This window comes from Martes martes, assembly GCF_963455335.1.
Source record: "Martes martes genome assembly, chromosome: 17".
NCBI classification, from domain to species: Eukaryota; Metazoa; Chordata; class Mammalia; order Carnivora; family Mustelidae; genus Martes; species Martes martes.
The window spans coordinates 51,354,347-51,492,789 of record NC_137905.1 but is presented as its reverse complement, the minus strand read 5'-3'; the positions used below and the strand labels follow the sequence as shown (position 1 = coordinate 51,492,789).

General features: G+C 51.5%; 7 protein-coding genes across 10 annotated transcripts; 3 read left to right on the top strand and 4 right to left on the bottom strand.

Moving 5' to 3' along the window:
* Window positions 1-1,242: 1,242 nt before the first annotated feature.
* Window positions 1,243-10,366, top strand: LOC308358387 (orphan sodium- and chloride-dependent neurotransmitter transporter NTT5-like; the record flags this gene model as incomplete). The annotated part of the gene is made up of 12 exons (XM_080828571.1): window positions 1,243-1,603; window positions 2,045-2,202; window positions 2,399-2,525; window positions 2,714-2,889; window positions 3,088-3,198; window positions 3,375-3,616; window positions 4,984-5,170; window positions 5,571-5,772; window positions 5,892-6,051; window positions 7,119-7,281; window positions 7,494-7,700; window positions 10,319-10,366. 12 exons carry the CDS (start codon window positions 1,243-1,245, stop codon window positions 10,364-10,366), a joined length of 2,142 nt encoding a protein of 713 aa, XP_080684697.1.
* Window positions 10,367-26,944: 16,578 nt separating this feature from the next.
* Window positions 26,945-36,571, top strand: LOC308358386 (orphan sodium- and chloride-dependent neurotransmitter transporter NTT5-like; the record flags this gene model as incomplete). The annotated part of the gene is made up of 11 exons (XM_080828570.1): window positions 26,945-27,164; window positions 27,323-27,480; window positions 27,587-27,713; window positions 27,853-28,031; window positions 28,891-29,001; window positions 29,160-29,401; window positions 34,206-34,392; window positions 34,764-34,965; window positions 35,048-35,240; window positions 35,709-35,874; window positions 36,086-36,571. 11 exons carry the CDS (start codon window positions 26,945-26,947, stop codon window positions 36,569-36,571), a joined length of 2,271 nt encoding a protein of 756 aa, XP_080684696.1.
* Window positions 36,572-42,240: 5,669 nt separating this feature from the next.
* On the bottom strand, window positions 42,241-79,769 carry TRPM4 (transient receptor potential cation channel subfamily M member 4). The gene is made up of 25 exons (XM_080827707.1): window positions 79,698-79,769; window positions 79,333-79,400; window positions 75,231-75,405; window positions 74,713-74,893; window positions 74,368-74,531; window positions 73,953-74,136; window positions 70,521-70,582; window positions 70,188-70,379; window positions 69,785-69,884; window positions 65,899-66,011; window positions 65,282-65,623; window positions 65,003-65,137; window positions 59,584-59,713; window positions 59,257-59,402; window positions 57,950-58,062; window positions 57,505-57,582; window positions 53,738-54,169; window positions 48,656-48,788; window positions 48,341-48,515; window positions 47,881-48,058; window positions 43,798-43,991; window positions 43,405-43,537; window positions 43,048-43,120; window positions 42,846-42,951; window positions 42,241-42,615 (listed from the first exon to the last, which is right to left on the bottom strand). The coding sequence occupies exons 1-25, from the start codon at window positions 79,719-79,721 to the stop codon at window positions 42,611-42,613; spliced, it is 3,636 nt and encodes a 1,211-aa protein (XP_080683833.1). The 5' UTR covers window positions 79,722-79,769; the 3' UTR covers window positions 42,241-42,610.
* A 1,251-nt stretch (window positions 79,770-81,020) lies between these two features.
* Window positions 81,021-85,028, top strand: HRC (histidine rich calcium binding protein). Of its 3 annotated transcripts, none has more exons than XM_080827709.1 (6): window positions 81,021-83,027; window positions 83,103-83,173; window positions 83,697-83,765; window positions 84,008-84,062; window positions 84,524-84,560; window positions 84,718-85,028. In XM_080827709.1, exons 1-6 carry the CDS (start codon window positions 81,263-81,265, stop codon window positions 84,752-84,754), a joined length of 2,034 nt encoding a protein of 677 aa, XP_080683835.1. In that variant the 5' UTR covers window positions 81,021-81,262; the 3' UTR covers window positions 84,755-85,028. The 3 variants fall into 3 exon arrangements, 2 of the variants coding, with proteins under 2 accessions (XP_080683835.1, XP_080683836.1); XR_013968255.1 differs by having other exon boundaries at window positions 81,064-83,027; window positions 84,524-84,627; window positions 84,718-84,850; XM_080827710.1 differs by having other exon boundaries at window positions 81,080-82,808; window positions 84,718-84,860.
* Window positions 85,028-103,199, bottom strand: PPFIA3 (PTPRF interacting protein alpha 3; the record flags this gene model as incomplete). The annotated part of the gene is made up of 29 exons (XM_080827708.1): window positions 85,028-85,816; window positions 85,904-85,975; window positions 86,425-86,596; window positions 86,828-86,896; window positions 86,985-87,160; window positions 87,391-87,488; window positions 87,891-88,066; window positions 89,144-89,170; window positions 89,332-89,394; window positions 90,667-90,867; window positions 91,516-91,597; window positions 91,933-92,026; window positions 92,752-92,879; window positions 93,010-93,173; window positions 93,832-94,054; window positions 95,336-95,523; window positions 96,072-96,216; window positions 96,481-96,560; window positions 96,726-96,788; window positions 97,427-97,558; window positions 97,693-97,776; window positions 98,186-98,320; window positions 98,428-98,574; window positions 100,669-100,890; window positions 101,225-101,299; window positions 101,633-101,707; window positions 102,063-102,227; window positions 102,587-102,688; window positions 102,960-103,199. 28 exons carry the CDS (start codon window positions 103,197-103,199, stop codon window positions 85,917-85,919), a joined length of 3,585 nt encoding a protein of 1,194 aa, XP_080683834.1. The 3' UTR covers window positions 85,028-85,816; window positions 85,904-85,916.
* Window positions 103,200-108,651: 5,452 nt separating this feature from the next.
* Window positions 108,652-112,230, bottom strand: LIN7B (lin-7 homolog B, crumbs cell polarity complex component). The gene is made up of 6 exons (XM_080828418.1): window positions 112,033-112,230; window positions 111,514-111,632; window positions 111,161-111,232; window positions 110,336-110,545; window positions 109,108-109,271; window positions 108,652-108,761 (listed from the first exon to the last, which is right to left on the bottom strand). The coding sequence occupies exons 1-6, from the start codon at window positions 112,067-112,069 to the stop codon at window positions 108,740-108,742; spliced, it is 624 nt and encodes a 207-aa protein (XP_080684544.1). The 5' UTR covers window positions 112,070-112,230; the 3' UTR covers window positions 108,652-108,739.
* Window positions 112,231-115,923: 3,693 nt separating this feature from the next.
* SNRNP70 (small nuclear ribonucleoprotein U1 subunit 70) lies at window positions 115,924-132,407 on the bottom strand. 2 transcript variants are annotated; one of them, XM_080828697.1, is made up of 10 exons: window positions 132,172-132,407; window positions 131,263-131,419; window positions 129,854-129,916; window positions 129,686-129,740; window positions 123,702-123,766; window positions 123,474-123,536; window positions 122,819-122,900; window positions 119,500-119,601; window positions 116,824-116,911; window positions 115,924-116,714 (listed from the first exon to the last, which is right to left on the bottom strand). In XM_080828697.1, the coding sequence occupies exons 2-10, from the start codon at window positions 131,407-131,409 to the stop codon at window positions 116,090-116,092; spliced, it is 1,290 nt and encodes a 429-aa protein (XP_080684823.1). In that variant the 5' UTR covers window positions 131,410-131,419; window positions 132,172-132,407; the 3' UTR covers window positions 115,924-116,089. The 2 variants fall into 2 exon arrangements, with proteins under 2 accessions (XP_080684823.1, XP_080684822.1); XM_080828696.1 differs by having other exon boundaries at window positions 115,924-116,741; window positions 132,172-132,401.
* Between the last annotated feature and the right edge of the window lie 6,036 nt (window positions 132,408-138,443).

Here is a 138,443-nt window from a genome sequence, read left to right as displayed (position 1 = left end):
CCTGTTTACTCACTTAATGCAAAATTTTCATTGAAGAATTTTCTCTCTTTAATTTAATCCAGGGTGTCAAACTTTTCCTTTATGATTGGTGCTTTTTATGTCCTTTTTAAGAAATCCGTGCCTACACCCAAGTCAGGCAGATATTCTTCCAAGTTTTTTACCTGGAAGTGTTACTGTTTTACCTTTCACATTTAGAACTTCGATCTCTGAATATATTTTTGTTTAATATGTGAAGTTGGGGAGGCCAGGATTCACTTATCTCTGTGTAGATTTCCAAGTGCTCTAACAACCAGTGTTCATTGAAAAGAATGCCTTTTCTCTACAGCTTTGCAATGCCATCTTTATTGTAAATCAGGCGTCCATATTTGTGTGTTTCTGAACTCTTTCCCAGAGGTCTCCACAGAACTTTCTGAGGTAATGGAAATGCCTGATATCTGTCCTCCCAATGTGGCAGCCATAAAGCTACTGAGCACTTGATATATGGCTAGTATGACCGAGGAACTAACTTGTTAATGTAACTTAATTTTAAGTAATTTAAATAGCCGTATGTGCCTAGTAGCTGCTGTATTAAACAGTATAGGACATTGATTTAAGGACCTATTTGTGCCATAGATCCCTGTGCCAATACCATACTCTCTTAATTATTATAGCTTTATAATTAGTCTTTACATTGGGTTCTTTTTTGTCAAGATTGTATTAACTATTCTAGGGCTTTTGCTTTTCATGTACATTTTAGAATCAGCTTGTCAATTTCCCCCAAACCCTGATGTGATTTCAGTAAGAATTGTATTGAATTTATAGATCAAATTGGGGATAACTGACATTGTTATACTTCCATTTCACAAACATGTTCTATCTCTTAATTTTATTTTTTCTCAGTAATATTTTAGTGTGTGCACTTGTGTGTGTGTGTGTGTGTGTGTGTGTGTGTAAAGACCTTGCTCATCTTTTGTTAAAATTATTCCTAGACATTTTATGTCTTTTGGTATTATTGTAGATAGTATTGTTTTAAAATTATTACTTTCTAGAGTCATGCATGCCCTTGGTATGTTTTCATAGGTAGAGACTTCATTTTCTTCTCACATAAGGATGAAAGGGTTTGGGAGGCCTCAGGGGTTCTTAGGGGATGAGTCTTGTCTTTCCTTAGCCTATGTATCTGAAGTCTGTAGTTCTTGATGTCCTTAAGGTCAACAAAGAAGGAAGCCCCATCCCTGCAGAAGCAGGAACTAGAATCCACCCAGGATGACATCTGTTAGTGAAAACACGGACGCCCAAGATGAGAAATCCCAGATTTCTAGACCTTTGGATTCCAAATCCCTGATTGCTACTACCTCAGCTTCCCAGCTCTTAAAGTCTGATTTGGCTACTGAGGAACTGATGGCAGAGGGACAGAAGTGTGACACGGTGTCATCATATATTTGGTCTGATGAAGATAATGATAAAATACTGGAGACCATAAACAAGGATGAGCCAAAGGAGGAATCCCCCACTGATCGACCATCCTGGGCCAATAAAACTGAGTACCTCCTGGCCCATGTGGGCTTTTGTGTGGGACTGAGCACCATCTGGCGCTTTCCTTATCTGTGTTTTCACAATGGAGGTGGTAAGCCTGGGGACTATCCTAGCTACTCTGGGGTCTCTGAAATATGTAGGGGTGGGGGGATTTGGGAACCCGACTAGGGCAGAAACCAGGTACCTGGAAGGCAGCTGTGCTCACCACTGTACCACCAATGCTGGAGCCAGGTACCTGAAAACCTAGCATGTTAGGTGGGTGTGAGCAGGATATCGGAACACTTAGGCTTGTGAGGATGGTGGGGCTGAAGGCCGAGATTCAGGGAGGGAGTGGAAACTGGGCATCTGGTCTTCCAGGAACTGGGGACTCAAGGGACACCTGGGACTATGAGGGATGTGGAAATAGTTGAGCCCTGATGCTGGTAGCTGTGAGGGAGGTCACTGGTGGGGAACATGTTTCCCAGACCCCAAGGAAGTCCAGGCACTGAAGAGCCGGGTGGTTTCTCAGAGCCCCTCCTGACCCCCTGCACAGGCAGTTTTCTCATCATCTACATCCTCATGCTGTTCTTCATCGGGGTTCCTCTTCTATTCCTGGAGATGGCAGCTGGTCAGAGGATGCGTCAGGGCAGCATTGGTATATGGAAGGTCATCAGCCCCTGGATTGGTGGTGTGGGGTACAGCAGCTTCATGGTAAGGAGTCTTGGGCTGCCCAGGCCTACCCTTTATGCCCCGTTCCCACCCCAACAGTTCCTTGTCCTGGGAGGGGTCCCATGACTTCACTTCTGTGGGTCAAGTCTCTTCAGTTCCACAGTCCTCTGGTCAAATCCCCTCCCTTCTGCTGGCCTACCTTTCTTCTCCTGTCTCCAGAATTCTTCATGGTCCCTAGGTGTGCTGCATCGTGGGCTCATACTACAGTGTGCTCATGGCTTGGAATCTCTTCTATTTGGTTCAGTCTTTCCAGTCTCCACTGCCTTGGTCAACGTGCCCCTTACTGAAGAACTCCAGTTATTTTGGTGAGAAGAGAGGGAAGAGAAGGGCCAGTGGGAGGGCTGTAAAAGGTTCGGGCAATGAAGAAGGAAGAGGATCGCTGAGAGACTAGGCATGAGCGGGAAGATGATGGAGATTGAACGAGGGGGTGGAGGAGGATTGGAAGAGGGAGGCTTGTGGTCTTGCAGTTTCCTCCATGGCGAGTTCACCTCAGATCCTGAATGTGAGCGGACAACGTCTACCATATACTTTTGGTACCGGAATGTATTGAAGGCCACGGATGAAATTGAAGTGGGTGGGCTACCAGTTATGCACCTCAGTGTCTCTCTCTTTGTGACCTGGTTTATTATCTGTATCTCCATGATCAAAGGACCAAAATCCACTGGAAAGGTGAGCCATCCTCTAACTTAAAATCCGATAGACTCCCTTCTTTCTGAGACCCCCTAATATTCTCCTAACTTGATGCCTGTAGGTCTCCCAACTTCTAACTCCTTCTAATATGACCTTTGACTCTCAGTAGTCTTGGATCCTACCGTCCCAGCTTCTGCCTTTGCTGACCTCTATTTCTGAATCATACTTCCTACTCAGATGCTGTATGTCTCAGTACTCCTTCCCTACGTCATCCTTTTCTGTCTCCTTATCCGGAGTCTCATGCTGGAAGGTGCACATTTTGGTCTCAAGAATTTGTTGGCTGCCAAGGTGAGGTGTTCCCTGCCCTTTGATCCTCTTATCCACATGGGGGTGTCAGGGACAGAATTGTTGTTATTCTGAGAGAGGCCCTGGGGGCTCCCTCCTCCACTGCCTTCTCATCCTCCATCACATCAAGGTTTACCCCCTTCCCTTTATATCCCAGTTTACACAGTACCTCTCCCCAGGTGCCAGCCCTGTACTCTGTGGAAGTGTGGCGCCGGACAGGGAACCAGCTCTTTTTATCCATGGGCCCTGGCTTTGGCAGCTTCACTGCAATCAGCTCATACATCCCTCGGGCCAACAACTGTGTCATGGATGCCTTTGTTGTGGCTCTGCTCAACTTGACTGCCTCGCTGACTGCCACCGTGTTTGTATTTGCCATAATGGGACACTTGGCCACAGAGAACACTGAAAGATGTTACGTGAAGTGAGACCAATCTTTCATATGGAGATCATCAAAAAGACCAAAGTCTGAGAAATAGCTCACGAAATTCCAGTCTAGGCCCCCATCCCTCAGGGCTGTTGGCTCAGTCAATATGGGACCCTCAGACAGGAGCCACCTGAAGCTTTGGAACACCTGAATCTCTCCGACTCTCTCTCTTTCAGAGCTGCCTTTCTAAACTAGGGAAGCCCCAAACTTGGAGGTTTTCAAAGTTGTGTTCACCCCATTCTTAACTGGGGTCTGCCATGGAAAATTGGGAGAATGGCTTCAGTGGAATCATTAGATAAGAAAAAAAAAAAAAAAAAGCACCTGCTGCCCCACCAGAGTCCCCTTAATCCATTCCTGATTTTCTTCTCCTGTGAGATTCATTCTAAAAATACTCATCAGACATTTATAAAACATCTGTCTGGCAACCCTGTGTTTCTATTGGGTTCTGGAAACACAACCAGTGGTGAAGCAGACCATTATCCCTGCCCTCAGGAAAATCACAGTCTTTTGAAGAAGGAGATACTAAATAGATAATGACAAGGAGATGAGAACTGGTAGTAGGGGTGACGAGAAATGCAGAAGAGCAAACTGTTAACATCGTGGGGCAGTCAAAGAAGACTTCCTCCTGGAGGCACTCCTGAGTTCAGTGGTGTCTCCTGACAGATAACCACAGCTAGTATTCTTTCAAGTGTTTCCTATTCCTAGACCTACATAGAGAAACACGCCATTGAAAAAACTGGATGAAACCATACTACTTTCCTGCAGCTTGTTGACTTGCGCTTATGGAAATAGATCTTGAATAGCTTTCCATGGCAATAAATAGAGTTCAGGGAGTTGAGTGAGCGTTTGTAGGAATTTGCGTATGGAGAACAGTATAGTGGTAGAATTGGGGGAGACTGAGCAGGAGCAGAATGTGGTTGGTTCTAGGCAGAGATAATGTCTTATGCCAAAGATATGGGCATGCTGGAGAGCATGGCCGGTTGCAGCAGGTCGAATAGTTGAGTGTGGCCGAAGTAGAGAAAGCGAAGAGTTATACTTTAGGAGACTGGAGAGGCCAGCTGGTCAGGAAAGCGGAGAAGATTTAACATTGTCCTGAGATTGTCTAGTAGGAGGTATAGGTCCTAAAGCCCTCCCTGACAATGTACAAAAGGCCGGCTCCAGGGCCCCACGTGAGTCAGAAACTCTGGCCTTGGCAGACGCCTTATGGAAGTAGGTGTCTGACAGGGAGCACTAGGACCCTGGAGACCTAGGTTGCAGTGCAGTTCAGAAACTCTAGACTAGTGCTTTTCCTTCTCATGGAGAAGAGAAGAGAAGTTATCTTAAAGGGCCATAATGGTTTTATGTGATTCTACCCCTGTCCCCAGGAATGCTGAGACGGTGCTGGGTCTGATAGCTTCCGGGGTGCTGCCTGTCGAGGCCAGCCCTCCAGAGAGTATATATCTTGATCCAAGCTCCATCTACTCCAGGTGGCTCGAGAGCCTCCCTCAACAAGTCAAAGACATGGTCCTACCCTATATGTCCACTTGCGGCATAGCTCAAGAATTGAAGGAGGTAGGTAAGGGCTGGGGATGGGGTCCTCATGTTCCCTTCAAAACCCCCCAGTGCACCAGAAACTTCAGCTCTCCATAGATGTCTCTAGAATCCAGAAAGACAATTCTTGGCAGCATCCTGGACAGCCAAGACAAAGGTTTACCGTACGCTATTGCAGTAAGGCAGTTGTAGCCTCTGTAGCACCAAGCACCGGAGTTCACATAAGCCTGTTCATACCACCCCAAAGAGCTGCCAGACCAGCAGCTGTTGTCGGATGAAGTCCTCATGCCTCAAGGCCAGATGAGTTCAACAGTGTCTATTAACAGTGCTACAGATGGTTTCCCAGGGGAGGGGACGGGAATGCAGTTAGGATTCTACAGAATGAGGTCAGAGCCCTCGCTCTTCCTCCCTTCACTCACAGGTTATGGAGGGTCCCAGTGTGGCCATTGTGGCATTCACTGATATCATCTCTGTGTTTTCCGGATCCACCTTCTGGGCCATCATCACCTTCATGTTGCTGGTGAGCCTGGGGCTGAGCACCATGACAGGAATCACTCAGGGCATTGTTACCCCTCTCCAGGACACTTTCTCTTCCCTCAGGAAATATACAAAACTGCTCACAGGTACTCTAATCTATGACCCCACTTCTACCTAAGACCATTGTTTAGCTTAACCCTACTGGGACTCTGACACCACCTAGTTTGAATTCTGACCTTGATCCAAATCTGATGTTTTCCCTCAGTGGGCGTCTGTGTGCCTATGTTCCTGGGCAGCCTCGTCTTCGTGAGGCCTTCGGGCAGCTACTATGTGAACCTGCTGGATGATTACTGGGTATCTCTGCCCCTCTTCTTCATTATCATCTTGGAGAACATAGCCATGGCCTGGATCTATGGGGCCAGGAGGTGATGCCCCAAGCCCCGGATCTGCAGTCATGCATCCACACAGCGACAGCCCCTAGGGAGTACTGGTCCTCCTGCTTTCACTGTCAGGCCTCTGACCCAGGCTTTTGGAGAGCCCCCAGGGGTGGGAAGGAGAAGGCATGGGCTAATTCCTGGAGAAAACAGGTATAGAATGGAAAAGTGGTGGACAGTCCATATCAAGTCCTAGTGGCTCCTGAACCTTAATTTTAACTAGGGTAGTGTGGGCCTGGAATCCCTCGCTTCTCTAAGTGTGCTCTGGAACGGTAGCATTGGCAGTTTAAAAGCAGACCCTCAGGCTATACCCCAAACCTTTACATCTGTATCTGCATTTTAATAAGAACCCCAAGTAAATCGTATGCACACTAACATTTGAGAAACAGCATGTAATCCAAATGTGGCAGTGTTTCTAGGTGACAGTGGCTCTTGGCATCAGTTTGGTGATTCATACACTCACTCTCACATATTACCCAGAGTGTGCCCAAGGGCCAGGCAGACCTTGTGAGCACTGAGGATACTGGGATAAATTATATTGAGTTTTCTGCTCTCAGAGTCGAAAGGAGAAGACATTAGGTAGATTTTGGAGCAGGATAGTAAGCCTATGGTAGAGGCAGCCAAGGGCACTCTGGGAACACAGATGGTTATCTAAAGAGGGCAAGGAGGGGGTGCTTGAACAGAATCTAGACAGGAAGGGGAGTTTGTCAAGGGAAAGAAAGCCTTCTTTCCCTTGACAAAGAAGGTGCACCAAAGAAAGCTGGATATATGAACTTGAAGAAACTACATTTAGAAACTGGATGTATTGACTTTTATTCTAAAGGTGATGGAAAAGAGAAATGTTTTGGGTTTTTGGTTTTTTTTAATCTTGGGACTGGGACAGAAATCAGACTGAAAGGTGATGAATTAAGAGGCAAGAAAACTGGTTGTGGAGGTGAACAGAAAGGTTTAAGAAATGTGAAACTTTGTCTCCCAGGCTGGGTTTGGATTGACCCCTTCCCAAGGCTGGATAAGGCCTGAAAAGGGCCCCCCCAAAGTCTTATGGCCCTTCCTCTCAGGTTCCTTGCAGACTTGATTACCATGTTGGGCCACCCCATATCCCCCATCTATCGTTGGCTGTGGTGTTTTCTGTCTCCGTTTGTGCTGCTAGTCCTGTTTGTAAGCACCCTGATTCATCTGCTTCTGAAGGACATCACCTACTTGGCCTGGGACTCGAGCATTGTGAGCCTCCCTCTAAGACCCCAGAACCCCCTAGGGAGTGGGAGAGGACGTTTCAATCTCCTCTGGCCTCTAGGACTCTTGTCACCTTATTCCCTGGTTCCCTTAGGGATTCAGTTATCTAGTCTCTGGCCTTGGTTCATGCCCTACCCCCAACCTCTACAGCCTTCCATTTCAGAGAACCTCGGTATTCTAAACCTTCCCTTTCTCCACAGTCAAATGAGGTGATCCAAGTCTATCCATCATGGGCTAAAGTCTTGCTCATCATCCTCATCATCATCACCATCTTGCCTGTCCCTGCCTACTTCTTTTACACACTCATTGGTGTGGATTTCACAGTCTCCATGATTCACAGTAGGGCAACAGTTACCTTCAAACCGGAAGCTAAAGGGAACTCACTGAAGTCCCGTCCATGGCTTCAGGTGAGGAAAAACCAAAAGAAGGTTAATATATTGAATAAATAACAGAAAAACCTCTCTGCCATGTGAGTAATTCATCTAGGAAATACGGACTTGGTTTATTTGGCAAAACACTTCTTTTTCAAAGTGGAACTCCCTGGCTGGCAACTGGACATTAGAAAAGGTAAAAGTGCACTTGCTAATGTAAGTGGACCCAAGACATTTTGTTTTCCTGGATTAGGAAAGTTTTTTTCTGGCCAGGTGGAGGTTAACACAGCAGTCATTCTCTCCATCTCCTATACTTGCCTTCGCCAGACACGTCATGATGGTGTTCTTTAACTTCCAGTATTTGGTTGATGGTGACTGCTGACCCTACTTCTCCTAGGCAGCCTTCCTCTTGGAACTGGTCTGTGGCAAGTCTTAATCCCTATGAAACTAAGGTAAAAAATGGTGCTGGTAACTATAGCAGTGGAACTTTGCTTTTGTCATAAAAAATGTGCAACTCCCATTCTTGCTTTCCATTAATTGTTCAATTCAAATGCTGGAATCTCAGACCCTCTCTGCCTGGTCCTTCCTAACCAGATAGAGACAGTTTTCTCAGAATGCAGTAAATTCACTAATTATGGCAAAGCAGTTAATAACTGGTGACCTCCTCATGTATCTCTTAAATTCTTGGAATAGTTGATTACTTGTACCAAGTCTACCAAGAGACTTAAAACTTTGCACATTATATATTTTTACTCTGTTGGTCTAGGAGCCTGATGGAAGGATATTTGGCAGGGAATGAGAGAGAATAGAGGTTAGCTGCAGAGTTTGAAAACCCAAGGAGTACTTCATTTAGGGCAGGGTGACAACAAAATGAGACGAACAAGACACACAGTAGTAAAATACACCTAAAACATACTATAAAATATATTTCAACAATCCTCTGTAAATGCATAGATGAACTTTGAAGAAATTAAGGGAAATCTTTAAGAGACCAAAAATTAATTAAGCTTGAATTCAGCAAGTGTTAAAGCTAGTAATTGCTTTGGGATAATTGCCCTGAAGGGTTATACTCTCTGTGAAAGTGTTAGATAGCAATAAAATGTATGTCTTGGTTCTTTCTCTAATAGCAAGCAACTAATGTCTTTTTTTTTTTTTTTTTGGAGAATTTGTACCCAAACCTACTCTCTTGTGGGATTTTGGTTCAGATTCACACAACATGCATAGTCTGAAAAACCCAAGTTGAGATTAATATAAAAGGTGCTTGGTGGATAGTACCTTGCCCCCCAGCACCTGTCATTAGTAAATATAAATAATCTCTGGGGGAAACAGAACCTCCCTGCCAAACCTCATAGAACTCCATGAACATGAGCTCAGAAAAAGAAATTATAAAATGCGTAAGGCAAAAGGTACCCTAAGGGAGGATTAGCAGAAACAACAAATAGCAAGAGTCACAGCTGCAAGGACCTAACGTACTGGAATTATCAGGTGCATAATATAAACTAAAATATGTTTCATATGTATTAAAGACAGGGGTGCTTGGATGGCTCAGTTGTTAAGTGTCTGCCTTTGGTTTGGGTCATGATCCTGGGGTCCTGGGATGGAGTCCCGTGTCGGACTCCCTGCTTAGCTGGAAGCCTGCTTCTTCCTCTCCCACTCCCCCTGCTTGTGTTCCCTCTCAGAAATCAGGGTATTCGTAAAGGAACCAAAAAGAACTCTTAGAAATGAAAAAAATAACGAAGATTAAAAACATCAGTGGGTGGGTTAAACAACCAATTATAAAACTAGGAAGAGAAAATCCAAAAAGTTACCTATAATGTAGAGAGACAAACTACAGTATTAAAAATATGAGATTAACCATATGGGAAATTTAAGAAACAAATGAACAAACAAACAAAAGACAAACAAAAAAATAGACTTAAATATGGATAGGAAACTGTTGGTTGCCAAGGGGAGACCAGTGGGGTGATGGGTGAAATGAAGGGGATCAAGAGTATACTTATCTTTTTTTTTTTTTAAGATTTTATTTATTTATTTGGGAAAGAGGGAACATGAGCTGGGGGAGAGGCAGAGATAGAGAATCTCAAGCAGACTCTGCACTGAGCATGGAGCCCAACTCAGGGCCTGATCTCACAACCCTGAGATCACGACCTGAGCTGAAACCAAGAGTCGGATGCCTAACCGACTGTACCACCAAGGAGCCCCAGTATTACACTTACCTTGATGAGCATTGTGTAGAATTTTTGAATCATTATATTGTACACCTGAAACTAATATAACACCGTATGTTAGTTATAGTTGAATTAAAAATGTTTAAATGTTTAATACATGAGATTATGAGACATGGAGAGTAGTAGGACGAAGTCCAGCATATGTGTAATAGGAACTCCAGAAAGAGATCATTGGAAGAATAAGGGAGAGGCAGTTTGCAAAGAGAAAAAAGCTGAACACTTTCCAGAAACAATCTATAATATATTTATTAGTTATGGTAAATAATAATAGCTTCTCTAATGGTTTCAGTACAAAAATCTCAGTGACTTCATACAGTCAGGCATCAGAATATTCTACAGTGTAGGCTGGAATAAGGGTGGGAGTGCCCTACATTCAGTCATTAAAGAACCAGACTTCTTTCACCTTGGTGCTCTTCCCTTCTCTAGATTTTGGAGTTTTTTGCCAGCGATCTGGTGGACAGGGAAAGAGAATGAGCTATAAGCCAGATCTGAAAGTGGAGTACGTGACTTTTGTCCACATTCCACTGGCCAGAGCAAAAAGGCTGGGAAGAACAGAGAACAGTTATTAGAAAGCACTAGTGGTTTCTGCTACATTCACAGATCAGCAGAGGGGAAAAAAATCAAAGAAAAATCAAGAGAATGCAAAACAAAATATAAAATATTAGTGTAAAAAAAGTTGGACAAGAAGAAGATAAAATATATCCACATATACTAATAATAGCTGTTACAATTATTTACAAATGGACTAAATATACTAGTTAAAAGGCAAATATTGAAGACTGAACCGTTTTAAATCCAGCTCTCTGCCATTGACGTGAGACACATCTGTAACATTAGGACACAGGCAGATTTAGAGTAAAGGGAAGGAGGAATCCATACTTGCCAAATACTAACCAAAAGACAAAATCATTATGGCAATAAAATATTTTTTGAGATAAAGAGGTTACAAGGTTACCTTTATGAGGAAGACGCAAAGATTATAAATTGCACGGACCTAATAATATAGGTTCAAATGTATAAAACTGACAGAACCATAAGGAGAAATTGACAAATTCAACATTTTTGTTGAAAATTGACACAATTTTAGCAGAAAAACAGTAAGAATGTATGTTTTTTAAAATATATTTTATTTACTTATTTGACATGGAGAGAGGCAGCGAGAGAGGGAACACAGGCAGGGGGCATGTGAGAGGGAGAAGCAGACTTCCTGCTGAGCAGGGAGCCTGATGCGGGAGCTCTATCCCAGGACCTTGGGATCATGACCTGAGCCAAAGGCAGACGCTTAATGACTGAGCCACCCAAGTGCCCCAAGTATGTACATTTGAACACAGTTAACAAGTTTGACATAAGAGACATATATGTTGAACACTATATTCAATAATTAGAGAAAACAATCTTCTGAAGCACACAGAATATAAAATTGACCACACAGTGATCCATAGTACAAGCCTTGATTCCAAATCATTATACAGACCATGTTCTATGACCACGATGTAACTAAGTCAGATATGAACAATGAAAATACAACAGAAGGAAGTCATATAATTAGACATTTTAAAAACCACATTAAAAAAATTCATGGGTCAGGATGCCTGGGTGGCTCAGTCAGTTAAACATCTGCCCCTAGCTGGGATCATGATCTCAGGGCTCCCTGCTCAGTGGGGAGTCTGCTTCTACTTCTCCTTCTACCCCTCCCCCCATACTCTCTCTCTCTTTCTCAAATGAATAAATAAAATCTTAAAAATAAAACAGCAAAGTCTCTTTATTTTTTTTATTTAAAGATTTTATTTTTTTGAGAGAGAAACAGTAAGAGAGAGCATGAGAGGGGAGAAGGTCAGAGGGAGAAGCAGACTCCCCGTGGAGCAGGGAGCCCGATGCAGAACTTGATCCTGGGACCCTGGGATCATGATCTGAGCCAAAGGCAGTTGCTCAACCAACTGAGCCACCCAGGCGGCCATTAAAGTCTCTTTAAAAACAAATTCATGGGTAAGGGACTACATCATAATAGAAATTAGAAACTACATAAAAGTAAGCAATAAGAACTGCATATCAAAATGATGGGAGGGAGCTAATTTGGTAAGAGTGTGTGTGTGTGTGTGTGTGTGTGTGTGTGTGTGTGTGTGTGTGTGTGTTTGGCCTGTCCTGCATCCAAACCTATTTTCCATTTAGGAGAAATCTGCATTGTGTGAGTCTTAGTGGGAGAAGCGGATACACCAAATTGGTAAATTAATTTTAAATTATTAGAAAAGAAGGCTGAAAATTGATTAGCTAAAACATCCAATTTAAGAAGGTAGAAAAAGACCAATAAATCTAAAGTAAAGGGAAGAAAATAAGCAGCAGAAATTACTGATACAGAAAATAGAATCGTCGTTCCCAGGTTTCAGCACCGGCACCCTCCCAAAAAGAAAACAGGATGGACAAAGTCAAAAGCTGAGTCTCAAAAAACAAAAATCTGGTTTTTACAAATGCAGCAGAGATTCCAAAAAGTCAGTAAGAGAATTGAATGAACAACTTTCAGCCTTGAAATTTTTGAATAAACATAAAGAAGTGGTAGCTCCTGCCTGGAGATCGGGGGTTTCTGATTGCCTAATAATTCCAAGTGGGTTTCCCTTGAGACAGTTGTGGGGCAGTGGGTGAAATGGGAAGTTTGGGGTGGTTCATCAGAAAAGAACTGTGGTACAAGGGGCCATTTTATCTGGATTTCCTCACTCGCCCTTGCTGGTAAGAAGAGGTTAATTACAGAGGAGTTCAGAATTTCTGCTCACTTGGAGGGTGTGCTTCTCCTTGCTTATACCCATTGGGTTTCCCTCCTTTCTCGCCCTACCCACTGCTCCTCCTCCTGGCTTCACCTCTCAGCAGTACAGTGAATCAGGAGTTGGACGCTCCTATCTCCCTTGTCTGCCCTCTCTCTACAGAGTACCCAAAACCCAGTCATTAATTCCCTCGGCTTTCTACCTTTGCCTGCCAAGCTTCCTTTTGTTCAGAGACCTAAAATTTTCTCTTACAATAGCTTTATCGAGATACAATCCATACGCCATACAGTTCGCCTATTTTCTTTTTGCACAATGCCACCTCTTTGCAGCTTACAGTTCGGTATTTTTTAGTATATTCATAGAGCTGCTGAATTTTGCCAAGTGCGTTTTCATCTTGTTGATGGTTTTTTTTTTTTTTTTCCCTACTGAACCAGTGCTGTGGAACCAGTCCTTCTTAGTCATGATGTATCCTCCTTTCCATAACTTGCTGGGTTCTGTTCGCTAGTGTTTGTTTAGTTTGTTCACCTTGTTGTTGCAGATGGTTTTTCCCCTACTGTCTTCTTCTAGATTTTGTTATTAAAGTGATGCTTTAGGGGCGCCTGGGTGGCCCAGTGGGTTAAGCCTCTGCCTTGGGCTCAGGTCATGATCTCAGAGTCCTGGGATCGAGCCCCGCATCAGGCTCTCTGTTCAGTGGGAAGCCTGCTTCTCTCTCTCTCTTTCTCTCTCTCTCTCTCTGCCTACTTGTGATCCCTGTCAAATAAATAAATAAAATCTTTTTAAAAAGTGATGCTTTACTTCATAAAGTAAAATAAGGAGCTCTCCATCTTCTTCTGTGTTTTAAGCCAATGGTTCTCAAACTTTAGTATGCCTAAGAATCATCAAGAGAGCCTGTTAAAAAACAGATCCCCCCACCCCCCGAGAGTTCATGATATCTTAACTGGGTAAAGGTTCCTTGGGTTGCAGTTTCTTTTATTATCTCTGTAGATGTCATCTCATACTCTTCGGCCTTCTGCTGATAAAGCTGAGAAGGCCAATGCCAATCTGATCCTTTTTCCTTTGTAATTTGTTTTTTCTGTCTAGAAGTCTATAAGATTTTTCTCTTAATTTCTGGAGTTTACAGATTTCACCAGGATATGCCCAGATATATTTTTTTCTCATCAGAACTGCCTGGAGCCCAGTGAAGCCTTTAAATTTGTAAAAATGGATTTTTCTTTAGGAGGATGTTAATTTCTAGTATTAGTTTGCTTATTGCCTCTTGTCTATCTATTCTCTTTACTTTGGGGCCCACTGTTGTTCATATGCCAGTACTTTATTTCTTCAGCATTACTGAGGTATAATTGGCGTATAACATGTCAGGTTAAGGTGTGTAATGTGATGATTAGATATTAGATATTAGATCTATTGCAAAAGATATTAGATCTATTGCAAAATGATTACCATAATAGAGTTAGTTTACACTTTTCATCCCCTCATATAATTACCTTTTTTTATGTGGTGAGGACATGTAAGATCTATTCTAGCATTCAAGTATGTAATATGGTGTGTTGAGGTGGCCATGTTATATTCTGGAAGTTTGTACCCTTTTACCAACATCTCACGATTTCCTCTACTCCTTAGCACCTGGTAACCACCACTCTACTGTATTTCTATGAGATAAACTTGTTTAGATTCCACATGTGAGATCATACAGTATTTATCTTTCTCTGAATTATTTCACTTAGATAGTGCCCTCAGGGTCCATCCGTGTTATCACAAATGGCAGGATTTCCTTCTTTCTCTTGGCTGAGTAACATTCCATTAGTCTACATATAACATTTTCTTTATTCATTCATCCATAGGTGCACCCTTAGGTTGTCTCCATATCTTGGCTATTGCAAATAATGCAGCAGTGTCCATAGGGGTACGGGTATCTCTTTGAGGGAATGATTTCATTCCCTTCTATATATGCTCAGAGGTGGGTTTCTGGAACATAAGATAGTCTGTATTTTATTTTTGAACTGTCTCTTCATTTTGTATGCCCATTTGTCTATTGGGTTGTTGATCCTTTTGTGGAATTTTAAAAATTCTTGGCATATTAGGGAAATTAAGCTCTTTGTTATAAATGACTTTTTATGAGTTTGATGCCTTTTAACCTATTTTATTTTCTTATAATTTTGCCCTACAGAGATTTTGTTTTTATATAGTTGAACTTAATCAAACTTTTCCTTTATGGGTTCTTGTTTTTATGCTATTCTTTGAAAGCCCTTCCCTCTGCCAAGATTATAGAAATGTTCACCCATCTTTATTCCTGCTGAATTATGTTTTCATTTTTTACATCCTGATCCTTGACCCATCTGAAGTGCATTATGATGTAAGGAGCATAATCTGTCCCAGGTGCCAACTGTTTCAACCCAGTCACTGAATAATTCCTGTTTTGTCCTTCAATTTGAAATCCTACTTTGTCACATCCCGATTTCCATCAGTAGCCAGGCCCTCTAGACTTTGTATTCTTTGCCATTAATTTACTTGCAAGTCTGCTCCAGAACCACCTTTTTAGATACTGGAGATTTACACTGTGTTGAATCTCTGTGTTGAATAGCACAGTGACTAAGAGCATGAACTCTGAAACAGGCCCCCTGGGTTCCTATCCAGCTAGGTTCTCCCCTTCCCTCAGTCCACAAAATGTGTTAACCACGAAGTCTACCAGCCAGACTAAATTTGCTAGACAACCAGTGACCTCACCCGGCCCACCGAATCCGGCCGGTAGCCCGGCATCTTCCCGGAAGAGAAGATCTTCCCGGAAGAATAAACTCGGAGAGAAGACGCTCCAAGGAGTAAGGGATGGGGGGTGGGGTGGGGGAGACTGAACGGTGCTTGCTTCACACTTAAGCACGCAGATGGTCGGATTTCTGACCTTGGGAACCTCGGAGCAGACGGCATCTTGCAGAAGATGGGGCCAAGACGCAGGCAGTAGTCTATGGGCTGTAGATCCGGAGCTCAGACGAATGGATCAACGTGCGCACGCCTAGGGGCTGGGCCCGGGTGTGAGCATCTCCAGGGTGAATTGCCTAAATCACCTTCCGGCTGCAGCGAAATATTAAAATCTCCTCTGGCTCCAGTAGCGGTGGTTCCCACAGACCCTCGGACCCTCGCGTGCCCAGGCCACTCTCCCCCCACCCCCACCATGCCCGCAGAAGCGACCGGTCTTCTCCAGACTCGCGCGTCAGTGGCGGGTAAAGTGGGGGGTGCAGTGGTCCCTGTGCCCAGCTCCTGATCTCTCGGGGAGCGAGGCATCTGTTACCCCCAACCACCCACCCCCACCTTTGGACTTAGACCACTGAGCCTGCCCTCCCATCTCCCTTTCTCTCCAGGAATTTAGGAATCCAGGATGCCCTGACTCTGGAAGGGGCCGGTTGGACTCCTGACGCGGAGGGACAGGGTAATAAACACCAGCTGGTATAACCAAAGTCTGGTGGCACAACTTGCCCCTTCCTCACTCCCCATCCCAACTCCCCTCTCCTCCCCGTTTCTCTCTCCTTACTTAGGTGGCTGATGGGCCCACCCTGGAGACACAAACTTTCCCCAGCAGGTCACCTGGGCTGGTTTGTGGGGTTGGGATGCTGTAGGTGCTTCCTCCACTGACTGGCTCCGGACGTGGACTCCTGGGACTCTCCCATCTGGATCAAAGAGTTTCTGGGCTGGTCTTCAAACAGGTTGTTGCTCCCTTGATGCTCTGAGAGCCCAGCCGAGAGTAGAGAGTGCAGGGGGCCCAGAAGGCGAGAAAGACTGGGTGTGCATATCCAGGCGTGGCTGGACTGGTGACAATTAATCCCAGGCAAGTACTGTACCTGGGCTGACACTTCCGGGGGTGGAGGCAGAAGGAGCATTGTCAGTAGAGTGAGGTGCAGGTACAAAGCCTTGATAGGGTGACAAGGGGATGACCACAGCTGCAGGTAGAGTGGGATTGGGAAGAGTGGGAAGGAGCCACCCTTGAGGAAGGGCCGTGGGTGTGAAGCTAGACAGGGCTGAGTCCCCTCCGGAAGATCTGAGCCAAAGATAGACTTGGTCGGATTTATACAGTGATGCTGGAATATTAAGTACCCATTAAAGATCATATTTTTAAAGAATATCACATAGGAAAACACTCTTGACATACTGGAGATTATATGTAATCTCCAATATTATCTGCAACTTGTAAGTAATACCTAAGAGTATGTTCATTGAATATCTATTAATATATAGAGAGCTAACATTATCCAGTACATAATATATATTAATAATGTCCAGTTTGTAAGAAATACGTGTGTGTAAAATACTCATATATACGTATACTATGATAATACCCAATTTATAGAATTGGCTGTGTCTCCTTCCAAAACCTAAAGGGAATCCCAGCAAAAAGAAAAAAAGAAAGAAAAGAAAGAAAGACTAAAGACAGCAAACACTTTAAATCATGGTGTCTTTTAAGATTGCGTGAATTTTGCACCTGAGTTTGCAACTAAAACCTCAAAACGTAAGGAGAGGCCAGATGGCCTGCCTTACAAATAGCGTCAACCCTGAGCCGTCTTCTCAAGTCACTGAACTGAGCCGGAGGGTTTGCTGCTTTGGTACAAAAGCTGATGCTGGTGCCAGGACTGCCCACACAGGAGCTGGAAGGCATTTGCAGGGCAGGATAACTGACCGCCCCTCTGGCTGGAGTCTGGGCAGTGGGCTGTGAGAGGGGCCACACGTGTCCCAACCCATAATCGGAAACTGGGTACCTGACAAAGAAAGGCTGTTCTAGTGAGAGAAAAAGCCTGGGGTTCGTGGAATCATTTTAATCAGGACATTCCCAGAAGGGGCTACTGAGGGGATTGGACTAGACGTGCAAAAGGGTGTTTTTATGTAGAAGGTGTATTAAAACCTCGAGACACCTCTGGGGAGTTCCAACTACATAGTGGGCAACACAGCAGGGAAGTGGCAAAGGTGATCAAGGTTGTCTTCCTGGAGGAAGTGAGATCTGAGAGGAGACACCAGTGAAGAGTGAAAGTTATCTGGGTGAGGGAGGATGGGAAGGGGCAGAAGGGGGAGTGTTACGTGAGAAAGAAAACCCAGAAAGAGTTCTCTATGCATTTATGTTCTTATGTATGAATACTTAGAATGGGTCAATTTCTTTATATGGATTTTTTTTGCATGATACAAAGGGTATCATACATTTGACATTCTGTGACTTTTCACCTACAAGTAGGTTTTAGAGACTTTATTATGTTCTTGCACACCTATATACCTTTCTTTTTTATTATAAAATATTATACATATTCACAAAAGTATATAAAACTGAAATGCTCTACTCAATGACTTACTATAAAGCAAATATCCCAACTATCCTAATCAGAAAAAGAACATCAGCTCTTCCAAACACCAACCCCTCCTGCCGCTCAGGTGGGAATCCCTACCCTTGACACTTAAGGTTGTCCCTTCTTTGTTTTTATTTATGGTTTTACCACCTCCATGTGCGACCCTGAATGTTTTAGTTTGCCTTTTTTTTTTTTTTTTGATTTTGATATAAACAGAATCCTATGACCCGTATTCTTTAGGATATATCTTCTTTGGCTGAATGTTAAGTTTTGGGGATCATCCATGTTGTTAAGTGTAGCTGTAGCTCGCTTTTTTCCCCTTTGCTGTGTAGTATTCTTTTTTAATTTTTATTTATTTTTTTAAAGATCTTATTTATTTATTTGACAGAGATCACAAGCAGGCAGAGAGGCAGGCAGAGAGAGGGGGGGAAGCAGGCTCCCTGCCGAGCAGAGAGCCTGATGTGGGGCTCGATCCCAGGACCCTGGGATCATGACCTGAGCTGAAGGCAGAGGCTATAACGCACTGAGCCACCCAGGCACCCCACTGTATAGTATTCTTTCGTACTGGTTATATCACTCCGTGTGTGTGATGTGTGTGTGTGTGTGTGTGTGTGTGTGTGTGTATTCGGACTTATGATGGTTTCCTTTTGGGGTTGTTGCAGACAGTGCTGTTAAGGAAATTCCTGTATATGTACTTTGCTGCACATGCACACACAGTTTTGTTGCACTTATGCCTGGGACTGAAATTGCTGTTGGTGGGATAGGTATATCTTCAATCTTAACAGAAAATGGCCAGCCTATCTCTCAAAAAAATAACTTTGTCAGTTTCCATCCCTACCAGCATGTGTAATATTCCCCATGGCTCCTCATTCTTGTCAATATTTGGTGTTCTTGGCCTTTTCATTCTAGTCAGCCTGACTGGTACGGAGGAGTGACCCCTCAGTGCAGTTTTAATCACCATTTCTCTTCCGTTTAAACAGCTCGAACCCTTTCAGATGTTCACTGGCCATTTGGAGAACCACTTTGCTGAAAGAACCACTTTTTTGCACTTTACATTTCTTGAGCATTTTTCTACTGGGTTATTTATACTTTTCTAACTAATTTGTAGGAGCTTTTTATAGATTCTGGATTTGAAAAAATACAAACCCTCTCTCAGCTATATGAGTGGCAATTTTTTTCTACTCTGTGGCTTTTGACATTTTTAATGCTGCCTCTTGATGAACAGATGTCCTGAAATCTAATGTTTACCTGTTGTTTCATTTATGGTTAGTGTTTTCTAAGTCCTTTTCTGATATCTTTCCTAACCTACAGATCATGAAGATACTTGCTCCTATTAACCTCTTTAGAAGCTTTATGAATATGCCTTTCTTTTTTAAATCTCATGAATTAATTTTTGTACAATGTGAGATAATGATCAAATTTCATATACAGTTGCCCATCCTAATTATTTAACACTGTCATTTTCACAATACTCTCGGTTGACATGAAATATCTCTCCACTTATTTAAAATTTTTACTTCTCTTAAAACAAAACACTTTTTCTTCTCTGTAATAATCCTTTATAGGTTTTGGTATAGAAGTCTCATCTTTCTGTTGTTAGATTTATTCCTGAGCACTTGAAATATCTTAATGTTATTATAAATGTTACCTTAAATTTTTTTCATTACCTATTTATTTCTTGCTAGTATCTAGAAATGCTATTAATTCTATTCCAGGGGCGCCTGGGTGGCTCAGTGGGTTGGGCCTCTGCCTTTGGCTCGGGTCCCGATCTCAGCATCCTGGGATCGAGCCCCGCATTGGGTTCTCTGCTCAGTGGGGAGCCTGCTTCCCTCTCTCTCTCTGCCTGCCTCTCTGCCTACTTGTGATCTCTGTCTGTCAGATAAATAAATAAAATCTAAAAAAAAATTCTATTCCACTAACTCTGGTACCAACCACCTTGCTAAACTCACTTATTAGTCCTAAAAATGTATTTAGAGATTCTGTTTTATTTTTTACATACACAACTGTGTCTGTAAATAATGACATTTTTAATTCTTACTTTCCAAACTTTACACTTGAAAAAATCTTATTGCACTTGCTAGGACCTTGTACCAATTATCTGTTGCCACCAAAATGCTGCATTACAAGCCACCTCAAAATCCAGTGACTTAAAACAGCAGGAATTTATTTTTATACCTCATGAGTCATTATTATACCTCAAAGCGCCATCAGGCTGGGCTCAACTGGTATGTGAGGGAGTTGGCTGTCTGTTGACTGGTCTAGGCTAGCTTGTGCTGGGACCACTGGAGTGATTCAGCTCAGCTCGAATTTACGTGTCTCATTTTCTAGCAAATTAGCCTAGATATATCCTCATGGGGTTAGCAAAAGTGTAAGAGAGTGGGCAGCAGCAAGAAAGGTCTTTTGCAGACTAGGCTCTGAATAGGCACAGCAACCCTGATTCAAGGGGTAGGAAAGTAGATGATGGCCTCATTAGTGAGAGGAACTGCAGAATCACATTGCAAAGGGGATGGGTATAGGAAAAACTGAAGACTTGGAACCATGAATGCTATCAATCAACCTAAACTTTATTATTTTTTAAAGATTTTATTTATTTATTTGACAGATCACAAGTAGGCAGAGAGGCAGGCAGAGAGAGAGAGAAGGAAACAGGCCCCCTGCTGAGCAGAGAGCCCAATGCGGGGCTTGATCCCAGGACCCTGAGATCATGACCGAAGCCGAAGGCAGAGGCTTAGCCCACTGAGCCACCCAGGCACCCCATACTTTTTTTTTTTTTTAAGATTTTATTTATTTGACAGAGAGAGGGAGGGAACATAAGCAGGGGGAGTGGGAGAGGGAGAAAGAGGCTTCCCAATGAAGCCTCCCATCCCAGGGAGTCCAATGGGAGACTTGATCCCAGGATGCTGGGATCATGACCTGAGCTGAAGGCAGGCTTAACAACTGAGCCCCCAAGGCACCCAGTCAGCCTAAACCTTAAATCCAGTGTAACTGGAAGGGACTGGAGTGGGCATCCTTGTCTTATTCCCAAACTCCAAGGGAAAGCCTTTAACATTTTATCTTTAAGTACAGTGGGTGCTGTAAGCTTTTTTGGTAAATAACCTCTATGAAATTAAAGATGTTCCTTTCTAGTCCTAGTTTCCTCAAGTTGTTTTTTTCTTTTAGAATAAATGGTTATTACTGGGTTTTGTAAAATATTTCCACAAACGTTGAATGATTGTATTATTTTTATCCTATATTATCATTGATTAATTTTCTACTTCTAAACCCCCCACCCATGGGGCGCCTGGGGTGGCTCAGTGGGTTAAAGCCTCTGCCTTCCGCTCAGGTCATGATCCCAGGGTTCTGGGATCGAGCCCCACATCGGGCTCTCTGCTCGGCAGGGAGCCTGCTTCCTCCTATCTCTCTGCCTGCTTCTCTGCCTACTTGTGATCTCTGTCTGTCAAATAAATAAATAAAATCTTTAAAAAAAATTATTTAAACCCCCCCCGCCCATATTACTGGAATAAACTCAACACAGTTGTGTTGTGAAATTGTCTTTACACATTGATGGATTTGACTTGCCAGTATTTTGAGACATTTTTATCAGTGTTCATGATTGACGCTGATATGTGATTTTCTTTTTCATTATTTCCTTGGCTAGATTTTGGTATTAAGGTTATGCTGGTCTTGCCACTTTTTCTATTCTGGAAGGTTTTATGCAAGATTAGTAGTATTTCTTTCTTTCTTTTTTTTTTGTATCATATTATGAGTTGATTTATTTTTTAATATCTTGTCAGTATTTTTTTTTAACTTCTTTTCAGCATAACAGAATTCATTGTTTTTGCACCACACCCAGTGCTCCATGCAATACATGCCCTCCCTAATACCCTCCACCTGGCTCCCCCAACCTCCCACCCCCCGCCCCTTCAAAACCCTCAGGTTGTTTTTCAGAGTCCATAGTCTCTCATGGTTCACCTCCCCTTCCAATTTCCCTCAACTCCCTTCTCCTCTCCATCTCCCTATGTCCTCCATGTTATTTGTTATGCTCCACAAATAAGTGAAACCATATGATAATTGACTCTCTGCTTGACTTATTTCACTCAGCATAATCTCTTCCAGTCCCGTCCATGTTGCTACAAAAGTTAGGTATTCATCCTTTCTGATGGAGGCATAATACTCCATAGTGTATATGGACCACATCTTCCTTACCCATTCGTCCGTTGAAGGGCGTCTTGGTTCTTTCCACAGTTTGGCGACCGTGGCCATTGCTGCTATAAACATTGGGGTACAGATGGCCCTTCTTTTCACTACATCTGTATCTTTGGTGGGAATGCAAGTTGGTGCAGCCACTTTGGAGAACAGTGTGGAGATTCCTCAAGAAATTAAAAATTAGTATTTAATTCTTAAATGTTTAGTACAATTCATGAGTGAAATCATTCGCTCCTGAAATTTTCTTTGGAGGAAAGTAACTAATTACAGAAGTAGTTTATTAAAAATTTATAGAACAGGGGCAGCTGGCTGGCTTAGTCATAGGACCATCAACTCTTGATCTCAGGGTAGTGAGTTTGAGCCCCATGTTGGGCAGAGAGATTTCTTAAATAACTAAATATTTTTAAAAATAAAAATCTTTAAAATAAAATCTATATAACAATTTAGAATTTCTATTTCTTCTTGCATAAGTATTATTTTTAAGTATTTTTAAATATTATTTTTCCCAAAACTTACAGACATATAATTCTTTACTGGAGTGTTTGATTATGTTTTCAATAACTACAGGATTTATGATGATGATGCTTTTTTATTCCAACAATGGTTTCTCTCTTTATTTCTTGGCAAGTCCTTTTAGAGATTTTTACCAAACTTATTTGTCTTAAAGACACAAAGAACCGACCTTTGGGGTCCCTAGGTGGCTCAGTCAGTTAAGCCTCTGACTCTCAGTTTCAGTTCAGGTCATGATCTCAGGGTTGTGGGATCAAGCCCCACATCAGGCTTTGTGCTCAGCACGGAGTCTGCTTGAGATTCTCTTCCTCTCTCTCTGCCCCTCCCCCTGCTCACATACTCTCTCTCAAATAAATTGAATCTTAAAAAAATAAAGAACCAACCTTTGATTTTGTTGAACTTCTCTATTGTATGTTGTCCTCCGTCTTGTTAATTTCTCCTGTTAACTTTATTATTTCCTGCCGTCTTCATTTTTGGGTTTATTTTGCTATTATTTTCTAATTTCCAGGGATGGAGTCTCCACTTACTAATTTTTTTTTTAATTTTTTATTTTAATAAACATATAATGTATTTTTATCCCCAGGGGTACAGGTCTGTGAATCATCTGGTTTACACATTTCACAGCACTCATCATAGCCCATACCCTCCCCAATGTCCATTTCCCCACCACCCTCTCCCGTCCCCCTTCCCCCCCGCAACCCTCAGTCTGTTTCTTGAGATTGAGTCTTTTATGGTTTGTCTCCCTCCCAATCCCATCTTTTCATTTTTTCTTTTCCTACCTCCCCCCAAACCCCCCCACCTTGCATCTCCCCTTCCTCATATCAAAGAGATCATATGATAGTTATATTTCTCCGATTGACTTATTTCGCTAAGCATGATACCCTCTAGTTCCATCCACATCGTCGCAAATGGCAAGATTTCATGTCTTTTGATGGCTGCATAGTATTCCATTGTGTATATATACCACATCTTCTTTATCCATTCATCTGTTGATGGACATCTAGGCGCTTTCCACAGTTTGGCTATTGTGGACATTGCTGCTATAAACATTCGGGTGCACGTGCCCCTTCGGAGCACCACGTTTGTATCTTTAGGATATATACCCAGTAGTGCAATTGCTGGGTCGTAGGGTAGCTCTATTTTCAGTTTTTTGAGGAACCTCCACACTGTTTTCCAGAGTGGTTGCACCAGCTTGCATTCCCACCAACAGTGTAGGAGGGTTCCCCTCTCTCCGCATCCTCGCCAGCATCTGTCGATTCCTGACTTGTTAATTTTAGCCATTCTGACTGGTGTGTGGTGGTATCTCACTGTGGTTTTGATTTGTATTTCCCTGATGCCGAGTGATGTTAAGTACTTTTCATGTGTCTGTTGGCCATTTGGCTGTCATCTTTGCAGAAATATCTGTTCATGTCTTCTGCCCATTTCTTGGTTGGATTATTCTTTGGGTGTTGAGTTTGATAAGTTCTTTATAGATTTCAGATACTAGGCCTTTATCTGATGTCATTACAAGCAAGGGTTTTTAAAGGATGAAAATTCAGGGTCTTGGATCATGATGACTAATTAAAGATTGGGTCAGCTCTATTCCCTTTCTTTTTTTTTTTTTAAGATTTTATCTGTTGGGGTGCCTGGGTGGCTCAGTGGGTTAAAGCCTCTGCCTTTGGCTCAGGTCATGATCTCAGGGTCCTGGGATCGAGCCCCACATCGGGCTCTCTGCCTGCTTGTGATCTCTGCCTATCAAACAGATAAAATCTTTTTTTAAAAAAAAGATTTTATCTGTTTATTTGACAGAGAGATTGAGAGAGAGCACAAATAGAGCAGGAGGGAGAGGGAGAAGCAGGCTTTCTGCTGAGCAGGGAGCCCGATGTGGGGCTCAATCCCAGAACCCCAGGGATCGTGACCTGAGCCGAAGGCAGATGTTTAACCAACTGAGCCACCCGGGCGCCCCTCTATTCCCTTCCTTGACTATCCCGTCCCTTCTGGCACGTTCCTGTCTGGTTTCAGTGTAGCTGTTGTGCCATGGTTGCTCTGCTTTAGGGCCCCGGAACTGGAAACCACTCTGGGCCAACTGCATTAGTGACATCATCTCTAGAGTACAAAGACAGAAGTTCTACATCCTGTGGTTACTGCTAAGCTGCAAATTATTGTGTTTTCTTGCAAACACCACCCGTGAGATTTGTTATCTCGGGCAGAACAGCATCCCACAGACTTTTCAAGAGATAACTTGATGGTATTTCCTGAGACAATTTTACAAGTTCCTTCAACAGTAGCTAAGGGCCCTGTGACTCTGGTCAGAAGCCCCTCGGAGCCCTATGTCTGGATTGTGGGGTCAGCAGGGGCTTGCATCCCCACTTGCAGTACTTTTGTCCTCTTCCTGGAAAACACAAAGTACTTGTAATTCTGTTCCATTTGCCGCCCTCTGAATCTTTGATGTCATGTAATTCTTATTATTTACGTAATTAAAACCAAGTAAGAAGTAAGATGTTACTGTTCGTGTTCCTGTGCAGTCTCCATTTTATCCACAGACTTACGTATTCATTACTGTCGATTCCTTTCTGCGTGTCTAACCTTCCATCTAGGATAATGTCCCCTCTTACAGAGGAGTCCACTGTAGTAGTTCCTGCACCACAGAGCTTCTGATGACAAAACTCTGTCTTTATTGCGTCTTCATTTTTAGGACCCATGAATTTCCAGCCAATTGCTCTGTTGTTTTTGACAGTGGCCTGATGCACAAATTGTTCCACAATCTGATGCAATTAAATTCGGTCTACTTTCTAGGAGTAGTTTTTGAACTCAACGTTTGAGGTTTGTTCTGGCCCCAGAAGGGATCTTCTTACCTGTCTCTTTTCTTAGTTCTGTCTCGTATGAAACCATTTATCTTATGTCTTCATGAAGTTACCAGCCCCCTCTCACTTGCTACCACCAAAACCTCCACTGATTTTGAGCATGCCCTTAGGCTTCAACTTCCTCAGACTCTGCTTCAAATAAAGTTAGTTCTTCTGGGAAACATTTCTGGGCTCATGTGTTCCGAAGGCCTGTCTCTCTCCCATGGACAAGATCTTCCGAGCTGGATTGGAGCAGTGGCCTGCTTCTTTCTGAGTGCTTTTGGAGCAGGATGCTAGGTGGAGCATTAATGAATGAATGAATGAATGAATGAATGAATTAGGTGGTCTTATGACTTGCCCCTCTTACCATATAACCTCCACCTCACCAATGAGCCAGGGTCAGGGGAGACCAAGGTCCTCATATTCCCAGTTATATCATGCCAGAAATGAGGGCAGAGTGGAAGAAAGGCGCTCCTGACCTTTACTTATACCACACTTGCCTGAGATTTAGTGTCTGCAACACATTGCCAAAAAGAAATGCAAAATGCTGGTGGTCTGCCCTTTCTGGGAAAATGCTGTAGCCTCTGAGTGTGATCTGGGGAGAGAGGGAACCCTGTGGAGTTTCCATAGCACGAGGCCAGGAGGGAGGAGTGGGGGAGCAGGCTGCGGGTCCAATGCCACCCGACTCTTCACTGTTCTTAGTGAGTTTTACCAGATTTCCTTGAATAAATGTTTCTTCATTGGCTACATGCGCTTAGGACAATTTCCAAAGACCTTAAATGTTTCTTTCTTTGCCATGGTCTTTGCCATGGTCACATGGTCTGTGGTTCCACAGAGCCTTTATGCTGCCTTTCCTGAAATGGAACCCCAAGCAAGCTTTCGGATTCTACCAATCCTCTAGACCCCACCTTAGATCTACTGAATCAGTCTGGAAGAGTGAGGCTGGCAGATTGAAAGGCAGGAGTCTGTGTGTTTCGAGGTTTTGTGGTTATGATAGGTTTGAGAACTGCTGGCCCAGAGCCCTGTGTGCATTAGCTGGGCCAAATAGACCAGAAAGAGAAAGGAAAGGAACCTGAGTGCTGGAATGTTTTCTGTGTCCTTGACTCTCCTGTTCTGTCGTGTTTAATCCTATCAGTTGGGGGCTGACGGGGCTGATGCTAAGCTGATACTCCAGTGGTTGTGGCTGGCCTTCCTCCTGATTGGTGCTCACACTGTAACAGTTATTAAATATTTTGAAATCTCTTTGTTAGATGAGGAAAAAAAATAACTAACTTGAGTCTCAGAGATGAAGTTATTTGTTCAACCAGCGAGAAGGTCCAAGAATTAAATTCTGACCCTTTGTTTGCTCTAAAACCCTGCTGTCCTGAACTTTTACAGGCTGGTCTCTGAGACATAGACCTTAAAGTCTGCTCTTCTTGGTGACCCCAAGATTGTCTCAGGAGTTAGCTGGCCTGCAAGAAGAAAGTCATGGAGTCCATTGAACTCTCAGAAGAAAAGACTTCCACACAACCCAGAAACTCCTCATTTCCGTCCTGGAAGCTCACAGCCCGGGAGATTCTGGCCACCAAGACCCAAAACTACTTTGCTCGGACGAAACGAATGAAGAACATCTTGATGCAGGTGGCCTTCTCCATTGGGCTGGGCAGCATATGGCGTTTCCCCTACCTGTGTCATCGCAATGGCGGAGGTGAGGCCAGGGGCCCGGATCCTGCGTTTCGGGAAGGAGTGTTAAGGCTTGGAGCCCAGACTCCTGGGTCCTGGGGGTGGAGAGAGTTCTAGGGGTTGAAGAGGAGGGGGGCCGGGACTCCTGGCTGCCTGAGCACAGCTCCTGGCTCCCTCCTTCAGGCAACTTTATCCTGATGTACTTCTTCATGCTCTTCTTGTTCGGGATTCCCCTCTTGTACATGGAGATGATCGTGGGGCATTGGCTGCGTGTGGACAACATCCGGGTCTGGAAGCAGCTCGTCCCCTGGCTGGGCGGCATAGGATACGCTAGCATATTGGTGAATGAGGGGCCCAGCCAAGAGGCATCCCCACTCAGCCCTTGTGGTGTCCAGCTCCCCCGTCTCTGTCCATCCTGTCCCTCAGGCCCACCGTGTCCACCCCTAGGTGTGCGTCTTGATAAGCTTGTATCACAGTGTCATCATCACCTGGAGCATTTACTACCTGGGCAACTCCTTCGATAACTCCCTGCCCTGGAACCAGTGCCCACCGGTGAAGACCATCAATGTCACTGGTGAGGAGAGGGAGAGAAAAGGCCCGCAGGGCCACGGGAGGCAGGGGCGCCAGGGAGCATGAGAGCCCGCGGGGAGGGAGCGAGGAGCAGGGGCGAGACACCGAGTGAGGCGGTGCCTAAGCGCCTGCGTGCTCCCCAGACCTCTCTTGCCTTCGGACGGTGTCCCACCAGTACTTCTGGTACCGCAGCACCCTGAGTGCCTCAGGCCATATTGAGGAAGGGGTCGAGGCCCTCGTCCTGCAGCTCACCCTGGGCATCTTTGCAGCCTGGTGCATCCTCTTCTTAATCATGATCACAGGGCTAAAGACTTCAATGCTGGTGAGCCACCCTGACCGCGGACTCCTCTACCCCTTCACGTTCGCAAATCCAAGTATCTGGCTTCCTGCCCCAACGCCGTCCAACTCCTTCCTGTTGACCCCGTGAGCCTCCCCCACTCCTAGAGGACGGGCTCCGCCACCCAGGTCCTGAGGAAGGTGCCGTACTCTCCCCAGGCTGTGGCAGCCACCAGTCGTCTCACAAAGAACTACTTCCCTCCGGCTGGAACGGGACTTGGTACCGACCCAGCTCGCTCCTCACCATCCCACACCCCCAAGGCATAGCAGTGGGCACCTTCCAGAGCAGACCGAGGCCACACCCCCTGAGCCTTGCGTCCTGCACCTGCCTGCCTGTTGACAGCGCCTGTGAATCCCTGAAAGAGCTGATTGCCACCGGCTCCCGTCCAGAATTGCCCATTTATTTTCTTTCAGTCCATACTTCCAGCCCGTGCCCCTGGCACCTGCATCATATTCTCCTTACGTGGAAAATTCATTTCAGTGTGTGAAAATCTTTGCTCGGCTGGGGTTCCTCCCCCTTCACCTACGACGCTGTTTCATGCAGCCCTAACTCAGGCACAGACCGTAAACCCAGGCCAACGAGTGAATGATGTCAAAACCATTTTTACTTGGGGTCTCATCCCTCACTTCGGAGCAGCTCATTGGCGGATGTTGCCCCCAACGACACTGTTGTCTCCCTAGAATAATCCTCCTACAGCTCCCTCCTGTTCCGCCAGACCACCTTAAGCCAGCTCATCCCCACCTCTCCTCCTGCTGACCTGGGTGCCCTGTTAGCGCTTGCCTCTGAACCGCCCCCATCCCCGCTTCTCCTGACTTCCGGTTTCTGTCCTGACCCCCCTGGCCAGATCCTGGTTTTCACGGTGTTCCTTCCCTGCATCCTCCTCCTCTGCTTCCTCATCCAAAGTCTCTTCTTGGAGGGTGCCATTGCCAGCCTCAGACATATGGTGACCACAGAGGTAAGGCTGGGATCTCTAAACCCTGTCTCTGCCCCCAGCCTGTTCCTTATCCCTCTGCTCTTTACCCCAGCTCATCCCTCTTCCCATTCACCAATGGGGCCACTCCGAAGCTCACCCCCAAACCTCTCTCTCTCTCTCTCTCTCATCCCCATCCACAGCTCTCAGCCTGGGCCTCGCTGGACCTGTGGCGTCAGGCAGGAAGCCATGTGCTCTATTCCCTGGGCCTGGGCATGGGCACCACCATCAACTTCTCCTCCTACAAGGCTGGAGAAGACAACTATATCCAGGTGGCCTCCTTGATGGCCCTGGTCAATCTGGGGACCTCATTGCTGGTCACATCCATCATCTTTATTGTGCTGGGGTTCTGGGCCACCACCAGTGGCCCCACCTGTGTTGAAAAGTGAGTAATTACAGCCTTGTAGGTCCAACAGGGGGTCTCCTTCCCTTAGCGATCCGCCAGCTTCATGGGCCTTCAGACTCAGACCTCTCCAATATAATGATAACAACAACAATGATAATGGTTGTAATAATAACATATTCTCAGAGAAAACTGGCAAATTATAATATTCCAATAGCCAGCACTTTATAGGTAAGAAAACAGTCCCAGAGACAAGACTGTCCAAAGGCTCCCATAAACTGCAAATGGTGTAAAGAAGATTTCAGAATCAATTATTTAACTCACAAAAGAGGTTGTTACAGAATTCTGAGCCACAATCAGCGGTTACTGGCCTAAGCTGCGTGTTGGGCTCATTTGGGGAGCCTTAGAAAACACTCATACACCTGAGTCTCACTTCCAGATTTACTTGATCTGGGGTGCATTCAGGCACCGGGATTTTTTTTAAATCTCCAAGGTGGAGTTTCTCTTCCAGTCAGGATGTTGAAGGCTGCAAAAGTCCATGCTTCCTTGATACAGCAATGTTAAAAATGGAAGAAAAAAAAAACACCCTAATACTTTCCTGTAACATTACTGAAGAGCAGTGGACACAAAGGAGCTTTAATGAACTAAATACTGGAGAGTGATGAGTTCATCATAAGTGAGCAAAGAGCCATGAATGTCTTTACACCTGGGGGCAAACGCCTGACCTGGGGGCACGTGACTGGAGGCACAGGGCTGTCATGGATGGAGAGACTTTGCACAGATAAGAAATCAGGCAAGCATTTTATCACAGTATGCGCTGTCAGTAGTTCTTGCAATCACAAGGAGCCCCCAACAAATAAATTGCTCGACCCAATAGTTTTCCTCTCTATACCTGGGAATTGTTTTTGGAGAAGTGGCAGAAGCTGCAACAGAGACAGGGCTAGCAAGCAGATGAGCTATCCATGGTCTCATGGTGCTCAGATTTGTGGCCCCACTGGAGCTGAATGCATAGATAAACCAAAAACATCTACAGCTAACAATCCAGCTCACTCTAATCCAAATAATGACAACATCAAAGAAATTAGTCCTCAAAAAAAATAAAAAAAAAAAAGTCCTCGCCAGGAGGAGGTGGTCATGCAGAAAGTTGGAGGGATGGCTCGAGGGCAAAGTGAGACCTTCTTGATCCCATTTGAAGGCACAGAAAAAACTCAACTAATTAAAAGTGCCTCCCCCACCCCAGCTTGCCTCAGTACTTAGAAAACTCTAAATAAATAACCCTCATCTAGCTAGAATAAAAGGCTTAAATGTATTGAGACTACACAAAATAAAACAAATAACATGTTGTTCTCTATGCAGTGTCCAACATGGAATTAAAACCCTCAAGACATTCCAAAACCCAGGAAAATACAATCCATCGCCAAGAGAAAAAAGAAGACCCAAAGACCATCCAGACATTAGAATCAGCAGACAAGAACATTAAAACAGCCATTACAAATATGTTAAGGAATTTAAGAGGAAAGATGAATACAATGGAAGCCAAGGAGATATTTTAGGGAAGATACAGAAAATCTAGAAAAGGACCACATGGAAATTCTAGAAGTCAAAAGTAGATGAAGACAAGGTTTCACTGGATGTATCTAGTTTAGATTGGAACCAGCAGAATAAAGGATCAGTTAATTTGAGGACCAGGTTAACAGATGTTCTACAAAGTGAAGGACAGAAAGGACAAGAAGAATGAGAAAAACTGAAGAAGAGCCCCAGTGACCTAGAGGACCAAGAGATCTATAATTGGAGTTGCAGGAGGAGAGGAGAGGAGAGAGAATTAGGGCAGGAAATCTTCAGCTTTATTTGTAATGGCCACAACTCCAGGCAACCCAAATGTCTGTCGGGAGATGAACAGATAACAAACCTTAGTACATTCATTCAACACATGGAGTACTTTCTACAAATAAAAATGAATGAACTGTTGATGCACGCACCGACATGGACGAATGTCAGACTCTATACTGAATGTAACAAGTCAGGCAGAAAAGAGTACACACTGTATGAGTCTTTATGAAATCTAGGAGTAGGCAAAATGAATGTGCAGTGATGGAAATCCGTAGTGGCCTCTGGAATGGAGCAAATGCCCTGGAAAGGGGCCCAAAGTAATTCTGTGGAGTGATGGAAATACTCTGTATCTCGATTGGGTGACTTGTCAATACTCACCGCAGTGAATATTTAGTATTTGTGCTTTTTATTGTCTCTGATATAGCTCAATAAGAACTGAGTTGGTTTTTTAAAAAGCTTCTGGTTGATTCCAATGAGAAGCGTTACTTCCTCAGGCAGCACTGTCCAGTAGAACTCTTTGTGATGCCAGAAACTTCCTATACCTCCACTATCCAGTGTCATAGACACCAGCCACAAGTAGTCAGAGCACTCGAAATGTGGTGAACGTGGCCAAAAAATGCAACCCGAATTTTTCAATTTATATCATTTAAAAAATTTTTATCTATCCATTTGAGAGAGACCACAAGCTGGGGAGAGGGGTAGAGGAAGAAGCAGACTCCCTGCCACACAGGGAGCCTGATGTAGTGGTCAGTCCCAGGACCCTGGGATCATGACCTGAGCTGACGACAGATGCTTAACTGGTCAGCCACCCAGGTGCCCTCATTTTTATCATCTTTATTAGCTTTAGTTGACATGGCCGTATGTGCCTAGTGGCTATCGTGTTAGTGTGGCCCTAGAAGGACTGCCACATGAGCTCCTCGCCCTTCATTATATAGAGCTTGTCAAACTGCAGTGGGTATTATGAATTAGTATTACATCAGTCAGTAAGTCTGGGATGAACCCAAGATTCTGCATTTTTTTTTGAGGATTTTAAAAATTGATTTGACAGAGAGAGAGACACAGAGGGAACACAGGCAGAGGGAATGGGAGAGGGAGAAGCAGGCTTCCTGCTGAGCAGGGAGCCCAATGTGGGGCTCGATCCCAGGACCCTGGGATCATGACCTGAGCCAAAGGCAGCCACTTAATGACTGAGCTACCCAGGTGCCCCAAGATTCTGCATTTCTAACAAGTTCCCAGGTGATGCTGCCCCTCCACGGAGCTTCTACTTAGAGTAGCAAGGCTATAGGTTACTCTCTCTCTAGGTAAGGAAGGGTGGAGGTATGCTTTATTAGTGTTTTCTAATCAGGAGAACAGAGGGCAGCTGAGGATCTGTTAGCATTTCCTTAAATTAAGCAAGCACAGTATTTATGGCCCAGTGATCCCCATTCCCAAGGGTGTATCCTAGAGCAGTCCTTACACAAGCCCTGCTGATGGATGGTTGTTGCGGCAGTTTGTAATCTCAGGGAGTGGGGTCATTATTTGGGGAATAGAGTATAAAATGTGGGTTGCAAATGCAGCAGAGGGCAGCAGTCAGGAACAACAAACGACATACACTCAGCAACATAGAGATACTGCCAGAAAAACTGAGGGAAGAAAAGTAAGAAACAGAAAACCAAAACACAATGACACTCGAGTGATGACACACAAAACATACATTTTGGGGGGCTCAGGCAGGTGAGCATCTGCCTTCGGCTCAGGTCATGAGCCCAAGGTTCTGGGATAGGGTCCCTGCTTCAGGCTCCCTGCTCAGTGGGGAACCTGCTTCTCCATCAGCTGTGCCCCCTCCTTGTGTTCTCTCTCTCTGTCATATAAGTAAATAAAATCTTTTTTTTAAAAACCGTATATTGGGGCACCTGGGTGGCTCAGTGGGTTAAAGCCTCTGCCTTCGGCTCAGGTCATGATCCCGGGGTCCTGGGATCGGGCCCCGAATCGGGCTCTCTGCTCAGTGGGGAGCCTGCTTCCCCGTCTCTCTCTGCCTGCCTCTCTGCCTGCTTGTGATCTCTGTCTGTCAAATAATAAATAAAATCTTAAAAAAAAAAAAAAAGGAAAGATCTACACTCACACCCATTGGAAGAAAGCCACATGTTTTAAAAAAAAAACCATATATTTCTTTTTTTACAAAGAAATATCCATATTTAATGTTTTTAGTCAAACACATGAGAGTAGCTGAAGGCATGAAAGAAAGAGTGAAATTCAGACTCGGAGGGAAGAGTTTAAACAGCCTTTGCTCTGCTGGTTGAGGAGAACGATTGTGAGTGGGTTTGATTATCGCAGCACTCCAAACCTGAGGTCCAAAAAGAGATTCTGAGTGTATTCATTCCTAGGGCTGTCATCACAAAGTCACACAGACTGCGTGGCCAAAACCCAGATCTGTCCTCTCGCAGTTCTGAGGCAGAAGTCTGAGATCAATGTCTTGGCAGAGTTGGTTCGTTCCTAGGACGATGGTGGAGAATCTGTCCCACGCCTCTCCCGGTGCTTTGCGGGCAGTCTGGTGTTCCTTGGCTTGTAGGTGTCCGCTTTCATCCTCACGTGGGCTTCTCCCTGTGTGTTTGTGCCCGACTTTCCCCCTTTTTATGAGCGCACCAGCCATCCTGGATCCGGGGCCACCCAGGATGATCTCATCTTTAATTACCTCTGTAACAACCTATTTCCAAATAATTTCACATTTCCCTGTAGCGGTGGTGGGGTGGAGGGGGGAGTGTTAGGACTTGAACATAAGAATGTAGCCGGGGCAGGGGAACAGTTTCCAACCCGTAACACTGAGGAATCTTAGCTACTACCGAAGGGGCTTCTGTCCCTTAGGGGGACAACCAGGGCAGTTCACCCCACGTCCACGTGGTGAGCTTCCAGACCCTTGTTAACCAGCCGCACTCACCTTGGGCCGCTCGCTTTCCTCTCCAGTCCTCGGCTGCCCTGGTTTGCGCAGAGAAAGGGGCCAGCCTGGTCACCATCTTTCCTGGCCTCTGTTGCTTTTCAGGAGCGTCTCAAAGCTGATGAAACTGATAAAAAGGGGCGTCCTGCCTCAGGATGCCAAGCCCCCGGAGGACATCCTGCTCTTGCCCCCCCTGGACTACCTGGAGTGGGTCAGCCGCCTCCCTCAGCACCTCCAGAACCAGATCATTCGCTTTTCCCCGTCCTGCAGCATCAAGACGCAGAAGGGAAAGGTGTGTTTGCAGGGGCAGGAGGGTGCTTCCCGACGTGTCCTTCCCCAGTGTCCACTGGGGGCCACCCCAGGCATCGCTGGAGGCAGGCAACAGAGTCATGTCTCCACCACCACTGCGTATGTACCAGGGTCTTTGCTAAGTGGTCACTTGACTTTAACTCTCACATCAACCCTAGGATACCAGTCTGTTAGAGGAGGAGACTGAGGCCCTGGGAGGTAAAGCTCACACAGCCCAGCAAACACTCAGCATTCTGCCATCCGCCCACCCGTCTAGGTGTCTTTCCTCTGCCCAACACAGACATTGCTAATCGATCACTGCACCATTCCCCCCATCCAGACCCACCACTGCCTGAGAGCCCTTCTCCCCTACAGTTCATGGAGGGCCCCGGCCTGGCATTCGCAGCCTTCTCCCAAGCCGCCTCCTTGTTCCCTGGTGCCTCTTTCTGGGCCATCCTCTTCTTCTTGATCCTGGTCATCACAGGGCTGAACACCTTGATAAGGATCTTGGAAGGCATTACTTATCCCCTGGAGAATTCCATCTCCATCTTCAGGAGGTATCCCAAGCTGCTGTCAGGTACTATGGATTCTCACCCTTTCCCCCAGGCCATCCCAATCTCCTGGGCTCATTTTGACCCCTGGCCCACCCCTGCACACAGACCTCAGTGTGGCCAAACCTGCCTTTGCCACAGTGTTTGTCTGCTTGGGAGGTTTTCTGGGCAGCCTCGTCTTCACCAGTCACGCTGGCAGCTACATAATGTCCTTGTTTGATGATTGCCTGGTCCCGCTGACCCTCATCATCATTGTGGCCTTCCAGAATGTGGCCCTGGCCTGGATCTATGGAGCTAGAAGGTGATGTCCTGGGGTCTACCCAGCCAGGGGCCGATCCCAGGTCTCCGAGGATGGGGCAGGCCGGGGGTGGGGGGCATGATCTACTCTCTCTGTCCGTCCCACAGCGGGGGGTGGGGGGGTCTAGCTAATAGCATGGGGTGCAGGAGGGAGTGATCTGAGGGCAGCCACGTGGGTCCTGACATAAAGAGCAGTCAGAAAGCAGGAGACTCAATTTCCCCTACCATGGGCCACATGCGAGAGTCTGAAGGCAGAGGGCTGGAGCCCGGCGCTTGGATCGGGGGCTCCCATGAGGAGACCCGATCCAGGGCCCAGCCTCAGGGAGGGCCCAGCAGGACTTGGTAGCCCCTATGAGTTAAGAACTGGTGAGAGAACCAGAGGTCCGGCAGACCCACCCTCCCAAGAGCTCTAGGCCCTGGTGGCCAGAGGAGGGCTCCTTCTAGACATCTGTGCCCATTGCCCCCACCCCAGGGTCAGGGAAGAAATATTTGGTGATCTGGGCCACCTGCTGTGGTCCTTCCTCACTGTCCTGTGGTGCTATGTGACCCTGCCTGGGCTGCTGGCCCTGACCACCATCAGCCTCATGCAGCTCTACCAGACGGAACCCCCCTACTACATTGCCTGGAACAGCAGTATGGTGAGATCCCTCCCTGGCCTCCTGCCCCCATTCTGGGCACCCCCCTCTGATCTCCCATTCCACAGGACCCTAGGTCTGGGCTCCTTCCATCCCCAAGGACCCTTTAGCCAGCTTCCCAGCCCCTAGGGAACCTGATCTCCAGCGTCACATGGATTGAAATCCCCTGACAGCCCCCTCCTCCTCCACCCCGCTCCCTTCTCTCTGCCTGCAGAGCCAGGAGGTGAAACAGCCCTACCTGCAGGGCACCCTGAGCTGGGTCACCTTCCTCAGTGTCCTCGCCTTCCTGCCGATCCCCATCTACCCACTCCAACACTGGTGGTACCTCCAGGACCACATTGCTTCTGACCCCTTTGAAAAGCTACAGTCCAAAAAGATGCCCTTGGTGCCCCCCAAGCCCTGGCCTAAGCACGGCATGCAGTCCCAGGAGGGAAACAAAGACAGCTCCTCCAAGAGGCACAGCCTGTCCTTGACCAGGGGGCTGAACCTGAACTCGTGGCGGTTCAGCTTGCCCTTGAGCAGCCAGAGCTCTTCCTGGTTCAGCCTGCCTGTCATGAACTCGCTGACGTCCACACTGTCCACGAGGAGTTTCAGCCTTCCGGTCTCAAGGCAGGTGAGCCCAGCCTTGACACCCATAGACAACAGTGACCAGCACGTGAAGACCAAAGACGAAAACCAGCACGGGAACTCTGCTCAGTAACTGGTGACGCCACCCATCTTTCCAAGGCAGCGATTCTGTCCAACAACTGGCGGCATGAGCGCCCATTTTACTACAGAAATAATTGGTTCTGCCAGAAAGGAGGGGGAGGGGTACGTGGGAATCGTGCCCATCAACCACTCATTCGGCCTTGGGAAGAAATGGACAACTCAGGAGCTCTTTCCTCTCCTGGAATAATACCAGTTCCGCTAAGTGGAACATTCTGCTCTGGGGTCGGAGAATTCAGAGCAAGAAGTCAACTCAGCCGTCCACAGGGCTGGACCTAGTTCCTCCTTTCTCCCTGTGAGTGGGGAGTACCATGTTGGCACGATGGGGATGGGCTTCATGGCACTTGCCAGGACCCAGCCTTTCCAGTTATCATGGAGATAGACAGCGTTCCCTCCAAACCCCGAACTCCACCGCCAAACTGGATCTCTGGGGGGGCTGATTTCTCCAGGGCTACCCTCTCAGAGTGGGCTGGGATAATAATGCTAAGTCAATAAAGTGATCCGCTGAGATCCCATGCACAGGCTGTGGGCACCGAGTTCTTTCTGTCAGCCTCCTCCTACCCATACACCCTCCAAATCAGCAACCTGTTGGTGAACTGAGTGTCCGGTCTGGTGACTCCAATCTCCTTCTCCCTTTGAGACACAGTTTATGGAGTTTCTATGTTCCTCCTTTTTCTGGAGTTGAGACAAACCACTGGGGAACTTTGGAGCAATCTGCATTACTCAATCCAGAAAGTGTGTTAACCCTTCAATCTGGCGTGGTTCGGGGACCATACTACTAAATATGTCCCATCGTTATCATCTCACTTCTCCTGCCAAGAGGGGAGCATGCCTGGAGCTGCGTCAGGCAGGTAGGTCCCCTCTAGCTATCATGCTTCATTCTGACTTGGGGTAGAGTCGCTCACCCACTTGGGCATTGGGAGGTAGGTCACGTGGTTTCTGTGGGCTCAGGACCAAGGAGTCTTAGAGAACTTAGAGCTCCTTAGGGTTGTCTGCGGGAATAGGTAGCACTACCCTGCCTCTTCAAACGCCAGATGGAGTTAAGGCAGCTCAGGAGGTGGAGGCACCTTCTAGAAGCCACACCTCTTTGTATCTTCCTAGGTAACTCCCCATCCCCAAGACCACGACCTTGAGAATCAATGCCAGCTCCCATCACCACCCACTCTGGCTCCAAATCACCCCCCAAATTTCTGCCTGCCCATTCACGCCTTTTATTTACCTCAGAGGTCTCTGAACATCGCTTATCACACTCCCTTATCGGTGACAATTTTTTGAGAAAATAGTCCCAACGTGTGTAGAAAATCGACTCGTGAATGACTGTCGTTCTACATCATCTCGGTAAAGCTTAATTTGTTTTGCTTATTTCCGTTAAAAAAGTAGCTGTAAGTAGAAATTCTAAGTGTTTCTCCCTGCAACCCCAGTGTAATGGCTTCTACCACCCAACCTGGAGAGCCCCGAAAAGGTCACAGGCAGAAGCTTGCAGGCCCTTCACGCGTCTGAGACTCGCACCTCCCGGCTTCCTGCCTCCACCTTACTCTCCGGGGACGCTGGGTCTGGGATGACGCGGCTCAGGAAACCGGCTGCAGGGAGAGGGCCTGGTCTCCCCTCCCACCCTCACCTCTGCGTCACTTCCCCTCTCAGAGGCTGGACGGGCCGCCACCAACCAGGTACGCCCAGAGTCTGGCAGGGTGAGCTGTGGACCGGTGGAGATGATGCGTCTTAAACCACGCAGGGCTCTAGCTCTGAGGTCGTCGTTTTTGTGTGAGGTTCGAGGGGTGGGGAGTCCTGGCGTGCGCGACACTGTCCCAGGGGCTGCAAGACGCCCCCTTGCCTTGGTTAATTAACCCTTAGACGAGGCAACAGACAGGCCCTTTGCTGGGCTCCTTCAGCCGCCAGGGAGTGGATACCGCAGGAGGCTCGAGGAGAGAGGCAGAGGCCCTGAGATAACCAGTCCGCGACTAAGGTGGAAATAGAGTTGAGGTCTTCTGGTTCCTAGTCTGGGGTCCTTTTCTTTCTCGTTTCTGTACCAGGCTAACCACCTCTCGGCCCCTGTGGCCACGGTGCTGGCGCGTGACCTCCGTTCCCCAATCTGAGGTGCTTCCACAAGCTTGGAGAGGAAAACGAGGACATCTGAGGCGACCTCCGTGTGGGGGGAGGTTGGTAGACTTGGCGGATGTGGCGTGGAAGCCTCTGGCCCCCCTGGAATGGGTCTTGCGGCCTGGGTGAGGGTTTTTGTTGTTAACCTTGGCCGGGATGGCCGTTCCACTGGCTTAGGTAAGCCGCCCGGGTAGCCGCAAGTAGCTGCGGCTTAGACCGGAGTCAGCAGACTTTCCTGTACGGGGCCAGATGGTATTCTCGCCTTTGCGGGACACATGGTCTCTATCGTATATTCTTTGTTATTTGTTCTTTATAGCCCTTTAAAGATGTAGAAGTCATTCTTAGCTCAAGGGCCAGAGGATCCCACGGGCTGTGGTTTGCCAACACCTGGTCCGGGGCCGCGTCAGGTGGCTAAGGCAGAATTCAGTTTGAACTCCCCAGTCGGCCGACTTCGGGCAAGGCTGCCACCCAGGCCGTCCAGCAGAAAGACGGGTGACCCAAGAATTGCCAGGGGCCCGAATCCTTAATTTTCAAAATAAGCCTCTGTCATTCCCTCCCCGCTTGGACCTCAGTCATCATCTCAGCCTGGACGAGATGAAGCCGCTCCGGAAACAGCCATACTCGCTGACCAAACCTCCTGCCCAAGGTGTGCGGACCAGGACATGAGAAGGGTTGTCAGATAGAGTCAGAAATCGTCAGAAATGTATTCTGAGTGGGTTTTTGAGGAACTGACAGTCGATAATACCAGATGCGTGTGGAGAGTAGGTAAAGCAGAAAGTCCCTAAACGTCAACCTGTCTGCCAGGGTTGGCGTTGGCGCTGGGTGGCGGCCGCAGCCCAGTGGATACCAGCAGCCTTTAACTTTGCCCAAACGGCGAACTAGGCCGTCGTTTAGGGGAACCTTTGTAAGTGGAGGCCCCCCTGGAGCCGGTGGGGGGACAGTTCCTTCTGGTGGGCTCCTGCCGCTTTCAATTCCAAAACGGATTAACCCAAGGACCAGGGCAGCTCTGCTCTCGAATCTGCCATTTACATTTAACCATTTCAGACCTTACTGGTTGTCAGGTTCAGGTTGACGGACCCTAAAATGAAGAGGTAAGGCTAGAGAGTTAGGAGACCTCCACGTGTGGGGCCTCCTCGAGAGCTGAAGAGGAAATCAACAGCGGCCTTTCCGCGAAAGCGGCGTTCGCGGCGCTGGTGTCGGCAGGTGGCGCTGCGGTACTGGGAACTGGCGCCTCCCTGGGTCCTGCGGCGGCCGTGAAGTCAGGAAAACGGATTCTTCTTTCTCGTTTTGGGGACCTGTTGTTTCTTTACGCTGTTCTAGAGAGGACCACGCATGCTCCCGTCTCTGGATGGGAGAATCCCCTGACACTTGGAGGACATTCACAGTATGGACACACGAAACATCAGTTATACCCTTAATAGGAGAAGCCAAAACGGCACATCGAATTAGCCCAAAGGCCCCACCAAACAGGGTCACTTGGGCTTCCTTGCCCCCCACTGTGTGCTGTTTCAGTGAAGTCAGGTGTGCGCTTTCCTTCTCGGGGAACATGGACCTAGAAGTCTAACATGCTTGAGTCATGAAGCATCAGCTTTAGCAAAATTTTCCACCTGTGATGCATGTAAGAGCCATGAAGGCTGGTCCGTGCTGGACCTTCTTTATAGTTAGAAGCTTCAGGACCAACCATGTGTTTTTCCTACACTATGAAACATCTGTTTGAGCCCAGGCAGTCCTCAGAGGGCGCGACTTGGGTAGCAGGGCCTTCCTCCCCCCTCAAGGCCCGCCCATCCCCAGCTGACTGATTAGAGGCCACTGCTGACACCTCATTCCTTCCAAAGATGTATAAATGGCGACAAGCACAGGAAAAGCAGCTCGGTGTCTTCAGTCATTAGGGAAATGTAAATCAAACCCACAAGGACGCAGCACTTCACACCCACCAGGATACTGATAACCAAAGAGAATGCAAAGTAACAAGTTTTGTGGTGGATTTGAGGAAACTGGGAACTCCTGCGTCACTGGTGGGAACATGAGATGTTGCACCCGCTGTGAAAATCCGCTTGGCAGCTCCTCAATTTCCACTCTAGGTCTAGACGCAAAAGAACTGAAAATAGCGTTCAAACAAAAACTTGTCCGTGAACGTTTACAGCAGCATTATTCGCAATTGCCAGAAAGTAGAAGCCACCCAAACATCCATCAACAGATGAATGGATAAAATAAAAGTGGTATATCCATACTATGGGTAGTGTTCAGTCCTAGGAGAAAGGAAGTTCTCATACAACATGGATAAATCTTGAAAACATTCTGTTAAGTGAAAGAAGTCAAACACAAGGGACCACGCGTGATGATTCGATCTATATGAAATACCCAGAAAAGGCAAATCCAGAGAGCTAGAGAACAGAATGGTGGTCCAGGCCAGGGTTGTGGGGAGAGAAGCAGCAGCAATGAGTGCCTAGTGGGTACAACGTTCCCATGTGGAGCGATGAGCACTTCTGGAACCGGATAGTGGTAATCACGGATCAACTTTGTGAAAGTACCAAATGCTACTGAGTTGCATGCTTCTAACAGATTAAAATGGTGAATTTTGTATCCTGTATATTTTACCATGATTAAAAAAAATACAGACTGGAAACAATGAAATAAAATTGCCTCTACTTACAGACAGCATGACTGTATCCAGAGAAAACCCCACTCTGCAAAAATTGTACTAGAACTAATAGAGTTGAGCAAAGTCAGAACACAATGTCAGTAAATAAGAGATCAGCGGTATTTCTGTATACTAGCAGTAAGCAATCAGAGATTTTTTAAAATGTCAAACAGTATTAATATTGCCACCATTGTCATTTATATTATTATTATGACTTGGGTTAGAGAATTAATTCGGCATCTTCCAGAGAAATCTGGATGCCACACAACGCTTGGCGGTATTTCAGAGCTCCTCTGCACCCAAAGTGGCAGATAATTGGAATTCCTCCAATTTGGAGGAAGGATGTTTTGGTTGTGATTTCTGGATGTGGTGGTTGTTGGTGGTTGTCTTGCTATTTAACTAATAACTGCTGTCAGTTCAGTCTTGTCATTACCGGTTTACTTTGTTATGGGTTTAGTTAAACTGCATGGATAATGATGCACATTTGCCTCAATTCCATGTGCGCGTGGCCTGCAATTTCACACTAATTAGACTCTTTAAAGACATTTCTGCAGTTATCTACTCAAATCTGCATCATCTGTTCCCCTCTTGCCAAAGCAGATGTACACAGCTCCCACCCACCCCCACTCCAGGAAATAATTTGCTTATTATCACTGAGTACTTTCTCCACTGGAAAGTAGGAACTGGGGGCGGGGGGGGGGGTGCAGACGGCTGGGATTTCTGTCCCACTGAAGGGAGAACCATCAAAACAGCGCACACGAGAGGTGCTGGGCCTGAGTCAGACAGGCAGAGTGGACCTGGGAGCGGAAAACAGACCTGGAGATTATCTAAAATACAGCAACAGACTGACCAAAGACCTCAAACCCAGCCCCAGCCCCGTCGCAAAAGGATCTAGATACCCGCCATCTCCTCAGGAATCAAGTATTGGACTCACTCCTCTCAAATGGCTTTATTTCCCCAGTGTGGGGGGCTGCAGGTGGGATCTGTGATCCCTGAACCCCAGGACCCTGCTGCCTTCTCCCGCCCGGCGGGCTGTGGCAGCACCTTCAGAAGAGCAGTGCCTGGGCTCGAGGCTGAGCCTCCCCGAGTGGGACCGGTTCTGGGAAGAGCTGGGCCTGGGTGGTTCGCGTGGATAACACTCCCTGAGGGGGTCCTGACAGCAACCCGCGTGGTCCTCCGCCAGCGTGGGGCCCGCGTGCAAGACAAGGCCACGAGGTGCAAGGGTCAAGGACCAGCTAGGACTCTGGGAGCAAAAACTCCCGATGGGGTCGACTCCTTGCAGTCTGCCAGCAGGGCTCAGTCTGGAGGGAAGAGAGAACAGGTGGTGGGATGGAGAAGACGACAAAAAAATGGGAGGCTGGCAAAAAGAAGGAAGCACGAAAAGCCCAAAGGAAACAGAGTGCACCCCAGGACAATGGAAAGCCCGCGCGGGGGAGAAAAACACTCAGAGATAGAGGAGCAAAAGCCCCAGAATGTGGGGTGGTGACCACAGAGGCCAGGGACAGACACAGGCGGAAACCACAATACTGACCTTTAGGCTCAGACGGGGCTGGTGGCGGCGGCCCGCCTGGGGGCAACAGTGCAGAGCGGCTCAGGGCGTCAGCCACCCAGCCCAGGACGCGGCTACAGTGCTGCACCTGGGGAGCGGAAGGGACAGAGGGTGAGAGACTGGAATCCCACACCACCCCCCCTGCCCTGGCCACACGCCCCCGGCCTGGCCCGGGAGTCCTCACCTCCTGCTCCAGGCCTTTCAGACGCTGCTCATACTCCCGGATCCGCTTCAACTGCTTCAAGGCTGTGTCCACCCTGCAACCCACAACCACCAAGGGCATCAGGCCCATGCCCGCCGCCCACTAGCCCCACCCACCTCGGAAGCCCCACCCACCTCGGAAGCCCCACCCACCTCGGAAGCCCCACCCACCTCGGAAGCCCCACCCACCTCGGAAGCCCCACGCCTGCAGGCCCGCCTTCCTCCCCAACACTCTGGCTCCGCCCCACTCGGGCTCCACGTGGAGCCTGGCTCCTCCCTAGCCCCAGGCCCGGGCTCCTCCCTCCTCCTCCCCTTTCCCCCCCCCAAGACCCGCCCTCACTTTTGCGACGTGCGTTTCAGACGCTCGGAGTCGCTCTCCCGCTTGTCCCGTGCGCGAGCCAGCAGGAAATTCTCCTTCTGCACCGACTCCCATGTCAGCAGCCTCCGCTCTGCTTCCTTGGAGAGGTAAACCCCTGGCAGGGGGGGTGAGGACAGTGTCAAAGAGCCTGCCCCCTCCTCGGCCCAGCCCCGCCAAGGCCTCCAGCGCGAGCCCCCTCGGACCACGCCCTGTGCAGGTCTGGCCACGCCCTAATACTTCACACCTGCCCCCTGACCACCTGATCCCTGCCCACGTAGCGCTCCCGGACATCTTCCCGCAGCCTGTCCGTGCTCTTCCTTCTCTCCAGGGCCTGACCCCTGTGCTTTTCCCTTTCGCATCAAACCCCGCTCTCACGAAAATGTTCGATGACCGGGGAGGGCGGCAAGCGGGACCGACGCCTGCGTAGTTGCCGGATGAGGAGGCGCACGTGAGAGATGATGATAAGGGGCGGGGCCAGCGCGGGCCGAGAGTGAAATTCCCGGATGAGGCTGTAGCGCTGAGCCTTCCAATAGAGGTCGCTGTTTCCCTGTACTTTGCCGAAGGTGTGGCTGTGGGGAGGAGAGGTCAAGGGTCACCAGAGGTCAAAGAGGGCAGATGAAGGTTAGATATTAGACAATATGTTTGAAGTCCAAGGCAGCAGGCAGATGTGAGAATCATTAAGGTCAGAGGTATTACAGGAGCTGGATTAGGAGGGCAAAGAGTCAGATGTCCGGGGTCAAGGGGAGACGGCGTCAGGAATTAGGGTAGAGGTTATAGACAGGCTCAAAAGTCAGCTGAACACAAATAGCTAAAATCAGAAATGAAAATGGAGACATCACTATGAACCTTACAGTAATAAAAAGAATTATAAGAGAACACTATCCCCACTGTACACCAACAAATTAGGTAACCTAAATGAAATAAATGGACAGATTCCTGGAAACATACAAATTACCTGACTCAAGAAGAAATAGAAAATCTCAAAAGACCTATAACAAGAGATTAAATCACTCATCAAAAATGTCCCAACAACAGCAAAACCCCAGGCCTAGATGTTGTTGTTGATGAGTTCTACAAAACATTAAATAAGTAAATAACACCAATCCTTCTCAAATTCTCCCAAAAAAACTCCAAAAAAAGAGGAGAGAACAGTTTGTGACTCATTCTGTGAGGCCAGCAGCATTACCAACCCAGATAATGATAACACAAGGAAACAAAATTACAGACCAATAGTCTTTATGGATATACACGAAAATATCCTCAACAAAATACCAACAGACCTACTTTGGCTGCATAGTAAAAGGATCATATACCATGAGCAAGTGGGATTTATCCCAGTAATGCAAAGGTGCGTCAACATGCAAAAATCAATATAATACACCACCTTAATAGAACAAAAAGAAAAAAAAAACCAACCACATGATCCTCTGAAGTGGCAAAGACACAAAAAGGCATTCGACAAAACCCAACACCCTTTCGTGGTTAAAAAAAAAAAAAAAAAAAAAAAACACTCAGAAAGATAGTATTAAAAGGAAAATTCCTCAACATGAGTATAGGGTACTTATGAAAAACCTACGGCTAACATCATACTCAATGAAGAAAGACTGAAAGCTTTCAGCTAAAATAAGGAGCAAGACAAGGATTCCCACTCTTACCACAGCTCTTTGTCGTTGTACCGAAAGTTCTAGCCAAAGCAATTAAACAGGAACAAGAAATAAAAGGCATCCAAATTGGAAAGGAAGACACAGAACTCTTTCTATTCACAAATGACATGATCCTATATATCAAAAATCTCAGAGAATCACAAGAAAGCTACTAGAGCTAATAAGCAAATTCGGCAACGTTACAGGGTACCAGATCACCAACCAAAAATCAGTTGTGTTTCTCTACCCTTGCAGTGAACACTGCCACATCTGCCAGCCAAGGACTGCCAGCAGTCCGCCAAAAGTAGGAGAGAGGCAGGGAACAGAGTCTCCTTCACAGCCCTTAGAAGGAACCAATCCTACCCATACCTTGGTTTTGGACTTACAGCACCCAGATCTATGACGGAAAAGTTTCTGTTATGTAACACCATCCACTTTTTGTTACTTTATTAGGGAAGCCCCAGGAAACTAATACAATGGCTAATGGCCAACTAATTTTTTTTTTTAAGATTTTATTTATTTATTTGTCAGAGAGAGAGAGTGCGCACAAGCAGGGGAGCAGCAGGCAGAGGGAGAAACAGGCTCCCCCTGAGCAAGGTGCTCGATGCAGGACTCGATCCCAGGACCCTGGGATCATGACCTGAGCTGAAGGCAGACGTTTAGCCAACTGAGCCACTCAGGTGTCTCCGGCCAACTGATTTTTAACCATGGTGACAAGTCCACTCGATGTGGAAAAAAAAAAAAAATAGTCTCTTAGACACAGAGACCTGGAACAGCAGGATTTCTGCGTGCAAAAGAACGAAGTTGGACCCCACACCACATCCATACACAAAAATTAAGCCAAACAGACCAAGAAACTGAATATAAGAGCTAAAACCATAAAACACAGAAGTGAATCTTTATTAACTTGCATTGGGAGATGGGTTCTTAGATACAACACCAAGAGTACAAATAAAAAATTTTTAAATTTTTGTGCATCAAAGGGGATTATCAAGAACAGGAAAAGACAACCAACGGAATGGGAGGGGGCGCCCGGGTGGCGCAGTGGGATAAGCCTCTGCCTTTAGCTCAGGTCATGGTCTCAGGGTCCTGGGATCGAGCCCCGCATCGGGCTCTCTGCTCGGCAGAGAGCCTGCTTCCCTTCCTCTCTGTCTGCCTGCCTCTCTGTCTACCTGTGATCTCTCTCTGTCAAATAAATAAATAAAAAGTAAAATCTTTTTTTTTTTTTTTTTTAAAGATTTTATTTATTTATTTGACAGATAGAGATCACAAGTAGATGGAGAGGCAGGCAGAGAGAAAGAGGAGGAAGCAGGCTCCCTGCTGAGCAGAGAGGCCTATGTGGGGCTCGATCCCAGGACCCTGGGAACATGACCTGAGCTGAAGGCAGAGGCTTTAACCCACTGAGCCACCCAGGCACCCCAATAAAAAGTAAAATCTAAAAAAAAAAAGAATGAGAGAAAATATTTGCAAGTCATACACATGATAGGAGTTTAATACCCAGAATACATAAATAAATACCCAGAATACATAAAGAACTGCTATAACTTAACAACAAAAAGACAACCCAATGTAAAAACAGGCAAAAGACCTGAATAGACATTTCTCCAAAGAAGATGTACAAATGGCCAACGAACACATGAAAAGACGCTCAACATCATTAATCATTATGGAAATGCAAATCAAAACCAAAATCAGGGGTGCCTGGGTGGCTCAGTGGGTTAAAGCCTCTGCCTTCAGCTCGGGTCATGATCCCAGGGTCCTGGGATCGAGCCCCGCATCAGGCTCTCTGCTCGGCAGGAAGCCTGCTTCCTCCTCTCTCTGCCTGCCTCTCTGCCTACTTGTGGTCTCTGCCTGTCAAATAAATAAAATAAAATCTTAACAAAAAAAAATCAAATACCAGTTCACCCACTAGCTAGGGCGGCAGCATTGTTTTAAAAAGGAAAATAACAACTCACGGCAAGGCTGTGGGGAAATCCAAACTCTCCTACATTGCTAATGAGAACAGAAAATGGTGCTAATGCTGTCGAAAACAGTTTGGTTTCAAAAAGCTAAAGAGAAATGCCACAGCGGGCCCAGCATCCTACTTTAGAAATCTATCCAAAAGAAATAAAAACAGAGACTCGAACAGGTCCATGAACACTAACGTTCAGTGCAGCATCATTTGAAAGAGCGAAGGGATGGAAACAAGCGAGTGTCCATGAACAGATGAACGGATGATGGAACGGGATAGACTCGTACAGTGGGATAGACTCGTACAATGGAATATTATTCAGCTATGAAAAGAGTACTGGTCGGTGCTGCAACTTGGATAAACACTGAAAACTTTATGCTAAGTGAAATAAGCCAGACAGAAAATGATAAATGTTGTATGAATCCACATATATGAAACCTCTAGAATAAGCAAATTCCTAAAGACAAAAAGCGGGCTCCAGGGGGCCAGGCGGGTCAGTGGGGAGCAGGAAGTTGCCACTGGCTCATTGGGTACACACTGTGTGTCTGGAGCGGTAACATTTTTTGGAAGTACATAGTGGTAATGGTTGTAAAACATTATGAATTTAATTAATGGCACTGAATTGGTATACTTCACATTGGCAAATTATATGTATTTTGCCACAAAAACCTTTTTTTTTTTAAGGTTCTGTCTGGGCTCAGGGAGAGGATCAGAGTTCACAGTCCAGGTCCGGGCAGTGTCTGAATTCTGGGACTAAAGACAGAACTGATTAGGCTGGGGTCAGGGTCCTGCTGGGACAGAAAGTCACACTGGGGTCAAGGGTCACGCTGGGTGAGGTCAGGTCAGAGAGCAGTCGGGCCTCACCTGAACATGGCGATGAGCAAATTGAGCAGCAGGATGTTGGCCACCAGCAGGAAGATGATGAGGAGGAGAACCACCAGCCAGTTGGCATAGAGCGAGACGCACGAGCCTGCCTGAGCCCCCGGCGGGCGGGCCCAGAAGCCCTGCTCGGACGAGCAGTTGACGTGCTCCATGAGGGCCACTGTGAAGGGAGACAGAGACCAGAGAAAAACAGAAATTCAGAGGGGTGTGGGGGAAAGAGACCCAGAGAGAGGGAGACAGAATCCCAGAGAGAGACCGAGGAGGCGTCAGAGACCCAGAGACTGGGAACAGAGAGACGAAGAGAAAGGAGGACAGAGTCCCATAGAGATGAAGGGGGTGGGGGGTGCTGAGACTTAAAGAGGGGGGTAAGAACCCCAGGGACGGGGAGCCCTGGGAGGGGCGACTCGAAGGGACGGCGTCAGGCCCCCTCATCCCTCCGTACCGTCCATGTCCTCCTGGGGGATCTGCCCAAAGATCTGCAGGTAGGGCCGGTAGAAGACACGGCGCAGAACATTCGGGAGGTCACGATCCCGGGGCCTGAGGAGCCCCTCCGTGGCCACGCCGTAGGCAACCAGCCACACACCGAGGAAGAAGAGGAAGAAGAACACGTCCTTCATCTGCGGGGTGGGAAGAGACCAAGTCTGGACCCGCCGCCCTCCCTGGCACGGACCGAGCCCCGAGCCCCGCCCATGCCCACGCCTCCCTGCCCCGCCCCCTTCCCTCTCTGGACCCGCCCATCCGACCCTGCCCCCCTCACCATCTTGTTCACGATGACGATCTTGGGCCCGAGTTGTTTGTTGACCGTGAAGATGTGCAGCAGCCGCAGCGTGAAGACCATGAAGTCGAGGCAGAGGACGGTGCGGCCCAGGTCATACAGGCCGGGGGTCAGCCTGTGGTGCGGGGAGAGGCGGCAGGGGTCACTCAGGGGCCACGGGGTACCAAGGAAAACCCAGGTCTTCCCAACACCAGGCTTCGGGTGACCCCGGAGGGGCCGCAGCCGGGACCTTCCGATCCACCCCGGGTTTCCCCAGATTTCACACCACCAAGCCGAGCCGCGCAGGGCGCTGGCACCCGCTTAGGAATGGCTGCATAAATCAAGGTCTTGGTAAAGATTTGGGAGGCCCCCGTGACAATCAAGTCGGAAAACGTGCTGGAATATTTGTCCAACCTATAAAGGGGCAAAATAGAGAGAGTTCCAGCAAGTGAGTAAGCAGAAGACAGACGACCTCACGGGGAGAGTGGAGAACGAGAACACGGTTCACAGAGGGAGGGCGGATGGCCAACAGCACCAGCGACCCCTGTGGGGAAAATAAAACTGTATCCCCATTTGCATCATCACGTACTTGAACCCTGAATGGATTAAAAACCTAGAGTGAAAGGCAAGGGGCGCCTGGGTGCCTCGGTGCGGGTTAAGCCATGATCTCAGGGTCCTGAGATGATACACGCCTTTGGCTCTGTATTTTGTGTGGCACCTGCTTAAGCTTCTCTCTCTCCCCCTCCCTCCCCCAACTCTCTCTCTCAAAAATAAATAAAAAATAAAGGTACTTAAAAAAAAAAAAACAAAAACCTAGAGTAAAAGGCAAAACATGAAAATCTGAAAATACAGAATTTCTTCATGAGCTTGACTGGATGAGATGTCACAAGACAACAAAACCCTCCACGCAAGTAATATGTAAAACCACAACATAGGGAAAGACTGATGAGTTTGACTACTCTTGAAAGATAAAATTTCCGTCCGTCAAGAGATGACATAAATACGATAAACAGAGAAAGGCAAAACTATCTGCCAAAAACGCACGACCTAAATTTGATCTCAAGGGAACCTGAGACAGACTCAAACGGAGGCAAGTCCTACAAAGTAACGGGGCTGGCCTGTTCGAAAGTGTTAAGATCGTAAAAGCCGAAGAAGGATCGAGGAACTGGGTTGGCTCCTGGGATAGAAAAAGGACATGGGTGGGACAACTGGTAAAATTTAAGATCTCTTGGTTTTGATAAGGGAAGATGTTGACGTCTGAGGATCTGCGTGAACGCTATAGGGGAATTCTTTGTACTGTTTTTGCCACATTTTTTGTAAGTCTCTGGTTATTTCAGGATTCAAATGAAAAGAATAAAAGAATGTTTAAGATAATATACAAAAGTGAAAAGATGAGCTGCAGACAGTGAGAAGGTATTTAAAACAAAACCACCAAGAGGGGGGTGCCTGGGTGGCTCATTGGGTTAAGCCTCTGCCTTCAGCTCAGGTCTTGATCCCAGGGTCCTGGGATCGAGCCCCGCGTCGGGCTCTCTGCTTGGCAGGGAGCCTGCTTCCCCGCCCCCCACCCCTCTCTGCCCACCTCACTTGTGATCTCTGTCAAATAAATAAAATCTTTTTAAAAATAAATAAATAAATAAAACCACCAAGAGGTTAGGGTGCCCGGCTGGCTCAGGGGGCAGAGTGTGTGACTCTTGATCTCAGAGTTGTGAGTTCGAGCCCCATGATAGATGTAGACATTACTTAAAAATAAAATCTTAAAGAAAAAAAACAAACACCAAGGGTTAGGAGAGAGCACCGACCCATCCATACACATACACAAGAGATTAACAAACATAAATGAACATATATTTTCTAAAATGGCGGCGAGCCTATGAAAAGACATTGACAGAGGACCAAGTGGCCATTTGCTAAGAACAGATGCCCAAGCTAACTAGTAGTCAGGGACGCATAAATTTTAAAACAAGAAGTCATTTTTACCCGTCAGAATGGAAAAAAGACAGAAAAAGATCTAAAGGTTAAATTGAGAGCTACAAAATTTTAAAGACTGAAAATACCCGGTATTGTCTGTCAGGCGCGTCCTCAAGGGGCACCCTCTTACCCTGATGATGGGCGTGTATGTGGGTGAAGCTATTCTACAAGGAAATCTATCCACGTCAAGAATGTATGTACCCTTGGGGCGCCTGGGTGGCTCAGTGGGTTAAGCCTCTGCCTTTGGCTCAGGTCGTGATCCCAGGGTTCTGGGATCGAGCCCCACATCGGCCTCCCTGCTCAGGGGGGAGCCTGCTTCCCCCTCTCCTACTCCCCCTGCTTGTGTTCCCTCTCTCGCTGTGTTTCTCTCTGTCAAATAAATAAATAAAAATCTTAAAAATAAAATAAAATATCACTGGTATTCCTAAAGCATGATAGCACATGGCTCTTTCATCTCAAAAGATACTTTAATCAAAATATAAGAGAAACAGAAGCATAGTGTCCTACAAAACTTTCTTATCTTGCTCTTGGAATAAATTATTCATGCTGAGTTCCTTTGCAGCATCTTGAACAGCACAGAGGAAGCAAGCCTCTGTCAGTGGAGACAGGGAGGGAGGGAGGGAGTCACTGCTGTTAACGATCCAGATTATAAAACAGGGTGTCAGGTCCCTTCTGTCCTTGGAAATAGTCACTAGGTTGTGTCCACAAAGCTCTTTGTCTGCTCTCCTCACAGGAACAGTGTCCTAACTGCTAGGACTTAAAAATAATAATAATAATAATAATAATTAATAAATAAAAGGCAAAGAAACTTCATCAGCTAGTATCTGATTGTAATGTCATGTTACCTTGAGTAGAAAATGAGACTTTGTGACCAGACTTTTGGCTTGATTTCTACCTCTTGAAGCTTAGAATTGTCTCACTGCCTTATGAAAAGAATTCATTCATTCCTTTCATTCTGGCAAGGAGAAGTCTGTCTTGTCTGATCTTTAGCCAACAATGGTCGAAACCCCTTCTTCTGGAATTTGATGCCACATTTTCAAAGACTAAGGTATCTTTGCAAATACCGATATGGAAAGCATGTCAGGACATATTAAAAAGGAAAAAGAGTTGCAGAAAAATACATGAAAGATAATGTCCTTCATTTACAAAAGTATGTGTATCAGTCCATTGTAAAAACACAGAAAAAGAACAAGCAGAAAATGCACCAAAGTCAGCACCAAGGAGAAAGTGGGGAGTCTTGGAGAGACGTGGTTTCCATCGTGTATTCCTCATTTCTTTAATCATGTTCACCGAGGACCTACTTCTGCATTTCTTTAGTAATAGGCTATATTTCAAAGATATTTTCTGTTGCTGGGAGATGAGCTAAATATCTTTTTTTTTTTAAGATTGATTTATTTGTCAGAGAGAGAGAGCACAAGCAGGGGGAGCAGCAGGCAGAGGGGGGAAGCAGGCTCCCCGCTAAGCAGGGAGCCCGATGCGGGGCTCGATCCCAGGACCTGGGATCATGACCTGACTCGAAGGCAGAGGCTTAATGGACTGAGCCCCCAGGTGCCCCGAGACAGATGTGTCTTGAGGAGTTTAGAATCTTCCGCGAGGGAAGAGACAGCACAAGCCGTACTGAGAGCATCATTTGGGAAGGACCGAGAGTCGGGAGAGGATACGGGAGGACTTCCAGAAACGGAGGCAGCAAAGCGGAGGCGTCAAGGGAGGGTAGGCATCGGCCTGGCCAAGGAGAAGGGGGAAAAGTGTTTCGAGAAGGGGGAACAGGACGCACAAGACCCGAAGACATGACATGCCAAGACCCAAAACATCCATGTTCCCAAGGATATTTTGACATGCCCTTTGCCCTCTCTCTGGGCACCACAGAGTATGATCTGGAAGCCACAGAAGAAATGAACTAACATGACACAGCCCCGTCTTGGTAACAGGAAATATCTGAGGTGAGTTCCTGATGATTCGTTTTTTATAAATTAGCTAAGAAGTAAGCAGAAACAGTCAAGGTTTTTATGGACTAAAAGGTGAAAACATTCAAGCTTCCCCAATGACACGTGAATCTGTAGGTGGGCTCTTGGGCAGGGCCTGGAACTCCAGATCTCAGAGCTGTGAGTTCAAGTCCCACTCTGGGGGTAGAGATGACTTAAAATATTTTTTAAATCTTAAAAAAAAATGTGAATCTATAAAATTTGACCCAGGAAGACTGGACCCGAATGACATTAAAGCCACAATGTAAAATTCGCAAACACAGAACCTAGATTTGGGCAAAATTCGACACAGACAACACCAATGATGAGCCAAATGTTTGTTGTACGATTTACCCCAAATAATAATTAACAAAGTTGAAATAATTTCAGAAACTGAAACTGAAAATGACTGAAATGAGTTTCACTGCCCTGCCGATAAAACTGATCCAGGAAGTTTGCGGAAACTGGGAAACCCTCCCTTGGTTAAGAGCTCATCCCACTGGCAAAGTTCGGGTTACCGTGTTATGATTACGAGGATAACCCGGATTATTCTAATATTCTAATATTCTCCTCGCCGTGAGGAGGGAACTGCAGTCCGCTCCCTCCGAGGGGCTGGAGCCTGGATGCTGAGAAAGGAGTGGGGCGCGGGCCTGCAGAGCTGGGCGGGCCGCCACCGGGCAGTGCCCCCAGGACTGGGTGCGGGGGTGCGGGGCAGCCCCGGGAGGCAGGCCGGGCAGCTCTGAGAGTAGAAGGAGCCTGTGGGGACGGACCGGAGGCCAGAGGCATCCTGGAGGCTGGGGGGAGGGCGGGCGGGAGACGGGGACAGAGGCGGGGGCAGAGCAGGGAAGGTGAGCGTGGCGCCCCCGCCTGGCCGGGCGTCTGGGGGAAGACTGTGCTCTGCGGACTCCCGGTGCCACCGTGGGGCCCGGTCTGGGGACCAGAGAAAAGCCCGCCAACCTGCAGATCTAGAAAAACAGCAGCCGCGGCCCCTCAAGCCCGGTACCCAGGTGTGAGCGAACTGCCCGTGGGCCCCCCGGAGGCGGTGCTGTGGATCAAGAAGGGACTTTGGTTTGCGGTTGGGGGGAGGGGGGGGAAAGCAGGGTTGGCTCCAGCCCAGCAGGGAGGCGCGGGGGCAGCAGGTGGCGGGGACACTCACCGACAGCCCACGCCCAGGAGGAAGCAGGTGAGGGCCACCAGGTCGCACTGGTTCCAGGTGTCGGCGAGGTAGAGGCTCAGCCGGCGGCGCAGCGGGGCCTGCTGGGGGCCGGGCCCGGGCCCGCGGGTGGCCAGGCTGCCCCAGCCGCCCCCCAGGCCCTGGCGGAACTCCTCGCAGAGCAGGGTGAAGGCCCAGAAGTAGAGCAGCAGCTCCAGGGCGCCGGGCGCGTCGGGCTGGAAGTCGACGAGCAGCACCCGCGCGAAGAGCAGCAGGAAGAGGAGGTAGCTGACCACGTTGCCCATGAAGGCGGTCACCGGCGCCCCCCAGAACTGCGGCCAGCGGCGCAGGCGTGGGGGGCACGCCCCGCAGCAGCCCCGGCGCCTGGGCTGTCCCAGCACCCGCACGGCCGGCTTCTCGGGGGGCTCTGCCAGCCTGGGGGGAGGGGGAAGGGAGGAGGCTCAGTCTGACCTCTGAGCCCCTCTTCACTGTCATCCAGACGGCTCACCTTTCACATCTGACCTCTGACCCTGCCTGACCTGAAACCAAATCCTGGGTCCACCATCTCCTTGACTTTTGACCCCTATATCTAACCCTTGACCTCTAAGATCTCCTTCCGGCAAGACTGCTGACCTTCCACCTCTGACCTTTTCCACCCTCCGTGGGATGACCTCTGACCCTGGTCTGGCTTCTGACTCCGAATCCCTCTTCCTTCACCTTCACAACCTCTGACTCTACGTCCGACTTTGGACCGTCCACCTGACATCCGACCCCCTCACTTTCATGAACTCAGCTCCTCGGGTTTGAAAGCCGCTGCCTGAGTATTAAGGGCTGCCCCACAGGTTCTGATGTCAGATCGCCTGGCCCAGGCTCCCTGTATCTGACCTCAGAGCGAACAGCCATATTTGGCTTCTGGATTCTGACCTTCTTGGTCCGCTCCCCTCTCTGACCCTTCTTGTCTGAGTTCTGATCCTCTGTCCCAATTTCATCCTGACTCTTCATTCTGACCTCAAATGCCAAAATGAATAATACGAATGATAACAAACTCAACCAGCCAACGGGAAGAGTAAACTGGCTTGGAGAGGCATCTTCTTCTCATAAACCAAGCAGAAAGATAACAACCCCAAAGTGGAAACAACCCAAATGTGCATCAACTGATCAAATGTGCATCAACTGATCAAATGTGCATCAGCCCAAACAGATCCATAAAATGCGGTCTATCCATTCAGCGGAATATTATTTAGCGCTGAAAAGGAAGGGCGCACCACTGCAAGCCACAACTTGGAGCAATCCTGAAACCAAGATGCTAGGTTAATGAGACCCATCATAGGAGACCACACGGCGTGTGGCTCCGTTCATACACCACATCAGGAATAGGGAAATTCATTGAGATGAAACTCTCGATAACGAAAGTTATTGGCCACTGAGGGCGGGGGGAAGGGAGGAATACGGAGTGACCATGAAGGGGTACAGAGGTTCTTGTGATGGTGACAAAAATGTTTTAAGATGGATTGTGGTAACAACTGCACAATTCTATGAATATACTAAAAACCACCTTAAATGGGTGAACTGAATGATATGTGGATTTTATCTCAGTAAAGCTGTTCTCAGGAAAACAAGAGGAGAGTATTATAAAAGCTAAAGAAAGTGCGATGCAGAGAGGACAGAAAGTTCCCTAACGTCAAGGGAGAACAAACCTGGTATTTTACATTTCACCCTCTGCGGGGCCCTGGTCACAAGAACGTGTGGTCAGAATGCTTCCTGCCATCTGCCATCTTGAATCAGGCCCAACCAGGCTGCACAGATTCCGGGGCCCATCTTGAGCCTCCCTGGGGAAGGATCCAGGAATCTGTCCTTTTACAAAGCTCACCATGGAGGTGGCGCTCCCCAGCGGCTAAGAGCACAGCTTCAGGAACAAGATCTGGGTTCAAATCCCAACTCTACCACCTACCAGTCACATGAGCTGAGGCAAATGACTTAGTGCCTTGGTGATTTCAACTGTGAAATGGGGATGATAATAGACCCTACCGCATAGGCTTGTTGAGAAAATTAAATAAGCTGTTTTTTCAAAAGGATTTAGCACACTGGCTACCCTCTGTAAGTGTTCTATAGCATCTGCTGTCGTCACCATCACTGTCATCATCATCATGATGCACAAGTTGGGAACAAAAGTTGGGAACTCCCTGGGCAAGGACATCATGATTGAACCTGATGCTGGGGACTTCTAGCCAACCTTTTTCAGTGGTCCCAACTCCTTTCTTAGTTTTCTCTTCTATCCTGACAAACATTGTATTCATTGTACGTTGTCTCAGAAAAACACGTTTGCATATATGTATCTCAATTTGACTGCTCCTCGAGGCATGTCGTGGGTCTTACAGACTTCTGGCTTCTGACCACACTTGTGACAGTTACCAGAAACATTTTTCTTCTGGAATATTGGGGGCCAGGGTCCTTTCCTCTTCTTACTACGTAGCTAAAGTAGAGAAGGAGCGTACAAGGAGGAACATAAATGTGGGCCTCTCCCTCCTTTCTCCACTACCAGAGATTCAGACCCTGATGCTCATACCCACCACTCAGCAAAATAACTGAGACACGGATCAACAAGAAACTCCATTAACTGACTCCTTACTACGTGCCAGATGCCATGATGCATTCTCCGCATTCTCTCCCGGCTGCTCCCCCAGGCGCTGGGCACACTGAGCTACTGCACATGAAATATTTTGGTTCCCTCTCGGTGGAAGGATCAGGAGCTAAGGGATTACCATATGCCTCACTTCTGCCCATGAGATGTGGGCACAAGTGACATGTGTCCCTTCCACATGAGGCTATAAGAGTAAGTACCTGGTTTGTCATTTCTCTTTTCCCTCTGCTATGAGACCAGCCACATCCCAGCTCGGAGGGGCTCCCTCATCCCAAAGTGGAAACCAGAACAGAGCCAAGACACAGACAACCCAAAAATGGGGCAGGAGGAGTAAGCCTTCGTTGTTGACAGTCACTGAGAGTGTAGGATGCTTTCTTTTTTTCTTTTTCAGATTTATTTACCTATTTTAGAGAGAGAGAGAGAGCACAAGTGGGAAGGGCAGAGAGAGGGAGAGAGAGAATCGCAAGCAGACTCCATGCGGGGCGTGGGGCCCGATGCAGGGCTGGATCTCACAACGCGGAGATCACCTGAGCCAAAACCCAGAGTCAGACGCTCAACTGACTGCACCGCTCAGGTGCCCCTAGCTGTTCTCCTTTGCACCCTGCCCAACCTAACTGACAGAGGCACAGCTTTCCACACACATCCATTCTACAGAGAAGAATCCTGAGGCTTGGGGTCACTTCTAAGGTCAAAGTCAAGATTTGAACCCAAGTCTGTTCAGCTCACAGCCAAGTCCCTCGGCACCTCCACTCTGTGGCCTTATCAGACGTTTGATAGATACTTGCTTAGGCCTGGGTACCCCAGCATAGAGATTTAAGAGCAAAGACCCTTGGAGTCAGAAAAAAAAAGATGGAAGATCTCTAAATGAAGCAAATCCACCTGATTCCACTTGCTACGTCGAGATAGAAGTACGTGTAGCATGAAGTAAACTGGTTTCCAATGAGGACCTCCTTCGTGGCAGAACCAAACCTTGACCCAAGCCTCGAGCTTGGCATTTGGGAAACTTCCTTGGTTTCATGAAGCCATCACCCCCCGGAGCTCCACTTCTCCCCTCTGGCTTTGTTGCCAGCACCTGGTGCTCCTGAAGCTGCCCAGGGTGCCCCACCTCGCTTCACCCGACCTCACTCACCCAACAGGGCCTTCCCCATTGAGGCCCCGATCCATGTCGAATGCCAGGTCCTTCTGTACGGACTCCTCCTCTGACTTCCTGGCATGGAGAAAAGCACAGAGTGAGGAATGGGGGCAGGGGTGAGTGGAAGAGGAATTCTCCAGAAAGAGACCCAAACGTCTTCACCCAGAGGCCTGGCAGGGAGACAGGGAGGCACTTTCCAGAGTCAGCCCAAAGAGACCTTCCCCCGGAGCCGTGGCCAGAGGGCAGAGGAACTGCTCCCCAGAGGCACTGCAAAGAGCCCCCCAGGAGCTCACCTCCCAGACATGCCCCCAGCCTGGGGGAGGGAAAGAGAGCAAACAGGGAGGGGAAGCACTGGACAGACCAAGTAGGACGGCAGCCAGAAGTGAGCAGGAAGGAGAAACCGAGCGCCCCCCTCCTGCCATTCTAATCCCAGGGGACTGACCTGAAGGTGATGAGGTTGGTGTAGATGAGTGGGGGGCAAAAGAAGGCGAGAACCAGGGCCCAGATGGGAGTGGTGCTGTCCATCTCCCCCCACCACTTCTGTGTCAGCAGAGACTGTGGGGTGTGAGGAGGATTAGGAGCCTGAATCTCCCCCACAGCCCCTTTCTAAAGACCCCAGGCCGGAACTGGGCCACAGCTGCAGCACCAGCGCAAGCGCCCAATATGGCGACCGTAACTACTGGGGATGGGGGGCAGGAGGTCAAAGGGGAGGAAGACCCGCCCAAGGTTTTAGCTGGCAGAGTTAAACAGCCACCATTTATTAACACAACATGCTAGATACTGGGCTAAGCACTTCACATAGGTCAGCCCACTTCCCCCTCACCACACTCCCAGAACCAGTAATGATATTTTCTCTCTTTTCACAGATGGCACACGGGGAGGTTAAGGAAGAGGCCCAGGCTGGAATCCACGAGTTTAACCACTATTCGAAGCAAAGAGCTCTGGGTAAGTAGGTGAAATGCCGGCCAAATCATTCTGACACGTGAGGACGGGGCTTCCTGTTGGGGTATGTGGACTTCCTGTACTGAGGGCGGGAGTCTGAGCCCATCAGATTTTTTTATTTTCTTTTTTTTTAAACTAAGCTTTACACCCAGTGTGGGACCTGAGCCCTGAGATCCAGTAGCGTCCTGGAACTCACTGAGCCAGCCAGTGTCATGCCCTTATCAGATTTACATTAAGGATACGGAGAAGAGTTTTAAAATGTCAGGATGGACATGATGGGAGAGGCGTGGGGCAAGCAGGGCTTCCTGAAGGAGAGGATTTCCTATGGGAAAGGTGGGCTTCCTAAGCCATAGTTTGTCTATGCCTAAAACACAAGGTAATTGTTCAGTGAGGTCATTCTAATTGTTGAGACCTGGAACCGAGGACCCCTTAAGGAAGTGAGAGGGACTTCCTGTAGATGACTTAGGGCTTCCTTTGGGAGAAATGGGATTTCCTGTGGGAGTGGGAGGACTTCCTGTGTCACGGGACTTCCGGTGGTCACCCGGAATTTCTGTTCAGGAATACAACTTTTTAGGAGGGTGGGCTTTGCTGCAGGAAGGTTGGCTTTCCTGTGGCAGGGGATGGGACTTTTTCTGGGAAGCGCAGCCCTTCTGGGAGAGAGTTTCTGGAGGACGGACGGGTGGTCTCCGGGAGGAGCGGAGGCTAGTCCGGACCATTCACTGCCCACAATGGCAGGGGCTTCTCCTCCATACTTCCCGAAGTTTCCAGGTGGGAACTGTGTGGGGTGTTGGCGCCTCAGGTGCTTACCTGTACCCCATCCTGGGCAAAGAAGGCACGGGCATCAGCCTGCATGGCCAGCTGGAGGCAAGTGGCATCCCCCCAGAGTGGGCAGCGGCGGAGGAGCAGGCGAGCGGCCCGTTTCTCGCTGCTGCGGTAGCACTCACCGAAAAGGTCTGGCGACAGGAGATTTACGAGGGAGGGAAGAAAGGGAGTGAGGACATGGTATGAGGGGAAAGATGAGGCGATTGAGGGGGAAGGCGCAGGGTTGGGAGAAGAGGAGTGGGGAGATGCACAACCTCCTGCATGGCAACTCCCTGCCCCCCGCCCCCCCACACACACCCATGCCTTACTCACCAACGCCCAGACCCTCAAACTTGGCCGCCAGGTCCTTCCTCCGTGCGGCCTCCTCAGCCTCAGACTCCAGACGTGCCAGCACTCGGAGCAGCAAACAGGCCCCAAGAGCTGAGGCCACAGCGTTAGAGCCCTGGAGAGGCAGAGAGAGGGGTCACGGGTAGAGTTCAGAGAGGTTCACAGAAGGGAACGGGGAGGGGGGCAAACCTGCGGTCAAGGGAAAGGGAGAGAACCAGAAGTCAGAAATTAACCAGGGTCATCAGTGGATGAGGTAGTGTTTGTAGATGAATCTGGAAGAAGCTGGTGGTCATCGGGTGAAAAATGTCCAAAGTCAGGTTGTTCGGGGACCAAGGGCTGAGACAGAGTTAGAATGACATCAGAGGATAGAGACAGGTCAGGAAGCGGCTGGTGATGTCACCTAAAACGGCAAAGTAGAGAACTTCAAGACTCTGTCTCTCTACAGAAGCAACAGAGAAGCTGCCAAAAGCTGTCAGAGGCAACTTTCTCAGAGCTCCAGAACCGAACATAAGACTTACAACAAACAGGAGAAACAACAAATAGGAGAAAGCTCAATGAAGAGAGAAAACAAGTTTCAGCAAAAGAGCCCTATGGCATGGGAACTACCGCTGTCAAGTCCGCAGCTCCAGGGCAGCCTGGAGGGCAACAGCCCACACTCTCCGGACGAGCTGTTGCTACCAGAAGGGACAATTCAGATCTGACTCTCAAATCACTGTGGTTGCCCATGTGGACTTAGCTGTCCCTGGAGGGTCAGCTCAAGGGCTCATCTTCATTTCAGTGTTCTTGGGGTTTTTCCCCAAGCAGAAATGGCTCCCCAGGGGGTGTGTGAAAGCATTTCAAGACAAATGCATTAGCCTCAGCTGACTGAAGCCAAGAATAGCAGTCAGGGTTCAGCAAAATCTGGACAATTGGGAGGGAAGTGGCTGGGGAAGGAGCTACTCCAAGGAATAAGGGGCTTGAAGAGCTCCTATGTGGATTAGGGAAAGGCCACCTGCATGACCAAGACTGGGTGCAGGCTCAGAAAAGGCCAAAGAAAACCCTGAGTTTTCACCTCTTGCTGAACTTACACCCCAGCAAAAGAAGGAAGTGAAGGCTAAGACAGAACTGTAAAGAGCCTGCCTGAGTATTGAAATACAGCTCCAACGCGGAGCCCGTCTGCAACCCAGCAGTGTTTTGCTCCCCCAGCCCAGCCTGGGCACTTAAGGAATTCTCTGATGAGTCACTAGCTGGCCACTTAGCTAAGAGAACAGGGACTTCAGTGGCCACACATGACAAAGCATACACAAAAGCAAAGCCTTTACACAAATAGCGAAGAAAAGTCACTAAACAAATGCCACCACCAATGGCTCATAGCAAGCTACAACAAATCCCGGAGGAAAGGGTAAGCTGGTTTCCAGAGCTGCCACATTACAATATTCAAAATGTCCCATTTTCAACAAAAAACTATGAGGCTTGCAAAGAAACAAGAAAGTATGGCACATTCCCAGGAAGAAATTAATAATAATAATAATAATAGAAGGAAAAGAAAAGAAAAAATCAATAGAAACTGTCTCTGACAGTGTCTCAGACTCTGGACTTACTGCACAAAGACTTTAAATCGATTGCTTCACAAATGCTTAAAGAGCTGAAGGAAATCATGCACAAAAATGAAAGAAAGTCAGGAGAAGGATGTCTTACTAAACAAAGAATAGGGACAAAGAGACAGAAATTATCAAAAAGGAACCAAGTAGAAATTCTGGAGCTAAAAAGTACAATAACAAATGAAAAATTCACTAGCAGGGCTCAACAGCAGCTCTGAGGAGGCAGAAGAAAGAACACACGAAGTTGAAGATAGAGCAGTTGAGATTATCTGGTTTGGGTGCAAAACAAACAAACAAACAAACAAAACAAGAATAAAGAAAAATATGCAGACCTGAAGAGAGATGTGGGGCATCATCAACCATACCAATACATGCATAATGGGAGTCCCCAAAAGAAGACAGGGAGACCTGGCGATTCACAGACCTGTACCCCTGGGGCTAATAATACATTTTATGTTAATAAAAAAATTTTTAAAAGTTATAAAAAAGAAAGAAGACAGGGAGAAAAGGCTACAAAAGAATATTTTGACATTTAAAAAATAGATATATATATTTTAGATTTAAAAAATATTTTGAAATATAAAGATATTTTGAGTTTTGGGGACTAAAACTCCCCAAATTTTGATGAAAGACATGAATCTGCACATCCAACAGCAAAGAAAACAAAGCAGGATAAGTTCTCAAAGAGATTCACACTGGAAAAACATTATCATCAGGGTGCCTGGGTGGCTCAGTTGTTACACCTCTGCCTTCAGCTTGGGTCATGATCCCAGGGTCCTGGGATCAAGCCCCGAATCAGGCTCCCTGCTCAGTGGGAAGCCTGCTTCTCCTTCTCCCATTCCCTCTGCATGTGTTCCTTCTCTGGCTGTGTTTCTCTGTCAAATAAGTAAAATCTTTTTTTAAAAAATTGTTAAAAGCCAAAAACAAAGAGAGAATCTTGAAACCAGCTGAAGAGAAGTGACTCATCACACATAAGAAATCTCAGTAAGATTAACAAGTAGGATTAAATAATGATAATATATATTATTTTAAAACTATAAAGCCCTCAGAAGATAACATGGGAATAAAACTTCATGACCTTGGATTTGGCAATGGTTACCTAGACATGACACCAAAAGCAAAAACAAAAACACAGACAAATTGGACTTGATCAAAATTTAAAACTTTTGTGAATCAAAAGACACTATGAACTGAGTTAAAAGACAACTCAGAGCAAAGGAGAAGAGATCTGCAAATCATATACCTGATAAGGGATTAATATCCAGAGCATATAAAGAACTCATACAATGCAACCACAGAAAATAACAAACAAACCAATTTTTTAAACGGGCAAAGCAGGGGGCAGGAGTGGCTCAGTCAGTTAAACATCTGACTCTTGATTTCGGCTCTAGTCATGATCTCAGGGTCATGAGCTTGAGCCCCACGTTGGGCTGCATGCCAGGTGTGGGACCTGCTTAAGATTCCCTCTCTCTGGGGCGCCTGGGTGGCTCAGTGGGTTAAGCCTCTGCCTTCGGCTCAGGTCATGGTCTGAGAGTCCTGGGATCGAGTCCCAAATCGGGATCCCTGCTCAGCAGGGAGCCTGCTTTCCCCTCTCTCTCTGCCTGCCTCTCTGCCTACTTGTTATCTCTCTCTGTCAAAAAAATTAAAAAAAAATAATCTTGGGGCGCCTGGGCGGCTCAGTGGGTTAAAGCCTCTGCCTTCGACTCAGGTCATGATCTCAGGGTCCTGGGATTGAGCCCTGCATCCCCCTCTCTGCTCAGCAGGGAGCCTGCTTCCCCCTCCCCCTCTACCTGCCTCTCTGCCTACTTGTGATCTCTCTCTCTATCAAATAAATAAATAAAATCTTTTTTAAAAATCTTTAGAAAAAAAAAAAAAAGACTCTCCCTTTCCCCCTCCCCACTCACTTTCTCTCTCAAAAGAAAGTTGGGGGGCACCTGGGTGGCTCAGTGGGTTAAAGCCTCTGCCTTCAGCTCGGGTCATGATCCCAAAGTCCTGGTGGGATCGAGCCCCACATCGGGCTCTCTGCTCAGCAGGGAGCCTGCTTCCCCTCCACCCCTCTGCCTGCCTCTGTGCCTACTTGTGATCTCTATCTGTCAAATAAATAAATAAAATCCTTTAAAAAATAAATTAAAAAAGTAATTAAAAAAAAAAAAGAAAAGGGGAGGACCCCCAAAGGACCAAAACAAACATTCCTCAAAAGATATACAGATGGTCCATAAGCACATGAAAAGTTGCTCCATGTTACCAATCATTAAGGAAACAGGTCAAAACCACACGAGGACGGCAATTACAAAAAACAAACAAACCGAAAATACCAAGTGTTGGCGGAGATGTGGAGAAATTGGAACCCTTGTACCTCGCTGGTGGGAATGTAAAAGGGTGCGGCCACAGTGGAAGACAGTATGGTGGTTCCACAACAGCTTAAACCTAAAATTATTATCTGATCCAGCACCCCCATTCCTCGATGTGTCCTCAAAACAGCTGAGAGCAGGGACTCAAGCAGATACCTGCACACCAATGTTCCTCGCACTGTTATTCACAATAGCCGGAAAGCCCAAACAACCCATGCGACCATCAAGAGGTGAATGGAGAAACAAAATGTCATACGTTGAGAAATGGAATATTATTCAGTAACAAAACGGAATGAGGCGCAGATACGCCCTGCCACTTGGGTGACCCGTGAAAACACGACGCTGAGCACAAGAAATCAAGAGTAAAGGGCCACCTACGAGAGGATTCCATTCTATAAACATCCAGAAGAGGCAAGTCCAAAGTCCATAGGGACAGGGAGCAGCTTAGTCATTGCCAGGGGCTGGGGGAGGAGGCAATGGGGACCAAGTGCTAACTGGGTATGAGGTTTCCTTTTGGGATGATGAAAATGTTCTGGAACTAGACAGACATGGCACAACACTGAGTGTGCTAAAGGCTACTACTGAATCATACCATTTTAAGTGGTTCAAATGGTGAATTTTATGTTATATGAATTTTACCTCAGTGGAAGATAATCTATATTTAACCCATGACTTGAGGGTTTAAAAACAACCCAAAGCTGAAGAAGTCTTGTCAAGATATTTCTTTTTCTTTTTTTCTTTTTTTAGATTTTATTTATTTGAGAGGCAGGGGGAGAGAGAGGGAGAGCTCAAGCAGGGGGAGGGGCAGAGGGAGAAGCAGGCTCCCCACTGAGCAGGGAGCCCAATGTGGAGCTCGATCCCAGGACCCTGGGATCATGACCTGAGCTGGAGGCAGACACTTAACTGACTGAACCCCCAGGTGCCCCCCATCAAGATAGTTCTATAGCATAAAAATAGGTTCTGTCTTAGATTCCACTCAAATCCTATGACCTTTTTTTCTTCTCAAACTTCCCAAATGTGTCCCAATGCCTCCATCCCACCTGTTTTTGGTCCAGGCCCCCACCTTGGCTTCCTGGAAGCTTCCAGATCCACCTTCTTAGCTGGTGTCCTTGCCTCTAGTGTGCAAGTGTAACTACGTTTAAATGACTCCCCATCAGCTCCAGGATACCGACGAACTTCCCCATACAAGGAACCATTCCGAGAGAACGTGACTGATTCTCAGGTATGAACAAGGGGAAACACACAATATGCATTGCTAGGGGGAAACACAAGTTACGAGAACTGCACGATATTGGGGGGGTGAGAAGGAGAAGTAGCAGGTGGAGTCACAGATCAGCACGGAGGGGAGGCCGGGATGGGGGCCGGGGTGATGCTGGAGGTCAGGGACTCTAACTGCTCAGGCACCGGGGTCCAGCGGGGATAAAGGACAGGAATACAGAAGAAAGTAGAATCCGAGACCAAAGCAGCACTCACCATCTCCCAGAAATACACGGCCATCTGAGCTCTGTTCATTAGCAGCGCCCAGAGGAGCAGGTCACTCCAGGGGGCCTGCCCGAGGATGGCGTCCAGCATGAGCTCAGAGGGGGCCCTGTCTGAGAGCAGACCCACCTGCAGGCGAGGGAGGCGTGGTGAGGACCGGCCCCTGACTCCGTCCAACCACCAACTCCACCCCCATCCAGGGGCAAACCCCCAGATCCTTCAGTGCCTCCCCGCCTCACTCCCCACCCCCAGGCTCGCGGGCCTCGTCCTTACGCTCTCCCTGCAGCCTTGTCCCTGGTGGGGATCCCCGGCGCCCCCTGCGCTGTACCTCGGTGCGCACGTCTCCCCCAGCAGCATTCGCAGCACCTGCCCCACGTCAGGGGGTCGGGGCTCTGCAGAGGATTTAAAGACTGGGCTTTTGGTGCCTGTGCCGTGGGACGCCTGGTCCAACAGGCTGCGGATGAGCGAGTTGGGGGGTGCTGCACTGTACAGCTGGGTCAGGCGCGCCGGGGTCAGGAAGTGGCCCACGCTGAGGCCATGGGAGATGAGCAGACGCACGAACTCAGGCCGGTCATTCAGGAGGGCGTCCATGAGGGAGGCTTCCAGGTGGACGGACTGGCAAGGGCAGGATGGATGGGGAAAGAGGTGAGCACACAACCAGAATGCCAGGTGAGGTCAGACATTAAGGACAAGAGATGGGGTACAGAGCTATGAGTGACAGGCGCGTGGGTGGATGGATGGATGGATGGCAAGCAAGATGGGAACAGATGGACGATTAAGAGAAGGCCGGACAATAATGGAAGACAGAGCCAGATGCGGAAGAAGTCAGGCAGGGAGGAGAGTGCATCCCCCTTGTCAGGACCCACAGCCCCCAAGGCCTGCCCCCTCACCCGCCATTCAATGTCCCCCCGGAAGAGTTCACTTTGCGCAATGTCCACACGATTCCAAGCCACAGCCAAACGCAACTCGTCCAGGTAAGCTGAAGCCTCCGAGCTCCCACAAGCTGAAAGAGTGAGAGGGAAAGGGGGCGAGAAGTCGGGGGTGGGAGGCGGGAACTTCAGATGAACGTCTGCTTTGCTTCGGTGGAAGATGACATGACATTAAACCCCAAATAAAGGGGGTGTTGTTGGGTAGCGTCTGGGGTCTTTAAGAAGTCAGACTGTTGCGAAGCATAAGATCGTTAAGCTCGGCACAGGGCAGACCAGCGCTCTAGAGTCCTCAAGAAGAAGGAAAGGGAATCGTGTATCCATTTCACACTTATTGACGTAGATTATGGACCAGGCAATGGGAGGGATGGAGAAAGAAACTGGATACAGGCCCTGCCTTGAAGGGGGTCCTTCCAGAGAAGTGTGTCCAGGAACTACATGACTACCCTCCAAGGAATTGGTGCCCTCGCACGTGGGCACAGAATGTGATGAGGGGAGACGACACTCACAGGGGTGTGGCGTGATCCAAGGGCGCCTCCTAGAGGACGGGCATGCAGATAGGGCTTTTGAAAGATGGGCGGGATTTGGAGGTGCGCATCTAAGATGAGAAAAGAAACTTCAAGGCAACAGGAGAAGCCTGAGCTAAGGTCTGCGTGCAGGCAAGCACAGGGAGGGACAGCAAACGTGAGTCACTCTGATTTCCTGGAAACATAAGGGTATTTGTGAGAAGACAGAGAAAGGAGCAGCAGAAAAGGAGGTGGGGAAAAATCCGAGCCACGGTGGCACTCCAGAAGGCCCTGGAGGTCATTAAGAAGAATGAGGAAGGGGCACCTGGGTGGCTCAGTGGGTTAAGCCTCTGCCTTCGGCTCAGGTCATGATCCCAGAGTCCTGGGATTGAGCCCCGCATCGGGCTCTCTGCTCAGCAGGGAGCCTGCTTCCCCTCCTTCTCTCTCTGCCTGCCTCTCTGCCTACTTGTGATCTCTGTCTGCCAAATAAATAAATAAAAATATTAAAAAAAAAAAAAAGAAGAAGAAGAAGAATGAGGAAAACCAAAGGCCTTTAAAACTTTGACGCAACAATAAACACATCCAAACATGTACGGCCGACAAGGGGCCAGAAAAATCGGAAGCATCCAGCAAAGGTTCCAAGGAGAAGTCAAGCAAAGTCTAGGCACTGCTGGCGTCCAGAACACCTGTGCCATGGAGTTAGTTTTTCTTTCTGTGTCCACTTTCTCCACATCGATTGCCGAAACAAAGGAGTGCCATTTTGGTTGTTCCAAAAACTGGAATGGCGGGACTACGCGATCTAGTGGAGTGCAGATGTGCAACGGGCTCCGAGGCAGGCAGACCTGGGTTCCAATCCCAGCTCCACCAACACCGGTGAGCATCTTCAGGAAAGCCACTGGACCTTGGGAGCCTCTGCTCCCTCATCTGTAAAATGGGAATAATCATGGTCCCCACTTGGCAGCACTGTTAAAGGTGATAACTGTGGGACGGGATTCCAGAGAGGAATCTGCCGCTGGACCAGCGGAAACTCAAAAGGGTTGAGGAGACAGGTCAAGAGAGAGGCAGTCACATGCCTAGGACAATGTAACTTTATATACATATTTTATAAGTAGGCTCCATGCTGGGTGTGGAGCCCAGTGCAGGGCTTGAACTCACGACCCTGAGATCAAGACCTGGGCTGAGAATAGTCAGACATTTAACTGACTGAGCCATCCAGGTGCCCCTATATTTCTTTTCAAAACCCAGAGAAGCGAATTCACGGTGGGATTTTCTAAGATTCCGTAGATCTCCCTGACTTTCCTCACAGTTTCAAGACAAGAAAAAAAAAATTACATCTCATTTCTATTCTGTCTTAACACATCTCTCCATTTATCACCTAGACCTCCCCCTACCCTTCATGCTCACCATGCCCCACATGGAGCTCAGCACCGACCCTCCCTGGGTTCTGCATCTGAGGGATGGCCCCTTTGTCCACCCAGTCAATGAGGCAGCTCCCCCACCCCGCTCCCCACGCCATCTCTGCCCCTCCCTCCTTTCCTTCACATCCCCTAGCTCATCAATCCCCAAGTCCCATCCCTCTAGCCCCTCCCCCAACCCTCTCTGCCCTGCACCCCCCTGCAAGCAGGAACGGAGGATTATGGGCCAAAGGTCTGCCAACTGCTCGGCACCATGCCTGGGCTCATGCCACAGTCTTAGGAGCACGCACCCCTTCCCCACTTCCTTCCTCACCTGCCGAAACCCCAGCCAGTCAGCTCCGCTATTACTGAGCCCGCCCAGCCGGCTCCAATGTCTCCGGCGGAGCGAGATCGCTTCCGCTTCTGCAGGCAATGGACTGACAACACTATCCATGCCTCTCCCAGGGCTGCCCTCTGTTCTCCCAAGAGCCTGGTGAGTCGGCTGCTGTGAAGTGAATCAGGTTTGCTCACTGACTGCCATTCGCCCTTTATGGGACGTGGAGTTTTTACCTAAGTGGGTGTTTTCCATGTAAAACTCCGTGTAAAACGCCCCTCCCCACCCTCAGCCCCACAGAGTTCTAGGAATCCTCCTTACCATTTATTTACCCTCCCTCCCCATCTCACTAAGCCCGGATTCTAGCTCTTCAAGACCCATTTAAATAGCTCCTCGTCCTTGTCTCTTTACTGACAGCGGCTTCCCTCTCCATGCTTTGGTCTTCCATTTTACTTAAGGTTGTTTCCAAAAAACTCTGGTAGGATCTGTGGTCCTTCAGAGCAAGAAATGGGCCTGCTTTAGTCTCTGGAGCCTAGGGCGATGTTTGTTGAATGAATAAATGATCCCCATCCCCAGTCTCTAGCAGGTGGCCCTTCTGCTCCCTACTTTGGTTTTCATCAGCCATTCCTGTAGTAAAATATCAGGAGTTCCTCCATGCGAGACAGTACTTTGGTTCATCTCTGACTGCCCTACTCCTTAGTGCCTAGCATACGGGAGCCATGTAGGAAAGGAAGAAAGGGCAGTATGGGTAGATAGATGAAAGGATGGATGGGGGGATGGGTTGGTGGATGGATGGATGGATGGATGGATGGGGGGATGGGTGGATGGATGGGGGGATGGGTGGGGGGATGGGGGGGTGGGTAGACGGATGGGTGGATGGGTGGACAGATGGATGGGGGGATGGGTGGATGGACGGATGGATGGATGGATGGGTGGGTGGATGGGTGGATGGATGGATGGGGGGATGGGGGATGGGTGGATGGATGGACGGATGGATGGGTGGATGGGTGGATGGATGGACGGATGGATGGGTGGATGGGTGGATGGATGGACGGATGGACGGATGGATGGGTGGATGGATGGGTGGATGGACGGGTGGATGGATGGACGGATGGATGGATGGGGGGATGGGTGGATGGATGGGTGGATGGATGGGGGGATGGGGGGATGGGGGGATGGGGGATGGATCGACGGATGGATGGGTGGGTCCAAAATGAGAGGATGAAAGAATGAGTGGTTGGAACTGTCAGTGGATATGTGGACAGACAGGTAGAGGGATGGGCGGAAGGCAAGACGGAAGGATGATTGGCCGGAGAGAAGAATGAAGGATGAACGGAACAACGGGTAGATGGAAAGAGCACCGCACAGACGGATGGATGGATGCATACATGAATCCAACAGGAAGAAAACAATTTGGAATATAATGAAAGTATCTTGGGAAAGCTGTCCAAATAGCACCATGCAAAGCCCCAAGAAATGCTCCCAAGGGGAATATGAAAAAGGAAAGAGATAAAAAGGAGCCCAACTTTAGATTAGAGAAGATAAAGTGCCCAGGCCAGGAAAGGTGTCCAAAGTTGAGCTGAGAGAGGAGGAGAATTTGCGGGTCCAAGACTTACCCTTGACAAGGGCCTTCAAGACGATGGTCTCAAATTCCTCAGGGCCGTCCTCAGATGAATAGACTGTCAGCAGCTCCTTCCGGGTCATGATCCTCTCCACCTGCAGAACACCACGTTCCACACCCCCCTGCCCAATCCACCTGTCCCTCTCCACAGAGTCACAGGAGACGACTCCCTCCAGGACCTAGTAATCTAGATGCCCGGCACCCTCTACTCCCAAAATCTGGGAGTCTGGGACCCTAGGCCTCTCCACCCTCAAATCAATGAGTCTGGGCCTCCATTCTCCTTTTCCCTGGGATCCAGGACTCCAAGTCCTCAGTTTCCTCATCTCTCAAGACCCAGAGACCTGGGTCCCTAGCTCCCTCCCATCTCAGGATTCAGAGTTGGGCCCCCAATGTCATACCTGGGCCTGCAGGACCTCAGGGTCCCCTTTGGGGAAGAAATGCTTAATCCGATCCCGGGCTTCACCTCGCCTGCTCTCCCCTCTCCCTGGAGCCACAGTGTCCTCCAGGATCTCTGCCAGGCAGTCTGCAGCTCCCCCAGACCCGGCCACCAGGAGGCAGGGGAGCTGAGCCTGGGTGGCATTCTCTATCCGCTACAGGACAAAGGGGGCAGTCTGATCAGGGCAGGAAGGTGTTCATCCCACCCAGAGTCCAGATCCCCAGGCCTGTCCTCCCCTGAGACTCAGAAGCCAGGAGTCAGGACCTCCAGCCACCTCCCCACTTAGACCCTATACCTTTAACATCTTCTCATCACCATCAATCAAGAGGAGGAGGACAGGGATGTCAATTCCAGTCCCTGAGAAGAAAGCAGGGGGCTTGGTCACCTCCCATCAGTCCTTGCCAGGGATGGGAAAGAACCACATTTCCCATGAGTCCCTCGGACAAACTTGACTCCTGCCTAATCCTGTGTCCTGGGGCTCACGGGAATCATCATATCATTTTTTTAAAAAGATTTTATTTATTTATTTGACGACAGAGATCACAAGTAGGCAGAGAGGCAGGCAGAGAGAGAGAGAGAGGAAGGGAAGCAGGCTCCCCGCTGAGCAGAGAGCCCGATGCAGGGCTCGATCCCAGGACCCTGGGATCATGACCTGAGTCGAAGGCAGAGGCTTAACCCACTGAGCCACCCAGGCACCCCATGGGAATCGTCATATCTTTAAGCGGGTTAGGCAGGACCAGATTTTGAAAACAGCAATACTTGACTTCCCAGGGAAGGAAGGGGCTGGGGGCCTGGACTCCTAGGTTCCCAAATGAGGCAGGTATTTATGGCATAAGTCACTCCCGTAATTGGTTAACAGCCCAGGAGCCAGGAAAGGATGGAAGTTTAAACAGAAACGAAGGAAATAAGGAATAGAAAGATCTAGGGGCACCTGGCTGGCTCAGTTGGTAGAGCACATGACTCTAGAGGGGGATTGTGAGTTTGGGCCCCATATTGGGTGTAGAGATTACTTAAAAATAAAATAAAAGAAAGAGGGTGCCTGGGTGGCTCAGTCGGTTAAGCATCTGCCTTCGGCTCAGGCCAAGATCCCAGGGTCCTGGGATCGAGTCCCACATCAAGCCCCCACTTTGAGCCTCGCATCGGATGCCCTGCTCAGCAGAGAGCCTGCTTCTCCCTCTGCCCCTCACCCCTCCTGCTCTCTCTCACGCGCTCTCTCGCTCTCTCTCTCAAAAACAACTAAATAAAATCTTTAAATGAAAGAAAGAACAAACTATCTAAATACAATACATTTCTAAAGCCTAACAACAAAATCATGTTAGACAGTTTACTACTAATTCTATTCCCAGCAAAATAACAAACAAATGTTACTTCTTTTCACACTCATCCAGGAGTTTTGAGCTAATGGGATGACGCAAGGAAGTAAAATCGGAATGCAGACGAGTATTTTTTTTTAAGCTGGAAGAGACAAAGTTATCTATTGGAAGAAAATCTGACTTAGATTCTCAGAAAATTGGAGAGACTCCACTCAAAATAAATAAATATTAATAAGAGAATTTGGTAAGAGGACTGATACCAAAAAAACACACAAAAATCAAAAACTTTTCTCCAAACTAGTCATGTCCCTTATCCATGTTGTCATAAAAATGATAAATTACCTGCAAATTAACTCATCCAGAAAGGTATGAGATTTTTATGAGGAAACTGACAACCCTTACTTAAGGACCAGGCTTAAATAAAAGGGAAAACAAACACCACGTTAAAATATCAAAAAGTGACATATAAATTCAATGCAGCTTGGGGAAAGGGGGCGTAGAAGGAGTTTGGAGGTGTTTTCCCTTTTTTCTTTCTTTCTTTTTTAATTTATTTATTTGAGAGAGAAGGACAGCATGTGAGAGAGAGAGACAGAGCACAAGCAGGGTGAGGGGCAGGGGGGAGGGAGAAACAGGCGCCCTGCTCAGCGCAGAGCCCGAGGTGGGACTCCATCCCAGGACCCCGAGATCATGGTCTGAGCTGAAGGCAGTCGCTTAACTAACTGAACCACACAAGTGCCCCTCTTTCTTTCCTTTTTAAGATTTTTTTTCCCTTTTTTAAGTAATCTCTATACCCTATGTGGGGCTTGAACTCACAACCCCAGGATCAAGAGTCACAGGCTCCACTGACTGAGCCAGCCAGGCACCCCGTGCCCCTCTGGTCTTTTTTTTTTTTTTTTTAATATCTTTTTATTTATTTGACAGAGAGATGGAGAGCACAAGCAGGCAGAGTGGCAGGCAGAGGGAGAGGGAGAAGCAGGCTCTCTGCTGAGCAGGGAGCCCAATGTGGGGCTCGATCCCAGGACCTTGGGATCATGACCTGAGCCGATGGCAGAGGCTTAAGCCACTGAGCCACCCAGGCGCCCCTGTTTTTGTTTGTTTGTTTGTTTTGTTTTTATTTATTTTTTTTAAAGATTTTATTTATTTATTTAACAGACAGAGATCACAAGTAGGCAGAGAGGCAGGCATAGAGAGAGGAGGAAGCAGGCTCCCTGTTGAGCAGAGAGCCCGATGCGGGGCTCGACCCCAGGACCCTGGGATCATGACCTGAGCCGAAAGCAGAGGCTTTAACCCACTGAGCCACCCAGGTTCCCTTGTTTTGTTTTTAGTTGGAGGGTTAAAACATTGACTTTCAGACTTTCTTCTTTTTTTTTTTAAGATTTCATTTATTTATTTATTTATTTATTTTCCCATTTATTTATTTGACAGAGAGAGAGATCACAAGTAGGAAGAGAGGGAGGCGGGGGTGGGGGGGGTGAAGCAGGCTCCCCACTGAGCAGAGAGCCTGATGTGGGACTTGACCCCAGGACCCTGAGATCACAACCTGAACTGAAGGCAGAGGCTTAACCCCCTGAGCCACCTAGGCAGCCCCCACCTTTTTTATATATGCATTTAAATCTACAAATTTCCCTCTAGATATCACTTTGGTTGCATCTCTGAAGGGCTCTGTAGGTCATACATTTCTTACCATCCAGTTCAAAATATTTTCTGGCTTTTTTGTTTCTTTTTTGACCCTTGAGTTATTTACTGACCACAACTTGTGCAACGAATCTCACAGAAATAACACAGACTACAACAAGCCAGACTTGAGAACGTGCAGGCGCTGTAGGATTCTGTCCCACACGCACGGAGGTGCGGCCAGAACCCCTCCCTGTGCTACCGGAGGGGTGAGGGGAGGGGGGGACGCTCGCGGCCAGAAGGAAAAGGCTTCTTGGGGCCGGTGATGGGTTTCTTGATCTGGGCTCTGGTTTCCCACACGGGTTCAGATTCTTAAAACTTTACCGAGCCATCTGCTTTCGTGTCGTTTAGATTTCGAGGCAAAGACTTTTTTATTTTTTTTTTTATTTTTTTTTTTTTAAAGATTTTATTTATTTATTTGACAGACAGAGATCGAAAGTAGGCAGAGAGGCAGGCAGAGAGAGTGGAGGAAGCAGGCTCCCCACTAAGTGAAGAGCCCGATGCGGGGCTCGATCCCAGGCCCCTGGGATCATGACCTGAGCCGAAGGCAGAGGCTTTAACCCACTGAGCCACCCAGGCACCCCTCGAGGCAAAGACTTTTTTAAAAACAGAGCGAATAGTGGCAGAAGGTTCTAGACCGAAGGTAACTCCTCGCCCCCTCAATCCCCAAACCTCGACCAGACCGGACCACGGGGACCCTGAGCCTCGCACCCTGGTCCCCCGTGGAGGAAGCCACTCACCACCCACGCCCGTCTTCTGCTGCGCGACGTAGGACTCGAAGCGGAGGCGAAAGCGGTTCTCGCCGCCCAGGCGGCCATGGGTGCCGTCGTCCACCAGGAAGAAGGCCGAGTAGTTGTAGTCGAGCGGAAACTGGACCCCATCCTCGCGGTCGCCACGCCACGGGTACCTCGCAGGGAACGAGCCCTGGGTGACAATTGGCCAGACCAGAGAGTTTTTCCATCAGGACCAGGACAGACAGGAGCCCCTCCTCCCTCAGACCCAGGGATCTAGGCCCTTAGCCCCTCCTCCCTGGGACCCAGGGGTCCGGGCCCCCAACCCCTCCTCCCTTGGACCCAGGGATCCAGGCCCCCAGCCACCTCCTCCCTCAGACTCAGGATTCCCAGCCCCCTCCTTTTCCAAGACTCTGGGTCCCACCTTGGGGTTAGTGAGGGCATCTCTATTCCGAACCACGCCCCAGGGGGCCACACCCATGGCCACCACCTTGGTGCCCCCAGTGCTGGCCGTCTGGTGGTCCCGCACAGCCACACCAACGTGCCGGCCGATGCCCCTGTGCAGACCCCCGGTGACAATCCAGGCCCCTACACAGAGACCCAGAGAGTGATAGTGAGGTCCAGAGACACGGGTGTGCAGGGACAGAGAGAGTAAGACCAAAACCCCCTCAGAGCTGGGGGGAGACCGCATCCACCCCAGAGAAGTGGGGGACATGGGCAGGGGCACCAGACTCAGGGGGCACAGCCAGCCCCCCCCAGCCTCGGTCACCTGTGCTCTGGGCAGCCCGCACCAGCCCGCGACGGAGCAGGTCCTGAAGCCAGGTCTGGAGGATGGGGCCCCCTGACCCCCCCAACACGGACACGACCAGGTTCGGGGCCGGGAAGCCCCATGTGCGGGTGACCAGATTATACACAGTAGCTGGATCCGTGCGGTCGGAGAGCCGGAGGAACTGCGGACACACAGGAGGAGGGGACATGGGGAAAGGGACACCGACGGAGAAGGGGACAGAGACGCAGAGAACAGAGATCCGGACAGAGAAGAATGGGGGGGAAACGGTAACCCAGGGGGGAAGGACGGAGAGCCAGAGCCAGAGAGAAGGCGACAGACTTAGAAAAGACAGGGGTGGAGGGGGAGAGACTCGGGGAGAGGGGAAGACAGGGATGGGCAAACGGGGAGACAGCATTCAGCAGCGGCAACCCCAGACTCTGACAGGGGTGGGGTGGGGGGCCCTGACGCATGCAGCCCCGCTCGCGGACCCCAGCCCTGCCCAGACATGCAGGCCTCACATTGCTGGCCTTGCGGCCGGCGCCCAGGAAATCCAGGTCCCCGTAGGCATCGGTGGGCTTCTCTGTGGTGTGCAAGTCACTGTCCCACACAGTCACCACAGCTGCCCCGAAGGCATCCTCCACAGCCACTGACGGGTGGGCGCTCCGGGGACGCCCGCACTGGCACAAGTCTCCTCTGGGGAGGAGGGGGAAGGGGAGCATGAACCCCAGGGGTGTCCCTCTGCACCCCCGACCCTAAGGATCCTGTAGAAGTGCCCACACTTCTGCACGCCGCCCCCTTCCCTGCAGGTAGACGCATAGTCCGTGCTGACCCTGGCGCTGCCCGGCCAGAGCAGCCAGAGCCAAACAGGCCAGCGGAAGGGAGCCCCAGGGGCTCAAGGAAGCCAAGCGGGGAGGCGCCCGGCCCCCCTCACCACGGCCCACGCTGCCCCAGCACCACCAACCATCACGGGCCGGCCCGCTGCTCCCAGTCCAAACAGGAGAGAACACTCGAGAAGGAAAAGCCAGAGGTTTCAGAGAGCGCTCAGAGGCGGGGGCAGCTGTGGGACATTGGGGTTCACCTCCCCGGGCCCCCATTTCCTCCTCAGATCCAGACAACGGTAAGGCGGTGAAATCATACGGTCTGCACGGCCTAACCCTTCACTACTCTTTTGTCTGTTCTGGGTTTTTTTGTTTTGTTTTGTTTTGTTTTGTTTTTAAGTTTACTTATTTAAGTTCTCTCTACACCCAACGCGGGGCTCCAACCCACGGCCTAGAGACCCAGAGCAGCCTGCTCCCACCATCGGAGCCAGCCAGGCGCCCTGCTTCCTCTTTTTATTTTTTTTTCTTTTTTTTTAAGAGAGAGAAGCCTCCAAAAATTGGGCGGCCAACACCGTCCAGTTAGAAGGAAAATACCTTCCTTTGCTTCTCATCGTGATGGTGTTCTGTGGCTTCTTTCTTTCTCTTTGTGGCAAATGGAAGTTTTTCCATTTATGGTAATCAGAGACGAAACTAATGTTTCCCTTAAATGCACAGTAGCCCTCGCATCCCTTAAATAAATGGACAAGTGATGGGCCTCTGAGTTTTCAAGAGCAAGCAACACAGGTTTGGGGAATGAAGAATTCACTTGAAAATGTATCTACGTCTCTTTGGTCCTGATTCCAGAAGGGACTGCAAATAGCAGAGGAGACCCTAATCTACAAAAGCGGAGTGAGCTTTGACTTAAGGACCAGTTTCCCAGAGGAACACCACCGGGGGTACACGGATCTGTTAGAAGCTGTAAAGACGCTGAAACAACGGCCATCGATCCACACCCGGGATGGACGGAACACACTCAGCCCGGCTCTTGGCACAGTGAGTACAGAGAAGGACACATCCTTTCTCATTTCTGAGTCCACCTCCAGGGACCCGGCATTCCTCAGTTGACCCTCTTGGTCCTTTCACCTATCTCAGTCCCATCCCTGGACCCCCTCATTACCCTCCATCTACTTCCCACTAGTCCTTGTAGATAAAACTTCTGCATGGAATGTTCCAGAACTTAAGCTGTCTAGTCTAGTTGACCTTAGTCACATGTGGCTGGTTACATTTAAATAAATTAAAGTTAAATACAATTAAGAATACAGTTCCTAGGTCACGCTGGCCACATTTCAAGTGCTTGGGAGCTACATGGGGCCAGTGGCTGCCATACTGACGTGAATATAGAACATTTCCCCCATTGCAGAAAGTTCTGGTGGACAGAACTGGCAGAATCCCCACTCTGCACTTCTCACCTCCTACCCCTCTTCCTCTGTGTGGCCGCTGAAGCTGACACTGTTCCTGACAACATCAGCAAGGACCAGCATATCCCCAAACACAACGGCCTCTATTCAGGTCTCGTGTGACGATCACAAAATGGCACTGGTCACAGCTCGAACACTGATTCTAAGAAACCTTTTCTGTCCCTTGGCAGGGCTCACCTGCTCCCCTGGCTGCCTTGTCCCTGCCACACCGGTAGCTTTTCTCTTTCTCGGTGCCTCCCTCGAGTGGAGGTGTTCCCAGAAGCCCGGTCTACGCGGCTTCCCTGCATGGGTCTCAAAGTTGATGCCCCAGGGGCCAAGAAAGTAATTTAGGGGAAAGAAGCATCAGGTTGGGGAGCGCCCATGTGACTCAGTTGGCTAAGCATCTGCCTCCGGCTCAGGGCATGATCTCGAAGTCCTAGGACTGAGCCCTGCGCCCTGCTCAGCGGGGAGCCTGCTTCTCCCTCTGCTTCTGCTGCTACCCCTGCTTGTGCTCTCTCTCTCTCTCTCAAGTAAATAAATAAAATCTTTAAAAATAAAAAACAATAAAAAATAAAAATTTTCTTCTGTGCAAAAAAAAAAAAAAAAGGCCACTGCATTGCCAGCACACCTTCCCCAACTTTGCACATATCCCCCCCCACCCCCAGACGTTTCACCTCCTTCGACAGTTTCAGTTGCCATCTTCAGCTAAGACTTCTTGAATGCTGGACAGAAGTCACAGGCCCAGGTCTGCAGTGTCCCCTAGTCCCCTCCAAGGCCTCTGACACGTGAAGGCCCATGCTGAACTTGGAAATATTCCCCAGACCCACTCATCCTCCTGGATTCCCCATCCTGGGGACAACCCCACTGTCTCCCAGGTCCCAGACCAGATGTCTGGGACTCATCCTCCCCCATCCTCCCCTCCTCTTACTCCTCAAATCCCGCAGTCCCCAAGCTCCTGTCCCCATCCCCATCCTGTGTCCCCACAGGGGTGGCCTGGCTCAGGCCTCTTCCCGTCCCACCCAGACCCTAGCCCAGCCTCTCCTGTGGCTTCTCGAACTCCTCTTCATCCTCACACAAAACCCAGAGGCTCTTTCCACACTCAGAGCTGATCCCGCCCCTCCCACTGATCCCCAGCACCCCAGGCCAAGGTCCAGGCCCTTGAGGCCCAGTGACGTCTGACCCGCCCTCCTCCACGGAGACCTCCCGCACCTTGAACTTTGCACATGTTCTTCTCACGACTTTAAATGCACCCTCTCTTCTCCCTGCTGCCTTCAACTGTCAAATGCCAGCTCATCCTTCAAACGCCACCTCACCAGCCCCTCCTCCTCCAGAAGCCACCTGTGACACCCTGTGTGCCCTCCCCAGCCATAGCCAGACTGGAGAGGGCCCAGCTGCTCGTCATTCCAGGCTCCCATCTCTCTTCCCACCAGACCAGAGGTCCCTACACGGCCTTGGCCACACTCACCACCAGTAAAAATGTCTGGAGCACTCGCCCCCAATAACATCCGTCTGTTTATTTGGGCATCATTGCAAGCCTTACTGAACTACTATGTTCCCAGGACTCACTAAGTGAGGAATGGTGACATCTCCCATGCCCCCAACGATGGTCTTGAAAACAACTTCAAAGCCAGAATCCACTGGAGAGACCGTCCCTGAAGGCCAGGGGCTCCCCAAGATAGGCAAACACTGCACGGGCCTCATGCAAGTGTCCCCAGCCACCAAGCCCAAGCACGGGGCCTCCCCCAGAAGTAACTGCTATCTCCCAGGGGTCATCGCGGGCATTTTCCAGCGCCAACCACATGCTGGGCCCCGTTCCAGAAATTCACAAGCAGGTACTTGTTTAAATCCTCACAATAAATGCCCACTCAGGACGTAGGGCCTGGCTTTATGTGCAGGTGACAGATGAGGCCCAGAGAAGTAAAAGGATTTACCCAAAGCCACACAGCACCAGTCCCGGGTGACATCTGAACCCTGCCAGGGCCTGTGCTCCTGATAATTATGCTCCCTTGGGAGCACTGAATGCAGGCTTCTTGGATGAATGAATGAATGAACCAACGGATGAATAAATGAGTGAATGAAACAAACAGCCAAAAGAAAGAGAAAGTGAGGCAAGAAGACGCAGAGAAGAGACACAGGGAAGGAAAGAAACAGAACCAAGCCTGGGGCTTTAACACTGACCCTGCCCAAAGGGAAATTGGAAGAGTCTGCACGGACCCAAACCTTCCCCAATCCCTCCCCCTGGGGAGAGCGCCACCATGGCACGCCCTTGGAAGTGACCGCAGTGACAGGAGGGGGGGGGGTGTAAAGGTGGGCGGGGTCAGTGGGCCGGGACGCTCCGGGGTCGATCCCTGGGGCGAACTCCTCACCCCGCATCTGTGGGGTCAACGATGAATGTCGTGCACGTCTTCTTCTTGAAGATCTTGGGGATCCAGCTCTGGGGACAGGAACAAGGGGTGGGAGGACTCCAGCTCAGTACTATGGATACGAGTCCCCCATCCCGCACCCTTCCCCGGACCCAGGAGTCCGGGACCCCAGCGCCTTCCTCCCCCAGCCCCAGGACTCCCCTAGCCCCCCACTCCTATCTGTCCCCAAGGACCCAGGAGCCCGGAGCTCCCCAACCTCCGGGACCCCCCACCCCGACCCCTTCCTTCTTCTGAACCAAGAATTTGGGTCTCCAGCACCCTCCTCGCTGGGAACCAGGAGGCCACGCCCGGGAGTCCGGCCGCCGTACCTGCTCCTTCTCCGGACCCACCATGCTGCCGCAGCCGCCGCAACCTACCCGGCTCCCCACATTCCCTCCACCAACCCCGATTCCAGACCCGCCCAGGACAAACCGGATCCGCCACTTCCCAGCCGGGGCGGGGCCAGGTCTGGGCGGGGGCGGGGAGTCCTGCGGATGCGAAAACGAGAGGCGGGCCAGACGAAGAGCCAGAGGGGGCCAGAGAGCCAGAGCAGGAGGGACAGAAACCAAGAAAAGGGGTGTCAGAGATCAGAAAGAGACAGACATCCAGAAAGAGGGCACAGAGATCCAGAGAAGGAGGGACAAGAGATTGAGAGAGGGAAAAGGAACCAGAGAGAGGAGGGCAGGACCCAGAAAAGGGATGTCAGAGACAGGAGAGAGAGAAACGGAGATTGGGGCGGGGAGGGGGGAGACAGAGACCCAAGATGGAATGCCAAAGGTAGGGAGGGGGTACATTAATCCATGGTCGGGGGGTGGCACAAAAACTTAGGTAGGGGGCAGAGAATCAGAAAGGGGGTGAACAGAGATTTGGGGGGGTACACTGTCTCAGAGAGAGAAAAACAAAGAGTTGGGTGGAGAGCAGACACTCCGAGTGACAGGAAGATAGTAGAATCCTGTGGCTGGGGAACAGTGGGTGGCAAAAATGAGAGAGGGAGTCCCATAGAGAGGGCTGGGGACCCAGAGGGCCTGGCAATAGTGACAGGGTGAGGAGTGGGAGATAGTGACCCACAGACAGGCAGGGCCACGTGTCTCCTGCCAGCTCTGACAGGGACAGCTGCGGCCCAGCTGGGTAACCTGAGCCCCCCACCCCCCTTGCTGTATTTATAGCCCTGGCCTGGCCTGGGCTCCTGCCCTTGGCTCCAGGGACAGGAGGTCACAGGTGTGTGTGCTGGAGCGAGTTCCTTCCACCCCTGTCCAGGGCCTCCATACTGTCATCCACACTCTCGGCAAAGGCTCCCTCTCTGGCCAGAAACTCCCCAGAAACCAATCCCCAGTCCTTCCATGGCAGAGGTCTCTCCTCTCCAATGGGTCCCTCCAGCCCCCACAGTTGTCTTAGGCTCCCCCCAACTTGGCCCACTAAAAGTCTACCCATTATCTTTGCTGCTACCACACATGAACTTGTTGGCAGCCGAGTCAAGCCCTTGGTCCCCAGTCCTGGCGGGGCTGAGACCCCTTCACCTGCCCCTTCCCCGGCTCTGGGAGGAGAAGGAACAGGAGGGGAGGGGCAGGCGGGGACTGACCCAGAATAACTCAGGGCAGAAAGTAAATTTAGCCACAGAGAGGGGAGGAGAGAGACCCTATTGGCTGGGAGGTGGGGAGGGAGGGCCTGAGAGGGGGGTGAGGGGGCTCCTGAGACAGCCGCGGAGGGGGGTCCAGCAGTGAGGGCCGGGAGGAAGGCAGACAGGCAGAGGCAACAGGGGACATAGCAAAGGAAAGACATAGGCAGAAAGAACCAGAAGGATCCAAAAAGGGGCAAGGACCACAACACTCGTGCACAGAGCCACAGAGGCAGCTGGAGCCAGCCCTGGGAGAAGCTCCGCTGCCTGTCTGTCCCCATGGGCCACCGGGGGCCATGGCTGCACACTTCTCTCCTCTGGGTGGCCATGGCCAGCCTGCTCCTCCCCCCCGCCATGACCCAGCAGCTGAGAGGGGCCGGGCCCGGCCCGGGAGTCGTGGGGCCCTCAGAGGACGTGTCTGGTGACTTTGGCCACCCCATGCACAGCCACAGAGGCCACAGAGATGAGAACAAGGACGTCTCCAGGGAGTACAGTCACGGAGACCACAGGTACCAAGTCCACGAGGTCAGAGAAGAGAATATCCCCGATGAGGAGGTCTTCACCGAACATGCTCGGCAGGCTCATGGGCACAGAGGCCACGGGAACGAAGATGTGGATGATTCAGACGAGCCTGCGCCCCACTTCCCCAGCCACAGAAGCCACGGCCACCAAGACGAGGATGAGGATGAAATTGAGTCCAGCAAGGATCACCATCATACCATCAGGCACGTCCATGGAGGCCACGGAGAAGAGGACGATGAAGATGAGGAGGAAGTGGTGGTCTCCACTGAGTATGGACACCAGGCCCACAGGCATGGAGGCCACGGAAGGGAAGAGGATGAAGATGCTTCTGTTGAGCACCATCACATCCCCAGCCATGGACACCGAAGCCATGAGGATGATGATGATGTCTCCACCGAGTATGGACACCAGGTCCACAGGCACCAAGGCCACGAGAAGGAAGAGGATGAAGACCTCTCCGATGAACATCCCCATCATGTCCCCAGCCACGGGCACCGAGGCCATGGAGAAGAAGATGATGATGATGATGATGTCATCTCCACTGAGTATGGACACCAGGCCCACAGACACCGAGGCCATGGGAAGGAAGAGGATGAAGACCTCTCTGATGAACACCATCATCATAGCCCCAGTCACGAACACCGAGGCCACAGAGAAGATGAGGAAGAGGACATGTCCACTGAGGATGGACATCAGGCCCACAGGCACCGAGGCCATGGGAGGGAAGAGGACGAAGACATCTCCGATGAACACCATCATCATATCCCCAGCCACGGACACCAAGGCCATGGAGAAGATGGGGATGAGGATGAGTCCACCGAACACTGGCACCAGATTCCTAGACATACTCACCTTGGAGACGAGGAGGAAGAGGAAGAGGAGGTCACAGTCACGTTCAGCCACCACGTTGCAAGCTCCCAACACCAGGGCCCCGAGAGCGTGGAGGAGGACGACTTTCCAGATGAATATAAGTCAGCAGCCCCTGCCCATGGAGTCCTCAAGGACGAAGATGAGGACATCTCTGACAAGCTTGGTCACCAGGCTCCCAGCCACAGGCAACAAGGCCACCAAGATGAAGGGCCTGGCCACAGAGGGTCTGCGGAAGACGAGATTAGCCACCAGCCCCTGGAACACATGGGGGTCAAGGATAGAAGCCATTTGAGGGGGAGAGATTCTGAGGTGGGAGAGCAGGAGGAGGAAGACCAGAGCTCCCATGAGGAAGACGATGAGAGCTCGGAACAGGGAGAAGAAGGCACCCACCGTGTCAGCCTGGATCAGCAGGATGAAGAGGATGAGGAGGAAGGTCATGGCCTCAGCCTGAGCCAGGAGGAGGAGGAGGAGGAGGAAAGGGAAGGGAGGGCTGAGGTTCAGACCCCACTGAGCCAAGACCACCGGGAGGGGGAAGAGGAGGAGGACGGGCTGGAGGAAGAGGAGCTCCCCTTCACCATCATCCCTAACCCGATGGCCAGGAGGGAGGTGGCCGGGGGTGGCTCCAGTGAGGAGCAGAGTGGCGAGGACACGGGTAAGTGGTCTGGCCAGGTGGGGGCAGGGAGGAGCGGAGCCAGCCCGCTTCACTGCTGCTCTCCTGTCCCCACAGATCTGCAGGGGGCCCAGGAGTACGGCAACTACCAGCCTGGGTCCCTGTGCGGCTACTGCTCTTTCTGCAATGTGAGTGCCCCGCCCAGGTCCCTCTTCCAGGCTGTCCCTGGAATTTGTCCCGGGGCTCTAAGGTGCCTGGGGACAGCTCTGAGCAAAGGCGGGGCGGGGCAGTGCCAGGTGAAGAAGGATGCTTCTGGGGCCCTGCAGCAGGCAGACTGGCGGCTGGGAAGCTGAGGAGGAGGCCGGGGCAAGGGTCCAAGAGGAAGTGGGGCCTGAGCTGTACCCGCCAACTCGGGGATGGAGGGGAGGGTCGAGGCTCTGTGGCAGAGTCGAGGGTGGGTGGAATGGGCCTGGGGCCTGGCAGGCTGTGGGGAGAACAGGGAGAAGGCATGAAGAGAACACCCACAGGTCCAGCCCACAGCGACAGGGGGACGTGGTGTCACCTCGCAAGAGGGGAACAAGGGGGAAGCTGCTAAGCTCAGTGTGGGAGGTAATGAGCGTGGGGAGCTGGGGAAATGTCCAGGGGGCAGGGTGAAGGGCTGGCTGGTGGCTCCCAAACGGTATCCTCAAACCTGAATCCTCCCGTCCCCAGAGATGCACTGAATGTGAGAACTGTCACTGCGACGAGGAGAACATGGGGGAGCACTGCGACCAGTGCCAGGTGACACTTTCCCGGGACCCAGGTTCCACCAGGCCCCCTGGACACCCACAGTCCCAAATCCTGGCCGCTGCCTTCAGACTGACCCAACCCTCTATCCCCATCCCTGGTGCTACCTTGACTCCACACTCGATCCCGCCTCTAACCTTAACCTCCGACTGGGGCCCCTGTCCGGCACCCGCCCCCATCCCGGCTCCGCCCCGACCATGTCTTACCCTTGTGTCTCTCCCCATCCCCGCCCCCAGCACTGCCAGTTCTGCTACCTCTGCCCGCTGGTCTGCGAAACGGTCTGCACGCCGGGTAAGCCAGGCAAACTCCGTGGAGGCAGAGCCCAATCCGACAGGCCTGCCGGGGAGGCTGCAGGGCGTGGCTAGGCGCGGAGGCGTGGCCAAGGCTGGGAGTCTGCGGGCGGGGCGGGGCGGGGCGGGGCGGGGCGCGCGCGGAGAGGCAGGGCCTGGGCCGAGGGAGGGGTGGGGCTAGATACTGAGGCCTACTTAGGCAAGGGGTGGCAGGTTGAAGGATGGGCCTGCTGAAGCGGGTAGAATTGGAAGAAAGGGGGCTTCAGGAGAATGGGAACACCAGGAGCAAGGAGAGAGGCGCAGGACCTTGAAAGGAGTCCCAACAGAAGGAATTCAGTTGAGGGAAGTAATTAGGACAAGGGGGAGCGAGGCGGGGGGCAGGGGCGGAGCTAGTCTGGATTCCAGGTTCCTCTAACTTCGCCTGTGGTGTACCGCTCAAGCCTCTTATCTTTTCTCCCACAGGAAGCTACGTCGACTATTTCTCCTCCTCCCTGTACCAGTAAGTGTGTGGAGGGGGGCAGTCCCGCTGAGTGATTGGACGACCCTGGGACTCCATTGCCCTGTCGGTAAAAATGGGCAGGTTAACATCCCCATCGAAGCGCCTGGGGCGAGCTTTGGGCACTTGGGCTGTCTAAACCTCGGGTCCTCCTCTCCAGAGCCCTGGCGGACATGCTGGAAACTCCGGAACCCTGACCATCCGGCCGCGGCGCAGACGCACCGGCCTGGCCCTCCGACCCCTTCCCATGAGCCATATTTATTGAATTGCAGTATGAATAAACATGCTCCCCGAAACCTCGTCGTCAGGCGTGGGGTCTGGATTCTCGGGGCACCAGGGAAGGCGCGGGTGGGGACTTGGGACTTAAGACTCATGGGTCGGAGGGAGGGGCGGTCTGGCCTCCCGGTTTCCTGAGGAGGTCGGTTTTCCTAAGGTCCTGACAAATAAATCAGGCAACACGGGAGCTTTTTGAAACAGTTCTCTTTACCCGTGATCACTGAGTGACGCCTGGGGCAGGGAGGCCGACCAAGAGTCTCGGGCGAGGGCTCCCCCACCGTCCTCCCTCCCCCCACGCCACGTCGCCCAGTGGCATCGTGGAAAGAGGATTCTCCCATGCAAACCCCGGAGCCGGAGGGGAACCGGGAGCGCAGTTCTGCACCCCCTACCCCCGGGGCACGGACACGGCCACAGCACGGGGGGCGGAGAGGCCCCGGGGACACGAGACACTGGGGAGGAAGAAGGGACTCCACCCGCAGCTGACCCCAGGCACCGGCGACCTGACGCGGCGGGGCGGGGATGAGTGGCACATGGGGCGAGGCTTGTAGCAGCGAGTCCCCCCTCCCCTCCTTTCGGACGAAGAAGGAAGACTTGGGCCCCGCGACTGGGGAGAAGAAAGGGGAGCGGGCAGCCTCTCCTAGCATGCGGCCCGGGAGGGAAGCCCCGCTCCCTTCCCGCGGGGAAAGGACACCCATCTCCCATCGGAAACTGATCAATAAATTACAAAGTAGAGAAAAGGGAGGCGGAAGTTTGGGGCGGGATTTCTTCCTGCCCTCTTCGTTCCCCCTCTCAGTCCAGTTCGTGTGGTTTGGTCCAGGCCCAGTCCTTTTGTGAGGCGGGGACGCGCACTCCCCGCTCGTCTGTACAGATGGTCCAGTCCGCGGCGCGAGCTCCCCCGCCCGCTCTCCCCGGCGAGACCATACTCTGGGCAGGAGGGGGAACAGCCCAGCCTCTGGAAGATTCTTCCGTCCGAGTGAGGTCACCTGCATTGACGCCGGGGGCAGTACGTGGAGCCGTGAAGATCCATAGTGCCGCCCCGACCCCCCAAGATCGCCCAGGACAGTCCTCACCTGGAGGCCTACACTAGCAGGAGTAGGTCCGGACCGAAACGCCGTCTGCCCGGGAGCTCCCAGAAGTCTGGCCTAGAGGGAGAGCGAGCAGTGGTTTGGTCTGGTGCGCACGCGCGCGCGTGTGTGTGTCACACACACACACACACACACACACACGGTAGGGTTTCTCTGATCCTCAACCCCAAGCGTCCTCTCTTGGATTTCCCTTCCCGCGATGACAACGAACACCCGGCTCCACGCCGGTTTCCCTCCCCTTCCCGCAGCTGTGGATTCATCTAAGGTGCCCCAGGTGACTGTGGGCGGATTCATTTCCCACTTCGGAGAGGGGTGGGGGTTAATCCACTCCACACCCGGAGGAGGGAATTGGCAGACTGAGCAATCCATTCGTCATGTGTCGGGGAGAAAAGGACTAGGCCATTTTACAGAACCTGGAGGGAGGCCCCTGGAATGTAGAGTTGGTCCTTTTCCCACCCCGAGCAAGGAGAAGGGAGGAGGGGCCGTCGTCCTGGGGAGCCGCCCACCTTCCGGCTGCAGCTTGCGGAGAGGAAGCCCCGGAGATCCCAGGGCCCCCGCTGCGGCCGAACGAAAGTTGGGGGGCAACATCTCAGCTGAGTCGGGGGTTACGCCTCGGAGGTCCTTCTCTCGAAACATCTTCCGCCAGGACGGGGAGCGGCTGAAGGACTTGGCGCTGTCCTAGGTATAGGGGCCGGGCCGGCGATGAGCAACGCGGACGAGTTCAGCCCCTTCTTTGGACTCCGCCCCCTCGGGTTGCACCTCTCCCTTAGCCCCTCCCCTGCCCTGGCCCCGCCTCCAGCCGCCTCGGGCCGGTGCGGTCAAACCCCATCCTTCAGCTCAGGCCCAGCCGGTGTCGCTAGCAGCTGAGCCTCCACGGGGTCTGAGCCTCGGGACTGCCGCTGCGCCCACCTCGTCCAGCCTCCTGTCGGTGCCCAAGGAGATGAGGTTGCTGAACTCCTTCTCCAGGAGCTGCCGGGCCTGGGGACGAGAGATGGAAGAAGGGTGGCAGCGTGCAGTCTGCGAGGTGGGGGGTGCCCCGTGTGCCCCGGGCCGAGCGGCCGCTCACCTGCGCATTCTGTGTGGGGATCTGCAGGAGCAAAGCCAGGTCGGAGTAGTCGAAGGTCTCGTCCAGGGCGAGCAGCGCCCCGTGCACCCCACTCTCCGTGAGGTTCGTGGCGAATTCCTTCAGTCCCAGCCCGGACACCCAACCCATGACCCGCTCGTTGGACCACACCATCACGTCTGGGACAGAAAGGGCTCTCAGTGGCCGGCCGGTCCAATTTAAGCCCCAGGTCTCCTCCATTTCCGTTTTCCGGACCCCGCCCCCTATTTGGCCCCGCCCCCTCCCCATCCCTTAATCACACCTCCTCCCCACCTGCCCCAAACTCCTCAGCCCGGCGTGGTAGTGGCGTGGTAGTGGGGGGGAGCGTGGGAGTGGGGGGGACGGGGAAGACTCCTATGCTTCTACTCACCTCGGATCTGGGTCTGACTCTCTTCTCGCCTCCGCTCCAAGTCCTTCCGGTCATAATTGAGCCGTTTCAGGCACATGATCCCATAATGCAGACTCACCCTGGGCAGTAGGGAAAGCGGGGTCACAGAGGAGCCTTCACAACTCCAGCGGCTGCTGCTGCTTCCCTCCCCGCTGGCTGTGGTCTTCTGGGAAAGGTTGGGGAGTTGTTCTACTGGGTCAGTTTTTGGGATCGCTGACCCTCCCAGGACTTGGGGTATTTTCAACAGGCAGTTCCTACTGGATAACCCGGACAGGATGTGGGGTCAACGAGCCAAGCTGTCTGAGGACGTGAACTTTTGCTAGCAGGCCGCCTTATTGGCGGAAGGGACACAGAACTCGGGATTTCCTGAGAATCCGGGTGAAAGGGCCACCGATGGTTCCCGTCACCAGTCCCACCGGCCAACGACTCTCTAGGAGCGAGGCCTCCCCTCGGACTGTCCCCCTCGGCCAGGCAGCCCCCACCTGTGGAAGCTGTCCACCATCTTGAGCTGGCCCCGGAGCTCCTTCTTGTTAAGATGATCTAACATGCGGGCGTCCACCAGCGACTCCATGAAGTAGCTGCGGTACTGGGGCAGCCCCAGGCTGGGCAGCCAGTCGTTCCCCACCCACTCGTGGTTCATGTCACCATATGCCAGGATCTGGGGCCATGGGCAGGTGGGGGGAGGGGTCAGGCCCTCTGACCCCTTCCCATGTCCGTAGGAGGGTGCGCTCCAACCCCCTGACCCAAGGTCGTTCTTTCTCCACCCCACCTTAGGACATCGGTCAACCTCTGCTCAGGACGATGGACCCATCCAGTGGTCTCTTACACCTTCCTAATAACAGAGCAGACCCTTGTCTCCTGGGAGTGTGGGCCCGGGACCCGCAGGATCACCATCACCTGTGCACCTGCGAGCACTGCAGCATCTCAGACCCTCCCCCTGCGGGGAAGCAGAAGCTGCTCTCCCACCACAGCCTCGGGCTACGGGAGGGGTCAGGGGGGAGAAGCACGAGTCCCAGCTCCGAACAATGCATCAGCCCAACATCGCTCTCCCCAAGTCGGGACAACCGAGTCTTTCAATGTAGCTGTCCCCACAACACACGATAATGGATCCATCCATCCCTCTCGCACTGTCCAAAAATACCAGTCTCATGCCCCAGGACAGTATTCTGGATCGGCCCAAAGTCCTGGCCCAAAGTCCTTCACTCCTTTTAGCGCATGGAAACAATCAACACCTTCCCCCCCCACCCCGCCCCCGCCCCACCGGAAAGGAAGACCCAGGTCCAACCTAGCTCTGCTACCTCAGGGGAGTTCACGCCTCTCCCTTCTTGAGAACAAAGTGTAGCTCTTCCTTCCCCGCCAACTTCTCAGCCTGACCTGCGGCCCCTCCCCAAGATGCTTCCCCCCTTTGCCTCGGGACACTGGAACAGCCCCACTCCCCCTCGATCAGAGAGAAAAGGTCTCCCCCTAGTTACAGCACTGGAACAGCCCCTGGAGCCCCCGCAACCCACGATAATGGAATGGCCCGAGCCCCACCCTAACGATGGACTAGTCCAGGCTTCTCCACCGACCCCCACCAAGCCACAGTGAGACAGTCCAGAGCCCGGCTCCACGCAGCGGCCCCCCACGCGGTGATGATGGAACGCTCCGGCGAGGGGGCGGGGCTTGGGGAAAGAGGGGCGCGCATGCAGCGTGCACAGCCTGTTCATGCGTCCACGTCCCACCCCGCGCCCCCTACCTGCTCCCAGCTGATCTCCTTGGTCTCCTGACCCGTTAGTAGGAAGAGGGGAGAGAAGGGGTGGGTTAAGGGGCCGGCGGAGGGCGGGAGGAACGAACAGACGGACGAACAGACGGAGATTCGCCACCCCCAACTCCTCCCCAGGAGAGTCAGTGCCACCCCCAAGGCTACCGGCAGGGGTCACTCACAGGCTTGGTCGTGGCCGTCAGGGACTCCATCTCCTCGTGTGTCATCCACACGTTTCCTGTGGACTGAGGGGCGAGGGGTGTTACGGGGATTGAGAGAAGGCTTCTGGGTGGGGGAGAGATGTTCCTAGAGGCCCAGACCAGGTCCGCTTACATACATTCTGCTTTCTGCCTCAGAAAGGCCCGTCACTGCTGTGGGCCAGGCAGCGAAAGAGAAACGGGATGGTCATTTATTGAGCACCTGCTGTGTACCAGGCAAAAGAACATGGGCTTTAAGGTCTGGCAAGTTCAGGTTTGAATTGAGGGCCTGCCCGGGTGTTTTGCTGTGTGGCCCTGGGCACATCACCTCTCTGACCTCTCGCAGGTGTGTGTAAAGTGACTTTCAGAACGAGGGGGCAGATACAGCAGTGGGGTGGGACAGAAGTTTGGAGGGTGGTAAAGGGGCTGTGTATTCGCATTTACTGAGCACCTGCCCCCAACAGCCCCACGAGTTTGGATTTCACACATGGATTCAGACGCTTCTGTAACTCCTCATGCGAGTCAGGCACGGTTGTAGGGTCTGGGACACACGCGGGGAAATTTGAAAATGGACTGAAGAGATGAAACTGACAATAATCGTCACGTTTTTAGGTATAAGGGCGCGGTGGCTGCAGGGGAGAACATTCCTTTTTTTTTTTTTTTAGGGGAGAACATTCTTACTGCTCGAAGATGACCCGATGAAGTAATTTTTGCGGGCTAACCAGTAATGGTGTCCACAAATTACACTGGAGAGTCTCAGATACACACACACACACACACACACACACACACACACACACACGCCGGATTGGGCATGGCACACAGAAGTTTGGGCACGGAACAAAAGGATAAACTATTAGAAGGCCATAAACACTAGGGGGGAAAATTAGGTGTTAATGTGCTGGGGTGATGGGGCAAGTGACTAGTTTAATCCTTGAGTTAGGGAGGCTTCCTGAAGGCGGTGACATTTGAGCTGAGACCTCGAGGATGAGAAGGTGTTGGGGGGTGGGGGCGCTCATCAAGGACTTTGTAAGGAACCATATGAATTTGGATTTCTCCCCCGGATGGGGATGGGGTCCTGTCTGTGTAAAACAGACGGAGGTAGAGGGGAGGCAGGGAGACCTGAGAAGGGGCTCCCCCACGCCGCCTCCCCCCCCCACCCACCCCCCCCCCGCAAAGATAATCCAATCCAGCTGAGACACAAGGGGGTGAGGGTCTGAGAGACGAGGCCGAAGTGAGCGAGCCCAGGATTGGCTGGTCTGAGGGCAAGAGGCGGGGCCCCGAGGCAGCAAGGGGTGGGACTGGCCCGCAGACACTCACCGTGCGGGAGGAGGCGGGCGCTGAGGGCGAGGTGAGGGAGACCATCTCCTGGATGGCCAGGCGCAGCTTGAGCCGGTGCAGCGGGTTGCTGATGCCGATCTCCCGCTGGATCTCCGTGTCCGACAGGTTGGCCATGATGGCCCCGCTCTTGACGTTGGCCCGGCAGGCGGCCACATACCATGCAGGCATGCCTACCCACAGCTGGACAGAAGGAGGGCGGGAGGCGGGGAGAGGGAAGGAAGAGACACACACGGAGAGACAGAGACAATATCGGGGGAGACACAGGGGGAGAGAGAAAGCAAAGGAGAGAGGGAGATGGGAGAGGCGGGAAAGTGGGCAGTGAGAAGCGATGGAGATGGGGCAAGGCAAACAAGAAGAGAGGGAGTCAAAGGGAGACACGGGAAATGGGGGGGGGCGGGGGAGTAGGAGGGTAAGGCCAGAGTCACCGGATGGGGATGGGGAAAGAAGGGAAAGAGGAATGGGGAGGGAAGGGAGCCAAGACATTGGGAGAGACACATGGAAAGACCCAGAGACATGGGAAGAAATGCGGGGAAGGACAGTAATACAGAGATGGGGAGAGAGGCCCAGAGAATCCCATACAGTGAGAGAGAGATGTGGGGAGACACAAACAGAGAAAGCCAACAGGACAGCAGGACCAGGGGGAGGGGGACAAGGAGGAGGAAGGCGTTCAGCTCAACAGGAAGACTGACGTCTCTCAGGGCCTCACCCCCCTGCACCCACCCGCCCTGGGCCAGGAGGAGGATGCTGGGTGGCCCGTGGTGACTCTGAGTGGCAGGGCTGTCACAGGAGTTGGGGATCAAGAGTCGGGGTATTTCTGGGTCCCAGTACCTCCAGCCAGGAGACCACGGTGGGCCCATCCCAAGCAGCAAAGGGCAGGCCCTGGCGGCAGGCCTCTTCCAGAAGTTCGTGCCTGTGGACAGAGGCCTAGTAGGGCAGGAGCTCTCAGGGACAGAGAACCCCCCCCCAGCTGTCCTGGATGGGGCCCTTCCCCACAAACCCCCTCCAAAGCACAGTTCTATCTCTCAGTGGGACGCTTCATGAATTTGCCTGGCATGCTGGTGCAGAGGCCATGCTAATCTCTGGATCGTTCCACTGTTAGTACAGCGGCTGCCAAACTGAGCCCCCAAAGCACTTTTTATGAAAGGTAGAAAACTTGGAAGGTTTAGGGGGCAAAAAAAAAAAAAAAGTGACTCTCTGTAAGTGGCCTCCCCTAACCCCCAGCCCACCCTACACACACACACTCACTTCCTCTTGTTCCGTCGGTCCTTGTCTCCTGGGCCCGTCAGCTTGGCTAACCCCAGAGGGTCCGTGGCCAGTGTCTCGTCTGAGGGTGTTCCTGCTGAAAGCAGGGAGAGACCAGAGTCTGGAGAGTCTCAAGTAGGAAAGAGACTCTCTGAGGTCAGGGGTGCTGAGAAGGAGGCCAGCGAAGCAGAGGCCCCGGGGGAGTGATAATGCCAAACAAGAAGCGATTCCACCTCCCGGGTGGGGAACTGGAGACGTGCCCAGCATAGGGCTGGGTTCACTGGGCTGGCCCCGGTAAGGGGGCAGAGGGATGCTGGTAACTGGTTCACCACTCTCTGCCCGGGAGGAAGGGAGGAAGGGAGGGCATATTCCCTGATTTGTGGTGTTCGCTGATTTCCATGATGTAAAGAATCCCACCGATTTCAGGCTACCGATGTAAGGTCAGCCAAGCCCATAAAACTCCTGAAAATTAAACTCTTGGCTTTCACAAGCCAGTACAAGCAGGTTCCGGCACACCATCTGCCCTGCCTTTAGGTGGTCCTCTCTCTTTCTCTATTTAAAAAAATAGGTAAATGCAATAATAAAATTCATTTAGCTCCCCACCTCCAAGTCACCCAGGCAGGCCTCAGAGAGCCCTGTCCTCTCCCTCTTCCTTCCCTTTACCTCTGCCAAGTCCTGACCCTTTCACATCCTATGAATTACCAAATGAAAGAAGACTCTCAGATGAATGTCAAGTGAATTTGTGAAAAGGAAGAAGGAAGGAAGAGAAGAAGGAAAGAAAGGAGAGAGGAAAGGAGACAGGGTTGGCATCAGGGTCCTCACCCAGAGAAGAGCTGTCCCGGCCTGGTGGTCCCATTCGCCCCTTCTCCTTCTTGCCAAAGAGACGGCCTATGGATGACTTGATGCTCTTCTTCTTGGGGGCTTTGTGCAGGGAATCTGGCGTGCCCTCACTGGGTGAACAGGACAGAGTGAGGGCACACCCCCTCTGGGATGTCTCCTCCCCGGCCAAGTCCTTGCGCCTTCCCCAACACACCCTCCCAAGAAAGCCCCTCCCTCATCCCATCCGCTGTCCCTGCTGACCTTCCCCGCGAGGGCCCACCATCTTCCAGGGATCCCGCCTGCAGTGCCAAGGCCTGTGTCATTCTCTCAAGGCGGGCAGAACGGGGAGTGGGAGGTGGGGTGTCTCCTGGGATGGCTGGCCCCTCCCCTCGTGGAGCCCCAGCTTCCTCCTTGGGGACATGATTCTGGGGACAGAAAGGCAAGAGAGGCTGCAATAAATTAGAGGAGTCATGCTGGGGGCTCTTCATTAGTTGGGATGTCTATGAGGGGGTGTCCAGGATGCCCCTGGTTTGGGGTACCATTTCTTAAAGCAGCCTAGATCAGGTGGGGTGAGCTGCAGAAACACAAAAGCAATGAGTCGGCCTGGAGCTTGACCAGCCGGTTTTGATGTATCCCAGCTTCTGGTGTCAGGAGTGGGATCTGCTCAGGCTCAAGGAAAGCTAATGAGTTACACATTCTGGAAGTCAGAAAACTGGGTGCAAGGCAATGAAATGGGACTAATATGTCCTATTCCTCCTCAAAGATCCATTCCGAGGATCTAATATTTGCTCTCAAATGTATGTTTAGTCACGGAAACCTTTAAAAAAAAAAAAAATGAAGAAACGTACTGCGTAAAACAGGTAAAAGCAGGCCAGATCTTACTAAAGTACTAGTTAGGGTTCAGAAACCCCATGGCTCAGCCTTCCCACTACATCCTCTAACTTGGATCTTGTAAGGAAAGTGAAGGCTGCTTTTGAGAAATCACTGGTGTGAGGGTTTTTTGCTGCTGTTGGTTGGGGGGCCTTGTCTCTGATCTCACCACCCCCCGACCACCCCACCAAAATGAGACTTCAGAACACTCACGGCTTTGTCAGTGCCCTCACGGGCAGGGCTAGGTGGTGCCAGACGAGGCGTTGAGTGGCCAGAGCTGGGAGGGGAGGGGCTGGCAAGGGTAGAGGTAGTGAGGGAGGGGGGCAGTGAGCAGCTACTGCGGTAGCGGCCCAGGGAGTCAAGGCCAGAGCCAGACACCCGGCTCTCCAGCTCCTCTGCCCTTTGTTCCGTTGTCTCCTTCTCCTCTTGGATAAGCCTGAGGAGGAAAAGGGGGCAGACTGGGTGGAAGAACAGAAGCAAGCAATGGGGACAGAGGCAAGCAATTGGGGATTTCAAAAGGCCCGGAAGGCTTGGGAGTCGGGGAGAAAGATTTCTGAGGAAAGCATAATGAGGTCAGAGGGTCTTGGTGCATTCATCATGGCCTCATAGGTTCAAGGGCAGTCAAGGGGTCATGAGAGGCTCAGAAGGTCACGGAGGGATAAGGGACAACAGGAATATCAGGGTCTGCATCAAGGCTTCCATGATGATAACCACATGGTTCTATAAAATCATAAAAAACATCACTAAGACGGGCACCTGGGTGGCTCAGTGGGTTAAACCTCTGCCTTCGGCTCAGGTCATGATCTCAGGGTCCTGGGATCGAGCCCTGCATTGGGCTCTCTGCTTGGCAGGGAGCCTGCTTCCCTTCCTCTCTCTGCCTGCCTCTCTGCCTACTTGTGATCCCTCTCTCTGTCAAATAAATAAATAAAATCTTAAAAAAAAAAACCCACAACAAAAAAACAAAATAAACAAACAACAACAACAAAAAATCACTAAGGGAAAAAGGCCCAATTCTAAGGAGGAAAGAAAGAGCAATATCATAATAAGATCGGGGGAGATCAGGGACTCTGAGGTCAACCTAGGATCTGAGAAGTTCATGGAGTCATCTGAGTCAATGCCTCAACTCACAATGACTTTGGATGGAAAGTGGCGGTCACGTTGGTGTATTTGCAGGGGCCCATGGAGAGTGCATTGTTAGAGGATTGTCAAGTAGGGCAATTTCTGGGAAACCAGGGTAGACTTTATGTCAGTAGGGGATTTGTGATAAATCAAGGATTCTTGTTCTATTAAGTAAAAATTCTTGGTATCTTGAATTGAGGTTCTTGAAGTATTAGGGTGGGACTCTTGGTGTTTGAGATTGGGGACCTTGTGTTGTGTTGAGATTCTTGAGGCAGTGGGAGACCCTGGCTACTAGTTGTGTGAAGCCATGACACTGAGGGTGTGCTGAAGGATTCTTGGTGTACTGGCTTGAGAACCTGGGTATTTTGGGAATGCAGTCTTTGCTGTGCTGGGAAATTATGAATACTGGAGAGAGGACAGATAGACAGGAAGCACAGAGGAGGCCGCTGGGTATATCCTGAGGAATTCCTAGTTACTAGAGAGAGTGTTGGGGTGGGGGAGTTCCTTGAGGATAGTAAGAGAGGAGATATGCTCAGGCTTTCAGAGGAGCTACGGGGTCAGCTCGGGCAGGGTGGAGGAGGACTGAGCCAGCGCTCACTTGATCTCCTTGTTGATGGCTTCCAGCTGCTCCTGAAGCATAATGGCGAGTGTCTGCACGTCGGCCTGTCCGCTGGGGGAGAGCAGCTCGGCCCCAAACATCCCCTCAGCCTCCTCCTCATCTGAGCCATCCAGCTCCCCAGGGAATGGGGGTGGCATGGACCCTGCAGGGGCAGACCGCTCCCACTCCTGTCTCTGTGTGGGGACAGAAGGATGTCAGGTGTTGGGGCTTCCCTCACCTCTACTGACCTTGTCCACCCTCCATGACCTTGCCCGTGTCCCTTGACAAGGACTGGCCTCACCTTATGATCCAGCCCACACACTTTTCCAAGCCCAGCTTTGTCTCTTGACAAGTCCCTTTCCTTGACCAACTGCCCCAACCAGGACTCTACCTCGTCTCCTGATTCCACCATTTCCCTTTTCCCTTGACTCAGGCCACTTCCTTTGTTCATCCTGCATCCCCATTATAGGATTCTATACCGTGCCCATCCCCCACTCACCACCCCTCTCCCCACCTCATCATTCCGCTAAGGTTCTCACCAGGTAGCAGGATATCCACGTGAGGAGACATCGGGCAAGTGGAGAGGATGGAGTTGCAGGAGAAAAAAAACAACGTGGGTCCAGGAGACCCTGCTTCTCAGCCCAGCCTCCTTCCAGAGCCCCACCTAGTAGACTCTCTTTCCTACTGTTGCCCACCCACCCCCTATTCAGTCTGGGCCCCACAAGTGGCTGCTGACCTTGGAGGGCTCATCCTTGACCCCTGACCAGCGGCTCCTCTTGCCTGCCCGGCCACTGCCAGCCCCATAGGGGTCCAGGTGGGCACCAGAAGGTAGTGTGGGTGCCTGGGAGTAACGGAGCTCCAGGGCACTGCCGGGGAGAGACCTGTGGGCATGAAGAGAGACCAAGGGGTCAGAAAAAGGGCAGAGAGGTCAGGCATCATGGGAAAAGCCCTGGCGTTAGAGGAGTGAGAGAGGGATCTGAAGTCAGAGGGCAGAGGCCATGAAGTCAGGTGTCAAATATAACAGGAGTCAGTGAAAGCCATGGGAGGAGAGGGAGAGGGCGTGGGGAAGACCTGGAGATCAGAAAGGATGAGCTTGGCCAAGGGAGCTCCTATGGGCAGGGGTGAGGCAGAAGGACTAGTGTCACCTGGAGTAGGAGGACGGTGGCCTGCCCCGAAGCTGGTCGATCTCCATCTGCATCCGCTCCATCTCTGCCAAGAGCTGCTCCTGGTGGGAGGAAGTTGAAGGTATCAGGTCAGAATCCACCCCATCCCTGAGGAATTGCCCCTCCCAGCCTGGCTGATGTCAACACCCCCCCAACCCCGCCAGCAATGTCTGCTCCATGTCCGCGGTCCTAGGCCCCCATATGCTCTCCTCCAGACCCCTCCTTACCTTGTTGAGCAGAAGTTCATCCTGAAGCTTCTTCATGTTGGCTATCTCCTCACTCAGTGAATTCTGTGGAGGACAGTGGGGGGCAGTGAGGGGCTGGAGCCTGGAAGGGGCATGACCTGCGGCTCTAAGAGTCCAGAGACTGGTCGAAGGCGATCCCAGGGGAATGAAGTGGGCATAAGTGGTGAGCTGGAGGGCATGGAGCTTATGGGGCCAAAGACGCATCTGGGGAGGGGAATGCCTGGGAGCCCCAGAATCCAGCATCCTGTGTAATAAAGATTCAAAGTCTGAGGGTCCATGGGCGCCTGGGTGGCTCAGTCTGTTGAGCGTCCGACTCTTGGTTTCGGCTGGGGTCTTGATCTCAGGGTCCTGAAATCAACCTCCCCTCCATTATCTCCCTCTTCCTCCCCCGCGGCCCCGACCCCTGCTCCCGCTCTCTAAAATAAATAGATAAATAAATAAATAATCTTCAAAGTGTGAGGGTCCAAAGGGTCAGAGGCTTGGGGAAAAGCCAAGAACTCAGGGGGTGGGTGCACCCAGCTGTTGGGGTGTTTAGACCAGGTACAGACCCGAGAAGTCTGTTAAATTCAAATTCCAGATGCCCAGATTTTCATTTCAGCTAAGGGTTTGGGGAAAGGTCTGGGGCCCCGGGATGGTGGCAGGAGGCGGTCTAGGATTGCAGGTTACTGAAGTCCCGGGCACACCTTCTCCTCGAGAGCCCCCATGCGCTCCTTGAGGTGCAGCTGTAACCGTTCATTGGACTCGCTCAGCAATTTGTCTACCGTCTCTGACAGCCGCTTATTGTGGTCATCGTTCATCTTCTCCCGTTGCCGTGCCTGCCCAAAGGACAGCGAGACAGGGACGCTCTAGCCCACCGGGCCCAGAGCCCCGCGCCCAACTCCACCCCCTCATCTAAGCTCCAGCCCCAGCTTCAAAGCCCCAGCCCCTCTGCAGTCGTCCGCCCCCTCACCCGCTGCAGCTCCTGGTTCTTCTCCTCCAGCTGGGCCTCGAGCTGCCGAAGCCGCTCCTCGAAATTCCCGTGACGTTCCTCAGCCTAGCGGACAGGAAGCCAGGGCCTCTGACTTTGCCCCACTAGGACCCAGTCAGGCTCAGGCCCCGCCTCTCCCAAGGCTGGGGGCCAGGCTCCGCCCCCCAAGCCCCAGGCTCCTCCCCTGAGAGACTCCAGACCCGCAGTAGGATTCGCACCCTGTCTCTTTCTCGGGGGTCTGTTCTGTCCCTTTTGCGTTCCAGGCCATCCTGTCAGTCAGGACTAGAGAACCCCCAACCCCTCACAAACCTCCAGGTCCTGCCCCCCCGTTCCAAGTTCCCTCCCTTTCCTAGACGCCCGGACCCGCCCGTTTCCCCAGAATCTACGAGGCAAGTCTCCTACCCCTCCAAACTGAAGGCCCGGCCTCATCCCTCTACCCCACACCCCCGCCCTCCCGCCCCACGCCTCTCCTCACTTTGTTGAGCGCCGCCACGCGCTGGGCCAGCTGGGCCTCTATCTCCGGCAAGGTCTCCGCCTTCTGCAGTGTCTGCTGCAGCTTCTGCTTGGCGTCGTCCAACCACTCCGCCAGCTGACGGCTCTTCTCCTCACTCTGAGGGAAGGCAGACATGGGGGTGGGGGGTGAAGGCGGAAGGACAGGAGCCAGGTCACACAGGCCGAGGCCTCACCCCCATGTCCCCTCCCTGGCCGTGCCCCCACCTGCCGGTACAGCGACTCCTTGCTGGCCAACTCGTTCTCCAGCTTGTCATTGGCATCGTGCAGAGACGTGGCCTCTCGCTGGGCACTCAGGTAGCGCTTCTCCAGGGTGGTGATCCGCTCCTCCATATCCTCCCGCTGCGCAAGCGCCTGCAGAGGCCGCAGAAGGTCACGTGGACGACAGCTCCCAGCAAGCCCCGGGGTGGGGGTCGGGGGGCGGCGGGTAGTGTAGGCTTAGAACCCCAGACCAGGCACCCCAGGGTATCCTGGGAAATGAAGTCTCCCGCTATCTGGGCGTCGGAATGGCGGAACCACACCTCCCAAGAACTGGAATAGCCAACCTTAAGGACCCCGACCACCCAAGAGTTCAAACGGTGGTACTACACCTCCCATGAGTGTCTAGGGCGTACTGTCTTAGACCCTCCCCATATGGATGACCTGAAGCCCATGGGATCGGAAATCTCCACTCTCCTTGGCCCACTCCCCCTCAAAAATCCAGGCCTTAGGGGTGCCTGCTGGCTCAGTCAATAGAGCCCTGTGACTCTCGATCTTGGGGTGCTGAGTTCAAGCCCCACCTTAGCAGTAGAGTTTATTTAAAAATAATAATAAACTGGGGCGCCTGGGTGGCTCAGTGGGTTAAAGCCTCTGCCTTCGGCTCAGGTCATGATTCCAGGGTCCTGGGATCAGGCCCCACATCAGGTTCTCTGCTCCACGGGGAGCCTGCTTCCTCCTCTCTCTCTGCCTGCCTCACTGCCTACTTGTGATCTCTGTCTGTCAAATAAACAAATAAAATCTTTTAAAAATAATAATAATAAACTACCTCTAAAAAAATTCTAGTTGTATGCAACTGATGAATCACTAAATTCTACCTCTGAAGCTAATAAGAAAGAAACATCTAAGTAAATAAATAAATAAATTCAGGCCAGATTTTTCAGCAACTTCTAGCACAGCCCAGCTTTAGAATTACAGAGCAAGTGTCCTAGGGTCTCATGAAAAACAAAAGTCCCTTCCACGTGGGAGGAAAGATCTCCCAAGAGGCCCATGTTAGCACAGGCTCAGAAAAACCTAAGTCAGGACTCCAGGCTCTCATGGAAGATGGACTTCTGTCTGGGAGCCCCAACAGGACCATCCAGGCTTAAAATCTGAGGTTAAAGTCCCAGTGGATGATGAAAAACAAAGTGATCGCTCTTCTTTCTCATCCAGTGACTTGCAGAATCCATATCCTACATTTCCCAGCAGTCCCAGGGACATAGGAGTTAGGATCAAGGGGCCTAAGCCAAGATGGGGTGAAACGCAGACAGAGGAGTTCAACTTAGAAGCACAAGAGTGGGGTGCCTGGGTGGCTCAGCTGGTAAAGTGTCTGCTTTGGGCTCAGGTCATAATCCCAGGGGTTGTGGGATAGCCCTTCCCCCAGACCCCTCCCTGCTCATGCTCTCTTTCTTAAATAAATAAATAAAATCTTATTTTTAAGAAACGATTGTATGGGGGCGCCTGGGTGGCTCAGTCAGTTGGGCGTCTGCCTTCGGCTTGGGTCATGATCTCAGGGTCCTGGGATCGAGCCCCGCATGGGGCTCTCTACTCAGGGGGAGTCTGCTTCTCTCTCTCCCTCTGCCTGTCACTCTCCCTACTTGTGCTCTCTCTCGCTCTGTCAAATAAATAAATAAAATCTTTAAAAATAAATAAATAAATAAAGATTGTATGTATTTATTTGAGATAGAGAGAGCAAGAGAGCACGAGCAGGGGGAGGGGCAGAGGAAGAGGGGGAGAAGCAGGCTCTCCACTGAGCAGGGAGCCCGATATGGGACTGAATCCCAAGACCTGAGATCATGACTTGAGCCGAAGGCAGACGCGTCACTGCTGAGCCACCCAGGTGCCCAATAAATAAAATCTTAAAAACAAAACAAAGCAAAAAAAAAAAAAAAAAAAAAAGAAAGAAAGAAAAAAAGAAAAAAGAAAGAAAAAAAAGAAAAGAAAAAGCAGCAAAAGAATTTCCCAATGATAACCTATCTCGGACCAGTTATTGAATGCCTACCATGTGTGTGTCATGTGCCAACCCCCCGGCAAGTGTCATAAATCCCATTCTACCGGTGAGCAAACTGAGGCTCAGAGAGGAGAGTCCACACAGCTTGTGGACCGATTCCAGGTTCCACCATTCATGAGCTCTGTGACTCTGGGCAAAGGGGGATGGGGAGGGTTAGGGGGAGGGAGAGACAGAGGGCAGCCCACCAGGGGCTCCGGCCTCACCTCCTTGAGGTCGCGCTGGAGCTTGGCGTTAGCTTCCTCGGCCTTACCCAGCTCACGGTGGGCGGTGCCCAGCTCCTCCTCCAGCTGGCTCATCTGGCGGCACAACACCGCCAGGCGCTCTCGCAGCTGGCACACCTCCGCACGCTGCCGCTCCAGGGCCTCCTCCAGCTCCGCGGTCCGCCGGTTCGAATCCCCGCCAGGACCAAGGCCATTGGCCAGGGGCTGGAGTGGGAACAGTGAGAGAAGAAGGAACAGAACCCAGAGTGGGGAACACAGAGATATAGAGATAATACAAGGATAAAGTTGATGCAGGGGACGGGGGGGGGGGGGGAAGGAGGGGGGGCGGAATCAAAGGTCAGTCTAGAGGTCGCAGAAGTTAGGTGACTTGAATCAGAGGTCAAAGACCAGTAAGGGTCTTAGGACTCCAGGTGTCATAGAGCCAGTGAGGATCACACCAAACATTAAAAAGACAATCACAAAGTCAGGGGACTGAGTGGAGGTCACAGGGATGGGGATCCTTGAAGAGCCAGGGGAGCAAAGGACTACCGCCTCTCACCTGCCCATCCCCATCCTTGCCGGGCTCCTCCAGCCCCGACCGGCGCCTAGACAGCTGCTCTCGAAGGCTCAGGGTCTGGGAACCGGAAACGGAGATCAGGACGAAGGGAGTCCTAGAGCCCGCAGCTCTACTTCCCACTGGCACTGGTCCTGCTGGAGCCACCCCATCCCACAGTCCGTCTTTAAACCCTGTGCCTTCATTATATATCTCCTTAGCTGTTCAGCCTGAAGAAGTCCACCGTTACTCTTCCCCCTAGCCTCCTTGTGGCGCTGTCCTCTATATCCCTAATTTTCCCCATCCAACTATGTCCTCCGTAGTCCGTTCTTTCCCTTTGCCCCAACCCACTCAATCAGCTCCACCCCATTGGTAGCTCCCTTAGTCCCGCCTCCTCCTTGGCCACGCCCCCACCTCTTGATTGCTCAGCTCCAACTCCTCCTCTAGCACCGCCACCCGCTCCAGCGCCATCCGCAGTCGCTCCCGGACCTGGGGATGAGGGCAGGACAGAGTGAAATGGGATCAGAGACAATCTAAGACATTTGACTGTGAGGCCGAACACCCCTGGGACGGCCTGATAGGGCAACATTAGCATTCCTCTACCTATAACGGTTGTGCAGCTCCAACCAGTTACCAAGGCAGCCCCACCCACCGGTAGCCCCCACTGAAATTCATTTTTCAACCAGTTGGGTCCCAGTCTGAGTCGCCCGTCCCAATCGATCTCAGTTAAAATTCTTCCCACTTAGGACATCCCCAATGAATCACAGCCGGAATCTCCCATCCAGGACAGCCCTAGCCGACCATGGGCTTAAGTTCTACATCCAGGCTCTTCCGATTCTCATACCTTCTCATCCAGGGCCTTGTGGTGCTCGAAGAGGGATTTTAGAGCCTTGAGCACCTCCACCTCGGAAGAGACCCCACCCGGGGACTGGGCCTGGCGCTTTACCACGGTCATGCGCAGTGACCTCTCGTGCCTGGACACCAGGCATTCCAGATGTTCAAGGAGAAGCTACAGGGTTAGGTCACCGGGCCAAGGAAAAAAGGCAGGGCAGAGGACAAGGGCAGTCGAGACAGGTGGGGCGGACACACGGAGGAAGAGGGGAGCCAAGCAAAGAGGTAAGGAGAGCGGTCAGGATAAAAGAGGGATATGAGAGGTAGGGGCATGGTCCAGGAAGGAGTGGTGCAGGGAAAGAACAATTATGGAGGTAAGGGAGGAGATGTGAGGGAAGGAGGGACCAGAGGAGACCAGCCAGGAAGTCGGAGTAGGGAGAAGACAGGAAGGGAAGATGAGTAAAAAAAGACGGGTTAGGCAGCAACACCTTTGTGGCCCCGCCCACCCCGTTTAGGCCCCGCCCCCACACCCCTCACCCGCGTGTTGTTGCGCTCCGCCTTCAGCTCTGCAATCTCTTCCTCCCGCTCCAGCAGCTGCTCCCGACATAAGTTCAGTTCTTTCGTCAGAGCCGCAAACTCCTGTCCAGATGTGGGTAGGATCCGGACAATTAGATCAATCCTTTCCCCATGTCCCTCATTACACGGGTCTGAAAGTTTGAAGGCCCCGCCCTCCCTGCTAAATCCCGCCCCTTCCAGCGGCTCAGGCCACGCCCATCGCCGGCAAGGCCCCCCCACACCATGTACTCCTCCCTTCCATGCACGAAGTCCCGCCCCTTCCGGACCGCCCCCTCCGCGCCTTCGGTGGCCGAGGTCCCGCCTCCCGCAGGCCCCGCCCCGGTCCCGCCCAGACCTGGGGCAGAGCGATGCTGAGCTGGCGCTGCAGCGAGTCCTTCTCATGGCCCAGCTCGCGCAGCCGCAACTGCGCTGTAGCCAGCCCGTCCTGCGCCTCGCGGAGCGTCTCTAGCAGGCGCTCGCGCTCCGTGAGCATCGTGACCATAAGGCGCTCCAGCTCGCCGCCCGCCTCGTCCGGGCCCAGCGCCGAGCCCCGCCGGCCATCCTCGCTGATGGTGGGCATCACCTCGCACATCATGGCGGCGGTGCTGGCCTGCGGGAGTGGGGAGGGAGCAGGGAACAGAGACCGGCCTTGTCGAGGCACTGGCAGAGAAACTGAGTCACGGCCACCGGGATACTCCATAGTGGAAACTGAGGTGGGGCAACCCAGGCATTGTACAGGAGAAACTGGGGTCCATCCGTTCTGACCAAGGCACAGGATAAACTGAAACCCATTGCTCTCAGGAAATCAGGCCCAGCTACGTGGGTGAGAGAATCTGGGGAAACCGGGGTCACACTCCATCAGGCACTGGCAGCAAATCTAAGACCACTCTTGTCAGAGAAGCCAAAGCCAGGTGACCCATTGCCTCAGTCAATGTGGGAAAATCAGTCCACCTGTTCTGACCCTACTGGGAATACCCATGAGCCCACTGCATGAGTGAGAAGACAAGCCCAGCTGAGAACCATGCCTTCAGGAGGTCAAAGAACTGGGGCCACAGAATTAGGTCAGTGGTACTAGTACAGGGTCACAGGGATGGCCCTCACCTATCCAGCCCAACTCCTGCCGCCAATTTCCCAGATACCTGGACCCCAGCTCCAGATATCTAAAAAAAAAAAATTCTTTCTCCTAGAAAGAATCTAAAAAACACTCCACTTGCTAGCCATCTCCCACAACCCAGGAGTCCAAGATCCAGCTCCCTCCTACCTCAAGTCACAGGAGGCAGGGCCCCCAACTCCCTTCTCTCCCCTAGACCCCGGAGTCTGAGCCTCCAGCCGCCTCTTCCCCAATCTTGGGGGTCAGACAGGGACACAAGAATCCGAGCTTTCCACCTCCAACCTCAGACCCAGAAATCCCGGCCTGCGGACCACTCCCCGCGCCCCCCCCCCCCCGCAGAACCCAGGAGTCCAGGCCCCCAGGCCCCAGGAATCTGCCTGTATTAGCCGTGGGCGGAGATGAAGGGAGGTCTCCTGAGCCGCTCCCTCCACACACATCAGGTCAGACGGGTCCAGCTGGCCTGGTCGAAAGCAGGAGGGACTTTCACTCCATTCCCTCCTTTCCTTCTCTCCCTCCAGGCAGCGGCATAACCGGTTCTGACAGTGGATAGTTCCCAGCCCCACCCAGCATGCAGACTATGTCCAAAACCTGGAACTGGGGTCTTGGACTTCAGTGAGAAGAGGAGGGGATGGAGGGCCCTGGAAACTGGGAGTGAAGGTGGCTCGATGCCTGTACCCTTGGATCTTTGAAGAGGTACCCCTGGGAATCTAGACACTGGCATGTTGGCACTTAGAGGCCAGATTTAAGACAATATTTATAAGGAGACAAGTCAAACCAAATGGTATCTAAACCCAGAACCTACTCGGGAGGTGCAACACAGGATGTTTCCGAGAAGCCACTCTAGAACTTCAAATTCACTGAGAAGGAATAGAACTTAGCAAGGCTGGGTGTAGGATCTAGAAGGCCATTGGCATGAAGACAGTACAGAGTGCAGAAAGGACATATGTATCCACATGTACAGGTGCTTGGGGTAAATTCCTTACATAGGGCCAAGTAGAGGGGCATAGTCTAGAACCCAGGTCTGGAACCCGAACCAGTCAAAAGCAATCCAATAAATTAAAGAGTGGTCTGGGTCACTGAAGAACCCCAAACACAGAGGGGAGCATAATGATACCTAAGAACACACCTAACGCGATGCATGACAAACCTAGTCAGGAGACATCTAGAACTCAGAACCCATCAGGGAGGCAGGTGTAACAAAGAATATAGCAGGGGTCACACTCTCAGTGTTATCATGTGTCTAGATGACAGACAGAAGGCAGAAGATAGACTCTAGAATTCAGAATATGCCCTGGGCGTGGGGGAAAAAACCCTAGAAAGTCGCAAGGAGTTTGCCCGGAACTTACAAGTGCTTGGGGGAAGATTCAGAAGCATGCTGGGAATTGAGAATTTACTGGCATAAGGACTGAGCTGGCAAAGGAAAGGGGGAGAGCTGTTCTGGAAATGAGGACATTTCTAGCTGAAGACTCCAAAAGAGGAGATGAGCCTAGAGCATGCTTAGAATGCTAAAGTGGCAGATGGAGGAGGAAGCCCACAGTCCTCCAGGAGATAAGTTCTAAACGAAGGTCATGTTAGGGAAAAGACGGACAGAAAAGGTCGGAATGGATGAGTCTAGCACCGAGTACCTGAAAAGGGAAGATGTACAACATTTCAGTGAGAATCCTTTAGATTTAAGACGGTAGACGTGGATGGAACCTAAAATAGGAAAGTGCATTTTAAAACTGATAGCACAATGTGGAAAAAGGCTAGAGCACATAATTGGAACACACATATTCTAGAATGTAGACTGCCCCTGGGAGGAGAACGGAATCTAGAACAATGCCAAGGATATCGCTGGAACCTAGAACACACCTAAAATAGAATTTTAGCAGAGAATAAGCAAGTACTGGTTTCTAAAAATTCAGAACACATGTGAAGAGACGGTGGGATCAGAATTTGGTTTGGGGACATTATCAAGACATTTGAATTCCCCTGGGGAAATGCATGCCTAGAATTTAGCATCTAACCTAGAATTGAGAACATACCGTGGGCGAAAACAGAAGAGTGATATTGACTGAGAGCATTCTAAGATTTAGAAAGAACCTAGAACATTGCAAGGGCATAGTTTAACTGGAAATACAGAAGACAGTAGGTAGGTTCTGGGTCATCTAATGAACCTAGGTCACAGAACACATCTAGAGGAAGGTGTGTATGTTTGGTTCATCAGCCTGAGAAGGTATACACAGAGGATGGGACATCATGACACAAACATCATGATAGGGTGCTGGAAACATCTCAAGAAGAGAGAATATCTGGGAATAGAGAAGAGAAAGCCCAGGGAGCACAGTGCCTGAGATGATATGGGGATGAGGCAGGGATTTGTTAAGGCCACTAAAGTTGTCAAGTTGATGAGGGACCTGGTTCCCTAAGAGTAAGAGCTAACGGGCTGATACTTGGTGGGGGGCTGGAGTCCTGAATCATTGTGGAGATAAAGGACAGTGAAAGCTTGGAGCCTGAGTCCTTGTTGGGAAGGAGGGTTGTGGCAGATGGCTTTGGTGGGCAATGCAGAAGCTGGGTTCTGAACTCCTGGGTCCCTGAAGGGATGCAGGACCAGGAACAAAGCATCTAGGTCTCCAAGGGGGAAAGTGGGCAGAAGCCAGAGAATTGCATTAGGAATTGCATTCCAAGTCCCTGAAAGGGAGAGAGTCATGGTGACTGAATCCCTAACCAGGCAGATGCTGGGATGTGGGGAGGCTGGGTATATTTGCCTGAGGGGCATAGGGGCTGTTGAACTGGGTCTCGAAAGGGGGCAAGAGCTGGGGTACTGGATTCCCAGGTCCTGAGCAGGTGGGGGTTACCAGCTGGGGCCTTCAGCTAGAGGGAATGAGCACCAGCAGGGCTTCCAGAGCCAGGTGGGAGCTGGATCCCTGGATGCCAAGGTCCCTAAGGTGGACCAGGAAGGAACATTCAGAAGCCCTGACTCCTCAAGAAGCAGCTGGGGTCCCAGAAACCTGGGGTAGTGAGGACGGGCCGGGAGGCTCGCCAGCTGAACCCTGAGGCTTGGGCGCCCGGGTTGGAGAGGGCCCCGGGTATCTCCGGGTCAAAGGCGCGGCGGGGGGTATTCCCCCCCGGCGCCGCAGGCGCCCCCTCCCCGGCAGCAGGAGCAGCAGGAGGTGGGGGAGGTGAGGCTGCCGAGTGCGCTGACCATGGACAGCTCCAGAGCGGGCCTGTGTCCAGGGCGGCTGCCGAGCCGGCCTGGACCGAGGGAGGAGGCTGGCTGTTCGAGCCGGAGGCTGGAGATGGGCAGACCGGGTGCACGAATAGGGGACTATGCACACCCGACGGGGGGCAGCTGGCCCTGGCTGGGGATCTGACACAGCCACAGCAGGTGTCTGGAGCTCCCGGGAATGGGCCGAGGAGGAGGATGTAGGTCCAGAGGGGGCTGCCGGGGCTGAACTGGGAAATCCAAGCTCCTGGGCCCTGGACGAGGCACCAGGAGGCAGTACGCCTGGGATTCTAGGGTTCGGTTGGGGACTCTGAGAGCCGGGAGGGGCACGCCTGAGTCTCTGGGGTTGAGCTGTGAAATCTGGGCTCCAGAGCCCCCGGGGATAAAGAAGGCAGTCCAGGATCTCGGGAAGGAGAGGGAGGCTCGGCGAGGGGTCCCCGGGGTGGGCGCTGCCAAACGGGCTGGGCCGGGCTCTTACCTACCTGGTCCGCGGCGGTTGCGGGCGGAGCTGGGCTGCAGGAGGGACGTGGGGTGGGGTGGGGGGACCGGGCGGGGCCCCTGGCGGCGGCCGGGGCCCGGATCTGTGGCTCCGGAGCCCTGTCTCCGCCGCTCGCGCGGGCTCCGCGTCTCTGGCTCCGGCTTGGGCGCTGGGGACCCCCCCTCCCCCTCACGGTCTCACAGCCCTCTACCCTAAAATAGCCCCCTGCCCCTATCACCGTTCAGCCTCCCCCCCGCGAGGCCGCAGCCGCCAGATCCAGGGGTGCCCACCAGCGCCCCCCAAATCCCACCTCCCCCCCAAAAAAATTCCTCCTCCCTCCCCCCCCAACAGCTCCCGTGCGGTCGTGGCCCCTTTAACAGGAGACTGACAGACGGCTCTGAATGGCCAATGGGAGACGTCGTCGGAGCCGGCCTGTGGCTAAACCCCGCCTTCGCACGGACTGGGAGGGGTCGCGCGGGCGGAGAGCGGAAGGCGGAGCTCAAGGAGCGCCGGCCAATAAGTGCGCGGCGTGAGGCGGCTGGGGCGGGAGGCGGAGCCCGGCAGGGGATGATGTCACCTGGAGCTAGTGGCGCGCGGCGTGGAATGCGAGTTGCGACCCCAGATCCCGGAGGTGGCTTGCGCCGGTCCCAGCGCCGCACGGGACGCGAGGGCTGGACCGGCGGTGAGGTGGGAGTAAAGGTTGGATTTTAAGGCGGGGGCGGCTCCCGGAGCCACGCGCTCAGGCTAGAAGGTGGGGTGAATGCCGGGTCGGCGGGTGCACCTTGTTCTGCACCCCCTGCGCCCACCTCGGGAACTGCACACGGCACCCCCACCCCGCACGCTGATGATAGTACGGCCTGCAGGGCTTCCCTGGCGAACCAAGCTAATGGTTCGCTCCGCCCCGCCCACACAGAGGCCGCCCACCGGTTCTGCAGCTCCTCAGGACTCCGCTGTCAGACCAACTACTGAAGGCGCTTGGCCTTCGCCCTCAGTCTCTCTTCAAGGCCAGGGGCCGTTGTCTTCGGTTGTGACCCCGCACTTGGACCCAAACAGGGTCCCAGCCTCCGCTTTGGACTTAGGCCCAAGAAGCCGGCCAGCCTCCGACTTCAGACCTTGGGGGAAAGTCTCTACCTCTGCTCTCAGACTCTGAAAAGCGTTTCTTCCGGGCCTGCTCTAGATTTCAGCTTGTCTCCCTCCCCCACATCCCAAGACACTCTAACCCCAGGATGCAGGACAGACGCACAGACACTCAGTGAGGGTCAAAGATCTTTAAATAAGGAGCCGGTGACAATAAATACTGTACAGGGGAGGGGGCGGGGTGAGGGTCCAAATACTGTGGTTTCAGCCTCGAGACTCCAAGGACCTGCAAAGAGGGTGAAGACATGGGAGCCAAGCTCAGGGGAGGGGACCTGGGGAGGCTTGGGAGAGAACCAGGCCTGGGGTTCCAGAGCCAAGGGCCCAGGGAAGTGGACTGAGGGATTCCAGAGAGTAGGCTGCAGATCTCAAGATGACGGTGAGCTGGGAGTCCCCATGGGATGTAGCCAGAATGGCTTGTGAGAGCCTGGGTCGGGGTCAAGGGTCAGAACCCCAGGGAGAGGAGCCAGGGCTGGGGGTAGCCATGAAGGTCCCAGAAATCACTGGCCTGGCTTGGGACTCTGGGGATAAAGGAGGCAACGGAGGCCCCAGGGGTGTGGTGGCAAAGGGCTCACGAGTAGCTCTGGTGCTGCTGGCGCCGGCGGGCAGAGCGCATCTTCTCGAAGCGGGCCTCCATCTCCTCCAGCACTCGAGGTGTGTAACGCACCACCAGCTTCACCGAGCCCTGGGCTGCCTTCAGCAGCTCCACTGCCTTCTCGTGCTGCTCACCCTCAACGCTCTGCAGGGCAGTGCACAGACACCTGGGCCTGGGGCCTACCACCCTCCCCCAGCCCCAGCCCTGGAAGTGGGACCTACTGTTGGTGGGCCTGGTACCAGCTCAAGAGGTCAAGGCCTCGTGGCCTCAGGGGAGAGTAATTATTCTTGGCTCAGTGTCCTCCCTCAAAACCTTCCAAGTTCATGTCGGGGACAAGCCCTATCTGTCCTCCCTCACTAAGCCAGAACTCCAGGGCCATCTCTGTCCCCCTCCGTCCCCAAAGCCTGCTAATCCCAGCCCTCTCCCTCTTGCTGATTCCCTCCTCTTTGTCCCCACCACCCTGGCCCCGGCTCAGGCCTCCTCCTCTCCCTGGTCGACTTTTACCTAGCCTTCTCCCTAGAACTTTCTGGCCTCCAGTCTCTACCTTCAATCCATCCCCTGTAGAGTCCCAAAGGGATCCTTCTACACCTCCAAGCTGAGCCTCCCCGTCTCCTCTTCACAGCCTTCCCAAGGCTCCCCAGAACCCTTGAGACCAAGTCCCAGCTTCTCAGGCTGGCCCTCGGGCCCTGCGTAGCCGACCCCCACTACCGATCCAGCTGTGCTGCTGTCTACTTCCAACTGCAGTGATTTGAATTAACCTCGTGCTCCAGTCCTCCACTAGACCGAAGCCCTTTCTGTTCAGCTCAGAGGAGTGCAGAGTGCCAGCCGCTACCTACAACACCCTTAGCTACTAATACACTTCTCTGCCTTATTTGCCTGGAGAACTCCTCCTCGTCCTTCAAAACCCAACTCAGATGTTCCTTTCTCTGCAAAAACTTCCCTCATCTACACTGGTCTGGTGAGAGCCACATGTGGGCTTCTGCAATGCTTTATGCTTCCTCATTATGATCTCCCCAGATTAGGACTATTCCAGTCAATCTCCCTCACCAAGAAGGGAGTCCTTGAACATAGGAGCTGAGGCAAACTTCTCTCAGGATCTGTATGGCGCCCAGCACGCAGGACTCTATCATTGCATGTTGAATGAATGTGAAAAGCAGGGACTGTGCTACCTGGAACAGACTGTGAGCCCAGCCTCAGTCCCCACTCACCACACCATTCACTGACAGCAGCTGGTCCCCACGCTTGAGGCCTCCATGGCGGTCAGCCACACCTCCAGGGATGACACGGGAAATGTAGATGGGGGAGTTCTGCTCCTTGCCCCCCATGATGTTGAAGCCCAGGCCCTCATCTGTCTTGGGCAGCTCCACTACCCTGGGATGTGCGTGGCCCTCGCTGGCTGTGAAGGCAGCCACCGTGGCCTGGGGGAGAGAAAGCATTGGGAGGTGAGGGCGGCGCCATGGAGTGGGGGGGGGGGGGCAGGCGGATGAGGGGGTAGGATCTGGGCCAGGGAGAGCAATTTGGATCAGATCGCTTTCCCCACACAGGGGACACCAAGCTTGCACTGTAATGACTCTCTCTTAATTCAGTCTGGATGCTTCAGACATGTCGAAGGGAATGTCTCCATTTGGTGAGTGTACCTTCAATAGTCAACTCTTGCCAATCTCAATTTTTAATAGAGAAAAACAAGGCCTGGAAGAAGCTGAGAGCCGCCAGGAAGCAGCAAGAAACAGCATACAACTAGAGTTTAGTAAGATTTCAGTGTCTCATGCTATTTCATTGTATAGGTATTAAAAGGTATCTTCATGTCAGGTATGCGGCAATAGTTTCCATTTGAAGTTGCTAAAGATGCCTTTAAATGACATTTAAGTACAACTTATGAGATTATAATATCAGTAAATAATAGTAACGAAAGCTGGTACAAGCTTTGGCAAAAATCATGTAGGAAGAAACAGGCACGACTGACTTTAGGAAGTTACTAAGCTAGACCAGGTGGTTCGGTGGATACCATGAGTGATGGCGTAGGGGGCACCTACCTTAGCTGTGGCGTGGGCCCGGATCTCAGCACTGCCCGTGATGTCCAACGTGTCGTAGAGCTGCTCATACACCTGGTGAAGACGCCGTAGCGTCAGAGAACCACCAGGGGGGCCCCCCTTCTTTCAACACCAGAGTCCAGGCCCGCGGATCCTCCCACCCAAGGATCGGCCCGGCCCCGCCCCCCGCAACCCGGAGCCCAAGGAAACTACAACTCCCGAAGAACCCCGGAGCTGAAGCGCGGGCACCCCAAGGCGGGCCGGCCCAGCCGCTGCCGGGAGGCGTAGTCCCTGGGCTCTGGGCAACGACTGGGACGGCGGCCGCCTGCTTGTGTCCGGCGCCGCGCTGTTCTCACCTCCCGGATGGCAGAGCAGAAGCGGCTCTGCAGGACTCGCTGGAGGGCCTGCAGCTTCTGCGGGGGCAGCTCCCCGCTGCGCTGGAGCCGCTCGAGGAGCTCCACCGCCCGGGACACGTCTGCGGGGCGGGGGCGGGGCGCAGAGACAGAGTCAGAGACACAGATAAGCACGGAGCGATGCGGCCAGAAATCGAGTAAGGGCGAGCGCTGACAGATCCCGGGAAAGACAGCCGAGTCCCAGTAGGACACCCGCAGAGTCGCCGGGGGCAAAGGAGACTGCGGCCGGCAGCCCTGCGCCCCCGGATCCCCAAACGCACACAGGAAAGGCTGTGCGGTGGGCGCCGCTCCTGGGCCCGCTAAGCCCACGGACCCTCCCACACCCACAAACTGCGGCGCCCCGCCCCGCCCACCCCCGCTCGATCTGCCCGCCCACCCGCCGGGGCTTCGCCGTGGAGGGGCGGGGACCGGGGTCCCGGACGCGGGCCGCGGCCGGTGGGCAGGGCCCCCTGGCGCGCTTACCCCGCTCCAGCCCCAGCGGCTCCACCAGCGCAGCCATGTCTGCGCCGCCGCCGCCGCGAGCCGCCCGCCTGGCCGGTCTCCGGCGAGGAGGGCGGGGCTGCTCGAGGCCACGCCCCAGACGGCGGGCGCCCCCTGCGGGGGCGCGGCTCGACGTGCGCTCGGATCCCGGCGCCGCGGCCGCGCCACCTGCTGCCACGCCTGTCTGGCGGCCGAGGCCACGGTCGCCGACCGTCTGTCCGCTTTGCGACCCCTCCTCTTGCAGCTTGTGTGTACCTCCTCCGTTTCACTGCCCTGCCCGCCACACCGGTCTCTCCGCTTTCTCTTTACCACGTTCATCGAACAAACGTTGTTAAACATCTGGACACGATGGTGAGCAGGGCAGACAAGCCCACTCCCCTTAAGGAATTTAGTCTGTGAGGAGGGGAGGTAGACTACCAACTACGGCTGTGATGAGATATCAGGAGTGAGGAGGTGTTCTAGGGCCACTGACCTAGTCCTTGGAGGGAAGATCATCGGGAGGTGGGGCACGAATCATTTTCCAGCAGAAAGAGCCCACGAAGTAAAAACTAGAGTGGCTTGTGAGGGTGAGAAGGTAGGCGGGATCCAGGTTATACACGACCTTGGTTTTAGCATACACATGACGACCTTGGACTTCATGGTAACTCCTAAGAGTTAAATGTGATACTCAGATGCGTATTTTAAGATCGGTGTAGCCAGGGTGTGGGGACAGGATTGGACGGCAGCAGCAACAGAGGAAGCAGGGGCACCAGCGAGTAAGGCTCCCCCAGCAATCCTGTGATGGCTTGGAGGAGGTCAGGAGACAGGAAGGACAGCTGGACAGATTTGGAAATGTCTGGCCCTGACTTAGTGATCGGCTGTGTTCATTAGCTGGCAGCAAGATAATATACAACAAAGAGGACCTAGGGCTGAGTTCTGAAACTCATACCGTTTCAAAGTTAGGAAAAAGACAAAGAATGGCAGGAAAGTGGGAGGAAAACCGGGTGGGAGGAACTGTTAAGAGAGGGTTTTCAAAAAAGAAGTGGGCAATGGTATCACATACTCTAGAGAGGCCAGAGAAATGTAGGAAAGGTGGAGAAGACTGTGGAGAAGACTGTTGCCCATCAGCAGGATTAGCTGGATGGGGAAATGGAATCCTGAAAAGGACTTTTGCCAAGTGAGAGGACTAGAGCAGGTATGTCTATCCCTCTCCGTAGTATTTTTCTCTCATTTTAACAAGGTTAATGAAAACAAAATCAAACACAGAAGGGCTAATATCAAAAAGCACCAGCCTGTCCTAAGTCTCCCCGCTGCAAGAGGCAACAACTTAGAGATGTTTTGCTTATAAATCTAAGTAACCTGTTTCTCAATTCTAGGTGTTAGTAATATATTATGTATTGATTTTCTGCTCTTACCTTTCCGCTCTCTTCCCATGGTAGTTTTATGCTACCAGTTTTTAGGGCAGTCAATAAAGTGCTCACATGGTAAGTACTGTTTACTAGAGAGCCTAGGGTGTTCTTTGATCACATTTCCTTTCCTTTACAGCTTTATTCCTGCGACTTCAGTCTGCTTTTCTTCCATGACATTCCCAACTTTTCAAACTTTCCATCACAACATATTTTATTCAGTCTTTTTTAGCCAGGTTTACGGAGGAATAATTGACATGCATCACTGTAGTAGGTTAAGGGGTCCATACAGCACGATGGCTTGGTTTATGGACCTCGTGAAATGATAAATGCCATCCATTCAGCGACTGAACCTTCTTTATTCTGAAAGTCCTTGGGAACCTGAGTCAGAGCCCTGACTCCAGCCTGGACTAACCGCTCTCTAGAAACTGCCATCCCGGTGGTTTTTTCCCCTCACTGCTCTGAAATGGATCCTGTTTCCTCTCCTGTAAACCCCTTGTTTTGGTGACATGTATCATTAACTTCCTTAAGAGACTGTGAGGTTCCTCTTACTTTCGAGAAAGTGTGTCTCTTTTCCCCGTTAGAACTTCTAATGTGTTGTTAACAGAAATATTTTGGGTTATGTAGTATATGAACTGCAAAATGCACCTAAATTCTTAATTTGTTATTTTCAGTTCTAAAGTTTGAAAAAAAATTTTTTTCTTTTAAGGATGGCAGATCTCTTCAAAGCTCTCCATCCTTTCCTTGTTTCGTGAACCTGTGGTTATTTCACTCTCTGGTAACTCCCAACAGCAGAATGCCTGGGTCTGTTGGCTACTTTTCCCTTGGTTTTCAGCAACTCAGGTCTTCTTTCTACAATACCTGATGGTTTTTGAGTAAATGCTGAGCATTGTGTACTAGAAATCACAGAGGCTCTTGAATTAGATCTTCCCCCAGAGAGCTAAGTCCTCTCCCAGCAAGGAGATCATCTGTAATCCCAATGGGTCCAGTTTCAGATCTCCACGGAGATCTCCGCACAGCCACGGCAAATGCAAGTGTGCAAGTGGCTGCTGCCACCTCTGCTCAGCTCGCTAGCATCCAGCTACTGCTTTCTCATGAGCTCTTTGTGGGCAGGTCTTACACGGACAGCAAGCAGTTTAGTAGCTGGCAAATGTCTTGAGGGAAGGCTGCACGTGGAACTGGGGGCTCAGCGGCCCATCTGGAAATTCTGCCCTTAAGTCCAATCTATGTGGTCTAACCCGTGTGAATTCAACCCAGTGGACTGCCACTTTCTGAGTCTATTCCCCCAGGCTCAAGTGGCAAATGCCCTTGGGGAACAGGGGAGGGCTAACAGGTTCACCTGTGTGCTTTCCTTTTCTTAGGCATCACCCTCCAGCCAAGCTCCCCAGTGCCTCCCGCGGATTTTGTCCAGGCTTCGTGTAACATGCCTGTGCCACGCTAGCCCCAAACCCTGCTCTTCATGGCCAATTCCAGCAGCACAGGTGCAGTATCTGAGATATCTATGAGCATATACTAACTAGAGGCACGGAGTTCTTTTAGTCCCTAAATTCTTCCTTCCAGAACCAGTTTTTTCATTTAGCTTGTGGTCTCCTGCTGCAGGATCTTCTCCATTGGCTGTCATTTTTGTACGCTTAGGTAGAATGAGGCAGTTAAAAAGCATAATCCTTGTGTCAGTCAGATTTAGCGGACAGGCTGCCTCTGGGTTATCAGGCCAAGTTTACCTATAGACTGAGAAAATCCTCAGACACAAAAATAGGTCCTGTAGTTGCCTGTGCAGAAAATGCCCAGCTCCTAGGCATCCTGAGGGCTGAAACGGAGGACAGCCGTTCCAGGCAGCGATTCTGGAGTCTGCTATACTCGTACTTGGCAGCTGCGGTCTCGAGCCCCTCTGGGATTCTGTGAGGCTCACTGGCTTCCTTCTCAAGGGGTCACCAGCCTGAAGTGTCCTCACCCTCCGGAAACGGCCGGAATCTCAACTGCTGATGGAAGCTCTCCTGGTCTCTTTTTAATCCTCCACTGACACTGGCAGGCAGGAAGTAAAAATACTCATGAGCTATCATTAACCACAGGCCCTTTGCACTCCCTGCCTTGGGCAGCTGCTCCGTGGCACCCCATCTCATCCCTCTGCAGCTTGTGCTCCTGGTTCATCTCCTCAGCCTTTCCCTGCTCTCCCAACTCCGACAGCTTCCCTTTCACGCAAACCCGCGGCTCCCACTGAGCAACAGTGTCTGGAGCCCCACCCAGCCACCAAGACAAGGGCAGGGATAGGCCCACAGGGAATGTGTGGCAGACATTAAAAAAAGAGGAGGAAGGAAATCACAAAGAGACCAAAAATCCTAATGGAGGGAACCCTTAAAGAGCACCTCCAGCCTTAGGTCATCATAAAGCCCAGGTCCTTGGCAGGCCCTGGGACACAAACCAAAGTGGGGCTATCAACAGTCAGGTGACGACCTTGGTAGGGGAAAGACAGGAAGAACAGTGAAGAAACCAAGGTGCTCATTATCAACAGGAAATTTATTTTTAAATCTGAGGGGCCTGAACAAATAAGGAGACTCCTACCCTCGGCTGGCAAACTTGGGTGGTGGCCAAGGTCAGGGGAGAGGATGACAGCAGGGGGTGGGTAGGAACACGTCCAAAACAGGGGGAGGCCCTCATCACTCGGGTGCAGCCTCCATCAAATACCCGTTCTCCGGAGCAAGATACCCATCACCTCCCTCAGATTCCATGTACATGTCTCGGCTTTCGTTGCCCAGACCCTCCAGCCCGTTGTCCTGGCCGCCACCACCCCCACCTCGGGCCTCATCCCTGCCCCGTTCGCCACCCCGCTCCCCCCGCTTGTGCTCGCGATCCCGGTCTCGGTCACGGTCCCGACGCCGCTCCCGCTCGCTCCGGTGGCTCCGACGTCGTTCCCGGTCACGATCCCGGCCCTTCTCCTCTGGACCATCAGGGCCATCAGGACCCAGCTCCCCAGGAGGCCCATCGTCAGGAGGCGCATCGCCGGCCTCAGAGGGCTCTGCCATGTCACCACCACCTCCGCCACCACGCAGCTCCTCCTTGCGCTCCCGCTCCCGTCGTGCCCGCTCCCGGCTCCGACTACTTCTCCGCTTCCGTTCCCGGTCCTTGTCCTTGCTACGCTCCCTGGAGCGCCTCCGCTCCTCCTTGTCGCGACTCCGTGAGCGCCGCCGCCGGTCCCGAGAGCGGGAGCGTCGCCGTTCTCGCTCCTTGTCTCGCTCGCGGCTTCGTTCCCTGCGCTCCCGCTCGCGGTCCCGGTCGCGGTCCCTGTGGGGCAGCGGGGAGGGGCCGGGCCTGGATGAGGTGGGCAGAGGTTTGTGGCAGGGCTCCCCCACGTGACCACCCCCATCCCAGGAAACCGGCTGCCCAATCTTACCTCTCATCATAGCGGGAAGTATCATCCCGGCCGGAATGCCGGATGTTCACGTCGGCCCCGCCTCTTCTGGTCCCACCGAGGCCACCTCCTAGGGTGGGAGCAGGCGAGAGAGGGTCAGTCTGGGCAGGGCGCTGAGGGAAGGGAATCGGGCACCAAAGAGCCAAAGGAAGGATGCAGCCACACTAGGAGAGCCACGCTTTGCAGACACGTGAGGACTTTCACAAGGTGCCAGCTGGGAAACACCTGCACTCAGACTCCAAAGCGCATGCCCCAGCCTCCAGATACCGCAGAGCCTCGCACAACCTTCCCACACAGCGGCCGCCTCACACCGCCCTAAGCCAGTAACTTTTTTTTTTTTGAAGATTTAATTATTTGATAGAGCGCATGAGTGGGGGTGGGGCAGAGAGAGGGAGAAGTAAGACTCCCTGCTGAGCAGGGAAGGGGCTCAACCCCAGGACCCAGAGATCATGCCCTGAGTCGAAGCAGACACTTAACCAACTGAGCCATCCAAGCGCCCCAAGCCAGTGACCCTTCGAACTGACCTGCCTCAAAGCCTCCAATGGCTTTGCACTGCCCACCTTTCAACCGGGGGCCCCGGTTCTTTACGTTCTGAGTGGTCTCAATCTCCTCGCAGCCTCCAGCTCCCCTCTGCCCCCGTCTGCGATCACTCCTCTCCCTAGAATCTCACCCTCCCCGGGGAGCTAACCTACTCACCCTTCCCGTCTTAGCCGGAGCGCCACTTCCTCAGGCCTTCCCTGACCTACCGGACTCAGCTGCTCTCCACCACACACTCACAGACCATATGCGCCTCCTGAAACTTGCGGAAGCTCACATTTACACACCCGTGCGAGTTGACGGGCGCCTGCCTTTCCCGGCAGACTCTCAGCACCATCAAGGTCGGGACTGACTGGCTCTGCTCGCCGTAACCAGCACGTGGTACAGCAGCCAGAAGATGAAAGTCTAGTGCTAGAGTCAGGGGACCGACCCAATGACTCCAAGGAGCGGGAGCGCGCCTTCTGCAGACGGGAAAACAAAGTCACTTGCGCAGGGCCTTGGCAACGAAGGTGCAGAGCCGGGCTCGGGCTCCCAGCCGACTCCAGAACATCCCCTCTCGTGCCCCCCTCTGCACCACTCGGACTGGAAGAAAGATTCAGTGAGGCAGGCCCGAGTTCCATATAAGGAAATGGCTTCTAGCAAGGCCAGTGAAAAAGGAGAAAGACCGTGTGGAGAGCAAACATTCTAGCCGGGAGAGGCCACTGCCAGGCATCTGGAACATCACGGGCAGGCGTAGCACGGGCTACTGTCTCCCCTTTTCAGGTCACGATCCAGCTGTGGATCCCATCATTTATCGGATGGCTTGAACCAATATATTAAGAAAACAAAATAAAGCAACAGAATATAAATTACTAGTACATATTCTCTGTAAAAAAGATAATTATTGTTCACAGAACTTTTGTTCTGGATGCTATTGTTCCAGATATATGCTGGGTCAGGATGTACTGCTATCACTAAGCCTGAATGCCAGCTGAACTAGAAGACTCTGAGATTCCAGAATCTACAACTGCAAACAGCACACTCTGAAAAACTCACGCCACCCCCCAGAAACGAGGGCAGGGTAAGAAGCTCTCTCATGTCTGAGGCTCAGCAGGTGCACGTGTGGTCTGGGCCACCCAGGCCAGGACAGGGTGAGAAGAGTGACGGGGAGCCGGGAGAAGAGCAGCAGTCCCGCCTGAGGTGTCGGCCGGGGGAGGACCGCCTCTCTCGGAGAGCCGTCACTCACCCTCACAGGAGCAGGTCCTTCACAGGCCCGAGAGGATGGCAGGACCGTAGCCCCAGGTCCAGGCCCCACGCTGAGCCCCTGAGATCCAAGCACCGCAGAGCACAGAGACACACCCAGGACTAGGGGTAAAACAGAAGTGGCAGAGCAGGCCCGGGGCCTGTGCAGGGAAGCGCAGAAGAGACCAGTCTGCGGGGACAGCAGGCAAGGTGGACGCGGGCTGCAGGGACGCCAGGGGCGGCTCTGGGCAGCTCTAGGGCCCAGCCGCCAGGTGCACGGGAGGCCCATCACACATGTCTGGGCGCCAAGGGACTCCCAGGATTCTTTCCCAACAAGGCTCCTTTGTGCTTTAAAAACCTCAAATATGCTTTTAATACTTGCAACCAAACTGACCTTGACTGACAAGCTGAGTAACAATCAGAGACAGAGGCTGTCCACGTCTTGCTCCCGAATGAAAGCACAGTACACAGCTGGTAACCGATGAATAAACAAAGGAGCGAGAGCAAAGACTATATGGGTGACAGCGCAACCTTCATGAGCCCTACCGTGTGCCACTGGCCAAGCTGGGCTTCCTGTGAATTCAGTGAACTCTGCAGTTACCCCAACTTTCCAGGATCAAGGGAAATGAGGCAGGAAGAGGGCCAAATGCACCAGCTAGTAAGTGCACAAGCGCATCTGGTCCCAGACTCGCCTCTCCAAGCCAGTGCTCCTGCTCATCAGTGACCCAGAATGAGAAGACAGCCCCCAGGAAGGATGATGGTGACAAGAGGAGCCGGAGGGAGGGGAGAATATGAGCAGCAGCCAGGCAAGGCGAAAGAGGAAGGGAAGACAGTAAGCAGCAGAAGGATGCAGAAGGGAGTCAGGCCCACGGGGGGCGCAGTCCCGGCAGAAGTGCTCACCTAGCCGCCGGGGCCGCCAGCCCTTCACAGTCCGGCCCCTCTCCACATCCACAAGGACTCTCCTGCCATCAATCTTCTTGCCGTCTGCGTGCTTGTAAGCGGCTGCAACAGACGTGGGGAGGGGGGAGGGGGAGGAGTCCCCAGAGGGTCCTCTAGTCAGGACAGGGCCCAGCTCTGTGGCATCCCCACCCGCACGTCCCCATCAATGCACTCTGTGCGCACGCGCACACACACGCACACGCCCACCAGACAGCCAGGCAACGGACAGCCAGACCAACCCTCTCCCAAACCAGGAGGGGCCTGCTCCATCTTGGCACCTGTTTATCACCCCCCAATCGCTACTGGGGGGGAGCAAGACCACCCCAACCACCACGCCCCTGGGCGCCCAGGCCCTTCCTACTCCCATTCGACAGAGCAGCCCCCTCCTGCCCAGGCGGCCAAAGTTGCTGCAAAGAAACTGGAGGTTAACTTAAGGCTGGACTCTGCTGTGGGGGAGGGCTCCTCCACAACCCCAGGCATGCACCCTAAACCATCATGCTGGGGCAGGAGGCCCAGCTGGGCCGCTCTGCACCCCAGTTCACACCGGTTTTCCTTTTTGTTTTTTTGTGTTTTTGGGGGGGGGGCGGAGGTGAGCATGGGGGGAACAGACATCAGAACAGAAAATGAACCAGAAAAGGGTGGGAGAAATCTTTAGGAGATGGCAGGGAGCAGAAGGGTGGGTTATGGTGCTCCCAGGGGGCCTGGAGGGGCCCCCTACAGCAGCTGGGGGAGAGGGTAAGTGGAGGGAGGCATGGGAGGCGTGCGGTGCTACCAACAATTCCTGCCTTACCTGAGCCGACTGACTGCCACCCAATCCCAGCCCCCATCCCATCTCTCCCTCCACACCCCCAGCTCAACACATGCTGGGAGGCCAACCCCAGCCGGAGCCTCTCGGGATGGGTGAGGAGTAGAGGGGGAGATTCAGGGCGAGGCATGTTCCTGCTCTTGGGCAGGGCACAGTGATGGGCAGGCCTGATCCCAGGCCTGTCTCACACGGGGCGTCGGGAAGGCCAAAAAGGTCTCTTTCCCACCCCCAGCCCTGGCCTAGGGGGTTGTCCTTAACCAACCACAATACCCTGCCCCGCCCCAGCCCTCTCCCCCCCAAATAACAACCAGAGGAAGAGAAAAAGGTGCCATTTACCGATGCCGGCCTTGCGGGTGTCCAAACCGAGCGGGATGGGGGGGGCTCGGCAACTCCTGGGGGCCTGGCGAGGAGGCGGGCTTCCCGGGGGGGGACACGGGACCGCTTACCTGGAGCCCCCAAGCTTACCTGAGCACGCGCACAGACCCCACACCCACCACCATGGGGTCAGCTAAAGCTACAGGGAAGGGAAGTGGGGGGTTCTAGGGAGCCACAGAGAGGAAGAGGAACCACATCTCCTGCACCACCTGGAGACAGGCAGAGGAAGTGGTGGACCCCAAAGAAACCTCATGGAGGCCTTGAAAGACGGGGGAGACAAGGGTTAACGTCAAGTCTAGGAGCTGGTAAAGCCCGGGGACTAGCTTGTTGAATTTTTAAAAAGAAGGCTGGGGAGACCTTAGCGAACCTGTCCGCCCTGACCTTTCCCAGTAAAGTCCACACTAAACTAAGCACACGCCCCACCCCCTCGCAGCACGTAGAAGGACTTTTCCACCTCGAATTCCACACTCCCTCCCACCACCTGCCACTCAAAAGGCTGGCACACAAGGAGACAGCCTGGGGGGTCCAGGAGATGGAGTGCTGCCCGTGATTTGAGGAGGAGGGGCCATTTGGCCCCCAAACCCAGAGGAGGGTAGTGGGGGAGAAGGGATTTAAGGACCGGGAACACAGTCAAGCAAAGGAACCCTGCTCTGGTTCAGTAACCCAAACCCCAGAAGAGGCCCAACCCAAGAGTACCAACAAAGAAACCATGTGACATGTGTACTTCTAGGCTTCTCTTTCTCTCCCTCTCTTAGGTCTCTAGACAGTGGAAGGGTCTTAAGTAAAATCTACAACACCTTCAGCTGCTTGCAGCCTGTCACTCGGTCCCTCCCACACCCCAACCCCCAATTCCATGCACTCGGCAGAGCCGCTGGCCACCACAGCCCTTTGGCAGGCCTCAACCATGATAAGGCAGACAGAAAAGGGGCACAGCACCCTGAGTCTAGCAACCAAAAAGATTCTCCAGGGCCACCACAGTGACAGCCCCACAAAAGCACGGGGGCCAGGAGCAAAGGGTTGAAGGGTTCCACATGGAGCCCTCGCCCTAGTGCGCCCTGTCTGCAGTATTCCCGTAACCCTGCTGCTGACGCCATGAAGCCAGGTTAAGTCGGGCTGAGTGGAGCCCAACCGGAGAGGCTAGCTGCCTTTCCCATCAGGGCTCATCCTTCCCTTCCTGGGATCAGCAAGACTATCAGAGAGCATATACGGACTGGGGGAAGGGTCGGCAGGAGGGACAAAGGGCACCCAAACAAGGAAAGGGTTCTGGGTGCGGGGAGGCTGAGGGGGCGACTGGGAATGGGAGGAGGGATGCCTCACTGCTCCTGAGCTGCCTGGCTAAGCTGGGCTGGTGTGCGGTGCTGAGTGATCTTACCCATGATACAAACCCTTATACCAACCATACACTGAGGTGTTGTAAGGGGAGCGTAAGCATCAGCTGCAAGCCAGCTGCGTGGTGGCTGCAGTGACAATAAGAACAGTCAATTAATACGGCGGCCCCTGGACACGCCGCAGCCCTGCCCGCCCCCACCCACCCGTCCCTGCCCGTGTGGACGCCGCCGCAGCCTCAAAGGGGGCTTTGGAGAGGTGGGGGCAGGCGCTAAGCACGCCTACCAACCCACTGCCCGCTGAGGAACAGGGTGGGGGGCCAGGGGTGGGGAGGCGGAGGGTCGGGTGGCCCAGCCCCAGCGCTGCTGAGGGAAAGAGAGGGCAGGTTCAAAGGCCAGTCCTCATTCCAACCTGGCCGCCCCCAATGCTGGTGGGGGGAATGGGGAGAGGCTCCCCAAACATCCGACCCCTCCCCCACCTCCAGCTGGCCCCAGCCCCCACCCAGTTCCCTCCTTGCCCCTGAGGTTCAACGTGTGACACTTACCTCCCCAGGTTCACACACACACACACGTTGTGGGGGATTTTGGTTTTTGTTTTTTAAAAAACACGTATATAAAAAAAAAAAAGATATATCAGAAACAGAGGGAGGAGGAGGAGAGACATTGCTCATGTCAGGTTTGGCAGGGTAGGGGGTGGGGACAGACGACGGGAAGGGGCTGGGCAGCAGAGGAGAGAGAGGGTCAGAGCGCAGGGCTCAGGCCGGGAGGTACTCACAGTGCATGTCTCGCTCATGTTCATACTCGATGAAGGCGTAGCCTCGGGGCTTTCCTGACCGCTTACTGTAGACCATGTGTATCTGGGCGGGGCCGCAGGTAGAAATCAGTTCTCAGACTAGGAAATCCCACCCCTTCAATCACCAGCCTGTGCGCAAGGCCCTGGGCTGGGTGCTGCCAGCGACAGAGGCCTCAGACCCTTCTCCCTGTTCTCAGGAGCCCAGAATGACTGTGGGTCTTACAGCACCCAGCTTGGCAGCGTGTGCACAATGGTCCCCAGCCCTCGCTATGGCCCAGAGCGCTCAGGGGACTTTTCAGTGAATGTAAGACATGCTGGTTAAACATAAAGCCTTCCTCTGAAACAGGAGTCAGCACACACATTTACACTTTTTCTCTGAAGGGCCAGACAGCAGGTACTTCCAGCTGAGGGCCTCAGGGTCTGACTACCTGACTCTGCCTTCAGAAACAGCAGCCACAGACAAGAGTGAAGAAACGGGCTTGGCCGGTCACCGATAAGCCTTTATTTACAAACAGTAAGTTTGGCCACGGCCTCTGAAGCCCCAAAATAACGGGATGCATCCTTGGGGCCGGGAGCCAGCCTTCTTCCTCCCCGCATCGTGCCCCAATTCGAGTAGCCAAAGCCCCAGTTCACTCACTCTTTTGATGGGTCCGTACACCTCAAACTCTCTCCGGAGCTTCGATTCTGTCGTGTCATAGTTCTATTGGGAGACAGACACGACGTTAAGATGGAGAAGTGCGCCATCCCAAAGCCCTTAGAACATTCCAGGACTTAGCCTATTGTTCTTTGTCCCACACTCAAGCTCTTAGCAGCCCAGGGATCTAAGCTCCTCTGGCGCTCCAGGGGTGGGGAGCTGGGGACTCACCACTCTAGCCACAAAGAGAGTCTTGAAGGCATCACCCTGAGCATTGGGATCATTGTGAGGGTCCCCTGCACGAGAAGAACACAACGTGTAAAGACCGAGTGTCCACAGCCTCACCCAGCAAGACAGACACACACAGACGGGCAGAGGCCCGATAGAAGAAAACCGCTGGCGACCTGGAGACCTTGGGCATGCTCCTCTCTCCAGCTGCCCTAGAGCACAGTGGCCCTTCTACAAGTAGTCAGTTTAGGCTGACAGGGGAAGGGGGGAGGCTGACCTCAAGCTGACTGGGCGGGACCACCCTAAATGCCATTCAGACCTATACATGCAAAGGCTCCGGTCCCTTCCAGGGGAAGACTGGGCATCTCTGTGGAGGCAGCCGGATCACCCCTGGGCCTGGGGGTGGGGGGGTGGTGCTTTCCTCCCTCACCTGCAGGGCCGCACTGCCACCCGATGGCACAGCTTTCAACTACAGCCTGTGGGAAAACCTTAGCTCAAAGGCTGGGAGAGGGCCCCAGAGAGGCAGAGCCTTGCTTTCTTCCCTATGCGCTTTGGCCTCTGTGCCTCAGGGAGAAAGCGAGGGCACAAGATGCTGATCAGATTCTCGGCCCACAAGGCCACGGAGGAATAACCATCTCTGCAGACAGGAGCCAAAATCTACTACAGAACCCATTCCGGAAGGGATTCTGAAGGCTCAGGCCCGGGAAGAAGTCCTCTTCAGATTATGGTGACCCAACCCCACATGATGGCCCTCGACTCCCGCCAGGGCCCCAGAGGCACCCTGCCCAGCGCCCAGCGGAGGCAGTTCCTCCATGACACAGTGCCGCCCTCAGGAACAACCTGCCGTGTTGTAGGGGAACAGGAGAAAAGGAACATTAATAATTCATCGCACATATAATTAGGCCCCGACACTGTGCTGGGTGCTGAGGATTCGTCATCTTGCAAATGGAAACAAAGCCAATCCCTGAAGCGTGGAAAAGGAAGAAGCATCAGAGCAGCAAAGAGGCCAAGTCCGGCTTTACACCCCAGCCTGACCTCACAGGCCGGGGGTTCTAACTACCAGGCTCCACGCTGAACGTCCAGGCACCGGCTTCTCAGGAAGATAGTCCAGGTGTTGCAAGAAGCCAGCGAAATAAAGTTCCAGATCTGTTTCCTGTGAGAGGGCTACACTGCAGAGTGCAAGGTGACTTCAGAGAACCAGCAGAATGAGCCCACATTTAAAGGAATAACTACCTGGAAACTGATGGCAGCCTTTGAAGACAGCCCCATCTTTGCACCTGCCCCCTCAAGCTGCTCACCCTACGTCACCCCTCCGCACTGTCATTTTCTGTGCCCTGGTCTCTAGGTCTGCACCAGGCTGCTCTCATCCACTCATCTAACAGGTACCCATTAAGGACTAGCAAATGCCTGGAGCCGTCGTTAAGTGTCCGGGATTTCACAGCGAACCGGACCAAAAGAGAGCTATGCCCTCTTGGAGGTCAGACACAAATGCAGGGAGGCTGACCGTCAACAAGGTAAGAAAACCATTTAGTTCTATCAGACAGTGACAGACCCAGGCAGGAGAGCTGTTAAGTGGAAGGCCAGGAAAGACCTCAGTGGGATGAGGGCATCTGACCGAAGACCCGGAAGTCTCAGGACAGCAACAGGAAATGCATCTGCCAACACCAGGCAGTAGGTGGTCGAACAGGTGCAGCAGGAATGCAGCAGAGGGACGGCTGACTGCTGCCTGGAGGAGTGGAATTCCCGGCGGGCAGCGTGGAGGTGCCCACCAGCACCGCAAGTACACTGTGGCAGGCTCTGTGGTTCCTGCTTCCGCGAGGGGCCCATGAGTGTGACTAAAGGCAAAAGCTAGTGCAGCCAGCCAAGAGCACCCCTGCACCTGAAAAAAGAACATGTCAGCACAATGACTGTGGCAGAGAACTAGAGCTGGTCGGCAGGTCACCAGGGAGCGCTCCATCGTGTTGGCACAGAAATTCTGCCTTTGGGAAATCCTTGGCTAAAGGGCTGATCGAGGTACAACCCAGAGCAGGGGCTCAAAGAACTGTCCTGTGTGGTGGGGAAACCTCATGAGACTTTTGGGCTGGGGGGGGGGCAGGGAAGTATCTCAGAACTACAGTTAAGGGGGCGCAGTGGGTTAAGCCTCTGCCTTCGGCTCAGGTCATGATCTCAGGGTCCTAGGACCGAGCCCCGCATTGGGCTCTCTGCTCAGCGGGAAGACTGCTTCCCCCTCTCTCTCTGCCTACTTGTGATCTCTGTCAAATAAATAAATAAAATCTTTAAAAAAAAAAAGAACTCAGCAAGCATACTAGGCCTCAACAAGCCTCGATTTTCCTTGTCTTAAAAACATGAGTAATAAGCCCTGCCATGCCTCAAAGCTGTGAGAAATCAATCATAGAATGCAGACCAACTGCTTTGGAAAGGACAAGGTCCCCTCGAAGGGCAGCCGTTTACTGTGATGAGGCACAGCATGCTTCAGCAGTGGGAACAGAGGCTCTCAGACGCATAAAAACCCTAATGTACTTGATCCATTCTTTTTTCTTTTCAATTATGCATTAGTCCAAACATGTAGGACTTCAGAAAACAAAACAACGAACCTATAGGAACCAGCTTCAATTATCAACCTTGGCCACAACCATTTCAACTGCACCCCAATCCCACTGAGGTATTTATTTTTTTAAAAAAAGGTTTTATTTATCATTTGACAGAGACACAGGGAGAGAAGGAACACAAGAAGGGGAAGCGGGAGAGGGAGAAGCAGGCTTCCTGTCGAGCAGGGAGCCTGATGCGGGGCTTGATCCCGGGACCCTGGGATCATGACCTGAGCCAAAGGCAGATGCTTAACCCACTGAGCCACCCTGACGCCCCTCACTGAGGTATTTTATTTTTTTTACTTTTTAAAGATTTTATTTATTTGTTCGACACAGAGAGAGATCACAAGTAGGCAGAGAGGCAGGCAGAGATAGAGGGAGAAGCAGGCTCCCCGCTGAGCAGAGAGCCCGATGCGGGGCTCAATCCCAGGACCCTGGGATCATGACCTGAGCCGAAAGCAGAGGCTTTAACCCACTGAGCCACGCAGGCGCCCCTCTAACAGAGACTTTTAAGAAACCAGAACCACCACACTGTTACGGCACCTTAACACGTTACTTCCTTAACTGGAGACCCAGTACTCAAATGCCAATTGTTTCAAAACTGGATTTTTAGAGTTAGTTCATTTAAATCCGGATCCAAACAAGTTCCACCCACACCACGTGGCTGACAGAGCTTTTGATTTTTAAACCCATACAGTCTGGCTCCCTGCCAGCCTCCCTTGTCATTTAACTGGTTAAAGAAACTGAGTTACAAGTTTGTTGTCTACAATTTCACACATTCTGAATTTGGCTGACTGCACCTCTGTGGTGTCATTTAACACAACAAGACCCCATTCCTAAAGGGGGGAAAATAACTTCCAGGGGGACAAGTGATTTACCCAAGGTCATTTGGCTGCAAGGGACAGAATTGGGGTTAAAGCACAGTGGGTCAGACTGCAAGGCCTGTGCCTTAACAACTGAGCGAAAAGACTCCCAGACTAACTGGGGCCAACGCTTCCGTGTGCCAGGTCCTGTGCCAGGCTGGGGCCATTGAAGTGAGCAAATCCCATCCGAACCCTGCTCTCTCGGGGCAGTCGGGAAACTCCAGTGGAGAGAGATCCCCTTCAAATCCCCCACGCAGACCGAAGTGACCAACCTGCAGTGCGTCTCGGGGCTTTCAGCACACACGGGGACTCCACCTGAGCAAGGAAGTCACGGAAGGCTTCCCTGAGAAGTCACAGCTGAATGGGGATACAAAGGGCTGCTACAAATAAACCAAGGTGTCATCACAGACCGGGGGAACAGTCTGGGCAAAAGCCCATTGACAGGAGACCTTCCGGCAAGAAAGAGGCATAAGAGGAGGCAGCTGTGGCTGGAGCCTGAGGGGAGCATGGTGCCCGACATGTCTGGAACAGTGGGCAGGAAAGAGACTTTGGTCTTTACGCCAAGAGCAAAAGGAAGCTGTTAGAAAAGGGCAGAGTCAGGACCCCTGGGTGGCTCAGTGGGTTAAGCCACTGCCTTCAGCTCAGGTCATGATCCCAGAGTCCTGGGATCGAGCTCCGCACTGGGAATCCCTGCTCAGCAAGGAGCCTGCTTCTCTCTCTGCCTGCCACTTTGCCTGCTTGTGCTTGCACTCTGTCTCTCTCTAAACAAATAAAATCTTAAAAAAAGAAAAGAAAGAAGTAGAGTCATACTTAAAAGACCCAAAGAACTTGGTGGAGACAGAGATGTAGGGAAACCAGTTAGACTGTTACTGGGTGTGTGGACAGGAGGACACTTGGGTGGTAGCAGACATGGAGAGAACGGTCAGATGTGAGACAGAGAGCAACAGAGACAAGCTGTGGTGACAGGCTGGAGAAAGGAGGAAAAAAAGTGTTAAAAGCAACGGGCGGCCCACGATAGAGATCATGACTTGCAAAGCCGCACAGCCATGTTCCACTGAAGAAAACATCCAAGGAGACCAGGTGGGTGGGAGGAGGAAATTCTGAATGCGGTTTGGACACTGAGTCTCAGATACCTTTGAGGCATCTGAGAATGGCAAGAAAGCAACTGCAGTGAGTCACTGCTCAGAGTGTGCTCAGCCGATATCCGTGTCTTTAGATGTTAGGCCTCTCGGGGGGGCTCAGTTGGTTAGGCGTGCGACTCTTGGTTTCGGCTCAGGGCATATCTCGGGGTTGTGAAATCGAGCCCTGCGTGAGGCTCCATGCTCAGCTGGGTTCTGCTGGCAATTCTCTCCCTTTGCCCCTCCCCTCAGTTCACACCCACTCTCTCTCTGAAATTAAATATATATATTTTTTAAGTTGGGCGATGGGCGACTGGGTAGCTCAGTGGGTTAAGCCGCTGCCTTTGGCTCGGGTCGTGATCCTAGGGTCCTGGGATCAAGTCCCATATCGGGCTCCTTGCTCAGCGGGGAGCCTCTTTCTCTCTCTGCCTCTCCCTGCCACTCTGCCCGCTTGTGTGCTCTCTCCATAACAAATAAACAAAATCTTAAAAAAAAAAAAAAAAAGTTGGGGTGCCTGGGTGGCTCAGTTGGCTAAGTGTCTGCCTTCAGCTCAGGTCATGATCCCAGAGTCCTGGGATCGAGCCCCACAATGGGCTCCTTGCTCAGCAGGGAACCTGTTTCCTCCTCTGCCTGCTGCTCCCCCTGCTTATGCTCTCTCTGAAAAATAAACAGAATCTTTTTTTTGGACAGAGAGAGAGAGATATCACAGAGAGTCAGGCAGAGAGAGAGGGGGAAGCAGGCTCCCTGCTGAGCAGAGAACCCAATGCAGGGCTTGATCCCAGGACCCCGAGATCATGACCTGAGCCAAAGGCAGTGACTTAACCCACTGAACCACCCAGGCGCCCCAAATAAACAAAATCTTAAAAAAAAAAAAAAAAAAGGTTAGGCATCTGCATAATTGCCCTGAGGAAACATGCCTCTCCAGGAAATAAGGTCCAAAGAGACATGCTTCACCAGCCTCACAGGCGTAGAAGGAAAGCCCAAGTCTTCTGACTGTAAAGCCCTTCTCTGACAGACAGAGCCAGCTGAGGCTGATGTGCCCGTCTTGTGAAGTCTGGTTAATGGCTACAGTGTATCTGGTTCTGTGTCCCAATTCCTCCTGTACCTGCAAGGGATGGAAAACTCCCATGGTCAAGGACCAGAAGTGGGGCTGTAACTGCCTCACTGCTTCAGCCCGTGACACCAAACTGGGCCGTGGCAGCCCCTCCATGTGCGCTCTCCAGTCGAGGGAGCCCAGCCCAAGGTCTCAAGGCTCCCTTCCTGCCAACCCAGACCCCATCCTAAACCAGTGTTTGGCCAACTTTGTGAACTAAAAATGTGAACCATCCCACCTTCCCATACTAGAGTCCTGGGGTGGATCAGTGGGAGACAAGTGCAAGAGCGTTTGAAGAAGAGATGGGAGAGGAAGAGACACTTACACATTTTTAGCTCTGTCTCCACTTCCTGCTGTCGCCGCTCAATCTTTTCTCGTCTCTGTCAGGAGAAAGGGGGACAACTGAATGCAGACAGAAGTGCCCTGATGTCAGGGAACATCCTGGGGAAAGTAGCAAAAAAAGATGTGGGGCCAACAGGCAAAAATGACATACCTTTCTCTCCATGCGTTCCTCCCGAGTTTCTGCTCGAGTCGGGGGAGGAGCATCTCGAGGGTCCTGGGAACAAGAAGAGAGGTGACAGGGTGGGAGGGACACAGGTTGCAAGGGACACCGATCCAGAAAACAATAGGCACCTCAGCCACTCACTGCCCCTCCCCCCCATACAAGCAAACATGGGACAGTTCCCAGGCCAGTGGAAGTGAGGGGGTGGCAAAGATCAAAAACATGGGTTTATGGACAAATGCTATCCACAAACCTCTGCTGGTCTGTAACGAGAAGTACAGAAACTGGAAGAATTCAGAAACTTCTATAGCAACCGGATAGAGCAGCTTTACACCCACCGAGCTTAATAAAAATTTGATCTTTTATTCTGTAGTCTTTCTTTAAAGGTACAGGAACATCAAAATCATTCCACTGTATACATAAACATCACCCTGCAAAAGATTTGTCCTTTATCACAGAAGGCGATCAGGACCAGGGTCGAAGCAAAAGGAGTTGACAGCGCAGTCCAGAAGCAGTACCCGGACACCTTCTGATGATCAGGGTAGTTCTCGAAGGGCTCACCAGCCGCTCATTAAACTCTAACTGCCACATGACCTGTGCCATCTAGGGTGCCACAGGCCTGCAGCCATTAAATTAGTTTAATTAGCTAATAACATTTCCCCAGGACCGGTTCACCAAGGGTGGCAAATCCTACTGAAGAACCAGTCTCCTGTTACCTCTCCTCTACCTTCAGCAGCCCTTTCTTACTTGATACCAGAACTGGCCTCCTCTGACTTCTGGCTGTGTGCCAGCCCTTCTCAGGTGTGCCCTGACCCACCTCTGATGTTGTCACCCGCAGTTTACAAATGAAAAGACGGAGGGAGGCCCAGAAGCCCAAGCCACGTATTTGTGTTTACCCTGCAGTGGCAGAGCTGAAAATCTCAAGCCCATGTGAACACCATCCTATTATTAATAAAACTGGTGACCATGGTAACACTGATGACTGCTGACTACTTGATGTCAAGCCCTGTACCAAGTTTTGCAGTTAATTCTCTGCCAATATCGTGAGAAAAATACTACTACCCCTTACTAAAAAAGAAGACATCAACTAAGAGAACAAAGCACTCGCCCAAGGTCACACAGCTGATAAATCGTGTGAGCCGAAGATGGCCTGACTCCAAAGCCTGAATCCTCAACTGCTAGTTCCTGAATTTTCCAAAAAAACAAAACAAAAAAAACCCCCCAAAACAAAAAAACAACCCTACAAGGAATACAGTATCAACCCTATTTAAGACAGGATCGGAAAAATTGAGTCCCCTGCGTAAATCGCACAGCTAGAAAATGGCCAGAAACTGGACTCCCAAACCCAGCTCTGCAGCCCCCTGAACCCAAACCATTCCAAGTCTGCTCAGTGAACTCACCTCAAACTCTCGAATGTAGGGCGCAATGCCACAGTAAGGTTGGTTGTGGTGTTTTTCATGTGGCAGTTTCTCCAAGGGTGGCAGGTATGGGATAGGGTCACGGGGAGCAAAGAGGGCCAGAAGGTTGGGTGGCAGGAACTGGGTCATCTTGCCAAGTCTGAGAGCAGAAGCAGGACAGGCTTAAGTTAGGGAGACCGGGTACTGATGAGGCCCCTACCGTCCCCTGACTCCCAAGAAAAGAGAGATCCGGGGGCAAAGTCTCGGTATGAAAAAAGGTTTTGTAAGAACACGGGAGTGATCCTAAGGCTCAGTCTGAAAAAGAAACCAGGTTGGGGGGGTGGGGGGGGGAGCGCTGTGTGAGGGTGGGGCAAAGGCGCTCAGGGAAACAAAGACTGAAAAAGAGTTTCTGAGGAGTTAAGTGTCAGAGTCCCGAGCAAGGGGCCGTGGGGCTGAGAGGTTCCCTGTGAGCGTGCCGGGGCGGGGGAGGGGAAGGAGGCTCAAGGATCCTTACAAGGGAGCCCCCCCCCCACCCTGGAGAGCAGGTTATGGGGGCGGGAATCGCAGCAAGTCCCCGGTCAAGGAAGAGGCTCAGAAGCAACAAGCCCCTCGAGCCAGGGCTTGTGGGTAATAGATCCAGGCCCCCCACAGACGAAAGGAATTGTGGGTAAGGGTCCAGGCCGCTGAGGAGGCGAGGGAGAAAAAGGCAATACGCCGCAAGGGCCTGTGGGTAAGGGGCCGCGGGAGAGCTGCGGGAAGAGGGTCCAGCTGCCCAGAGGACTCTGGGTAAGGGGTGCAGAGAGGTGCGGTGGCGCGGGAAAGAGGCCCGGCCGCGGGGAAAAGACTGGGGCCCACCGCAGGGGGTTGTGGGTAGCGGCTCCGCACCCGAGGAGGCCACTCAATCACACTCACCCGCCGCGCGGCGCCCTCCTCGGCCTGGCGACGGTCCGGGGGCTCGCGGCGGCTGCGGCGGCCCCTCAGCAGCAGGGACTCCTGCTCTGGCTTCGACTCCGGCGGCGTCCGCGTCCGTCTGCCTCCGTCGCCCGCCCAGCGCGCGCACCAGGCCGCTGCTCACGAGCCCGCGCGGCCTCGGCTGGCGACAGGGGCAAGGGGTGGAACAAGTCGCAAATCCCTCCGCCGTCCGCGCTGCGCACGCGCCGCTCGATTAAGCACAACCCACACACAGGGACCTGGCGCCAGCGCGGGCACTGCGCACGCGCCGGGTCACTTCCCCGCCCCCCCGGGCGCCTTAAACTCCTGTGCCGCCGCGGGCTGCAGGCCGCAGTGCGCACGCGGGTAGCGCACCCAGCAGGAGCCCTGTCCATCTTGTGCTCACGGCTCCAACCGCCTCTGAGCGCGAGACTCCTCGATGCTCCGCCCCTTTCTCCAAACACACTTCCCGGATCTTGTACGCATGTCTGTGTTGTCCTGTACGGTAAAATACCCCTCCGCCGCCTGGCAAAGAGTCCCTATGTGAATGGTGTCATTACGTTGAAGTCTAACCTCCTAAATCAGTAACTGGTCTTCCGGCGGCTAGTGTATGCTGGGCACTGTTTGGGCTGTGCAGATGTAGTACGTGACTAAGGCGGTCTTTTTCGTCTTGGAGCTTACATTTTACTGGGGGAGACGATAAGGCATTTAAAAGGAATAAATTTCAGAGAGAGGCTTGGGCAGTGAGAGTGGGACTGTTTTAGAAAGGGGATAGTGGAAGGTTCGTTTGGAGAGGTGAAATCCGATCCGGATGGAAGGGAGATCTAGACGATTGAGCAGCAAGTGCAAAGGCCCTGATTTGGGACAGTTGGCAGGAATCCCAAGTTGTTGGCCGTGAGATCTGAGAGCTGGCAGCCCTGTTACTTAGGGCCCTGTTAGACCTGTAAGGAGTTAAGTGTTGTAGAAGTTTTTCAGATAGATGCAATGGCCTGTTTAATAAAACTACGGCAGTTATTACAAAATTAACTAATTTCATGGTTCAAGAAACATGTAACATGAAAGCACATACTTTAAAAATATCTTGACATTTGTTTTATTTATGTACGTATGTGGAACTCTGCCATATTTTTTGGATCTTTTCTGTGATTCTAAAATTATTTCAAAACAAAAAGTTTAAGGAAAATGAAGCTAAACCTGCTTTATTTTTATGTATTTTTTCCCATACCAAGTAATTACTGTGGCACATCACCTCTGAATGCGTCAGCAGGTGTCTCCTAAGAATAAGGACCTTCTCCTGCATAACCACAAAATTATTTTAACCCCTAGGAAATTTTCCAGCCCATATTCAGATTTTACCAGATGACCCAAGAATATTTTGTTTTAACCCAAGCCGGGAGCCAGTCAAGGTTCACACATTGCATTTGGTTGCATTGCTCTCTTTTAATATTGGATACACACACGCACACACACACATGCACGCAGACACCTTTTTTGTTGTTGTTCTTGGGTTTTCCCAGAGTTTGGACCGGTTTTCAGTAGAATGTCCCACATTCTGGACTTGTCTGATTGTCTCCTCATGGTGTTTAGTTTGTTCCACTAACCCTGTTTCGCCTGTAAAATGGAAATTGAATCTGAAGTTTTGAATAGGTTGAAGCTAAGCATTTTTGGCAAGAACATTTCCCTGGTAATACTGTGAACTTTATCTTGCATCACACTTGAAGGTCCAAAACATGAGATGGTCCCACTGTTACGATGCTGAGTTTGGCCACTTGGTCAAGGACCTAACTGCCAAATCTCTCCTTCTAAGGGTACATTGTCCCCTTGGTAATCTGGGTGGTAAAACTTTGCCACCATGCGAACACTCTGTTCCCCAGTCTGTCTCACTAGCCATTGGGCATCCTTGCCTGCAGCTGAGTATTACATGAGAGAGAGGGCAGATTTTATTTGAAACGAAAGAGGAAGTAATTAAAGGGTTTTGATCAGGAGGACATATATTTTTAAAAGATTTTAAAGAGATCGCTTCATGGGCTATGGACAGAAAGAATGTAGGAAAGGGACTGAAGGAAAAACAGGGAGATGGTTAGGAGGCTGCATTTTCCAGGGAAGGGATGGTGTTTTGGACTGAAATGGTAGCAGTGGGGGTGGAAAGAAGTGTTGGGATTAGGGATATATTGTGAAGGTGGAGCTCACCCAGTAAAAATAACTCCTAGGGCCACCTGGGTGGCTCAGTCAGTTGAGCATCTGACTCTTGGTTTGGGCTCAGGTCATGATCTTGGGTTGTGGGATCGAGCCCCACATCAGGCTCCCCGCTCAGCGCAGTCTGCTTGAGATTCTTTCTCTCTTCCTCTCCCTTCCCCCTTCCCTTCCTTTCTCTCTCTCTCTCTCTCTCAAATAAATAATAAAGTCTTTTTTTAAAAAAGATTTACTTATTTATTTATTTGACAGAGATCACAAGTAGGCAGAGAGGCAGGCAGAGAGAGAGGAAGGGAAGCAGGATCCCTGCCGAGCAGAGAGCCCAATGAGGGGCTCGTTCCCAGGACCCTGGGATCATGACCTGAGCTGAAGGCAGAGGCTTTAACCCACTGAGCCACCCAGGCGCCCCAATAATAAAATCGTAAAAAAAAAAAGTAACTCCCAGATGGGACGTTGGGCTGACTCAGTTGCTAGAGCATGAGACTTGATTTTCAGATGGTGAGTTCAAGCCCCACCTTAGGTATACAGCTTACTTAAAAAAACAAAAGAAACCAAACCAAAAAACTCCTAGAGTAAATTAAGGAGATGAATAAATGCAACATGGGATCCTGGATTAGACGACGAAGCAGAAAAACAGTCGTGAAAAATCTGTGAAATTCAAGTAAAGTTTGTGGAATGATTGGTTAATAGTATTGTATCAATGTTAATTTCCTAACAAATAATGGCACTATGGTTATGGAAAAAGACTTTTGAAGATTTTTGTGAAGGATATATGGGAACTCTGTGCTATGTTTGCAACTTTTCTGTAAGTCTGAAATTAGTTCAAAATGCCATGTTTGAACATTTTAACATTCGTTTGTTATTAAATAAAGGATTAAGTTCCGATCTACCTCTCAGCACAATGTAGATGCTCGCCACAGTGTTGCTGCCATTAACTGATGCCAGAACTCTTTGCCAATAACTGGAATTAGAAAATGTTGTTAAAAAGAAAGACACTTGGGCGCCTGGGTGGCTCAGTCGGTAAGTGTCTGCCTTCGGCTCAGGTCACGATCTCCAGGTCCTGGGATCAAGCCCCAAGTCAGGCTCCCAGCTCAGTGGGGAGTCTGCTTCTCTCTCTCTCTCTCTCTCTGCTTCTCCCCCTGCTTGTGCTGTCTCTCTCTCTCATATGAATAAATAAAATCTTTTTAAAAATGTTCTCCTGTGAAAACAATTGCTTATTTATTTGGTCAAAATTATGGCCCCATAAAGAACAGTGGCTCCATTTCAATAAATATTTTTGAGATGATTGTCTAGAAAGCCACATTATGCAAATCAGCTTGTGACCTTGCTGAGTATATGAACTGGAAATTCGGATACATTCAAAATTATGGCTTTGCTAGGGATGCTTGGGTGGCTCAGTCAGTTAAGTGTCTGCCTTCAGCTCAGATCATGATCCTGGGGTCCTGGGTTCCAGTCCTGCATCAGGCTCCCTGCTCAGTGGGAAGCCTGCTTCTCTCTCTACCTGCCGCTCCCTCTGCTTATGCTCTCTCTGTGTCAAATAAATAAAATCTTTTTAAAAAATATTTTATTTATTTATTTGACAGAGAGAGAGATCACAAGCAGGCAGAGAGGCAGGCGAGGGGGGTGGGGAGCAGGCTCCCTGCTGAGCAGAGAGCCCGATCTGATCCCGGGCTCAATCCCAGGATCCTGAGATCATGACCTGAGCTGAAGGCGGAGGCTTAATCCTCTGAGCCACCCAGGCGCCCCCAAATAAGTAAAATCTTTAAAAAAAAAAAAAGATATTAAAGTAAAGAGTCTTCTGACACAATTGTCTCCTGATGGAAAAAAAAAAAAGGAAAAAGTTAAGCATCCACTTATCATACAACCCAGCAAGCCCATTCTTAGCTAATTATTCAGGAGACCTGAAAACATGTTCATATGAAACTATGTACATGGATTTTTATTACAGCTTTATTCATAATCGCCAAAAAACAAAATAGAACTCAAATGAACAGAACAATAAATGAGCATCGGTCCATGGCTTGGAATAGTACCGACCGACATGATAGGACTGAACCTTCAATGCGTTATGCTAAGTGACAGAAGCCAGATTCCCCAGACTCCGGACTGGGTGATTTCATTTATTTGACATTTTAGGAAAAGCAAAACTGCAGGGACGGGGGTGGGAGTAGAAAACAGAGCAGTGGTTTCCAGGAGCTGGAAGTAGGGAAGCAGTTGACTACAAAGGGCAGGAGGCAACTTTCAAGGAGTGCTAGAACTTTCCTATGTTTTGATTTGCACTCGCAGTGATGTGACCGTGTAGATGTTGGCCGGAACTCAGAAGTGTACACCATGAAGGGTAAATTTTATTGTGTGTCAACTCAACCTCAATAAAAGTGACAGAACAAAAAAGTCGGCTCCCCCCAGTGTTCATTAATTATAGAAAGAAAATAACTCTACAGTGGAGAAACCCAGCAGACACTACCCTAACCGAGTGATCCAAGTTTCCATCGCCTGCAGTGAGACATATCACATGCCTCCGATATGACAGGATGAGAAGGGAATTTCACCTCTGTGGTATCCCCCACTCCAAAAAAAACCCTCTATAATCTCTATCTAGTCAAGGTAAAACACCAGATAAACAGAGGTGAGGTCTACAACATAAATGACCAGTCTTCTTCAAAAATGCTGAGGTCGTGGGGCGCCTGGGGGGTTCAGACGGTTAAGCACGTATCTTTGGCTCAGGTCATAATCCTGGGGTCCTAGGATCGAGCCCCGCATTGGTCTCCCTACTCAGTGCAGAGTCTGCTTCTCCCTTCCCTCTGCCCCTACTTGCCCCAACACAGGTGCATACTCATGCTCTCTCTCCCAAATAAATAAAATCTTTTTTTTTTTTAAAGTAACAAATGAAGATGTCATTACAACACGGGAATGAAGGGAATGATACAAAGGAATGGGAGAAACTGTTTCCTATTGCTGCTGTAACAAATTACTACAAATTTAGGGGAGCCTGGGTGGCTCAGTGGGTTAAAGCCTCTGCCTTCTGCTCGGGTCATGATCCCAGGGTTCTGGGATCGAGCCCCACATCAGGCTCCCTGCTCAGCGGGGAGCCTGCTTCCCGCCCCCCTCCCACCTGCCTCTCTGCCTACTTGTGATCTCTGTCAAATGAATAGATAAAATCTTTTTAAAAAATTACTACAAATTTAGTGGCTTGAAACCAAGCATATGTATTCTCATTCTGTTCTGGTACCCAGTGGTCTACCACTGGGAGAGGGAGAAGCAGGCTCCGGAGCTGAGCAGGGAGCCCCACTGTGCCAGTGTCCCAAGGAAAAGAGTGGGGCTGAGAGTTGCACGTGGTGTTCCTCCCAAGGTGGTCAGTTGGTTGGGGGAGTCACCAAAACCTGGGGACATGGTCTCCATGAGCTAGGGAGTGGCAAGATTCAGGATTTATCTTGTAGGACAGGAAAGGGGTGCGTTTTTGCAAAAGACAATCTAGTTACAACTTAGGTTTCTGTAGGATCATTTGTGGGGATATTGAAATTACTAGGGATTAGGACAGTAGCTTTAGAATGAAGGATAGGGAGCCAGGATCTAAAATCTTCCATGAAAGAGCAGGAGTGGCCAGAGGGAAAGGGATAAGTTCAGTAGGGAAGGATGGGAAGTGTGCGTGGGTAGCTTGAGCTTCAAAAGAGCTGAGGGAGGGGGCGCCTGGCTGGCTCCGGTAGAGCGTGCAACTTTTGATCTCTGGGTTGGGAGGTCAAGCCCCACATTGGGCGTAGAGCTTACTTAAAAAAAAAAAAAGTCAGAGTTGCTAAGGGAGGAAGAATGGATGGTCTGGAAATGGCAAGGAGGAGCACCCATTGCAGGTAGGAGGGTGTAAGACAAAACGGCAAGAAGGAGGGACCAGTTCACACAGAGTTCAGAGACCCACAAGGAGAGGGGTCTCTCTGTGGTCTCTGAGAATGACAGAAACATAGACATTGACAAAGGGAGGAGAGAGACCCAGAGAAAGGGACTCAGAAATCCAGAGGGATGGTGACACAGCTTCCCAGAAATTGCAGACGGAAGAGAAGGAGCGCCAG

What these genes read in the sequence shown, in the direction of transcription:
- TRPM4 (XM_080827707.1), bottom strand. Translation starts at nt 79,721, where the DNA reads ATGGTGGGTCCGGAGAAGGAGCAG. An exon ending in GTTTGAGGGTCTGGGCGTTG is followed by an intron (nt 59,403 to 59,583) that starts GTGAGTAAGGCA and finishes TCCTGTCGCCAG; the next exon opens with ACCTTTTCGGTGAGTGCTAC. An exon ending in CTCCTGGGCGTGGGCTGTCG is followed by an intron (nt 48,789 to 53,737) that starts GTGAGTGTCCCC and finishes CCCGCACCACAG; the next exon opens with GCTGACCCCCGGCCTGTATG.
- HRC (XM_080827709.1), top strand. Translation starts at nt 81,263, where the DNA reads ATGGGCCACCGGGGGCCATGGCTGCACACTTCTCTCCTCTGGGTGGCC. An exon ending in AGCACTGCGACCAGTGCCAG is followed by an intron (nt 83,766 to 84,007) that starts GTGACACTTTCC and finishes CCCCGCCCCCAG; the next exon opens with CACTGCCAGTTCTGCTACCT. An exon ending in TTCTCCTCCTCCCTGTACCA is followed by an intron (nt 84,561 to 84,717) that starts GTAAGTGTGTGG and finishes CCTCCTCTCCAG; the next exon opens with AGCCCTGGCGGACATGCTGG.
- SNRNP70 (XM_080828696.1), bottom strand. Translation starts at nt 131,409, where the DNA reads ATGACCCAGTTCCTGCCACCCAACCTTCTGGCCCTCTTTGCTCCCCGT. An exon ending in CCTACATTCGAGAGTTTGAG is followed by an intron (nt 129,917 to 131,262) that starts GTGAGTTCACTG and finishes TCTTGTTCCCAG; the next exon opens with GACCCTCGAGATGCTCCTCC. An exon ending in CTGGCGGCCCCGGCGGCTAG is followed by an intron (nt 116,912 to 119,499) that starts GTGAGCACTTCT and finishes CTCCCACCCTAG; the next exon opens with GAGGTGGCCTCGGTGGGACC.
- LIN7B (XM_080828418.1), bottom strand. Translation starts at nt 112,069, where the DNA reads ATGGCTGCGCTGGTGGAGCCGCTGGGGCTGGAGCGGG. An exon ending in GCCGCTGGGGCTGGAGCGGG is followed by an intron (nt 111,633 to 112,032) that starts GTAAGCGCGCCA and finishes CCCGCCCCGCAG; the next exon opens with ACGTGTCCCGGGCGGTGGAG. An exon ending in CAGCAGCACCAGAGCTACTC is followed by an intron (nt 108,762 to 109,107) that starts GTGAGCCCTTTG and finishes CCCTCTTTGCAG; the next exon opens with GTCCTTGGAGTCTCGAGGCT.